Source organism: Phyllostomus discolor, chromosome 7, assembly GCF_004126475.2.
Source record: "Phyllostomus discolor isolate MPI-MPIP mPhyDis1 chromosome 7, mPhyDis1.pri.v3, whole genome shotgun sequence".
Lineage (NCBI taxonomy): Eukaryota > Metazoa > Chordata > Mammalia > Chiroptera > Phyllostomidae > Phyllostomus > Phyllostomus discolor.
In genome coordinates this window covers 119,094,669-119,238,847 of record NC_040909.2, presented here as the reverse complement: position 1 = coordinate 119,238,847, position 144,179 = coordinate 119,094,669, and the positions used below count along the sequence as shown (strand labels likewise).

Below are 144,179 nucleotides of genomic sequence, written 5' to 3'. Positions count from 1 at the left end.
ATGAAGGATACTCACTGTAACCTTCCTCCACAAGAGGGACCTGAGAACCTACTATGAGCCAGGCACTCATCCACGCTCCTTTTTCACAAATCAGCAGATTCCAGAAACCCAGCCAAGGCAGCAGTGGGCTCCACCTGGCACCAACAAGCAAGCCTGAAAGAACTACCCAGAGAGTTTCATTTACACTTTGAGACACCGCTGCTGTCTGAGTCGTCCTCTGCTTTCAGGGAGAAAGGGGTGGAAATTGCACTTGTAAACAACTTTGCGCCTGCTAAATCATTTTATGCGGCAAGAGCTCTCAGTATTGCTGACAGAGCCCAAAGACTGGTGAGTAATAAAGAAGCATTTTTTCCCCTCCTTTTTAGAAGCCTGAACCCTCTTCCTCAGTTGATTGCTGCTCAAATAAAATGAAATGATGACAGTAGTAGGCTGAAAGGGTTCATTTGATTCTTTCTTTTTAATGCTGGCAAGAGGATCTATCACCCATCTGAAAGACATTCCATCCCTGAAAACAAGATCTTAGCGTTTCATCAAAGCTTGAGGTAGCACACGGACAGCCCTGGAAGTCCGCCAGCGAGGTATGTCTGCAGGGTGTGACGCTCGCCCCTCACTATTTCACTTCCTCTCTCCTCAGCTGTCTGAGTTCTGTTATCCTTAGCTAAACAGCAGCCAAGGAGCCTGAGGCAGTAAATAAGATCTGAAAGTACCCGTTAAATAACTCCTTTGCTAGATAGCACATCACAGACTTGACCCTCATCCTGGTCAGTCCATTTATAACTGAACGCTATTAAGCACAAACTCAAGGGGAAAATATGGATTATCAGAAAAAACTTACGTCACTACTAAAACATCCTCTGAGTTTATGCAACCATTGAGTTGCAGGTTTTTGTGGGTTTTTGTTATTTGTTGGGTTGTTTTTTTTTTTGTCTCCCTTTTGAGTTCCTCAGAGGCAAATATGTCATCTCATTTCTCAAACCTTGGTCGACCCAGGGTAGGCACATGGTGAATGTTCAAAAAGGGCTCAAGGATTAACTGGAAATGAATTAAAGCATGCAACCTTTTCCTTCTGTTACTTTAGAGAAGTTTTTCATGGTTTTATTTTATTTGATTGTGACCTCACAGACAGAAATGTCACTTTTCATTCCATTTCATCACTCGGCGCCTCTCACTTAGGCTATTCTAACTGTCCTCTAGTCAAATGCCCAGAGTTCTCCTAGCCTCGGTTGTACCTCTGACACTGCATTCCTCTCCTCCAGCCTTGCTTTAAGCGTGTTCATTCTCTGCAGAGAAGCCTCGCATGGCTCCTCATCCTGTGGCAAACCAAGTCCAGACTCCACAGCCAGTGTTTCAGACATTACTCACCCACCCCGAGTTCTTGTTTCTCCTCCCTTCCCCCACTTAGCCAAAGTCTTCCAGACTCGGCCTCAGTCTGCAGACATGCCCTGGGGTGTCCGTCTACCTTTCTCTGTTCAGCAGCAAAAATTTATCAGCAAAGATTTGGACTAGAGGTTAGTGTTCTTAGAAACATAATTACTTTCATTTTCATCAGTAAAGTCATGTCATATTCACCAATGTTATTTGATTTAAAGGGTATCTACTATGAGCCTCGTTATGGATAGAAGGTTCCTTATGTATTTCCCCATATTTTTCTATGTATATGTAACTCTTTTAAATTTAATTTTACCTAATATTCCTTATAAAAATTGTTGTAAGGTGGCTTTTATTTATCAAGAGTGCTACAAACTGTGAATCGATTTAAAAAATGGAAATGTATAAAACACAGGAACAGTGGAAACACAGAGACAGAGACGGAGGTGAAATTTCCCAAAACTTGTGGTTCAGGATATGCTCTACCAGGTTTCATGCTCTGCAATTGCTGGAATGTTTTACACCAAATGTAAAATTATAATCCTGTCAGAAATGAAAACCTTTAGAATTCAGTCAACCAGCCAGAGAGTGTTTAAAATACAATCACTCAGAATTCTAAAATATAACTATGTATTAGCAAAGGGCATCAGGCCTATCAAATACCAAAGGCAAATGTAATATCCTTCTTTCTAACAAGTCTCATTTACTCATCTCCAGGTGAAACAAAGTGAGTGTCGACGAAAAGCCCTGTGCGACAGTAGCGATCATGAGCGGCAGCGGAGGTCATTGTTACAAAGAAGTATCAGTGATACCAATTGTTTTCCTGCCAACCAACTTCGTTCTCAAATCTGTGGCTTTCACGGCTCTTTGTAGAATGTAGGAAATTCTGGATATAAGCATGTTTTCAGACCATAAATACTGCAGACCAAGGTATTTTAAATGGCCCACAAGGCCCTTCATGGCCTGCCCTCTTGCCACCACCAGCCCCACAATGCTACAGCTCCAACCTCATCTCCTTGGCCTCCCCTCATTGCTGCCTCTCCTCCAGCCACCCTGGCCTCTTTGCTATTCCTGCATCTGCTTCTGGACTCAGCATCTAGGGTTCCCTCGTCTGGAGATCTTCTCCCCCCAGTATCCACATGGCTCACTCCTTCATCTCCTGTGCTCAGGCAGCGACTTCTGTGAGACTTCTCAGGGCAGCCTCCCCGGTCCACCCTATGGGAAATCATGTCCCTTTCCAGCACACCCTCCACTCCTTCCTTTCTTCTCTCTGTAGCATGCATCACCCTCTGTCATACTTTATATTTGGCCATTCCAGGCCCCACCTCTGCAGATCCTACTCATCCACCCAAAGCCACCAGGACACTGCAGCTAAAATAATTGTATTGCAGTAACTGTGCATGTGCTGCTCTGTAATTCAGATGTAGAACAGTTGGAATGATGGATTATACCCCGAAGTCTCTGAGTGTGGTTGGAGCTAATGTAGCTCATATCAGGGAGTTCCAGTGATCCCAGGAATCACTTCACCTTGTAGCAGCTTCTTCCTCTCTTTCAACCTCTGATCGAGTCCTGGTCTTTAACTTCTACAAACTGTGGGAAACTGAATAGACAGGATGACAACAATCACACAAGGAATTTTCATAATCTTGGTTCTTTGGTCCAGGTTTAATTTTAAACTAGAGTAAATGTGTTTCCTTCTCTCGTTTATATGTTTGTGGATATAGCGTCTGCCGTGTGTGTGTGTGTGTGTGTGTGTGTGTGTGTGTGTATTTCAGGAAGAGAGGCAGAGAGGGAAACAGAGAGACAGAGAGAGGTATGACTCTTCCTCACTTCCTTAAGTCCCAGGGTCTGGCAATGTCTAACAGCTGGACCTTGCAGAATCCCTAGTTCACCAACAGTGATCTCGGAGCACCCCTAGGAGGCATTCCAACCTCCAAGAAGCTCTCTGAAAGCCTGCTTTTGAGTGATTAAGGGATAAAATTCAAACTCTGCACTTAAGAAACCAGAACCCTTGTCTTCGAAAAAAGAAGCCTTTAAGACTAGAAAAATATATTTTAAAGTGAAGGGAAGATTCACTGAGCAGCAAACAATGACTCTGGGAGAGAAAGGAGAGCCTAAATCACAGCTCTCATACATGGGGCTCAACGGCATGGCTGTCGTTCACACTGATGAGTCCCCTCCACTGAATGGATTAGGGAAATGGTAGCTCATTTCTCAAGTGCTGCCTGTGGCCTTGTTGTGTGGCTGTATTTGGGGGTTTAGGTTTTCTATTTCTTAAGGAATGACTTCAGCACTTCACCTTGCTCATCAGCAGCCATCCCTCTGATAGCATTGTAGAGAAGTACCATGGCTTATGGGTTCATGCTGAGCTCCAAAGGGCTTTGTGCTTTTCCCTTCTCTTTGGTTCAGTCCTGCTCCTCTGCACACCACCCCCCTACCACCACCACTGCCACCACCACCGCCGCCCCCTGCCAGTGTGAGAGGAAGGGCCTGAACCAGGAGGCTTCCTGAGTCTCCAAAGCCACAGAAGCTTTATCCGCCGCTCAGGTGGAAAGCAGTTATACAAGATTTCCTGAATTAGAAAAAATAATTTGTTCTTTGGTGTTCAAATTCTAAGTACCTGGGACTGACTGATTTTCAGATCTAATTTTTTAGAATTAGTTATGTGATTCTTGAGAATCAGTTATTTAACATTGTAACTAGAAACACAGATACAGTGAAAGACAACAAGAGGGAAGTGGAAGAATAAGAGCAGACAAGTACTTAATAAGAAGAGGTGTGAACGGGATAAGAGATAACATCAAACCAGTTTTTTTCTGTTAGAAGCTGTGTTGTATTTTTTATGTTGTTCACTCCTGCCATCTAGTGGTTACCATGTGGTAATGTTTAAGTCTGATCTGTGAAATCACAAATCGAATTGTTTCAATAAAGACACGATAAAATCAATCACCAGTTTGCCTGTGCAACAAAATCTATTCTTTTATCTCTAGTCTAGACATTATTGTGAGTTTTCCACAGTTATAAGTGCCCACAGCCTTTCAATAGAAATCCAAAGGCCCAAGTATGGAATGAATTCTAAGACCACCCATGATTCCCACTCACCATGTCCATACTGGGTAAGTTCCCAGAAAACTGTTCCATTATGGAATCTAGCATTTCAACAAGTTCCCTTTCCTAAATACTGAATAACCCAATATAGCTGTTTCTTTCTTGCAGGATACTATTAAACTCCAGAGTTAAATATACTAATAAAAAAGAACTGTAGTCTTTAAGTACCGATTCAATAGTCACAGCATCCCCTGCTCTCTTTATGTTTAATATAAAGACAACTTCAATTGTATATGATATAGTCTCTGGTTTTCCATTTTTTTCTTTTTTTTTCTTTTTTTAAAGATTTTATTTATTTATTTTTAGAGAAAGAAGGGATAGAGATAGAGAGAGAGAGAGAAACATCAATGTGCGGTTGCTGGGGGTCATGGCCTACAACCCAGGCATGTACCCTGACAGGGAATCGAACCTGTGACACTTTGATTTGCAGCCCGAGCTCAATCCACTGAGCTATGCCAGCCAGGGCTGGTTTTCCATTTTTTTAAAGTTTTCTTTTAGAGGAACTTGCTTCAAATCTTCTTTCTCAAAGACAAGCTTTAATAAAAGACAGATTAACAGGAGAAAAACAAACAGAAATTTAATAACACACATACCTCCCAGGTACAAGAGAAATACCCAGGAAAACTGAGTGACTCCCTGAAACAGCCCAAGGCACCACCTTAAATACTATCTTTAGCTAAAGACAAAAGAAGATGCGGGAGGGGGTGGGCAGGGAAGACATGGAGGGTGCTGGGAAAGCAGAGTAAGCAGGGGAAAGGTCGTTGCACAGATTCAAGTCCTTGCCTTCTCCACTGACAGGCGTTTGTAGAGACTTGGAGCTATTGCCAGTGGCAATAAGACCCTTTCACAGAGTTGCAAGGAAAGCTTTCTAGGGACCCACGTGTGGGAGGCTGTGGCACAGTGACAGGTTTATTGAAGCTGGGGCAAACACGAAGGATTGTTCAGGGCTCAGCTCCAGAGTCTTGGGGCTCCATCTCCTCTCCCGCCCTGAAAGAAGTTCGGCCTTGTATTCATCAGGCCCAGAAACAGGGATAGTGTGTAGAGGTTGCACTCCTGGTTCAGTCCACATCAAGCTTGTTCCAGCCAGTCTTTGCCCTTACCTGGTTAGCTTAGCTTCTGTTCCCAGCTGTGCTCTGGCTGGTGCTGTGCCCACGTCCATGCAGTCTGTTGGGAGCCCCAGGTGGCTGCTAGGCTCATGAACAACAGGAGGAGAATGTATTACCTGGCTAGAGAGAGAGAGAAAGAGAGCAAGAGAGCTCTTTGTGAAGTGTGGGTTATATCGTCTCTGACTTGGAAAGGACTAAGCATTTTTTCAAACTAACTAATCAACTTCGTAATTTTTCACAGCCCGGGGTTGGATCTTTTCCCTAACCAATCCATTTCCTATATTTTTCTGGGGTTCTGTGTCCCTTATTCTGTCTGACCTTTTTCCCAGGCTAAAGACAGGCCTCCATGGTCCGACTGCACGTGCCTCAAAGTAGAAGACCCTCCCCCTGCGCCATCCTGGCTCCTACTGGGCATGTGTCCAGCAGGGCAGTCCCCCCCTTACTGTTCCTCCTCCCTGCACAGTCTGCGGGTAATGGACTGGGGACTCACTGGGGAGTGTGGGAAGGCGTTGCTTCCTAGTGAAGCAAGCAGGCTGAATATCTGAACCTGCTTCCTAGGTCAGCAGGTTTAACAACGTCTGCTTCCCTTTGCTTCCCACCTGTATTAATATTTAGCAACCTGCACTAACAGAATCCTCCACCTCCTACTGTTGCAGAAAGGGGACATCCTTAAGCATGGAGATGTCCCTTAATGAAAGTATCTCTTACTTAAAGGTGACATCTACTCAGTCTTCAGAGTCTCACCTATGTTTGCTGTTTTACAAAAATAACCAGCTCAAAATAATAAATATGCCAAAGAGGCCATTTAGGATGGTACGTTTTGCTCCCCTTCCCCATCTCTGGGATCATCAGGACCCTGTGGAGGTCCATCGTGGAGGCAAACTCCAAAGTGTAGACTCAGCCACCGGAGGTTCCTGGGCACTGTGAAGATGGCAGTGCATTGTAAAAATGACCAAAGGGCTGTGAGGTGAGAAAGTTCTACGAGAGTGGGACCCCTGTGGTGTGGGGCCTGATCTTTGCAAGCGTGGAACCAGAAGCAGTGCTTCTACATCTTTTAAGGGGGGGAAACACAAGGGAACTGCCATCGGGGAGGTAATGAGCTTCAAGTGATACAAGGTTGTCCATTATTTTTATTTCATTTGTGACTGTGGCTTTGGAAATCACTTCCCCCTCTTTTTCTATACCCCTCCTAGATCCAGCCTTTCTCCTGGATAATCAGTAACCCTTGAGGCAGAGGAGGATAACAACCCAGTTTTGACTAATGGTCACAAGGTCCAGACCTCTGGCAGGCTAAAGATAACATCCTGACCTAAATACGTTCCAGCTCCTGAGCCCTAAGGTAATATACCCCCTCTGAATCCTTTTCCATGAAACGAGACAGAAGGAAGCCAGAACAGACCTCAAAACTGTCAAGACCTGAAGAAGTGATTTATTACCCCTACCTCACCTCCAACCAACCAGCTCCCAGTAGGACTCCAAACTGCTAACTCTGAGTGTCTTGTGATTTTGTCCTCTATTATCTGGAATCTGCATGCCATCGGGGAGGCAGGTCTTTCTAAGCACAGGCTCAGCGGCACTCCTGATTGGTCCATTCTATCATAAACGAGTTCCTTTCTTCACTGCAGACTCCTGCTCTGGGCATTTCTTTGTGCCGGTGCACACAGACAGGTGGACGCAAGTACTGGGGTTTGGAAACACACGCATGGCTGGCTCGCCTTCTGGAAAAGACCTTTGAAATGACATGCAACACGCTCAAGCCTAGATGTATGGCTGACAGGCACTGAGAGGAAAGTGGCAGGCTGAGACACAGAAGCTCAAGGCACATTTTTCAAAAGATAATTGGGGGAAGGGAAGAGGAACATTTGACCTAGATCTTTAAAAACCACTATGTAATTTTTTTTCAATGTTAACTGAGAAATACAAACAAAAGTTGTATTCTCCAGTGGTGGGGACGGGGAAATTATTACCGACCTGTTGTCTTTCTGGAATCCCCAGGTAGGTAGGCAGAAACACCCGGTATGTGTAACATACATACACCTGGTGTATGTCCATTACTAACCAGATCTGCTAGGGGGCCACATGTGCACCAGTGCTGGGCTGGTCACCATGGCCCTGGGTCCCTCTCAGGCCTTCCTGTTCCCCACCCCTGCACTCTGAGTTCTCGCTCCGGCCACCCACGCCTTCTCTATGTTCTTTGATCTCTTCTCATTCCCACCTCAAGTCCTTTGCGCCAGTGATTTTCCTCTATTTGCCCATGACTCTCCCCCATCACTTTGACAATCAGATCTCAGGGTGATGCAGAGGAGGGCCATGAGAACTATACCAATCAGTGGAGGTTACTTGGCGGCCTGCCAGGTGCTGCCTGACATGGAATTCTGCTGACCAGAAACTCAAGAGGATCTCGAGGAGCCTCCAGGCAAAGAAAATCCCTGCAAACATTGATCAATAGCTACTCACCCGTGCCTTACTGTTTACCCATACCATAAAGGGAGAATTCGAGGCCACAGATCACACCTTATAAAGGCTAAATTTCACCCCAGCCCTTTCCCACGCTCTGTTTCCCCATACCAGCAATTTTCTATAGAAACTATAAGCAGATATAAGTTCAACCTCTAAAGGCGGTTGGGTTTCTCTTCTTTTTCACGTGAGGAGAGTCCGCCACTCTGTCCATGGGGTGGCTTTTCCTGCTTGTCCTCTCTGCTCAATAAAACCTGCTTTGCCACTTTCACCCCTTGACTGACTCATATCTGGAATTCTTTCCTGAGTGAAGCCAAGAACCCCCTTGACTCCAGGCAGGAGTTCCCAGCGGGGACTCACCCCTCTGGCACCAAAGGTGCATATCACCGCCTCTAAAACGTTTTCCCTGCTATTATATATAATATTGCACCACCTCTAACCCCCTCATTTCTTTCTATCAAATGAAACATTTCATTTTTTCATAAATATAAGGTCACTACTATGATTTTGGTTATTTTTGTTTAATTGTTAATTACCTGTCTTCCCCCTCCAAAGCTTCTGCTCCTGACAGTGAGGTCTCCCACGTCTAGTTTGTTGCTTAAAACATTTGGGACCCTGATGGGAATCAAATGACTAGTAAGGGACTCTCTACGATTGACTATGGCATGATTTCTACTGCACGGGGAAAATGCAACGTTCAAGAGCTCCTAAGAGGCAGCACGCTGCTGTCACTCCTAGGCCTGAGGGCACAGCAGAAGCACCACCAGAACCAGAGAATGGAAGACTGTGTGGCGAAGACCACCCAACAAGAACAAGGGGGGCCTGCAGTGTGGAGGCCTGTGGCCTCCCATCAGAAGGGAGCTGGGAGGAGAAATGTCTCCACTTCCCCTGCTCCATCTCTCAGATCACCTGCTGTGGCTTCCCAAAAGTGAGCCCCAAGGAAGCCGGCAGTTTCTCCAGATCAGTCTCTGGAGACACAAAGCAGAGCAGAAAAGGCTGGAGAGTGAATCCTCGGGAGCAAACAGAAGACACTAGTGGGCAGCCACACCTCAGGGCTGAGACGAAGGCCTGGCACAGAATAGATGTTTAATAACCACGCATGCAATCAGCGAATAATGAGGAATTCAAACTGAATAGCATTTGGTTTCTGAAAAATCAAGTTTGTTTTCTCTGTAGATAGCTGTAGGGGAAGAAAAATAATTTTACTATTCTAAGGGCTTCTGGCTGGTCTAGTAATCAAATTGACATGAGGCAGATTAACAGGAGAAAATAAACTTATCACAAAGATGCATATGGGGGTTCCCAAAGAATAGGGGACCCCTGGACAAGAATAGGTGAGGCTCTGGACTAAGGAGAGGGAGGCGGGTGTCTAGGCCACTCACAGGTGGATGAGAAAGAGCAAACACATGGTACACAAATTCTTGCCGGGCCATCCAGAAACAATGAGAAAGGGGAACCTAACCGCCACAGTTTGTAGGTTCCCCCATCTGCCACACCTAGTTGATGTCATACTGAGGTCATGGCGCCTTTCTTTTAAGCAGCTTTTCCTATCTGAAGTCCTTTAGGCAGGTAGAAAGTAAAAGGTTCTTCTCCAATCTTTCATTTATTAAAAATGCCAGCTTAAAATTATCAATATCCCCAAATAAGCATATTTGGGGGTCACGAAATTCCATTCCCCCTCATAGCCTTTAGTATATACATTAGAGAGTAGAGCAGGCAGCCCATGAATACCTTCTATGCATCTACTGAAGGCCTCACGGCTCACAGAGAACCCTGTACGTGTTGCCTCGTTCAAGCCTCAAAGCTCCTGGCACATAGCAAACCTTGTCCTCATTTTGCAGGTGAGGAATATTGGCCCTAGCCAGGTTTGGTGTCTCAGCCAAGGTCATACAGCTGGCCAGAGGGCATGCTCAAACACAGAGAAGGAGAAAGGTACCTTTTGGGGGGAAAAATTCTTTAAAAGATGTAGGAGGTAAGACTGAGGGAACTTGAAGAGAGACTTCATCTGACCAAGAGGTTTAATAGACAGCGATCCCTCACCTGTCTCGGGAGTTACGTTCCAGAGACCCCCTCAAGAGGCGAAAATCCTTGAAGTAGCAGCGTTACATTTATTTGATCATTTACATATATTTTAAGGCTTTATAAACCCTTCCCACCCTCCTATAAACCTTTCCCACTCTCTTATTAACCTTCCCCACACCCTTATAAACACTTCATATGCTCTTAAACACTTTCTACACTCTTAAATCTATGTAATTTTAACAACATATAAAATTCTATATGGGTACAGTATACTGCAGAATCCTGCAATATGGCGAAAACTCCGCGATACAGAATTAGATATATTTAAAAAAAACCCTGATACAGTGAAGCCACAATAAGTGAACCACAATATAGTGAGGGACGACTGTACCGTTCTCCTAGCCCACTGTAGTACTTGCCTATTTTCATGGCCGTCTTTAAATCGATAACATTAGGCTACAAAGTAGAAAGGAAGTAAAACAGAAAAGGTCAAAGGGGAATAAATCAAGAATCTGAAAAATACAAAGCTTAGAGGGATGACCACTAAATTACCAGAATGCCTCTAAAACTACTGCTCTCCTTTCCACAGCCTAGACCTCGGCCCTGGGAAGAGAAGGCCCTGGGAAGAGGAGGGAAGGCAGGAAAAGGTCCACTTTAAGCGACAGAAATCCCCATGAAATGGGGAAAAGCAGGGCTTTTGCTTCTCACTTACTCAGTCCCAAAGGTGAAATTCTGCACTAAGAGAAGCCAAACGATGAAAAAGCAAACTCATCTTTAACTATTTGTATTCACCTTGTGGTAAGAGATTATATATTTTTCCTCAAATTTTACCATCAAGTCAGAGTGTCATTTTTCACGTGCTACTTGTGAATGAATGCAAGACATTCTTACTAGGACTAAAAGTAGACTTTATAGGAGAGTTTCCACACTCCTGCCTGCCTCTTGGCAGAGGTTATGAAACCCAGGAACAGCTCAAAAAAACCTGAATGGGAAACACGTGGTGTGGGATTCCTGGAGATTTGGAAAGCCGTGACAGTGAACCGTGTGCTCATGGCCTTGAGAGTAGCCTCACTCACTAGACTTCTTGCACTAGGCTCAGATTTTCAAGCACCAGGCTCGTGGGTAGGTGAGACAGACTTCCATGTTCAGCCATCAGTGACAGCCATGTATGTGGCTAATGTTGGATGATAATGAGAAACCCCCCCCCAAACAGAATTATTAAATATACTTTAAAAAAAAACCTGGAGGTAAATCCTTGAGGACATTGTTTAAAGCCTACTTTAGAAAGGATTCAGTGAACGTGTTCCCCAGGAGTCATGCATCCATAACCTGCATTATTCAAGCTGTTCCATCACAATTAGTCTGAAACCCTTGCTCCCTTGCCTCTCTGTAGGCTGAATAGCAATGAAATGAAATAACTGGAAAACGAACCATCTCACTTTTTTATTCATGAGCTGCATCCCATAGTTGCATTCATAGATAAGTTTCTTTTGAGACCAAAAACAATTAAGCATGCAGAAACTTGATTCTGAAGAGCATTTGACAGAATCAAATAATTGACGGCAGACTGAGCAAAAGCCTAACACTGGCGTGGCTGCTCATTTTCCTTAGGAGGTGGAGTGAACCTTTTGTCCCTCCGCCTTCCGATCTACTCGCTGAGAATGACTTGATTTTCCACCGTGTTCTGAGCCATCAGCAGGATTTGGAGAATTGACTGTGAGTCCAGGAGATGGACACGTGCCTTTCCTGTGCCATTAAACACATCGCTGCCCCCCTGCCCTGGAGTGGGAGCTCCCTGGGTCGCAGAGGTTTCCTGAAAACATAAAGTAGAACTACCATATGATTTCGTGATCCCACTTTTAACTATATATCAAAAAGAAGTGAATAGAACTTCAAAGAGACGTCTGCATCCCCACGTTCATTGTGGCAGTATTCACGATAGCCAGGACATGGATGAATGGATAGTAAATGGAATATTACTCAGCTCTTAAAGAGAAAGAAATATCCTGCCAATCGTGACAACATGGATGGACCTCGAGGGCATCATGCTCAGTGAAATAAGTCAGGCAGAAAAAGATGAATACTGTGTGATCTCACTTATCGTGGCATCTGAAACAGCCAAACTCATAGAAACTGAAAGCAAAATGAATGGGGGTTGCCAGGGGTTTGAGTGTGGAGGACACAGGGAGATGTCGGTCAAAGGGCACACACTTCCAACTACAAGATGAGAAAGTTCTGGGATCTCATGTACATCACGGTGACTATAGTCCACGGTGTTGTATTATGTACTTGCAAGTTGCTAAGACACTAGGTTTAAATGTCCTCACCACACATGAACACACAGATACAATGAGAATTATGTGAGGTGGTGGAGATGTTAACTAACCCTCTGTGGAAATCTTTTTACAACATATATGTATATCAAACCATCGTGTTTTATACCCTAAATGTGCACAGTATTATATATCAACTATATCTCAGTAAAGTTGGGAAACAGAAACCAAAGGAAAAGTCCCCTTTTTGAGCAGCACCCATGTATAATTTGGGGGTCTACAAAGACAGACCTAGAGCTTTGCTTAGAGTTGGAGGGAGCTAAGTTGCTACCATTCTGAATTTTTAAAAATGCCACAGGATTTGGGAGGCGTGTACAAGAACAGGGAGAAAGGCACCTGAGGTTGAAGGTACTTGAGAGGCTGCAGAGGGACAAGGCCAGTGAGAATTCCCTGTGGAGATAGGGAATGAAAGGCAGATACACTTTGATAATGCCGATGCCCACCTTAGATTTGAAATCAGTGCATCTTCTGTGGCAAATGGTACCTTCTGCTCCAGAATTTCCAGAGCTGCTCTGGCCCAGGAACACTGCCTTACTTGGATCAGTGGTGCCTGGAAGGAGGAAAGGGGGGACTGGCGAGAGGCCCCGCACGGCTCTGGCAGTAGGTGAAGCAGAGAGGTGAGATGCAGGGAGAGCGGACTCAGGTGTGGATATGGGTCATACACGCTAGAACGGAATCCTCAAAGTATGGATGACAGACACATGGGTAACCTATGTAATAACAGTGAAAGGTTGATAATTGTCCTAGTGGCAGAAGTGAGAGTTTCTTTGGAACATAGCAGAAGCATGTAAATGACTGTAGGCTATAGTTTTTCTTGACTAGTGTACTTGACTTTAAAATCATCAATTTAATGAAAGTAAAAACTAGACTAACTAGTTAAGAGTGTGACCTTGGGCAAACACTGCACCTCACTGTACTTACTCATCCACTTTGTGGAGACAATGATATTCCCTATCTTAGAATTTTACAAGAACTAATGCATTATTATGCATAAACTTGGCTCAGACAAACACTATAGAATTACTGCTCCTGTCATGCCTTGACCTTCCAGAACGATCATCCCTGCTTGCTTCAGCCCCATCTCTTGCCACTCCCCCCTTGCACTCCATGCTGCAGCCATAAAAGACAGCTCGAGGTGACCCTCAGCGCACCAAATTTTATTTCCCCCCAAACCCGTTGCTTAGGTTGTTTCCTCTGTACAAATTATCTTTCCCGTTCAGTTCAGCTGTTTCCTTCACCTGGATCCTAGTCATTCTCAGGTCTCAACTTCCAAATTATATCTTGAAAAAGCCTACCCAGACCCTCCAAGACCAGAGCCTCCTCTACATGCTCTGTGCAGCACCGTGTCCTCAACACGGGCCAGGCTATGACCTGCCAGAGACTTCTTTTCTTGTCTGTATTCATCTTAGGTGCACCAGACTACACACCCTTTGGAAGCAAAAAGTGTTGCTTGTTCACCGTTCTATTTCTAGGGCCGGGCACAGTGCAAGCCCCTGGTACACGCTTCAGAAATGCTGCTTCAAAAAAGGTTGAAAGCAAAAAGCTTAAACAAAATGAAGGCAAATTCTTACCACTTGTACATATTTTTAATAGTAAGCACAAAGGTTCATAAACCCCTTAGGAGTTCAGCTCCACATATTTTAAATGACAACACCTTCAGGATGGATTTTTATTATCTTGCTTATTCCTGAACATGGTATCAGCTTGGTAAGTAAAATGAAAATAGAAATTTCCCCAGATGAGCAATAACCTCTGTACTCTTGTGTGTACGCGCGTACTGTCCAAGGCAGGCCAGGCTGAGCTACTCCAGCAGCCAGGGTTCAAGATAGAGCAGGTAGAGGCAAAAATTGTTTCTAGCCCGGGCTGGCGTAGCTCAGTGAATTGAGCTCGGGCTGCTAACCAAAGTGTCACAAGTTCGATTCCCAGTCAGGACACATGTCTGGGTTGCAGGCCACGCCCCCCAGCAACCCGCACATTGATGGTTCTCTCTCTCTCTCTCTCTCCCTCTCTCTCCCTTCCCTCTCTAAAAATAAATAAATAAAATCTTCAAAAAATTGTTTCTTTTGAGAGCACCTAATGCCATTTGGAAATTCATAAATGCTCTCGATGACGCTAATGGTGGCAGTGATGAAAATTCTGAAAATAATGAAAGCAGTGTTTAGAGTGAGAGTCCGATATACTCCCACTTAGGGTTACAGCTTGGAATTTGATAGGAAAATGAGGGTCTCATCCTCTCCTGCCTTTTCAATAACTTTACCTTATGTATTCCCCTTTTATCTTTGGTTGATAATTTTTCCCTTCAAAATATTTTAATTCTGTCATTAAGAGATAAAGACAGAAAGAGAAGGACAGAAGTAAGGAAGGGAAGGGAGGGGGGACAGAGGGAGGGAGGAAGGGAAGGAGGGAGGGAAAAGAAAGGAGGGAAAGAATCTTTCAAGCTCACCTCCAACTCTGACAGTCTCACTTTCCTCTCCTTCACAGCAAAGCTCCCCGAGTGAAACACCTCTAGGCCATTACCTCGCGCTCACTCTTCAGACACCTGTGGCATGACTTTTCTCTCCATCTCTCTACCGTGTCCATTACTGAGGTGGATACTTTTCAGCCTCTTTCCTCTTATCTGACCTTTCCGCAGCTATTGTGATGATTAATCTTATGTGTCAGCATGACTGGGCATGGGGTGCCGAGGTATTCGCTCTAACATTCTTCTAGGCGTGTTTGATAGGGTGCTTTGGAGTGAGAGTGACAGTTAAAACCAGTGGAGCACACAACCCTCCCCGATGTGGGTGGGCCACACCCAGTGGGCTGGAGACCAGAACAGGACGAAAGAGAGTGACCCTCCTGTGAACGAGAGAGAATTCCCCCTGCCTGACTGCCTTTGAGCTGGGGCATTAGCTTTTTCTCCAACCTTTGGACTCCGACGGAAATGTCAGCTTTTCCTGGGTCTCGAGCCCGCCAGTGTTTTGAATGGACCTGCTCCCTGGGTTTTCCGTCCCCAGCTTGCCGGCTCGCCCTGCGGACCTCAGGATCCGCCAGCCCTCATAGCTGCGTGGCCCAGCTCTTTTAAACAGACAAACAGCAAACACTGGTTCCGTTTCCCCAGAGAACCTGGACTAGTTCAGTAACCTTTCCACTCTCCTCTCTCCATTTACTTACCTCCTCTCTCTGACACAGTCTGGTTTCCATCACACCCACAATACTGCGGCTTTCTTGCTCAGGCTCTCTAAGGCTTCCATGTAGCTAGATCCAATGGACATGTTCAGCCTTACCTTTCACGGCCTTCTAGTGTGTTTGATAGGGTTGACCGTTCCCCTCCTTTAGAACATGTCACACAGCCTCTGTGACACCACCTCCTTAGGTTCTCTCTGCCTTTCAACACCTGCTTCTTTTGCAAGCCTGCCTTCCTCATCTGGCCATTAAGTGTGCAGGTGCTTCCAGACTCATCAAGACTGTCTTCTTGCTATGCTCCCTCTCCCTAGGCAATGTCACCCATGGCCTTTTGTACTTCAGTGGCTCTCAAGTTTTTATCCCTTGTTCTCTCTCTCTTTAAGCTATAGATTCACAAACCCAACCACTTCCTTAGATTCACCACCTGAACTCCAAAAAGGACCTCTGCCATCCCACCCCTGCACCCCCCTGCTGTTCTTTAGCTCAATGAATGGGAGCGCCACCCCTTGAGCTGCATTCTGAAAGCCTGATCTTCCCTGGCAATCTCCTTTCACCTGCCCTATCTGATCCTTTACCAAGTCTTATCCAGCCTGCCGCCTAAATATCTATTAGATCTACTTACTTTTCTGTATCGCCTCTACTTTGATCCGAAACATTATCTCTCCATCCACTACAGGAAGGGCATCTCCTAGCCACACCCCCACCGAGTCTTCTTGCCAATCCACTTGTCAGACCACAGCCAGGCTGAAACACACACACACACACACACACACACACACACACACACACGTGTTTGAAGCTTTTCCATTATTCCCCAGTGCCCTGGGGAGAAAGACCAAAACCACTAAAAAACAATAAAAAGCTGTGACTGACAGAGAACAGCATTATACCAAAACAGTCTAAAAATGAGCCCTTTGGGGTGGGGAAGGAAAAAAAAACCTGAAAAACAAAAACCCCACTCCCTGCAATTTTAAGATTTACCACAAGAGGGGAGGATTGATCCAATCCTGGACACCCACATTTCTTTTTCTTTCCCTTCCTTCCTTTCCTTCTTCCTTTGTTTTCTTTCTTTTTTCTTTCTTTCTTTCCTTCTCTCTTTCCTTCTTTCCCTCTGCCTCCCTCTCCCCCTCCCTCTTCCTCTCTATCCTTCCTTTCTTTCTCTCTTCATTTCTTTTTAATGTTTTAAAAGGGAACACAGACAGATACAGTGACGATGTGAATGTAAACTGGTAAAAACTTTTCCTCAAAATAGCATGGTTCGTTTTGCAAGAATCATAAAGATGTTCATAAGCTTCGACCTGTAGTTCATCTTAGTGAAATGTTTCCATAAAGTATGCACCCTAAAGAAAAAATAATAATATACAAGAAGATGGTCCTTGTAACATCTTCCACATTAGATTTTAAATGCCTGATACTGTAGGAAGGGAGGGAGGAAAGAAGGAACGGTTTATCAAGCTGTTGGAGTACATTGAAGTTCAAACATTCAAGCTTCATGGAACATAATGCCCCTTACAGCACTGTTTTCATAATAAGGAACCAACATTTAAATGTCCAGCAGGGGAGTAAGTAAATTACAGTCTTACGTAGGCATATTTTGAAATACTACACAACTTTGTGTAGATCTGACCTGTAAACATATGGCTCATCGTTAATTTTGAAAAGCAAGTAGCCAAAATAATGCCCCCATTAGGTATTTAGAAACCTCTAAGGAGGGGATGCCCTGTGTGCCTGTGAACTGTCAGATCGTGTACATGTGTGACTCGTGTCATTTAAGTAACCATCAAAGAGATTGAGCAGTCGCCTCACGTGAGCTCCTTTTGGCAGTGTTCTCACCCCACTTCGTTAAACACAAATGTATTGTTCTTAAGAAATATTATGCGTGTGTTTACACAAAACTTGGTGTCGAACATAATATTTTTGAGAAACACTTTTGAAAAGGGGGAAGGCGTACGTATTCCTGAAAAGCGAGTAATATACAAAGTTGTTTGGGTTTAAGTAAAAGCCAGGGGAGCTAACACTTCTTGCTGTGCTGCCGTGGTCCTCTGTCCCCTTGAGGTTCTGCCATAAAAACAAAAGCGGGGTCACCACACCACCCCTGGCAGAAGCACCCACCCCCCTGCATCTCCAAAGGAGGACATTGGATTGGGGGGTTAGAGACTGCAATACGCCTCACTGGCAGAAGGAAATCCTGACAGCAGAAGAGCCTGATGCACAGGCTGAGAGGCAGCAGCAGCCAAGGGAGTGAGAGGCTGGCCCGTCCCCATGAGGAGGGCGTCCCCATCTGTCTTCTAGGGCCGCTGCCTGCTTCAACGATGAACCTCAAGACTACTGCGGGTGTGTCAGCAGCAACTGCTCAGCCTTGCCTGCCTTCTGAGTCCTAAACCTAAGGGTTTTACATTTAACCTTGGCACGCAAAAATAAAACAGCAATGCCAATGTCTTGCAGGGGTGTCTAAACTTTTGGGGTCTCTGGGCCACACTGGAAGAAGAGTTGTCTTGCACCACACATTAAGTATATTGCCACATGTAATCACAAAAAAAATCTCATAATGTTTTAAGTAAATTTACGATTCTGTGTTGGGTGCATTCACAGCCCTCCTGGGCCCCCTCCCAACCCCGGGCTGCAGGTTGGACACCCCTGTTAGAGTACTGCTTGTTATTTAGAGATAGTGGGAGAAAAGAAGGGACAGGTGGAATCCAGGATCAATTAGACACAGGTTCAACTTCAAAATCTGCTGCTTAATGCCTGTGTGTCCTTGGGTAGTGAACTTAATCCCTTCATTTCCATATATGTAGATATGACTAGGTGGACTGAAAAGCACTCCCCACCCCTGAAAAATGTCTATGTCCTAGTCCTTGAACCTCTCTGATTGTTACCTTATATGTAATGTTGCAGATGTGACTACATTAAAATTTTTGAGACGGGGAGATGATCCAGGTGGGTCTGAAATGCAATCTTTGCATCCTTATACAAGGGAGGCAGAGGGGGATTTGGCACAGAAGAGGTAAAGGCACAGTGACCACAAAGGTGGAGCTTGGAGTAAGGTAACCACACGTCAAGGGATGCCAGCGAGCACCAGGAGGTGGGAGAGGCGAGGCATGGATTCTCCCTGAAAGCCTCCAGGAAGACTGTTGCTACTCGCGGTTCACCCTGACGTCACCCTGACATCAGCCCCAGTGATACCGACTAAGGGCTTCTGGTCTCCAGAACTTGGAGAGAATAGGAAGGCAGACTAATTAGGAGATACCTTCTTCCCAGGAAGAGCGTTCTGTTTCTTTGTGGGTATCTTTCTGGCTTCAACCTGTGGGCAACACCAGCCCTGCACACACACACAGCCGCGGAGGAAGAGAGCCTACACCAATGAACATCGCTGGTTGTGTCAGGTTTCAGGGACCAGGTCTGTCATCTGACTTCTGTCCCTCCTCCCACTTCCCGATCTGATAGACTTACCCTAAAAACATGGGTTCAGCCTCCTCTAGGGTTTCATCCTGCAAACGCTGAGCCATGAGCCCCTCCCTCCTGCTTTAGCCAGCAGCATAACCTATCCACTTTTAGTACCCCCAAATGGGTTAAATTTTGGGCTTTGCTGACATCCTTGATCCAGTTCTCAGTACTTAATATCACCCTTTGTACTTTTCTACCATCGTCTCAAGAGGAAGGGTAAGCCCAGGTGTTCGAGTTACCACGTGAATCATAAGCCAAGTGTAGACATCTGGTGGGTACCTGAGTCCACCGAGGTGCATTAATAGGGCAACCAGATTTGCGTCTGTGGTTCGGTGAGGAAGAGAAAAAGTTCAGGGGTGAGGCGTGGGAAGACGTGCTAATTACTTTCAGAGGACTGACATGTGTTTGCTCATAAATCGAGTCAGTAAATATTAGCTGGCAACTACTAAAGTCCAGGAATGGTGCTCAGCATTTTCATACCGAAAAAATAAAATCAAATAAAAGACAGCTCTTGGTCTCTGGGAGTCCGAGCTGTGGGTCCATCGCAGGCAGGTAAACTCAGGGTGACATTCCATGACTGCTGTGAGGAAGGCTTCTAGGAGAAGTGACATCTGGGTCTAGGAGAAGTGACATCTGGCCCAGCAAGGCAGAGTGTGTGTTATCCCAGAAAGAGGGGAGGGCTTGTGAAAGGGAGAAGGCTGAGAGTGAAGCTTCACCCATTTAACTGTACCCGAGGATAAGTATATGGGAGGAGCAGGAAACAGGGCTAAAATAGGCAGAAGTCAGAGTCTGCTGGAATGACATACGGAGAAGTCAGCATAGTTCTGATGGAGATAAAACAGCAATGCCAATGTCTTGCAGGGGTGTCCAAACTTTTGGTGTCTCTGGGCCACACCGGAAGAAGGGTTGTCTTGCACCACACATTAAGTATATTGCCACATGTAATCACAAAAAAATCTCATACTTTCATACTTGAAATACTGACATATTTCAAGTAGGGAAGTAATACAATCGAACTTCTATTTAGTAATGATCCCATCATACTTTGGAGGAAGAACTAAAGGTGGGGTGGGGGACATTTGATGCTGTTAAGAAACTCCTGGAGTAATCTGCCTGAATGACAACTCGGGACACAGGTGACACTGACCTGGCTGTCATTGCTCCAACCAGAGATAGCATGTCTGCGGAGCACTTACACTTGTGATGAGAACAAAACAGCCACTAAACAATGATAGACATGTACAAACGTTATTCTATTTAGGTCTAATAACAAACATGTAAGACGTTATTAAAAACGTATTACAGATGAAGAAACTGAGGCTCGGGAATTTTAAGTGACTTATCTAAAGACTCACAGCTCCAAAGTCAGGTTCCGGTTGGCCTGTCTCCTAAACCGGGGCCCTCGGAACCATCACTCACTCGCTCCCAACGCATTGCTCACTTTCCCTCAACAATCCATTGGGAGTGCAGAAATCTAGTTGGCAAAGATGCGGGTGCAGTTCAAACACATGAGTATAAACACCTATGAAACCTTTGATTCTGTGTATCCATTATTCTTCAGAAGAGGAGGCAAAACTACATCCAGAGCTAACCCACAGCCAATCTACAGCAGGGAGGCAAAGAGTCCTGAGATTACTAGATTTCCATTCCCATCAGCTGGCAACACCTACCACACTCATTAGGATAATTAACTAGGAGTCTCAAAGGAATGCAGTATGCACATTCTCTCTCCATCCTCTCTGACGGACAAAGGGTGAGTTTAAGGGAAAGGACGAAATATCTCTATGAAAATGATCCTCAGTCTGAGCTTCCACTCTAAATCCAAGTTCAATTTTTTTTGTCTCCCATCCTCCAACACTTTGATAAGGTCATCATTTTAATGTGATTTCTGAGGGTAAAGAGCTTCAGAGAACTTGTATTAAGCAATTTCCCCAGGGACCAGCAAATACAAGCTCATGATATTTACTTAAAATTCTCAATTCTGTGGATATGTCAAGGCCTTTATAAACGAAACTGACTTTTTCAGGGTTGGCAAATTAGCGTCGTGTCTGGAATAATCATTTCCACGAGGAGAATGGCATGTCCTTATTTACTGTCCCTGTTCATTGGTGACAGGTGCCACTTCAAGTAATTTGCAAAATAAATCCTGAAAATTATTCTATAGAAATGATGCTCAGAATTTCTTGTTCACGAAGTAGAAAATTCTACACGGGTCATGAACGTTCAGAGAGAACAGGGTCTATGGGATGTATACTCAAGAAAAATGGACAAGAAGCTATTTTTTTCTTTGATGGATTTTGTTCCCAAGCGTTTTACAGGCAAGGCCAGGGGACAGGCACTTGTCACTTGAAAATGGGGTAATCAAGGAGACCACCCCATGAATTCGTATCAGAGGGTTACATGTACTGAACTGATTAGGAAATAACAACTGACTTGGAATGAGTATGTGGCAAAAATTCTTTTAGATGGTGAAAAAGAAGAAACTAACAGACACTTGTGTACCCATGTTCATAGCAGCTTTATTCCCAATAGCAAAAGGCGGAAACAACCCCAGTGCCCATCAACCGGAGAATGGATTACAGAATGTGGTAGATACACATAATACAATATTATTCAGCCATAAAAAGGAGTGAAATTTGGGCATATGCCACAACATGATGAACCCCAAAAATATGATGCTGAGTGAAATAGCCAGGCAGAGAAAGACAAATATTGCATGATTTCACCTATCTGAGGTACCTAGAATAGGCAAATTCATAGAGACAGAAAGTAGAACAGACACTACCAGGGGCTGGGGTGAAGAGGGAAGGGGTTATCGTTTAATGGGTATGGAATTTTTTTGGAGGTGATAAAATATTTTGGGTATAGTTAGTGATGGTAGTTTACACACCAGGGTATATATATTTAATACCACTAAATCATGCAATTATAAATGGTTAAAAAGATAAATATTATGCTGTGTGTATGGTATCCTAATATTAGAAAAAAGAGATCTTACCAACCTCACCATAAAAAGACTGAGTCTAGATAATGTGGAGACAGTTGCTCTGGGACTACAAATTACAACAAAATGAGACATTACCGGATCAGTTTCAACCTTTTAAAAATTATTAGACTCTTGAGGAATCTTCTGGAAGCTATGGAATCCCCTTCATAGGAAAAAAAAACACCATTGTGTATAATTCGGGAGGCAGAAATGGTGGTGCCCTGAAGCTTCCCCACTGACCTCTCTGTGTGAGCAGTCATGCGGGACCCAACACGGCTGCAGCTGCGGAGGACGCCAGATGGTCCTCACTAAAGGAAGGGGAACCTCGCTGGCAGGCGATCAGCAGCTTCAGCGAACGGTCTGCAAAAATGCTGAAATCACAGACAGAGTCACGGGACAGAGGACAACCTCTACCAGCCCCAATGGGCTCACAGACTCGTGAGTGCAATCTCAGCTTAGTCTAAACTACATGCCCTTCCCCAAACTAAGGTCACAAATGTTGACTGGTAATAAAATCCGCGTGAAGGGTAAAGAATTAAACAGCAGGACTTCACCTCATTAAAATATAGAATCATGTTAATAAGCTATTACTTTCATCTCTGCGCCCATTTTTGAGACCTGCCTGCACACAGCTGCATTTTTTTTTTAAGGAAAACTTAATAACATCCTTTCTGAATAAAAGACATTTTTGTATCCGGTTGTAGTTTGAAAAGGAACAACTAAAATTATACATTTCAAAGTAATGTAGGAAATAAACACCCCTTCATTACTGGTCACAAAGTTCTATTTTTATCGTACTAGTTAATGCTCACCATTCCCTCTGAAATGCATAGGACTGGCAGCACTTTTATGCATTTAGTAGAAACTGGTACTTTATAATCCTACGATGAGAAGGGTAGCAAACTTGAAAAGCTTTAAATAATAATTTTCTTTGTTTCCAGCTCTCAATTTATTAAATGTTCGGCTTCTATGTTGACTCTTTCTTAACAAACCAAATAACAACAATATCTGAATGTAGAGTATTTCTACTGCATATCTATTAAATGTGCAAATCAGCACCTGGAGATGAAAGGAAAAGGGAAGAAGATAATAAAAAGTAATGTGAATTGTATATTTAAACTTCTAAGATAAAATAAGAATCCCTTTGAGATTTTGGTTGATACAGTCAAATGACACGTGTGATTAAGGTCAGCCCAGCCAGGGTCCCTGGCCATTCCCGAATCTCAATATAACCCTGCGTTTTGTTCTTTGGCCATCTTCATCCTCACACGTAGTCGAACTAACTTAGCCTGACGGAGTTTTCTGTAACGGCATCTGTCCCCTGAAGCACCATGTCCCATTTTCACTGCCCAGCTCACCTCATTTCCTTTTATCTGTGTTTAATACTTTCCCTCCCGAATTAAGACAGAGGCCATAGGAAATAATGCACTAAGAAACACTGTTAAAGCTTTTCATAACACTGTTTAAAAATGAGTTAGTCAACCAAGACTTGCTCCGTTTGCACAAGGTTAAGATGAATGCATCTCACTGTGACAATAACTAGAAATGAGTGTATGTTATTTAAGGACTTGTTTAAACCCTTTTACAAATGCATGTCTCTTTTATAAGTTACCATTGTGCAATGGTCTGTAAATCTGCTCCAGAAAATATCTCTCTTTAAAAGTCTACCTTTGGATAATTTGGTAAGTGATATGACTGAACAGTGCTTTCTAAAAGTTAGTGTGTGTTCACCCACGAGTTGATTTTACTTGGGGCATAATAAGGTTTTATAGTAGGTATGCTTTTATTCTTATGATCTTCTCTCTACTGCAATTAACCCTGCATCCATTATTTACAGCAGATAGGTAAAATTTCCTTTTGTATTAGTTTTACTTGAGAATGGGTATATATTAAAGAAAGCTATTAAGTTAAGACTACAGGTACATTGCTACAGAAAAAAATGCAAAAACACTTCAAGATGAGAAATATACACTGCATGATGGCATTAAGAAAGGAGTAACAGCGTGCTGGAGCCTGGAGTGGTAGGTAGGAATTCCCTAAGAGGACAGGAAAGGGGAAAGGCGTCCCTGACAAGGGGGACTGTGTGCAAAGACTCTGACACAAGCCCTGGGAGCTGGCGGGGGTGAGTGACACTGAGACAGAGGGAGCAGATCGCTTTGCAGTGTTAAAATCAATGTGCAAAAAGTAACAGGGCTGACGTGTGCTGTGGAAAGATACCTCTGGAACCATCTGGAGTCCAGACGGAAGGGCAGGGAGACGATGGGAGAGAGACTAGTTCAACAACGTTGTGAAGGCGAACAGGAAAAGACCAGGAGGCTACACGCAACCTGCACACGAGTTATTTCTGAATGATGAAGCATCAAAAAGGCAAGTGGCAGAGAAAAAAATTACTGTACACACACCATCACCCCAGAAAAGTCTCCTATGCCCTGCATAAAGAACTCTTCCAACTCGATGGAAATAATATTTTTATTACATTATCACAAAAATTGCATGAGAACAGGTAATTCACATAGTAAATAGGAAACAGTAATAAAGTGCATGAAAATGCTAGGTTATTGATGATCTTGAAAACATAACTTCAAGAGAATGAACTGTAACTTTTTGTCCCTCGGCTTGTTAAAAACTGATAATTTTTAGAGTTGGCAAGAATGTGGGTAAAAAGGACACTCTTAAATAATGTGAGTGCAACAATATATTGATGCAAAGAACATACTATTAACAGGTAAATGGCTTGCCATTAAATTCAAATTAATGTACATTCTTTTAAAATTATATTCACAAAAGCTATACAGGAAGAAGAAAAATAGTGATGTTAGTATGTTCAGTGTCTGACCCAGCCTACAAAAAGTTTGTACTACTTCTGTGAAAATGCTTATCTCCCAAGCCACTCACTTCCCTCCTCCACAAGATAATCAAGAAATTCACTAACTTATCTAATGTAGTGGAAGTGGTCATGGAAAACAGAGAGGAATCTGAGATATAATTAGGAAATGAAATTTATAGAACTTAGTGACCTGGAACATTGGCAGTAACAAGAGGGAAGAATCCATTATGGTTCCTTTTGGCAATTGGATGGTATCATTCCCCTCAGATAAGTAACACAGAAGAAGGCCTGTTTGAAAATAAAGGTAATTACTTCCTTCATCTTGGGACTTGATGGTTTTGAGGAACAATGTTGTATTCAAATGAAAATACCCAATAGAGCATTGAATATTTGAGTCTGCATCTTGGGAGAGGGTTGGGGCTGGTGGTGTATTTTTTTAGAGTCATCAGGAGATGACAAAAACCATGGCTTTGGTGAAATGATCAGGGAGTTGATGTAGCATGAAAGGGGAGGAGAATGGAGGAAGAACTTGGGGAACACCAGCAGTAAAGGGAGGGCGGGGTGGGGAGAGCACAGGGCTGTAAATCTGAGAATTTGTGTCCCCTGGAGTTCCTGGGTTCAATCTCACCCCCAAGGCGATGGGATTAGGCAGTGGAGCCTTCAGCGGGTGATTGGGTCAGGAGGGTGGAGCATTCGTGAACGGGACTAGCATTCTTCCAGGAGACCCACAGAGATAGATCCCCAGCCTCTTCTGCCCGTGTCTGCTATTGACACCCGAAAAGTCGGCATTCCTGCTGCCTATCACTTCCAAAACGAAGAAGCAGAGACAGGGATGGAATGTTTATGGATGCTTTATTCAGATGGCTGGTGATCTGAGAAGATGGTTGGTTATACACCCTAATAGACCGTGTCTATTTCCTTTCATTCCAGCTTTTTTTATAAGGAGAAAAAAAAGTATAGGCAAGGGATTTGGAATTCAAGGAAGAAGTTAATCAGATAGAAGCTGCAGTCCAGCAATTTCCCTAATATCCTTTCATCCCCTGACCGGTGATTTTTTTATCTGGGTCCCATGTCCTGTGTCCTGGGTGATTTTCTTTATCTGTGTCCTGGGCAGCGTATGTCTCTCCCTGGAACACAACGGCCCAGATGCCACCTTGACTGCTCTGGGGCACAACAATTGACTTGTTTGCAGTCTCCTGGAGTTGGGGTGGGTCATCCCTTCAGTTCTGAACTGAGAGCTTTTCACATACATTAACTACCATGCTTATTAACGATTACCTAAAACTACACGTTTCCAACTCTTGAGTTCCCCCATCACTCTGAACCAGGAAGAGGTCTCTCAGCAGAACAGGGCCATGCTGGAAACTTGATCTCAGACTTGCCAGCCTCTGGAATTGGGAGAAATGGATTTCTATTGGTGATAAGCCACCCAGTCCGTAATATTTTGTTACAGCAGCTCCAGCAAAATAAAATGCTCATCAAGGAGGTGTGGGAGAGGAGGAGGCCTCATGGACCCACACCCAGGCCCCGAGAGAGGGCAGGTCCTTCCCTCAGCCAACTGGCTACATACCCAGGCCTTGGTTCTGCCACGGCAGGGGTCAACTGGAAACCCGTGCCCACAAGTCCCTCATCACTACTAGAAAAGCAGGGGCGAGTGAAGGTGAGCCAAGGCACCATCTTTTTTGCCTGAGCTGGAGAATGTACCCCCTTCCGGGAGGTAGACGGAGCACCGTTTCCCAGGGAAGGCTCGGACTCAGCAGCCACCAGGGTTCTTAGCGCAGGCACCTCTGCCCTGGATCCAGACGCCAAGGGGCTGGGGGCAGAACAGTCATCTCCCTTTTCTCAGATGTTATTAAGCAATCCATGCCCCTTTGCATACACACACAAAAGTAATCATGTTAATCCAGCTGAGTAAGTTCAGTGCATACCATCTGTGGCTCTCCGGGGGAAAGACGCTGCGTTCCTCCCTTTGTTCTCGGGAAAGCAGGTTGAAGCAGCGCCTACCTGTGTTGACAAAGGATAAAGAGTCAGATTAATTTAAAGAGGTGAAGCTACCGGGAGCATTAGTCGCAGACACCATTCATTACCAAAAGCCACCCGAAAAGATTAGAATAGAAAGGCATCAATGGGTAGTTGAAATTCATTAAAATGTACCCTAATCTACGGCCCTTACATGGTAAACCCCAAGGTAAACTTATTTATAAAATCGAATCCTATTTGGCTATCTTCCTATAGTAAATCCCAGGGTAAATTTAGTTATAAAAATCAAACTGATGTGAGAAAAAATTGGTAAGCATATTGAAAATTAAGTACAAGGTTAGGAATTATGGAATGGTATGAGTAACAGAAATGAAATCAAACATTTCAATCATACTTTATCTATCCTTTTTCCCTGTGCTTAAATATAAAAACCCACTTTTGTGATTCCTGAATTCAGTGTTGTTAAATTAAGTAACACTTGAAAATTAAAAAAAAATGTTTGCTGTTAGAATCATCACTGTTTCTATGTATAGATTATCTGGTCTTTTTAAATAAATTCTAGTAAAAACAGAACTATGGAAGCTCGAATTTGGATAGGATTCTGAAATATTTTATTATACAAGATGTTTGTTATAATGCTCTTTATTACAACTGTACTTAATGTTCAATTCTTCATGAAAAATGCATTTTTTAAATCTAGGAACATCCTGAAATTCCATGCCCAATGATAACTTTTCCCTCAGAACACAGATATAAAATACTTTTAACCCCGTTAAATGAAGAAAATGCAATATTGCTATATTTCAAGAAGGGGAGACGATGGATTTTCACCGATGCTGGATAACCTTTAAAATCTCTGTGTCCATTTGGTCTTCCAAATGCATGCGGCTCACAACACGCAAGAATCAGAAAAGAAATAAAGACCAAGGGGGAAAATTGAGGCAGGATGACAGGCTCATTAAAATGTGCAGAAAGCATCTGACTCCCTCAAGAAAGCTGTTACCGTGAAATAATCACATTGACAAACACGGAGAGAGTGGGCTCCGGCAGGGGCCTCTCTTGCACCCAAGAAGTTGATGATTACGTCCTGGAAATGTGACCCCCGTGAAGCTTCACTGCTTTGTTGCTTAATAGAGTTCACAGAGAATGCCTGTCTCCAAAATGAGATTTCTCCCCCATTCGCTGTGCAGCCTGGGAGCGTTGACAGCACAAGCAGGGGGCCATTTCTCCTAATCAAGGTGGGGGGCGAGAACCCCCGGGGGTGGAAGATTGTAAGCAATCAAGCTCGACTATTGCAGGGAAGAACTCTTCCCTCTGTTAGGTTGTCAAGTGGTCCTGAAGGCAGGGTTAGGGAAGCTGCTAGAATTTGCTACAAATAAGGGATAATGGGTGAGATGGACCCACTTCTCTTAGCAATTATACCATGTGTAACTCCGAGGCTATGACAAATTTCCCATGCTGCCTAAGCACTTTAGGTGTGCACGGGTTAGCTCTTAATTGAGATACTTGTTAGTGTTTCCATTTTTCACCCTGTTGGTTCAAAAATCTTTATGTATCCTTTTAACCGAAGGCACAAACAAGGCTTTCTAAATCGTTGCACTGAGTAGAACGTTGTTCCTCTTGTTGCAGCTGGACTGTGAGACAATGGGAGGCACAGGGTGGGGTAGGGAGGGGCGTATAAAATGAAATAGCACAGTCTGGGCCACAGGGGAGGGAAGCCTCTGAAAAACTCCAATTCTTGGTTTGTAAACAAGGAGACATCTCAAATCCTGCTGGTCTCTGCTTTAAACATAATTAGGTGATTTTTAATAAAAAGGCAGATAAATTATTTCCTCTATTATTTCCTTAATATTTGCTAAACTCTGTGTGGTATGTGTTCATATGTATGAATGTAAGTACATTAAACAGATCGGAAACAGATACTCGGCTAGTAATGCTGACTGTATTTAGGATGAGGACATTTGGAGTGGGATTAGAGGAGGAATAAAAGGAGACTGACTCTTTAATCCGGAATATAGTTCTTCACTGTTTGAAGTATTCTCATAAGAATATATTCACATATTACCTGTATAAACTAATAAGCACTTCTTAAAAGATTTTTTAAAAACTGTGGTTAGTCCATGAATTGGTCTGGGCATGGCTGTGGAATAAAATTTTACCATAGACTCAAGGATTCACCAAGACAACTATAACCAAGGGGAATTTTTCAATGAATATTTCACACCAGGCAGAGCTCTGTCCCCATTCAAAGGTGCTCTGAGGGGAGGTCGGAGAACCTAGAGTGCTTAGAGACTGTGTGCTGTGGCTGTTTACCAAAACAATCCTATTTGCCCCGACACCCCACAAATGTTCCTGAGGCAATATTAAATGAGCCCTTCAAATGGTTCCTTTTTCTGCATTTAACAATTCTGGATGTAATCCTGTGTATACCACCAATGTGTGACAGTGTAGGCCCGACCACGACAGGCTGCCAGAGTCACCCCCAGAACTGGTGCAATCTCCCTGTTGTGGGTGCACACTCTGTGTGTTAGTGACTAGAAATGTCATGTTCTGTGACTTTGTGCCAACACTTTTACCACCCTAGGGACTGGCACATAGGCTGATTAGTTCAGAAATTATCCTGGAACTTCAGGCATTGCTCAGTTCCTACCATGAGACGCAACACTGCCTGACGAACCTCATACAACACTTGGAAACACGAGCCAAGGAGCCAAGTGGAATAGTTTTGATGCGGGGTTTCAGCCCGAGAATTCGGCTTCAGAATCAGTGCACCCTGGGTCAATAACTTCCTACAAATATCTTTGTCTGTTAGAGGGAGGCCAGCCCTGAGCCCTGCACACTCAAGCCTGCGTGGCGGGTGCCAGATGAGTCAGGAAAGGTAAACAACTAAAGCCAGGCAACCAGTCATTCACCGGGTCCTCTCTCCAGCTTCAAAGGGACAGATTTGTACAATGTCATACAGCTTCTAGGACAGAGGGCCAGATCAGCCCAACCGTCTAAAATCCTTTCAGCGGATCCATCCACTAAAACTGAACTAAGTCTCATTTAACAGGCCCGGGTGCCCTTGCTTAACGGCAATTACTGAAAAGAGTGAGTCGCAGGAACCTGTTCCTCAGCATGTTGGCTGCAAGACACCCCACTGGTTATAATGCAGCCATCAGGCAGAGCTTTTTATATATAATGTTGAACAAATTACCCTTCGCAAATGGCAGACCTAGGATTCTCACTGTCAATCTTGCTTTCTGCTTAGCTACATTTCCATTTCACAGAACATCTTGAGTCTGGCTGAGGGGGACGTGGGAGTCCCTAAAAATACAGAGCAAGAATAAATCCTAAAGGCAGAAGAGGTGTAATAAGAACCTCTCTGCTAGACCTGGGACAGTAAAGCACCCTTTTGTCAAAAAAAAAAAATCCCTCCAAGGGTGACTTCCCAAACGTCTTGGTGTGTGCTCCGTACCCAGGACAAGGACAGCAAGAGGAATGGGGTTGGGAGGGTCCCACCCCGGGGGAAGAACAGTTTGCACTGTATCAGGGTCTTGCATTGCAAAAATATATAGAATATAAAGCTGGAAGGCCCTGTCCGAGGTCATGGGATCTGCCCCACTGTGGAAATTTCCACCCAGAGGGACATTCAAAACACATGCAATTACTCATCGCCGAGGGGCCTTCGGACCCCTTGGGAGGGGCCTTTGCCTTGCTGGGCAGCTCTCTCCACCTGTTTCTAATCGAGCCACAGGCTGCAGCCTTTTACTCTCTGCCCTTTCGCTCCCCCACAGCAGCACACCCCATCCCATTTTCAAACAGAAGCCTCTTCTGCTAAAATATAAAAATACCCCCCCTTAGAAATGGTTTGAATCACGTCCTCGTTTTATGAGGAATAAGATAAAAAGTAATTTTCAACGACTTTCATTTTTATCCAAGGCTACTACTAAACATTCTCTTAGAAAGTTTATTACCTCGTGAATAAAGAGTAAATGTGTGCTGATAGATTTTTATTTTTGCTTATTTATCAAGCCCTATAATCTGTAATGTACTTTTAATCACATGAGAATGTGCTCAAATTAGAGTGTTTATATTTTGGTGAAAGCATGGATCTTGAACTAAAGGTTAAATTTTAAATGCCTGGGTCCATCGGAGCAATGCTGCTTGTCAGGCCCTGGGGGTACGGTGCTGGACAGCAGGCAGGGCCACCCCCTCCCCCAACCCCAGAGGTGCCCCTTCAGCTGTTCAGGAAGGAGAGCCAAGCCCTGGAATCTTGTAGAACCTACTCGGGGATTCTCCTGGACCCCAGGTTGACAGTAGTTAGGGTTTCTGGCGTGGCTTCACTCTGCACGAATGGCAGGTCAACGTTACTTACGTGGAAGATGTTTGCAGTACCGATAGCTGATGAAGGACCCATATCCATTCTATATGCGGGACTCCCACAGAATTTTTAAAGAGAAAGGAACCCCATTAAACAATGTGCCAAATCCTGGACAGACGCTCCATAAAAGAGAATACCCAAAGAACCAATTTAAAAAAAAAAAGGTCTTCCTCACAGAACATAAATTAAACACATTTTATCAATGACACCACCACCCACCCACCAGCACGGCTAAGATGAGAAAGCCAAGCAGTAAGTTTCATCCAAGAGGAACGTTTGCACGCTGCACTTGGCAATGTAACCAGGTATATAAATTTTTGGAAGCATTACACAATTTCATATCATTAGCTAAAACCGAATTTGTACCCTGGAACCATTCCTCCCCTAGCTACGCATAGAACAGAAATACGTGCACATCTTCACCGTAAGACGTGCAGAAGAATGTTATTGTACTATTGGTAACAGCCTCAAACTGGAAACAACCCAAAGTCCCTCAATAGTAGAAAGGATAAATCAACTGAAATATATTGATACAAGGGGATGCTGCATAGCAAAGAGAATGAACAAACTAGTATTACTTCCAAAAATATAAATGATTCTCTCAAACTTAATGTTAAACAGAAATAAGACACAAAAAAGAATGCATTCGATATGATCCAACTTTATGAAATTCAAAGACAGGCAACATGCATCTGTAATGTTGGAGAGCAGGAGAGCGATTACCTCCGGAAGAGACAGGGACTGGGGAGGTGGGGCCTCTGGGATGTTGGTGATATGTTCCTTTTATTCTGGGGCTGGTTCACTTTTTGGAAATTCACACTTCTCATCTTGTGTCTTTCTGAATGCACACATAATTCAAAAAATTTTTAAAAATAACTCTTAACAGTAAAAATAATGGTTATCCCTTATTTACACAGCATTTTATCATTTAGAAGCAGTTTTCACATGTTGTCCCATGTGCTACATGGAGGCACTCATTTATTCACCAAAGTTTAGCATATCTTCTCTGTGCAAGGACTGTGCTAGGTAATGCAAGCAATATAAAGGCTGCTAAGACGTGGTTATTAGCTTCTAGGAGCTTGCAGAACTGGGAATGCCACTCGTGTTCAGAAGATTTAAGAAGCCAGAGATGGGCCTGCAGCTAAAGATAACAAGGCATGCCTCTGAGACCAGGAAAGCTAAGGCACATTCAGAGGAGGGGATCTGGGTGAAGAGATGAAACAACCACCATAGTGATCTGTCCATAATTCAAACACACAACTGAGTCAGAGATCAAGGACAGGGAGTCAGTCAGAAACTAAAAAGAAAAGGAAAAATCAGTGCCTGCAAACAGCAGGTGAGTGAGTGTGAGACAAGAGGCACAGATGAACTAAGGATGTGCAAACGTGGAATGCAAGAGGGATGGTCAAAAGCCCAGTGAGTTCAGCAGGAACCAGGTGATTTACAAGAAAGATGAGCAAAAGAACAGATAGATACCAGGCACCGGCAAAAAGGAGCCTTGATACCAAAGCAACTTTTAGTCCCTCGGAGGAAGCTTCTCACACACCTTCTTCTATGCCTGTAGGTAGGAGCAAGTAAATGCATAAAAATGTGGGACATAAAGCTTATAGGAGCAGAAATAACTCAAGATCATTGATGAATAATGCTAGACAAGTACAAAGATGCAAAACCACTGAGAAACAATATTTCTATTAAATATTACTAAAACATGATTCTATATTCAAGAAACTATGAAACATAACTGAAAACATATGTCAGAGTAATGTGACTTAAAGAGAAAAATGGAACATGGCAAATAATTTCATTCATTCACTCACTCATTCAACCAAACAATTATTATTAACTGCCTCCAACTGTCAAGCCCTGTGCTAGGCACTAGTTATACTAGAATGAAAACCGTCTCCAAGGATCTTATCATCTAGCAGGAGAAACAAAAATGCAATGATTACAATACAGTGCATTAAGTCCTGAGATATGGCTCACATTAGGGTGTTAGGGAAGACTTCCCAATCTGAACCTTTGAAGAAGTCACAGAAATTAGTAAGGGGGGAGTGTAATCTACTGTGAATGAATACCACATGCAAGAGCAAGATGGCAAGAGAGGACATGGCATGTCTGCGGATTTGGAAGTAACTCAATATGGCTGGAGCATATGTTATGAGGTTAGGAAAATGGAAAGTTGAGGTTGGAGAGATGGACAAGGTACCTCTAATGAAAGACTATGTTAAAATGTTTGGATCCTATCCAAAATATAATCATCTCTGACTTTAAATAATTTTAAGTAATGTATACAAGGGTCTGCAACAAGAGAAACAAGATGAAATAGAAAACCAAATAACACGAATTCAGCCATGCCATGATTCATGCATGGTCAAATAAGGATCTGATTAAAAATAAACTGGTTTAGACCCAGTCCCCAAAATACAGGGGAGCCCATTTCATGAGGAACAGATACAACTCCAAAGGCTTACCTCAAATTAATTTTGTCTGTTCCAGGACTGGGTATTAAAAAGTCATCTTAAGAAAGTCTACAAAGACCATATCAAGGGCACAGAATAAAGAGTTATCATATAAAACAAGCAGAATGTGTTGACTTAACTGGAAGTGCTTAGAGATTACTGTTTCTTGGATAACCACACCCTCTCAGCTATTTAGGGATATGATGTCAGTTTAGGGAACAAGCCCAGTTTAGGGAACAAATCTATAAGGAAATTTATTTAGGGATTTGAACCCCTTCTCTAACAATGTATCCACCTAATAACTTTTTTGGTCTTGTTAGGACGCTGGAAAAATGTACAACGGAGTGGTTTCAAGACTCCACAAATTTAAGATCTGCAACTTCAGTTGGGCTCCATGCCCAGCCCAGCACGTCCTAGTCAGCTCCCTTGCTTATGTCCCTCGGCAACTGTTACAGACTTTCCCGTCTCTGTGCAAGTCTTCTTTCCCCGCCACAGAAAATGGCCTTGCTTTTTGCTCACTGGATGTGGGAACTGAGTATGAGAAGTTACACAGGGAGTTGACTAAAGATTGTGAAATCAGCACACAGCCTAGGAAACCCCCACATTCAAGGGGTACCTGGATGATGGTGGGATCTTAGAGAAGACCGAAAAGGAGAGGACAGAAAATTGGGAGGCTAAAAGAGGTTTCAACCACAAAACCTAAAGGAAGAGAATATTTTAAGGAGGAAATGAAAACCAGAATCAAATGTTACCAAGAGGCCTAATAAGTTAAGGATCAAAGAGTCCACTGAATGGGGCAATATGATGTTCATAGGAAGTAGTGACTTTTTTTCCAAATCATTTTAATGAGGTGATGAGAATAGAAACCAGGTTGTAGCTGGCTAAACAGCAAGTGAGAGAGACAAAGAGGACAAAGCAAATGCATGCCATTCTTGCAAGAAAGTTGTCTGTGAAATAGAAAGATGCCATGACTGATTTAGAAGGACGGAGACGTAAAGGAAGGTTTTGGTATGGATTTGGCGATGATGGTGATGATGGCAGAGGTGATGAAGGAGGTGGTGGAGGAGGTGGTGAGGGTGTAGAGGTGCAGTGGTAGCAGTGGTGGTGGTTTGGAGGTGATGAAGGTAGTGGTGGGGATGTTGGAGGCAGAAGGGGTGGTTGTGTAAGCAATGATGGAGGTGGCGATCGTAGTGGTTGTGGTGACAGTAGACATGGAAATAGTAGTTTTAAATATAGAAAACACTTGAGCACGTTTATCCACTAAGGTGGAAGATCCAGTAAGAAAGAGAATTAAAAAAGGATGGAGTCGGTCCCAAAGGAAAACAGACAAGAAGGTTGGAGCATGGGTGAAGAAACTAAACTGTAATATCATCTTCCCAATTATAATAATAATACCACCTTCCCAATAATAATACCAATAATAATGCTAATTTCTGGGACAGAAGGCAGAATCCCAGATAACTAAGGGTAGCCCACTGCCCTGAGGAAAAAGTAATTATATGTTATCACACTTTAATTTCCATTTTCATGTAATCAACATTCATTAAATTCCTACTATGTGCAAGGCACACTCACATAGGTTATGAGGATTGTTTGAAGAACTGTTATATTTTGGAGGAAAAAATGTTATAGTACAAGGCAAAAACTTACAAGTATTAAAACAAATGGCCAATGTAACAAACATACAACCATCACCTCCCACGGGCCAGGCACTGTGCTGGGTGTCAGATAGTACAAATAAGAAAAAAAGTCCCTGATGCTGAGGAGCTCACAGCCATTTTTAAGTTAATTCCCTAAATTAATTCTCATTCTAATAATTTGATTTCTATACAAAGCACCTAGAAAGGGTGTCAAACCTGATGATTTGATTTATTTGGCTTAGAGTAGACTCCAGGAATCTAAATTATTAACAAGCCCCAAGTATCTCTGATTGGGTGGTGCTTGGTCCATGAACTTCACTATGAACTGCATTGTTAACCCTTCGAAAGAGCCCCATTGGTTACAGGGAGTGTAGGAACCCGCTGTACAGGCTCCTGGTGCTCTCTAAAAGAGTGAATGCCCGGGATGTTCTCTCTACTCAGGCCTCAGTGATCAGTGCTAATAGGAAATACTCTGTAAACTAGCAACATTAAATCCATCACCCTCAGCAATTTGGCGATACTGTTGTGTATCCACGTCTCTGCATGTGCATATAACCATCCTGTGCAAAGTAGACACTGGTGCTTCAGCATCATTCGGTGCCTTTGAACAGCCCGACAACTAGAACTGACCAGCGACTTGACTTCGTCACACCCCTGTGTCCACATACACATCAGCCACAAGCCGACCCTTTCACATCCATATTTCAGAAACTTCCATACCCACATTTTAGAAACTTGCTCTTTTGTTAATTAGTTTCACCTTAACAATGACCTTGGGAGCCTTACTCTCTTGATCTACCTTTCATAAAATTGTTAAAGACATTCATTTGAATTTGATATGAACCTGTCTACTCCTTTGCATGAAACCATGGCACAGTATATGAATATCTACATATTAGCAGCCATATGATATAATCCTACAAAGCTGTTAAAATAATTGGGTAGCAGAATTATCAGCAACATAAAATTACTGGTGATATTCTGTGGAAAAATTTAGTTGTAAAATAGGCAATCCCATATTAAACAAATATATACACACATATATGTCATATACATGTGTATACATAAAATACATATAGCTTCAGGGAAAAAATGCAGGAAAATTTGTAATAATGGTTACATCAGAGAATCAGATAATAAGTAATTTTTGTTTTTCTGAGTTTTTGCATTTATATAGTTACTAAATTTTCTATATTATTTTGTGATGAGAAAAATATTATTTAACAAGATAGTGTATTCAGTATGGTTCCATTTTATTTAAAAGTTATATGGGAAGAATATATATAAATATTATTAGTACTTATCTTTCAGTTGGAGATTACAATTTTTTTTCTTGGTGCATTTCTGTGTTTCTAAATTTTCTGTAATTTGCTTGTAAATATTACTGTTCAAAATAAAATAGAACTAAAGTGCTGGACTGAGAAATTATTCTCTAAAGATAAAACATTGAGTCACTGTGAAACCTGGGTATTTGGGGGCATAGGAAGCTTTTTTGATCACAGAATTCACCTTGAGAAACACTATTCCTGAAATCAGTAATCTCTGGCCTCACTATTTCTTCCTCAAAATTAAAAAAAGTTATCCAAGAATGACTTTCTTTGGCATATTATAGCAACTGTTACTATAGTACTGAAAAAAAAGATTATTGAGAAAGCAATGAAAAATAAATTTTCTGACACAATAAAAATTAAAAGATAAGGAAAAATAGGCTCTTGAGATAGCTTAGTTAAGAAAATATAAATTGAATGATTACACATATCTTAAAAATATAAATATGAAGCCATTATCATCTATGTTCAATTTAGAGGGTGGGATTATTTGACACATAATGCACTAATAAAAGTCCATTTCTGCAGTTCTGAAATGGATTTGAGGCACGTATTTGGGTCTTAATAAAAGGAATAACAGTGTGGTCACGAACACCTTCATTTTAAAATGGCAAACCTGACTGAAGCTCAAAATGAGAAAAGATTACCCATCCCCTTCCACAAGATGCTGTTGCTATGGTGATGGCCTGCTAGCCTGTGGCTGAGCAGCTTCAGGTGGCTTTAGTTTGGGGGGACAAGCTAAGACATTTTTAGACCACCTTGCTTTGAACCAACACAACAAACTGACCAAATAAAGCTTTTTACATTTAAGAATAAATTATGCATGTTTTAAAAATCATCTCATGGCTTGAAAGCTGTCTACATGATAAAGGCTCTCAAATGTTTATCTCCAGCCTGGACCTCTCCTCTAAGCTCCAAATTTCTACTCTACGGTTCCATTTGGATGCCTCATTGTCATCTGACAGTTCACATGCCCAAAACAGAACGAATCATTTCTCCTATTCCCATCCCAGCCATCACCACAACTACAATCCAGCTCCATCAAAGTAAATTGCACCCCCATCCACCCAGTGGACCCAAACCTAGGGGTCATCACCATGCTGTCTGCTTTAACTTCTTTAAAACACTCAGTGCCTGAAGGGTCTTGCTCATCATACATCTTCTATCTGACTCTCTCCTTTAGAATAGCAGATCTTGGAGAGCAGAAATGTTATATGTTTTGTTCAATGTATTCTCAGCATCTAAAACAATACCTGATATGTGGTGGGCATTCAATAAATATTCACTGACTGACTCTGCCTATTTCCATGGTAACACTGTCTCATTTTAGAATTTTCAGCAATGTTCTTAAGGATGTGATGTGACTGTAGACAATTTACTTTCTCCAGGCATTTGTTTCTTCATCTATAAAATGGGGAAGTGAAATAATCTATAAATTTTCCACTAATGCAAAAACTTGATGACTATAATCAAAGTTTACATGAATTAGAATTTATTCCTTTTGCACTCAATTTACTATGTGATTCCTATTTAGCTCTTATTATATAGTATTGGATAAAGTGCAGGTGGATATAGTTCTGAAAGCACTTATATTTTCATTATTTTCTTGATACCTCAAACTCCTCTACAGTTTTGCTAATAGATTCTGTTTTATAGATAAAGAACTACAAGCTCAGAGAGGATATATGAGTTGCTCAAATTTACCATGTACCTCATTTCACTAAACCAATCCATTACGAATCAAAGTTGTTGGCCTGCATCATATCTGAAATATTTTTAGTAATGGTATAAACCCAAGAATAATAATAAACAATCTTTCTCTAAGATTTTTTCAATAAGTATTCCCCATGATATGGGTAGTGTAGGACAGTCTCCTGCAATTTTCCAGTCTTCCTAAGGGATCTGATTAGATTATCACAAAAGAGAAAGCTATTGGCCTATTTGAGGTGAGTGGATAAAAAATGACCAACTCTACTCCCTGTCCATCCTGCAGCAGCATCTCATGTCTCCCATTTGACTTATTCTTTCTGAGTAAAGGCATTGTTTTCAACAACCATGGCAACATGAGCAAGAAAACTGTTTACAATTAAGAATAAATTATCCACTTTTTAAAAACATCTCATGGCTGAAAACCTATCTGTGTGTCAAGGTCTGCACAGTGAATAGGAATATAGAAAAATCAGAAATATTTGGGTTTAAATCTCCACTCCACCATGTGCTAGCTTGTGATTGTAAATAAGTTATGACCCTCCTTTCTATCATCAGTAAAGTATACTAGGAATAACTACTTTTTAAAAAAATGTAATAATTACTTCTGGTCAAAATAGAGGCATAGGTAAACACAGCTCCCCTCCTTGCACAACCACATCAAAATTACAACTAAACCACAGAACAACCATCACCCAGAACCATCAAAAATTGAGTTGAATAAAAGTCTAACAACTCCTGAATTAAAGAAACTGCATGCATCCAGACTGGTATGAGGGGCAGAGATGCAAAATGGGTTAGTCCCAACCCACATGTAGTGAATAAAAATTTGAGAGGGATATCTTGGGAGTGAGGGGTCCCAGCCCCATACCAGCACAAGGTCCCAGTGCCAGGAAGATAAGCCCCCATAAATTCTAGCTATAAAAACCCATGGATTTTGAATTGCTAAAAGGAATTACTAAAGTCCCAAGCAGTGCCTCTTAAAGATCTTGAACATGGACTTATTCAGACTCACTCTTTCTGAGATCCACCATCAGGATAGCAGCTTGAAAGGTACCACTGGCATACAGGGAAGAACTGTAGTGTCTAGCATCAGGACAAGAGCTGGAGGACAGCTTTCACCCAGACAGAAAGGCAGACAGAGGACATTTTTCCTTTTCTGAGCCCTTCCCACCACAGACACACAGAGCCAGCAGGCAGGGTCTATAACTGAGACTCCATCAACCTGGCTCACACAGTTTGTTCCACCCTGGGGAATCTACTCCACAGACCTTATGGCCCACCCAAGCTGCTAACAGTGGCTTTTCCAATGTGAATGGCTGGTCTTGGCTCAGGCCTTATTTCTTCCTAAAACCTCTCAAACAAGCAACAACCAGCCTCAGTGAGACTCCAGCCCTTGTACCTCTGCCTAAGCAGCCCCAGGCCCAGGACTAGCAGTTGCCAGATTTGGATCACCAGTTCTGTTTCACCAGGGAAACTCCAAGCCTAGCACAAGTAGCAGTCATCTGCAGATTGTAATTCATGGTGAACCAAAGGCAGAACGCAAGGGGGTGGTTCACCATGGACTAAACCACTCATGAAACCCCAGAGTCTGCACACCCAGTGGACAGCTACAGACCACGTCAGAGCACCACCACCTTGCCCCTGCACAGCTGATCCTTCATGGAGGGCAGAGGTTGATGGTCAGTGGTCACAGCCAGTCCTTGCAGCTGACTCGCCTGGGTAAATCCCTCCCATTGACCTGCCAACAGCAATCACATTTCAACTGCAAGAGGAGGGTATACTCAACCCACATGGAGGGTGCACCTTGAGTACCAAGCTTGAGCCATAGGGGAAGCTGTGCCACTGAACCCTACAGGACACCTACTACATTAGGCCACTCTTCTAACACAGGGAATCATAGCAACTCTATCTAATATATAGAAACAAACACAGAGATGCTGCCAAAATGAGGAAACAAAGAAACAAGGCCCAAATAAAAGAACAGATCAAAACTCCAGAAAAAGAACAAAATGAAGATGAATAATTTATCAGATGCACAATTGAAAACACTGGTTATAATGATGCTCAAGGAATTTAGTGAGTACCACAACAACATAAAAATGACCCAGGCAGAAATGAAGAATATACTAGTGGAAATTAAGGACAATTTATAGAAAATCAACAGTAGAATGGATGCAGGTGAGAATCAAACCAATGATATGGAATATAAAGAAACAAAAAACAATCAGTTAGACAACAAGAAGAAAAAAGAATAAAAAAAATGAGGATAGTGTAAGAAGTCTCTGGGACAACTTCAAGTATTTCAACATTTGCATCACAGGGGTGCCAGAAGGAGAAAGAAATAGCAAGGAATTGGAAATCTGTTTGAAAAAATAATGAAAGAAAGCTACCTTAATTAAGTGAAAGAAATAGACATGCCAGTCCAGGAAGCACAGAGAGTCCCAAACAAGAAGAACCCAAAAAGGCCCACTCCAAGACATATCATAATTAAAATACCAAAGATTAAAGACAAAGAGAGAATCTTAAAAGCAGCAAGAGAAAAGCAGTTAGTTACCTACAGGGGAGTTCCATAAGACTGTCAGCTGATTTATCAAAAGAAATTTTGGGGGCCAGAAGGGATTGGCAAGAAATATTCAAATTCATGAAAAACTGGAACCTACAATTAAAAACAGATTACCTTACTCAGCAAAGCTATCATTTAGAATTGAAGGACAGATAAAGAGCTTCCCAGAGAAGAAAAAACTAAAGGAGTTCATCATCACCAAACTATTACTTTATGAAATATTAAAAGAACTTATTTAAGAGAATAGTAAGATCAAAACTATGAACAATAAAATGGCAATAAACACATACCTATCAACAATTGAATATAAAAACAAACTAAGCAAACAAAAAGGGTAGAGACAGAATCATGGATATGGAGAGAATTTTGATGGATGCCAGATGGGAGCAGGGTTTTGGGGAATGGATGAAGATGTGAGGGTATTAAGAAGTACAAACTGGTAGTCACATAATAGCCATGGGGATGTACAGTACAGTATAGGAAATGGAGTAGCCAAAGAACTTATACACATGACCCATGGGCATGAACAAAGGTGTGGAGATTGCCTGAGGGAGTGGGGGGTGCTGGGTGGAAGGGGGCAAAGTGGGAAAAATTGGGACAACTTAACAGCATAATCAATTAAATATAATTTAAGAAAAAAACAAAAAATAAAAATGTAATAATTAAATTAGATGGTGTAAATTGGTACATAGCACACATTCAGAAAATATGAGCTCCTCCCCATCCTGGAAACTTGGAGGAACACATATCAATCTAATCAATCACACTTGGTGTATAGGACTGTGTGGCTTCTGGGTACCATTTGAACCCTTCCATTTGTGAGCTGGTTATTCAACATCATTCTCAAGTCTAACGATATTAAAAGGGAATTTTCTCTAGTCTAATTCAAGTCAAGAATCTAGGAAGAAACAAGTGGTAAGGTGGGAAAAAGTCTCTCTTGCTAGCCATGAGGAATGAATCTTGATTTGGAACAAGAGCTTTGAGAAGAAATTGGGTGCCAAACAGAAAAAACAGAGAAGCCAAGAACTGAGGCAGCCCGATGGATGCAGCATCTCAAAGGCTGCACTAGGTAGCCTTTTCCAGTCTCTGCCATTGTGAAGACTTGATAAATCTCCTGGTTTAAACTTGCTTTCTAAAATGAGTTCTGCAACGGCTTCTACAATTACACTGTATTTTTGCAATATGTTCTGGAAACCTAGTGTTTAGTGGTTTGTGCTTTGCTATTCATCTAAAGGTATTTATTGTATTCTTAATTTCAGAAGGTCATTTTATAGAGGATGCATTGTGGAGGATGTATATTGACAATGAGTGAAAAACTAAGTTCCTAGGGACAAATGTCTCTTTATTGTTCAACAGAAGCCAGCACTGTGCCCACTCTGATGAAAACCATTCCTACCGGGATTTCTCCCTCTCCTCTTCCCATCTGCTAGTGCACTTTACACTTCTCACTCAGGAACTCCACATTAGTAGCATGTTACCCTTCCTTCTTTCCCACTTAACCAGCCCTCTACCCACACCACCCCACCTCATCCCACCTCATTTCAACACACACACACACACACACACACACACTCCTTGTGCTCTGAAGTCTTCAGATCAAAAATCTAAGACATTTCCTTCCAAATAGGTGGGAGTGTCTGTTTTAAAGGAATCTGTAAATTTGCAAGGGCATGAGATGGCAATCACTAACCCAACAGGCTTATATTTCCAAGGCATGGGCTTTACATGCACTTGCTTTTTTACCTTCATAACAATCTTATTAAAAACTAGGAGGGATTTATGACCCAGCAATTCCACTGCTGGGATTTTACCCTAAGAGACCTGAAACACCAGTCCAGAAGAAGCTATACACCCCAATGTTCATAACAGCACACTTTATAATAGCCAAGTGCCAGAAGCAACCTAAGTGCCCATGAGTAAATGAGTGGGTCAAAAAACTATGGTACATTTACACAATGGAATTCTACACAGCAAAGAGAAAGAAGGGGCTTCTAGCCTTTGTGACAGCATGGAAGGAACTGGAGAGCATTATGCTAAATGAAATAAGCCAGGCAGTGAGGGACAAACACCGTATGATCTCACTTTTAACTGGAACACAATCCACAAAAGAAAAAAGCAAATAAAATATAGCCAGAGACACTGAAATTAAGAACAATCTAACAATAGCCTGAGGGGAGAGGGGAGGGACAGTGGGTAGAAGGGTTTTCAGGAACTACTATAAAGGACACATGGACAAAACCAAGGGGGAGGGTGGGGCCCAGGGAGGGGGGTGGGCTTGACTGGGGTGGGGGGGAGGGGTGGGGAGAAAATGCAGACAACTGTAATTGAACAACAATCAAGGAATTTAAAAAAAAAAAGTAGGAGGGATTCAAAGACAATAATCCAGAATTATCTGATGCAGAGGGCATTAAAGCCTGGATTATGGAGAGAAGAGAGAAAACCAAATTCCTAGTGCACAGTCCCAAGGGACCGTGAGCCAGGCTGGAGAAGGAAGTACTGGTACAGACAGCAGTTTCGACAAGAAGCCAAAGGAGTGGATTTATCTCTTAGGTTCAAGGAAGCTTAAACTTACTGATTGGACAGAGTCAAGTACCTCCTAAAATCTAGTAATGTCAAGATTTAGCAAAAGAAGAATTTTTGTTGTGATGAAGTTCCATTATGTTACAAATCTGCATTTTTAATAGAAGAAACGGTTTCCAAGACTTAGAAAACACCAGAGAGAAGCAGGAGAAAAGACGACAGGAGGAAAATGAGCTGGGACAACAGAATAAAACGCTGCATGCATTTAATATGTTCCAAGTTACATATGGGTTTCAACTGTATGCATTTTGCACTGCGAAGTACTCACCCATATAAATATTAAGTCTGTTTTACTTCCAGCTGAGCATATGTGCTACACTGTAGTGGATAGGCAAGATGGGGAGCCAGGGAAGGAGAAGGGGGTCAAGGCCAGGACAGCGATGCTATTCTCCAGAAGCAGTCTCTGCTTGGAAGGCTCTTCCCAGGGGTAAACTAAAGATTAAATTAAGAGTAAGCAAATAACATAACAAGAAACTCACCTGACGGCTGCCCATGGACCCTAAGCTATGGATAGGATAGAAAACGCAGCCGGTTTCACCATGAAGGTCTTTAGTTAGCAGAATGTTCTGGATGGGGCTACCTGGGTCTCTGGCAATTTTGAGGGAACAAAGCACCTTCCCACCAGTATCTTAACCCACCTCCCCAGAAGAGCAGGTAGTGTGGCAGATGGGTTCTTTTGCATTTGGACTCACAAATTGGAACCGTTTCCTTCCCAGTCCTGAACTTTCCTTCAGAGTTACCTAAACTCAATACAAATGGTCTCTTTATTACACTTGCTATTAAAGACGCCTGGGACATTTTTATTTAGTTTTTAAAACCTAATCACTAGGGACATCCTGAGAGTCGGAAACTGAATGGCCACACTTATCCCCAGGATCTGGAAATTCGGATAAAGACACCTTGTTTAGACCAGACACCCAAGGTCACTGGTGAAGTCGGAAAAACTTGTGCCTATGGGTAAGTCTTGGGCCCCAGTTTGGAGGCTTCTCCCCTCTGCTACTCCCACACAGGCTGCAGAAATTCCAAAGGAATTTAGGGCGCGACTGGCCTAAACCACATCTCAGGTCCACGCTGCGGTTTCCAGTGGTCTGCACCTCCACAGAGGGGACAGTGAGGACCACGAGGCGGACTCCGGCCTTCGGCCCGCGGCGGCCCCCCGGAGTCGTGCAAGGTAGACCCTCCCGCCGTCTCCTCCAACGCCGAGAACGGGCGCCTCCGCAGTGGTGCGCCGCCCCGCCCCGAGTGGCTGCGGAAAACAGCCTGCGGCGCCCGCGGCAGAGGCCCAGCGGACAGGTACCGAGCCTGCAGGTCCGGAGCCCGGGCGGCCAGACCCCTTCGCCCGCCGTGTGTAGCCTTCACCGCACCCGCGTTGCTGCGCCCGGCTCGCCCGCGACGCCCGTTTGGTCCAGCGCCCTTCTCCCCGCTTGGTTCGCAGCCCAGGCCGTGGCCCGGCGGCTGCGGGGGCCCTAGGGGCTGTCCAGACCCGAGCTCGTCGGTGGCGAAGGCACCACGTGTCCCGCCCGGGCCGTCACGGGCAGAGCGGGCCTGGCCCCGCTCCCCGATGAGCGCACAACCGCGTCCACTCCAGGTCGCGTCCGCACCCGCTCCAGGCCCAGGGTGGCCCCAGCGCCCCGGGCGGGCGGAGATGCTTCCTCCTGGACCAAGCGATGGGGCTCTTCTGGGAGAGAAAGGGTAAGACCAGGAGTCTAAGGGCTCTGCTGCCAGGGTCCTCGGGCACGGGAGGGCGACTTATTCTCTGCAGCTCAATCAATGCGGAGATGGAGCCTCTGGGGGCCCGGGGCCCGAACTTCTAGGGCGGAGGGTGGGGAGGCTGGGGAGTAGTCCAAGGTGCTCAGGAGACGCACAGGAGGAGGTCATGGAACACGAGGACTCTCTGCAGAGAGAGCCAAGGGGGCAGTGTCTCTGATTGGTTATTGAGATGGTTGGGCTGGACTCCTCCTTGCAACAGGTAAGGATGACCAGGCAGTGGGTTTGGGATCTCCCTTTGCTGCCTGCCCTCGGGAATGGTGCCTTTTGATAAGGAAGGTTCAAGCCAGGATTGATGGTCTCCAAAACGAAAACCTCTGCAGGCCTCCCCAAAGACGTGGCTGGTCCAAAGTCTCCAGAGGACATTTTCCAAGTTATGTTACTTGTCATGCCAGATAACAGTATATCCTGAAGATACTAAATAGCAGCTTAGCATAGATATTAATTTAAGGTTATTACAATTTTGGAAAACAAGGAGAAAGTGTCTCCTTTGAATAGTTATTGTGCTAAAAATAGCAGCCTGGGCTTTCTTGCTTTCTTTCCTTCCTTCTTTCTTTCTTCTGCATGACAATACTGAGGTCTTAGGTCTACAATTGGTCTTTCTTTTCTTAGGAGACTGTTTCTGTGTTTCAGGTGATTAAAGAGATAGCTATCACTGGGCAGAAGTGATAGGAGAAGATAGGCTTTCTCTAGAAAGAAACTGGTGTTCACAAAGACTTCTCTCTTTGAGAGAAATCAGGGATGTAAATTAAGCTAATGACATAGCTAAACAGTTATGTGGATTTTTAGGGCTGCCCTCACCAAGTTTGGGGTGTTTCTTTCTGGTGGTTGGGCACCCATGGCAGAAGCCTCACAACACCTAAACGCATTCCTGAAGGAGAGAGGAAGCTAAGCTCCCCTGGTCCTATAGACTCAGGTGCTTACAGGCCCTGGCGAAGGAAAGTTCTGTGTACACGTCCGACGGAAGAAACAGCCTTATCCAATGGAGAAAGCACTGTGTCCAGAGCTCCAGTTACTCTAGCATGCATCACAATTTTACCTCCTAAATGCAAAGTGTACTACTATTGACCTAATATTATTAGTAAAACTAATTTTTTTCCTTAGCCTTAATATAAGGAATAATGTCCATGAAATGCCAGGTTTTGTATGTCAATTACATGTCTCCAAATATTTAAAAATAAATCTATGACTTTAAAAGAGATATCCATGAACAACCTAAAATTATTGCCTGCGGCACTGGTGATGTGGCCAGCTCAAGAACAACGCTATACAGTGGCAAAGCTTTGGGAGGAGCTCCCACCAGCTGCGGTGGCGCGGCAAGCCTGCTCCCCCCAGCGTGACTCCTGATTGGCAGTTAAGGGGAGGGAGAACCAGGTTCCTCCCACCTCCTAGAAACCATTTAAGAAATGACCTTTTATTCCTCCTACAAATTTTTTTATTACAAAAAATTTTTTTCATTAATCTTTTAAAATTATAAAATATTCCTAAAATTCATCTCTATCCGAGTGGAGCATCTCAGCAAGTATCTTTAGCTCTGTAGAAGCTAAAAGCTATATTTGGTCTTTATGTCTGTAATTTATAGTAATGATTATTCAGGTTGTCTCCTAGGCTTTATCACCAAGTTGTACATATGTGGGCTTTTTTAGTCTTTTTTTTCTCAGAAGATGTTAACTCAGTTAAACCGTAGCATTCCCCCGCTTCTCCATGGGGGTATGTTCCAAGACTCCAGTGGCACATGCCTAAAACCATGCATAGTACCAAACTCTGTATATTCTATGTTTTTTTCCTATACATATACACCTGTAATGAAGTTTAATTTATAAATTAGGCACAGTAAGAGATTAACGATGACAAACCTTAATAAAATAGAAGAGTTATAGCAATACACAATAATACATGTGAATGTGGCCTCGCTCAAAATATCTTATTGTACTGTACTGACCCTTCTCATGACGTGAGATGATAGGATGCCTGTGTGATGAGATGAAGTGAGGTGAATGACCTAGGCACTGGGACGCAGTGTTAGGCTACTGCTGATCTTCTGACTGTACGTCAGAGGGAGAATCATCTGCTTAGGGCGATGGCTGGACATTAAAAACGGATGATGTTTATGGTTGGGGAAATTTATTACTTTCCTACTGTGGTTGACCGTGGGTAACTGGGACCATGGGAAGCCAAACCACAGACAAGGAGACAAGGTGGGGAACTACTGTGTGTGGCAGTCGGTTTGAAGTAGATATGCCTTTAAACAAAATTCATGGATGAGAAAAACTTTGCGTTCTCAAAGTAAATTTTTTAAAAAACTGTATGAGAAAAGATAGTATGGAAGGTCCATAACAGCCATCCTTAAAATGTTTTCAAGGAAGTTTAACTCACTGTGCTTCTGCTGGTTCCAAAATGAATTTTTAATACCATTAAACTTCATTGAGAGTGTTCCATCATTAGAAAGAGGGAGATAAAACCCAACATTTTCCTATAAAAACATATGGTTTACAAAGGAATTCTTCAGGGCTGTGAATCTTTTTATTTAATCTATTTTCAAACATTAAAATGATCTGTTGCTTTGTTTTTAACTTTGGTTCTCAAGAAATGTTGGCATGCCTTTTGTTTAATTGATTAAAATCTTCCTAGACCAACCTACCAGCAAATTCAGATTTGATAGGAAAGGATGTGAATTCTTTGACCATGACTGAATCAACAGAGGAGTAATAAACTCAGTCATAACCCATCTCCCCAATTATTTTTGACCCTTTGCTTTCAAAAATATAAGTTATTTACAAAACCAAATGGGGTTATTTTTAGCACATTATAATTTTAAAATAATTTGTCTTACCATATTTAGCAATGCAGGTATAAAAGCTAGAAACTGGGTTAGAATAGACTCATTCACAGTCTATCACCAAACTTTACCATATTTGCCACCTCGTTTTGAATTACAGTCTGCCAAAGAATGATTGGATTTACCAACAAAGACAAAGTGTTTCTCTGTAGGGGGAGGGATGCTGATGTTGGAACAACCACTAGATGGTAAATGATTTCGTCCTCTTCTCTAATTTAAGTCTGTGACAAGCTAATCAAAGATAATGTAGGATGTTTGGGCTGCTGAGTCACCAAAGCATTCAACATGATGGTGAGTGTAGAGTGTGACAGCATATCCCAGGTTGTACCTGTTGACTCTATATCCCATCTGGTTTAGCATTTTGCTCCAGCAGAATGGCAGGTGTACAATATTTTGGAAATAAAGTTCAAATGAGTAAATAAATATATTAACTGACAACACCCATTTGTCACAGTGTGTGTGATGTTCACCCAAAGTAATTTCATATCCTATGGTGAATTCATAGGAAAATTCCAGAATGAAGTTAGCACACAAAGGACTCATTCACATAGCACTTGTATAACTTAATGTCCAAACTGGGGAAAACATAAAATATAAACTCCATAAGAGCAGAAAATTTTGTTTATTCCCTGCACCTAGAACAGTGCTTGACAATGGTAGGTTTTTAATAAATATTTTCAAATAAATGACTAAATAAATGAAGACAGGTATATATACACATAAGTATATTCACATTTATGAGAAAAAGTTAACATTAAATTCAAAATCCAGCCCCAGGATTTTTTAATCCATATACCTTTGTGAATTGCCAAATAGTGATTAAGGTGAATACTTCTAGTTAGTGTAAAAGTAGTCTATTTCATCAATGGGAAGATCCAATTATCCTTATATTGAGATTAAATCTGAACTTCCCTAATTGTAATGTCTCTGTTGCCACCCAACCAGAAATTCTCAATAGTGATCTCATGTGAAACTTTACCAGATGCCTCACTGAAGTCCATATGCTTCTCCATGTATCCGAAGCTGGCAGCATGTAGGCCAGATTCTGTCTGCTGAGGTACTTTATTTTGTTTTAAAAATCAGGAGAGTATTCATTAATAAAAAGTACAGTTAAAGTTCTTTAATCAAAAAGATTCCCCAGACTTCTGGTCAAGATGGATGTATAAGTAGGCATGCTTCTCCTCCTTGAACAACAGAAAGAATTACAACTAGACATCCAAACAAATAACACCCAGACCCATTAGAAAACTGAGCTGTATGGAAGTCTGACAATGAAGTATTTAAAGAAGTCACATTCATCCAGACAGGTAGGAGGGGAGGGGTCTCGGAGATGGGAAGAGAGGCTTGGAGATACAGTGTAGTGTGGAGAGGAGGCAGCAGCATCAGAATGGATGGTCCCACGGTCACTTACGGTGGATAAAAATTGGGAGGAATACTTTGAGCATCCCAAACAACACATGTGGAAATGAGTGATCCAAGCCCCAGGCCAAACAATACAGCCCAGAGTTCCAGTGCTTGGAAAACAAATCCCCATAACTTCTGGCTACAAAAATCAATGGGGGTTGGGGCAGTGCAAGAAATTATGAATTTTCAGGAGACTCCATTTAAAGGGTCCACACAGACTTAGAACATATGCAAACTTACCCACCCTGGGATTCAGCACCAGGGCAACAGCTGGAAAGGCACCAGTCACATACAGGAAATGGGTGAGGTGACTGGAAATGGAATGAATCACGGGGAGGGAGGGGTAGAAGTGGCAACCTCCAGAAACCAGGCAGCAGCATTGTCCCCTCTTTGAACCCTCCTCCCACACAGAACCTCAAAGTGGTGAAGTGGGTTGCCCCACCCAGGCAATTAAGGCTCCACCCCACACAATTTACAGGTGCCTTTTCTATAATAGGCCACACTACTAAGACAGGGAGTCAAAGAAGCTCTACCTAATACACAGAAACACACTGGGAGGCTGTCAAATTGAGGAGACAAAGAAATGTGGCTTAAATGAAAGAACAAAACAAAACTCTAGAAAAAGAACTAAATGAAATGGAGATAACCAACCTATCAGATGCAGAGTTCAAAACACTGGTGACCAGGATGCTCAAAGAACTCATTGAATATGGCAACAACATAAAGGAAGAAACGAAGTTTACACTAAGTGAAGTAAAGGAATATGTACAGGGAACCATCAGTGGAGGAGAGGAAGCTGGGATTCAAGTCAGAGATTTGGAACATAAGGAAGAAATAATTGTTCAACCAAAACAGCAAAAAAGAAAAAAGAATTTTAGAAAATGAGAATAATATAAGGACCCTCTGAGACAACTTCAAGTATTTCAACATTTGCATCACAGAGGTGCCAGAAAAAGAAAGAATGAGAGATTGGAAATGTGTTTGAAAAACTAATGAAAGAAAGTTACCCTAATTTGATGAAGGAAATAGACATACAAGTCCAGGAAGCACAGAGTCCCAAACAAGTTGAACCCAAAAAAGACCACACCAAGACACATCATAATTAGAATACCAAAGATTAAAGATAAAGAGAGAGTCTTAAAAGCAGCAAAAGAAAAGCAGAGAATTACCCCAAAGGGGTTCCCATAAGACTATCAGCTGATTTCTCAAAAGATACTTTGTGGGCAAGAAGGGACTGGCAAGAAGTATTCAAAGTGATGAAAGCAACCTACAACCTAGGTTATTCTATCCAGCAAAGTTATCATTTAGAATGAAAGGGCAGGTAAAGTGCTTCCCAGATAAGATCAAGCTAAAGGAGTTCTTCACCACCAAACCATTATTACATGAAATGTTAAAGAGATTTTTTAAGAAAAAGAAGATTAAAATTATGAACATTAAAGTGGCAATGAATTCACAACTATCAATAACTGAATCTAAAGAACAAACTAAGCAAACAACCTGAAAAGGAACAGATTCATAGATATGGAGATCATTTGGAGGGTTATCAACTGTTGGGGAGAAGGAAGAGAATGGGGTGAAATGTGCAGAGATTATGAAGCATAATTGGTAATACAAAGTAGACAGGGGGATTTTTAAAACAGTATAAGAAATAGAGAATCCAAAGAACTTTTATACATGACCCATGGACATGAACTTAGAGGGGATTGCTGGGGGGAAAGGGGTACTGGGCAGTGGGGTGGCAAAGGGGGAAAAATTGGGACAACTGTAATAATATAATCAATAAAATACACTTTTAAAAAGATTCCCCAGCTTAGGGAATATAGTCAATAATATTGTAATAACTGTATGGGGCCAGAAATGTACTAGACTTATCAGATGGATCACTTTGTAACTTATGAAAAAATCTAATCACTATGCTGTACACCTGAAACTAATATACTATTGAATGTCAACTGTGATTGATAAAAAAGATTCATATAAAAATATAAAACATCAAGATTGCCACTTCCCTTGGAAAATAAATAATTAACTTAGAGCTGAGTAGTAGTAGTTGGGCACAGTCTCTTCCATTTACAGTGCTCATTGTCATTCCACTTAATAGCATACTGGGCCCCTTAGCTCATGTGTGTTAATTATCTGGATGAAGTAGGCTTCTAAGTTGGTGACTTATGTCCTAACCATATCTCAGATTTACTAGTCTTAACCCTATCTGTCAGAAAAGGAGTCTAAGGTGACCTCTAAGTATCTCACTTATTGTTTCTCTAAGTGTTCAGAAACCATCTTTTTCTTATTTTTTCCCAGAATATTACCTAATACTTCATTTTAGTCTTACCATTGCTTTAGAGACTCTCCTAGTTTTTGAAACAGAACTATACACTTAATTACTAGATTTCTAATCTCTTGGCATCTCTCCTTTTCTCCAGGATATAACTAACTAGTCTGTCAAGTGAACTAAATGCCTTTAAAATAATTAGTATCCTTACCTGGTTTGAGCTAATCTTTTTACCATGGAGATCATTTTTGCTTGATAGAAAAGCAAAAGAGTAGCTACAAAGTTCTTTGGTCTTTTAATCATCCATCAATATTAAATGAACTGCAACAAGTGGTGAGCTTGTACTTTCTCCAAACATGATTAATATTTTTCTCATTCTTAATGTTTTAGCAGATCATAATTCAAAGTTAGATTCTAGTCTTTCTGATATTGTGAATGAGTGTTTTGATATGTCAAGTGTTTCTGGGACCAGGATCTTAGATTTAAAACTTTTTCACATTAATAATAATAGTATTATCATAATATTTAACTCATTTTAAACTGATCAAACACCACTATTTTGCTTGATACATGGTAGTGATGTAAGGGAGAAATTACGAAATGAGAATATCCCAAGTGACCCCTAAGTTAAACCTATAAGATGAATTCAGAAAGTAAAGGAAATGACAAGTTATCTCTTTCTCTGAAATTATGAAATAAAATATCAACTTAATCTCAGAAGTGCACATATGTTCTTATTCCCTGAAGAAAGCTACAAACTTTTGGTGACCCAACTGCAGACACTTGCCTGAATTTAAAACCATAAAAGTCAATTTAAATTCAATGTACTAACAGTGAGCATTTCTTTCCCAAGGGCAGGGCTGACATCTTTTTAGCACAAGTGAAGGATGGGGTGGAAGGTAAGATCGACCTGCCGTCTTCCTTCTTTTTTAGTTTTAACTTGTGCCCAGGGAAACTCAATTCATAATTTCACCAATTTCACACCATTAATGTGCATTAAATTAACTTGGAAAGGTATGGCATAATAGTCTGAGTGAGTAGGAGCCATCAAACCTAATGACACTTAAATGCATTTATTACAATGATGCATGTCTTTAAAGGGGCCATTATGTTTTTCCATAAGATAAAAGGGATTTGAAAGTATAAACTTGATACATCAAGCTGAACATTCTTTAGCATTCACTTGGACCTTAAAACATATTAAAATGCACGGTAGCTACTGTAAAGTTGTTTCTTACACTTTAACCTCAGGGGAACATTTATTTTGCTGCAACCCCAAGAATAAGGTTGAGTGCTTTGTCCATGGTGCTGAAACTGGTTGTCCATCAGTGGTCCCACTGCAGGGTCAGACAAAAGGTGGGGAAAGGATTGATATTTCTTCCAGTTAATGACTCATAAAGATACAAATATTGACTTAGGAATGAGTGTATTGTTCAATTTTATAACAAGACTAGAAAGAAAGTTTGCACACATTACAAGTTTGTGTATTTGAATGATGTGCAACACAGTGGCTGAATTGACAAATACTTTTTTTAACCTATTCAAACTACAGGTTGGGAATTTTCATAATTATGCCCCTACACTTTATTTATTGAGATAGACCAGTAGCCATAATATTCAATAGTTGTCAATTTCTGTTTTATTTTAAAAACAGCATTAAAATAATGTGAAATTAAACTTCTATACTTTAAAACATATCACCTTAACACATGAATAAATTACACTGTTAGGTTTTTCTCTTATGGCCATGATTTTTTCATAGCATTTTTATTCCATTATGTTGTGCCTTCATTTATATTTCACTGCCTTGAGGAATGTCTTCCTCTTTTTCACTGCCTGCTTTTGCCTGCCAGTGAATATTTTTGCACACCAGGGAGAAGAAAGAGGTGAAAAAAACTTAAAGATATACACTGCTTCCTTAATGGTCATTCACAAGAAGTAGAAAATGTCTTTTCTCAATGTCTCAAATACATCTTCCAAAAGGGATGAGATAACACTAACGTGACCACAGATTTCCGTCAGTTCAGATTTGCACATTCATCACGTGGCCTGTTTCCTTAGTGCACAAGGGAGGTTCCATCTCTGGGACTTATTTTTCCCCCATTAGGATGTGTAAGCTGGAAGCTTTGCCAGGCTGCGTCAGTGCTCCCTGAGCAAACAGGACCTCAGACTGCGGCATTAGCGTTCTCATTCTATTTAGAACAAAGGGAGGCATCAGGAAGCTCTGCACACCAGTGCGGATTCCTCTGGCTTCCCTCCAGAGGGTAGCCTCAGCCCTCTGGCTTGGGTTCATTTGACTGTCTCCAGCCTTCGGCTCCAGAACTGAAGTGTCATACAGCTCTTTATGTTTTCCTGAGCTGGTGCTTTTTGATTACTACTTCTTCCCAGCAGGTAAGTTTGCTTGTGGTGATGAGGGAGGAATATTTATTTTCTTGGTTTGGGGGGGTGGTGGTGGTGGTGGTGGTGGATGCTGTTGTCGAGAGTTTGTCATAAAAATATTAAGGAAGGTGTGGTGAACAAAACCGCATTTGGAAAATGTTGCTGGTTTTCCCAGAGAGCGTAATTTGAGGAGTTGGATGGGATCTGAAGAAATTTCAGTTTCCATGTGAGTACTGAAACAGCAAAGAATTTGCTCTGTCCGGTTTATGATTCCTGAAAAAAATTACAAACCATGTATTGTAAAAAGTAACCATAATTTTTCACTTTGGTAGAATGCAGGCTTTTCTTTTATCTAGCCATACAGAACTACTCCCTGTGTTCTTCACTAAGTTGACAGCAGACAACTGCTAACAACACTGAACTGTAGCCATTCCTGCACCTGCCGGCTAGGTAGCAGCTGAGTAAGTTTCTGTATATGCTGTCCTGGTTGGGAGCTGTCACAGATTAGGGTTAAAGAGTCATGTCTTCTGTTAAGTAGAAGTGCTGTACTATTCATGCTAAACTGTGCAGAATGTAGACTTTCAAAAATAGCTACCATGAATTTAATAGTCGAATATATAACTTGATGGAGACTCTTGCAGGTGAAACTGGTTTAAATATAACTGTTTTCTTTTAGGCTCCAGTTTCCTTTGTCTTTAAGTAGATGCCAATTAAACTCCCATCTTAGTAAGGGAGAAATGGTTAAGTCTTAGACAGTTTTTGTAAAAGTTCAGACATCTACCCCAAAGGGATGGTGATTATTGTCACTATGCAAGTACCTCATTCTAACAACGTTGAGAGCTGTCATTTTTGTGCTGTCCCCAATTCCTCACATCCACCTGGTGCCCCAAAGCTCATCTTATTTGAGGTCATGTGGGTGCGATAGCCAAGCAATTACAAAAAGAATAAGGCCATTGGTGTGGGTAGAAACTAAGAACAATGTTTCCCAACCTTAGCTGCACGTTAGAATCACATGCTGGACCCCTGGCATTAATATATTTTAGTTTCCTAGGTGATTCTAAGGTTCGGTCAAGTTTGAGAACCATTGCCTTAGAAGAATTACCTCCCTGTGGAATTTTTAAACATCCTTTGAAATGGTTCTTCTCTCCACTCCAGGAAGCTGTATTAGATACTAGTCATTTATCCACTTTTGAGAGAAGTAAGGAGGTACCAAGGCTGATCTAACAATTTGAGTTACAGGACATAACGAATAAAATAAAATTCATAGAGCTGCTAATGTGTTTAGCTTTGAGAATGTAAAGCAGGATTCTTTATCTAAATGCTGATGTATTTGCAGTCAGGTATGGAAAATAACATTAAAAAGAATGTTTAATTTTACTTTTCCACATCTCAATGTATCTATACCTAAACATAAAAATACTGTTTGAGTTAGGAGGAAATGCTTATCACGTTTCTCCGTTCCCCAAGACCCGTCTCAGCTGGCAGTTTGGGGAGCACCCAAGCAAGTTCCCTCGTCTACAGCAAATGGCTACATGTACTGCTTTACTAAGAGGGTTACTGAAGGGTTCATGGGGTGATGCATGTTAAATGCCTGGCCTGGTGCCTGACACACAACTGATACTTAATCTAATTTAGTTTTCCCCTTCCTTTTTTAGCTTATTTATTTTAACATTTAAAACATCCCAGGTTAGCTTTCAGGCAATGGGTCTGGAAAACCTATGTCCCAAAATTGTGTCGGTTTCTCTGTTGTTTTTAAAACCGGATGAATTCACAGCATTGCGTGGAATATGTAGTGTATTTCTTTGTAATTCATTTTGAAATAAGTAAAGAAATTCAAAGTACAATAACTAAGAAACCATGAAGAAAAGGCAAGGTTTATTAGTTTGCCTAAATGTTAACATAAGGAAAAGGAAGTGATTAAAATACATCCTTATTTTGGTGATAGTGGCGAATACACCACAGGAAACATTTAAAATTATTTGAGTTCTCTTATATTTTTTAACTGGAAAATTTCCAGGAATTAACTTGTATATATTATTTTAAAGTGTCATAAATTCTTTTAGTTTTGTGAACAGCCATTGCCATTTATTGACCCTAGTTCTTTAAAAGGCCTCCATCTCAAACCCTAATTGACGTCTACCACTCGCCTCTATCCAACCGAATGCATATTTCTAGCTCTTTTTTTCTTTGTCTTCCTTAACAAAATGTTGACAACTGATTACCACCAAAGCAACCCACTGAACTGCAAACATCTTAATGACATAGAAAATTCTATTCTCGCTTGGGTGCCATGTCCATAGCTCGATTTATTAAGAAAACATTTAAGTCATTTTTAATTATACAGTTACTGAACATCAAACCACAAATCTCAATACAGAAATTACTTATGCTTTTGCTATTTCAGTTGGACTCTTGCTAATTTATACAGGGGGTGGCAAAAGTGGTTTTCCATTGTCAGTATGCAAAACACAGAGTTTATTATTATATTATTATGTTTTAATTATTGCATTATTTTCCATGCAAACAACACACCTACTTTTGCCCCACCCTGTATTTTGTGTATCAAATACCACATTTTGCCACATATAATGTGCACTTTTTTGCCCAAATTTTTTAAGGAAAAGTAAGGATGTGTATTATATATATAGGTATAATGAGTACATACCATGGGCATGATAATCTTGTGTACGATGCACACAAAATGTGGGTGCGCATTATACATGGCAAACTACGGTATGGGTTGTATTTTGAAGCTGGAGTTAGACAACTGCTATTAATATTGAGACCCCAGATTCCAAGTTGCTCAACTACAGTTTGTTAAATGCACAGCAACCTTAAAATTTCTAGCATTTGGTACATTCTTTCTAATAATGATAACTATGTGAGAACTTAGTTTATTAATTTCAGTAAATGTTTTCCTGAGATAACAACTATGAATCTACCTCAGATCTGTGCAGAAGTGAGGTACAGGAAGAAGTTGTCTCAAATTCATTTTTATTGCCTTGTTTTTTATAACTTTTTATTTATTACTGAAAGTAAGTATACAGATGGATCAAGGAAAACCTATCTAATATTAAGGAAAAAAATTTCATTCTTGTTCTTAAATTACATAGTATATTTTAGCACCCAATTCATTAGTTCATGTTGGCTTCATAAATGAGTTTTCCAAAACATTTATAGTAATCACTCTTTTTGAATTCAAGTCAGAAAGAAACATGCTACCCTCGTTTTTATAATTAAATATTATTAAGTACCCACCACATCTTCAGTGCATCTTAATGAACTCATAGGCCTAAATCAGCTGTACATTCTTATAAGAAACATGAATCTGATTTATATAAGTAAATAAATATGGACATGAACACTCCCAAAATTGAATTAGAGATTGTTTTATTTTCATTTCAGAAAGTAATATTTCTGAAACACATCAACAAAACACCTAGAACACATCGTTTGAATTTTTTCAAATGCTGTAATCACTCAAATATTTTGGGATAAAGTGCCGTTGGCCTAACGCACGTGGCCAAAAAAGAAATTCCAATGGAACTTGGCGCCCATGGAGCAATGCTGTAGGGGTACCTCTGAGGCACGCCACCTGCCGACACAGTAGCGGCACTGCAGCCCCACTGAAGAGCCCCTTCTGAGGCTGCGGCTGAGAGTACTTCTCAAAGGACACATCTGAGAGAATGCTCCGTGTGTACGTGTTCCTTCTGTCTCTAGTGGTGTGAATAATGAACACGAAGCTTGTGAAATATGCACTCACCTGGCCTTCCTCTTTTTTCAGGAAAACACTATGCCATACCCATAATAATGAGAAAACCTGAGAAGTCTGAAATAAAATTTGTTTTGAACTTAATATGACTTTACCGTAAGGAATGGTTTTCTGCATGTAAGTTTGAGTTCACTTAATAATAAAAGATTATTATGGGAAGAAAAACCAACATTACACATTTGAAGTCAGGATTTTCATACCTAATTACTATGCTATAAATTATAAAGAGCGAGTAGATTCATTTAGAAGATTTCTAATTTGAGGGGTATGGTCTCAATCATTTCTCTAAAAAGAAGCTGTAGATTCTATAATTATGTTATTTTCAGGATGATATGATATATAGAAAAAAAGGAGGGAGTGAAAGCAAGCAAAAAAGGAAGGAATTAGGGTTGTTTGGTAAAAACTGTTATCCTGGCAGAAACAAAGCAAATATGCTTTAATTAACATTTTAATTTAAAAATATCATATTAAAACACTGATACAGATGTGAACCACCATTTATATCTTCATTCAGTAGTACCCACAAAACCAAAAAATAATTACATGTAGGCTCATTAAAAATAGTATAGTAAGGGTCAAGAGGAAGTTTGAATTTAAATGATATAGTATAAATGAAAATGATTTGTAAAACTAAAATATATAAGTTAATATTAAGTTGCATTTTTCTGGAATTTCTTTTTATAAATATGAAAAGTATGACTTTAATATTTTTCTTAAAGTAGAATTTACCTTCTTAGTGCTCAACTTGGACATTTTTGTTGGTATAGTGATGCATGCATATTTGTGTTGGTAATAGCCAATAACAGAAGCTATTTTCTACATCATGGAAGTTAATTTATTAGAGTTCTCTTCATAATTCTGTTACTATCACAAATCTTTATTTGGCCAAAGTCCACATTTATACTGAAAATAAATATACATATGATGAGCCTTCATCAGTTACTGAGGGATGAGAATGCTTTGATGGCATTAGCATGTATGGATTTCCCAATTTTCACATAGGTAGCAAGGATCCAGGCTCAGTCAACAATACTTGCATAAAGACAGTTGTAATTAAAGCATAAGCACTAATTTAAACTAATAAATAAATACCCTCTCTAAAACCAGTGGCTGTGTTTTTTTCAATTATGAATAAAAGCTTCTGGCTGCCATGCATTTTCTTGGACAGGAAAAGAAGTGGGAAGAGGAAAGAATCAACCCCAAGAAGCTTTTGATTGGTAGAATCTCTAACTTGCCCTCCAGAAATAAAAACATGGTGTTTGAATAAAGTGTCATATGATATTACATCAGAAATGACAATCGATGTTTTCAACTTGAAATTCAACACATGATACGTTTTATATAATCATGCTCTGTAAATGTAATTTATTCAATCAATTTTTATAGGTACTTAAGCCAAGGCCAATAAATATCTTCAATGTCATAGATCAGTTGATCTTATTCAGTAATGAAATAAACAATTAATCAGTAAATAAGTCAGGGAAATGTGCCTGCACATCCACCACCTGGTAAATTTTTGTTCTCTCTTCAATGTCTCCCCTTTAATAGACATTCAGATATTTGGCATGTGGATGAATTTCAGTCCGTTTGTACCTAAAAATCTAATGTAATTGAATAAAATACACATATTTACTATTTTTCATGAAATACACGTAATAATAATTAAGAGGATTTCAAGTTATAAATTATTGAGCTTGAGTTACCAGCATAATCTTTTTCCCTGTGACTCTTTCCAAGGACTGTCCACCCTTTCCTGTTGTCTGACTCGGTCTGAATTGCAGCCATTTGGAGAACCTCTAAAATACAGGCATCTTTGCCAGCAATGGTCTGAAAGAGCAGGATACTGCTTTGCTATTTTAAATGATACCATAAAGAATATGTGTTGGGGGTTTCATTTTTCTTGTTAGAAAAATGCAGAGTGACCTCCTCTAAATCACCTCTTAGGGGTTAGCACCCCTAACCCTTTAGCATGAATGCATGTGGACAAAGGTGACAGAATCACATTGTGTGCTGGGTTGAGGCTTTAAAGAAGGAGATCAAAACTGTGAACAGTAAAATGCAAAAAATACAAATCTATCAACAATTGAATCTAGAAAGCAAACTAAGCAAACAAGAACTGAGACAGATTCATGGATACAGAGTGTTTTGATGATTGCCAGATGAGATGAGGGGTATATGTGGGAATGGATAAAGAAGTAAGATTAAGAAGTACAGATAGGTAGTTACAGAATAGCCATGGGCATGTAAAGTACAGCACAGGGAATGGAGGAGCCAAAGACCTTATAAGCATGACCCAAGGACATGAACAATGGTGGGGGAATTGCCTGAGGGAGTAGGGGGTGCTGGGTGGAGGTGGGGCAAAAGGGGAAAAATCAGGACAACTGAAATAGCATAATCAATAAAATATAATTAAAAAATAAAAACATGCAAAGTAAATGGTGATAATAATAAAGTTCCGTTAATCTTTGAAAATTCTTCAATGTGGCCATAAATTCAGTGTCTAGTCATTTTTCTTCTTTCATCACAATAGGTCACTTTTTGTTAGTTATATACTAGAGATGAACATTGGTTTATAATCAGAACTGTTCTATAAAAATATTTGTATCTTTAAACGCTAGAAACACATTGTTCAGTGAGACATGAGAACTAAAGAAATAATAGACTCACATCTCCCATTTCACTATAACTCCCAGGACTGTACTTAAAAATGTCTACACTGTTAAAATCTCTCTCTCCCCTTCTGTCTCTCTCTCTCTCTCTCTCTTTCTCTTAGTCTCTCTCAAACTGAGTAGTTGAATTTGCTTAATTTAAATGAGAATATGACAGGACTCCACCGTCTTGCCAAAAAGCCCATTGGCCTCTGCACATTACAAGGCTCACATAGGCCAGCAGCTCTCATTAAGAGTTGCCCAGGAAACAGGAGCACACACAATGAACTTGAGCCTTAACCATAAAAAAGGTGTGATTTTGAATGCCATTTCTACCAGACACATCAATTTGGACAAGTTACTTTAACACTTTGAGATTCAACTTCCTTCATTATCAGATGTGGGTCAATAAAACCCACCTCAACCAACTGTTAAGAGTTAAATGAGAGAATTTCTTTAAGCCTACCATAGTGTTTATCAATAAACAGTAGCTCTTGGCATTATTGTTGATTAGAATAATGGTTCCTTTAGGTATTTAAAAACAAAAACAAAAGACCCATTGCTTTCTTTTAAAACAAACCACCAGAGGGTAGTAGAGAACAAATAGTTTATCTACATTGTTCTAGGTACTACCTCTGAGAAATTGCCACGTTCTTGTCCTCATAATACCTGTCTGCCTTTACTGTCATTTCAAAATAAATGTATAACCCTAAAAACATGGGATATGCTTTCACTCTTCTTAAATTCTCCAAGTTTTACATATGACAAAGAATAGGTTAGACTAGATATAAGATGCTATCTACCTGAAATGTTTTAAAGCAAAAAGAGAAATATAAATCTTGCTTTGAGTATTTTTATGTGTTGGAAAATGTGTTAAGTACTATTTAAAACATGAATGACTGCATCTTCCGTATAGTGCTATTGGAAGACACCAAATGGATGGCAGTGAAGTTTTAGTGCCTTTCTTGCTTTTTAAAAGAGTACAGGTCTTTATAAAACCAATTTCAATAAACAGCTTTGAAATATGTAAGGTATTTCAAGCTGCTACATCTTTTCACTCTCTGTTGCATGTAATAGGTATGTATGAAAGTCAACATTATCATTATAGTATGCCAATCTCAGGTAAAAATGAGGTGGAGTATTTAAATTAGAGGACAATCTAAAGCAAGATCTTTGAGATTGAAAAGGTGAGACACAAGAGTGTGATTGTATGGACTGTATAATTCCAATCCATCTTTCAAAGGCTGCAAGTTCTTAGGAAAAGCAGTTGTAGATATTAATATTTATGGGTGTGTACTGTAAAACTCAAGCTCATGCTATATTTGTATATATACAATGCTCAGACTGTGAGCAGGGCAATGGTTTTCAATCAGGGGCAGTTTTCTCCCCCAGGGGACATTTGGCAATGTCTGGAGGTACTTTTGATTTAAGACCTAGGGGTGGGGGGAAATGTTATTGGCATCTAGTGAGCTAGATGTCAAAGGGTAGAGATGCTGTTCAACACCCCACAATGCAAAGGACAGCCTCCACAACAAAGGATTACCCAGCCCAACATGTTAATAGTACTGATGTTCAGAAACCCTGGAAGAAAGCCATGAACTTTCAAAGACTCTGTTGTAATTCGGGGTATTTTCATTCCTAGCCCATGTCATTTAGAGAAGAGCTCTCTGCTCAGAAGCACAGCAGTTGCCTTGGCGCTCAGCTCCCATTTTTAAAGCAGCAGATTTTTCCAGAACTTTTATTTAAAGAAGGTGCCATGTTCGCTCAGATTCTGATGGGTATTAAATGTGCTTTGGAATGTAAGCAAGAAATGTTCAAGCTCTCGGTAAATAGAATGTGTAGGAAGCAAAAACAAGAGCGGGCTTCTAGTTTCTCCTCCCCCAATATGGCCTGAAATATGGATTCAAAAACGGGAAGTGCGAATGGAAGCATCTGGAAGTATTGGTGCAGTGCCTTCAGGACACGAAATCTTCAGTGACACGATCACTTATTTAGAGACGTGATGAAGTGCGAAGAAACCGCACCAGCAGGAAGAATCATTTAAAATGTTTAAAACCTGAAAAATAGTTTCTCAGAACACGCACATGGTTACAAATCAGCATTGTGTGTAGTTGGGCCTTTGTGTTTTGTCTCAAACCTATGGACTTTTCTTAACTTACTAGTGGTTCAAAGAGAGCCAAACAGAAGAGCAAGAAGGTAGTTCATTTATATTAATTAGCTGGTTTGGAGGGAAAATGAAGCTTTTTACTTTTAATCTATAATAATACCTGATTTGCCTATTTTAAATACAACTAAAAATAAAATATACATTTCTAAAGCCAGCAAAGCAAATGTGTCTTAGCCATTTAAACCATTTAAAACTTTCAATCATGGTTAACATTACTAGAAAATATCCAAATTGACTCTTTTGTCCAACTAATTTATGTACAATTGGGTAGTGTTAGATGTGTTACAAATGTCAAAAAGTAACTGGATCTTGAAGGTTTGGCTAAAAGAAAAACCTCATTAATAATTTTTATATTAATTACATATTGCTATGATAAAATTTTATTACATTAGATTGAATAAAATATGTTATTAAGTTAACCTTTATTTTTTACTTTTTTAATGTTGCCGCTTGAAAATTTAAAAAGTGTATTGTATCTCATTATTTTTATTGGACAGTGCTGGCCTAGACCATTCAAATTTTAATTAAGTAAACACTTTTGTGTTCAAATAAGAATTTTTAAAATTTTAATAATATGAGGGAAACTAAATAAGAATACAGTTTCCTAGTCATTTTATTACATAGCATCATTTACATAATGTTAACATTTCCCCATTTATGTAATATTAATGTTTCTCCATTTCCCATTTCTGCCCTCTAGAAACCTTGTAATTCCCCCCAACAGGTTCTTCCAGTTCTGGAACAATCTAGTGCTCTCTCTCCTCTGTGTCTTTGCCTTCACCATTCGCCCTTTGCCCGGGACACCTCCCCAGCCTCATCTCCACCCTCACCTTCCAAGATCTAACTCAGCCTGTCTCTTCTTCATAATGGTTTCCTCCAGCAGAAAGCGGTCTCTTTCCATTTCTGAAGTCTTCAGCACTTGCTCTGCACCCTGTCCCAGCCTTTCTCAAAGATGGCTTCTTCTAACACCAGGACTACCGGAGTTACATTAGGGAAATGCTGAGTTAACACAGTCAAATTGGTCTGTTTACTGCAGAATTTCTTAGGGCCCTAAACAGCTTAATCTGGATTGCAAACTTTTAAATAGCCATTTGGTATACAGCATTTCCCAGCCCTTTTTGACAATGGAGTGCGTTTTTTTTTTTATCTACACATTTCACAGGACTGAGTTCCCAGCAACACTCTTTGAGATATAATGTCCACACCATTAATCAGCACATACTCTTTTGTGGCTTTTTTACTCTTGTTTCAAACTGTTATATAAATCTTCTGTCTCTACTTAAAGTTTTATTTCTTGTTTCCTAACATATACTGTATATGATTTTTTAAAGCCAGAAATCATCTTGGTTGTGCAAAATTACTAATTGCCTATTGATTTAGCTTAATATAATAAGTGATCATACTACATGTATATTAGTCCTGTTAATGATAATAGCAATACTAATTGGACATTAAAGTAAGCTAAACCTCATAGTTTTTACCATTGCACAATACTTTCGGATGTAAACTGTAATTAGCCGTAGAAGTGCAGAATGACCTGCCACCTGTTTAGTATGGAAGAGTATGGCAACACTCAACAATGCCAATAGGTACCTTGGGCATTTCTTTGCAGACAGGAGGGACAAAGTCCCTGGAAATATAAGCTGGGGTCAAACAGAAGACTAGAAAATGAGAGCAAACAGAAAATTCAAAGTAAAAAGTGTACTAGGGAGAAGGAAAGACAAAGATGAATCATCAAAGACCACCAGAAATATTTTAAATGTGATTTAAAACAAAACAAAACAAAAGCACCTTTATCAAATATTGGTTTGGTCACATGTTAACTCTAACTCATTCTTTTCAAAATTATGCACTCAGTGACCATATGTTTTCTCAAAAGGAAAAGGGACTTTTAATTTTTGATTTGTAAACAAAAATATGGTTCTGGTTTTATTTTAAATTTGGAACCAATGTGGAAAGATGGCATATATACATACACACACACACGTATCTTATCTGTATATTTTATCATTAAACTAAATGTCCTCAAATGGAAAAGCCAGAAGGTGACTTATAATTAGGTATGTTTTACAGTCATTTCATCACAGCTGTCTAGCTAATTGGCTTATTGGCTGCTTAATTCACACACATTGTTTGTTAGAAGTAAAACTGATTTGTCCTTTCCATGCAGCATTTGTATTTTCACATGACAAATGTTGTTAGCATCATATCACTATCATTTTTTTAAAGAACTGACTGACGGACTAACAGTTTCACAAAAATACCCACTTCTATTTCTAAAACTAATAAAGGCAAATACATATTTTTTCTTTCTCATACTAATAGTTCATCAGATCACACCTCTTTACAGGGAACTTCAAAAGAGCTTTAAGATTTGGAGGAAAGGGAAAAAAACTAAGTGGAAAACCAGGAGTAGAGGGAACAACAGAATGACTGCCAGCAAGGGAAGAGTTAAAAGAACGACAGGCAGATGAAGAGCTCCTGTGAGTCTGGGGATGGGGCCGTGGTTGGTACAATGTATTGTTCTCTGTGCACAGAAGGAAAAACCAAATTGGGTCACTGTAGAATATAGTGCTGCTTTTGTCAACCTCCCCTTGAGCCGCTTGTTGAGAAAGGACAATGTAAATAAACAGGCAGTGAAATGCAACAAAGAGCACTCAGCTTTGGAGAGTCCCTACCCTGTCACATTGGGAAACTTCTGTTTGCCAACTGTGAATAGAATTGTAGGTGCCCAGGCAAACAACAGGCAGCAGGTTGCCCAGTTGCATGTTACTGCCTCCGCGAGAACCAAACTGGAAATCCCCTTGGCTACTTTTCTCTCATCGCCCAACTAGACGCTCACTGTGGAGCACACCTGAAGCAGGACTGTCTTTAGGTGAGTCAATATAAGGTCGCCCACATCACTGGAAAAGTCAGATGTGATCTATGATCACTGTTCAGCTGTCTCAGTACTTTTCTATCCTTATTAATGGGTTTGATAACACAAGTGCTAGTGACTTCAAAATGATATATACTTTCTATGTGGTAAGACAGCTTTGCCAAATATTAAAGTATTGAGTTTAAAAGAGGCCAGGCAAGGTGAATGTAGGAGGTCTGAAGAATGTACTTCTTAACATAGTCTCGGAGCTTGGAGTGGATGTCAGTGATAAGCATATTGGTTTAATGGGTAACAACATTCACTTTAATCTCCAAATGAAGAGAGAAGCTTCTGACCTTCTCAAGCAGGAAATGCCCTTTTTAAAGATTTTTATATAACCCTGGCTGGCATAGCTCAGTGGATTGAGCGCGGGCTGCGAACCAAGCATCGCAGGTTCAATTCCCAGTCAGGGCACATGCCTGGGTTGCAGGCCACAGCTCCCAGCAACTGCACATGGATGTTTCTCTTTCTCTCTCCTTCTCCCTCCCTTCCCTATCTAAAAATAAAATTAATAAAATCTTTAGACAGAGGTGAAGGGAAAGAGGAAGAGAGGGAGAGAAACATCAATGTGGGGTTGCCTCTCACAAGCCCTCCAATGGAGGCATGTGAGAGGCAACCCAGGCATGTGCCCTGACTGGGCATGTGCCCACAACCCAGGCATGTGCCCTGACTGGGAATTGAACCAGTGACCCGTTGGTGCACAGGCTGGAACTCAATCCACTGAGCCACACCAGCCAGAGCACTAAGGAAATGCTGTTCTTAATTTCAGTACCTTGTCTTAGCCACCATTTAGAGAGCTAGCAGCCACAGACAACATTTAAAACACTGGCTTTGTTGACATTTTTTACCACACTTACTTCTCTGCATAACTTAAACATCCCTCTTTTTTTGAGAGTTAAAAATCTTAGCAGAGTTTGTGGAGGACCATTTAACAGCCCTGAAGAAAGCAGGCGGATCACCCTGGTTCTAGCATAACGACAGGACAAAGCAAAGCCTTCCTTTGTACATTTCCTGCATCAGTACCTCTTTTTAACTGCTCGGTCAGTCAGTGGGAAAATCACAAGTCCAGGCTTACAAATGAGGAGGTTCATTAGCCTAAATTTGTCCTACTCATCCTTGAGATACTAGATTTACTCTCCAGATGACATCGCCTTCCAGAAGGACAGTGCAGTTGGCCCTCTGCCACATCACTGCTTGAGAAGTACTGCTGTCCCCTCTAAAGGATCAAGAAAGGGACTTTGTATGGGGCCCTCCGGGATGTACTGGTGAGGTCTGAAAGAAACCCAAAGGTAGCATTTTTCAATAGGATCAGACTAAGTGGGGGGTGGAATTCTGATGAAACATTTTAGGGGAAGAGTCCTCATTTATACGAATGCAATTCAAAACTGTGGGTATCGCATTTTGAGGGTCTTCGTAAAGAAGATGCATCTTCTACATGAAATGTTAAAGGGACTTCCCTAAGAAAAAGAAGATGATCAAAAATATGAACAGTGAAATGACAACAAACAACTCAACAACGGAACCTAAAAAAAACAACAAGAAAAACTAAGCAAACAACTAGAAGAGGAACAGAATCACAGAAATGGAGATCACACGGAAGGTTATCAGCAGGAAGGGAGAGCGGGGAGAATGTGGGGAGAAAGGTACAGGGAATAAGAAGCATAAATGGCAGGTACAAAACAGACGGGAGGTTACGAACAGTATAGGAAATGGAGAAGCCAAAGAACTTATAGGTATGACCCATGGACATGAACTAAGGGGGGGAATGAGAGTGGGAGGGGGGATCCAGGGCAGAGGGGAATAAAGGCAGGGGAGGAATGGGACAACTATAATAGTATAATCAATAAAATATATTTAAAACAAATAAATAAAATCACTGAATATAAATATATAGCCAACAAATAAGTGAGCCTTAAGCGAATATGCAGTCAGGGAACTTGAAATGTGTATTATCCCCACGGAGGGCTGCTACGAATAAATCACGTGGATGCTCCCCAGTTGGCTAGAGAATGGGATCACTCAAAGGTTTCAGATTGAAAAGCCTCACACAGCTCTCCAGGCAATATATTTGGCAGAAGTGCTGAAAAACTACAAAGAAAAATTCGCAAATATTTATCATATGATTTGTATTCGACAGTCATTTCCAGTTTCAATGGCAACAGTGGAAAGGAAAGGATGAAATCAGGTTGCAGGAATAGAATGCTTAAGAAAGGGCTGGAATACCCAATGCACATTTTTATGGAAGGCCCAAAGCCAGGAATACATAACTACATTCCTTTTTGTTTTCATTAAAGCTCACCCGGACGGGCAAATTACCTTTTGGCAAAAGACCATCAGAAAGCCTCAGTTTTGAAGGAGAACCATATTCCTTCTGATAAAAAATAAATAGAATTTTCTGCTTGTACCCCCTCTGTAAATCACCATTATTTCTGGCTACATTTGTTGTAAAGTGTAATAATAGAGATATTATGGCAAAATAAAATGAAGTGAGGACATTCCCTACCATTAAGAGGTTGTTGTGTGTCTGTTTAGTTTTTAATATTTATAGAAACAGCAGTGCTCTGTGAAAAAGGAATTCAAGGGATTCAGCCAGGGGGGAAAAGACCTGCTTGATTTTCACTCGACCTCATTTCTTAATCATAAAAAAATACAGCATTTGTTCTGTATTAATAAAAAGGATTCTTTTTTCATGTTTATTTCTGTATTTTCATTCTTGGTTTATCTTAAAATAGAGTTTAAAACTAGAAATTGAATTATTAGTATTGAGTGAGTTGTGTCATTACCCTTGAAGTATTAAAAATAATCAAATTTTGATTTTATTATTTAATAATTGTCCAAAAGGATGCACATGGCTTAATATTCAGGTGCAGTTCATCAATCTAACCTTATGCTGAATGGCCACACAACAATCCAGACATTGCTTAGGGCACTGTGCAAAGGCACAAAGTAAAATTTAAAAATCACACCTATTTCCACTCCCAAGGCAAACTACTTAAAATTCCTCCCAATATTTATCAGAGTTCTTGGTATGTGGCGAGGAAAAGCTTGATTAGCATTTGTTGAATGAGTAAAATCACTGATTTGTAGAAAGTTTGAAATCCACAGGATGAAATTTGCAGCAGCAAAAACATAATTCTGTAAGGCAATTCTTAGGTGAGCATTACAGAAACTATCTAGTTATTATTTGCATCAGCTCCATTGTGTTTCAGATGAACCACCTTCAAATTTTAAAATAATATTTTCCAGATACCCATTATTGCATAATTAAAAGCCAAAAGTGAAAAACAGAAGATTCTTAATTCTGTATTTATTTCCCATTTGCAACATTTCACAGTCCTTTTCTATAGAGGTATTTCTGAATTCAGAACTCTGTGGAGAGGGCTACTGACTTTAGCATGGACAGGAAAAAAAAAGAGTAATTTGTATGCAAAAATTACAGGTGTTCACTATGCGAAACATAACACATTGGTTTTGGCAAACCCCAACTTCTATACTTAGTGTCTCAAGCATTAGGAAATTGGCTGTTCTCAAGTATATTTAAAAAGATTTTGTAGTGTTGGGATAGTAATGTTCTCTTGCTCAAGTAACTACTCATTATAAATAGTGAGTTTTGAAATAGATCTACCTACATTGTACATACATTTGAAAAAAACTGCATTTTTCTGAGTTTATTATAGCATTTAAAAACATAGCAATGTCAGTGGATTGAGCACAGGCCGCGAACCAAAGTGTTGCAGGTTCGATTCCCAGTCAGGGTACATGCCTGGGTTGCAGGCCATGACCCCCAGCAACCGCACATTGATGTTTCTCTCTCTCTCTCTCTCCCTCTCTCTTTGTCTCTCCCCCTTCCCTCTCTAAAAATAAATAAATAAAAAATCTTTTAAAAAACATAGCAATGAACCATATGAATATTTAAAAATATAAAGGCAGTGTCTTTAAAAATAAATCTTTATCTAGAATTGTTTTTCTTTTTAAAATTAAATCTATTGGGGTGACATTGGTTAATAAGATTATATAGGTTTCAAGTGCACATTTCTATGATACTTGATCGGTATATTGTATTGTGTGCCCACCACCCAGAGTCAAATCACCTTCCCATACCATATATTTGATCCCCCTTTCCCCTTGCAAACTCCACAGCCCCCTTCCCTCTGGTAGCCACTACACTGTATTCTGTATATATGAGTTTCAGTTTTATGTCCCACATATGAGTGAAATCATAGATTCTTAGCTTTTTCTGATTGACTTATTTCACTTAGCATAATATTCTCAAGGTCCACTGTGTTGTTGCAAATGGCAGTATTTCATGTTTTCTGTGGGTGTACAATGCAAAATACAGGAATACTTTTTCAAAAAATTATTTGAATTTCCACTCAAAGGAAATGAGTCCATTAAAATAATCAAGCTAAGAAAAATATTTTATAATGAATGGGATGAAAGGTATGTATTTTCTCTGACAGAAGCTTTTCAACTTATGCCAATTTGGAAGTCATTATTTCACTTGATCACTAAAATACTCTTTTGCATTTTTCTTCGGCTTATGTTACAAGCCCAAAAGCTAACTCAGCTTCCATGTTCACTATATCTTTAACATGGCTTTATCTTTCATTATGTTATACACTTGTGCAGTTTCAGCAGAAAGCTGAATAGACAATGTAGGGACACCTGAGTGTGACCTACCGTATGACTTATACACATACGATTTACCTTGCTTGTCTGCAGTGGCTCTGCAGGTGAAGAGAAAAACAGGTGGGAAGTATTGTCTATTGGACCACAAAGCACCTGCCCACTATCCCATATGCTCTGAATATCAATTGTGTTTATTGATGTTAACTGATGTGTATTCCTAAACTTTGAACGTGTTCTAAAAGTCTGAGTAAAGGCACTTTTAAGGTTTGTTAGGAAGACTTTGTTAAAAACCATGAGACTTTCCCTGTTAGAAAAATTCACTAATAACCAATAGGTGGCAGTATAACAAAGTGTTCTTGAAATTTTAAATAATACTGCTAATTAACAAAATATTGATTGAGGTAGCAGGTACTGTGCTTTATGCTGTGCTAGGTAATCAGAACTCTGAGACAAAATGCCTTTCTTCCAGAAGGTTACAGTCATACAATAAAGATTTTCTCTGCATCAATCTATTGTGAGCCTCAGCGGGAACGAACACTTTGTAAAGCATACGATTGTCTAACCACTATACTCTACACCTGAAATTAATACTAATAATACTGAATGTAAACTGTAATTGAAAAAATAAAATCAAACATATATATGGTGGATTAGTATGTAAGGCAGCAGAAGTATCTCAAAGTGAAGAAAAGATTTGGGGTGGGGGAAGGAGAGGAAGGAAGGGGAGAGATAAGGAGAAAGGAACTCTGAAGGAGCCCGAATTTGAATAAGACCTTTTTATCCTTCAAAATTTGTCTAAAAACTCACCCCTGGAAGCCTCATGCCCCAGTCTAATTCAGAAGTTAGCAAGCCCCAGGGACATTCATCTGTGATGGCACTAACTCAGTGAGTAGGGTAACAGCTGATGGTCATGCCCAGGCCCCTGTCAGACTCTGAGATACTTGAGGACAGCTAACACTGTTCATCTTTGAATACTCTGGAACCAGAGCCTGGCTCAGAATAGGAACAAAATAAACACTGAAGAATGAATGAATGAATGAATGAATGAATGATAGGTATCAGGCTATTTATCATGCCCTTCACCTTTTTAATCTACCTTTGGGAAGGAAAGTCCTGTCAATATCTTTCCTAATAAGAAGGTCAGTTTCTATCTTTATAGCTCATAAGTCATCTGAGAAAAATTTACAGTTTCCCTTTAATAAAAGTTAGAGTAGAAGCCTTTAGGAAGAGGAGAACTTGAAACAAGCAAACAGGAGGCAGCAATGGTGGTTGATCCTGAGGGAGAAAAAACATATATTAAGTTCTAACCATATGCCAGACATAATTGGTAGGCTATGCATGTATTCTTATCTAATCCTTACATCAGTATTATGGACTAATTACTGTTATTAAACCCATTTAATAGGTGAGAAAAGTGAGGATCAGAGAAGTTAATTTGCCCAAAGATATTAACTGGTGCAAACTCAGCTTCCTTTTCTTCCTTCCTTCCTTCCACTAACATGCACTTATCCCATGGTGGGTCCTACTGGGGATAAACAACTTCCCTAAAGCTGTACAGTCAGGAAGAAATAGAAGAGGACTCACCAGGCCTATGGGACTTGAGAATCCATGTCCTTTGTTAAACTACATTTGCTCATCACAGGCCTCTTTGCAGGCTTTGGGAAAGTCATTTCACTTCCCTGCTCTCCCTTGAATCAGCATTGCACGATGCAAGGTCGTAGCTGGGCTTCTCCACCAGCCTCTGCATTGAGATCATCTCTTCAGCCTTGAATTTGCTAGCTCCCCATCCTTTTACTGGCAGCTTTTCCTGAAACTTTGGTCTGATCAGTTGTCACCAGGGCCGGGGACCAAGGAAGCTGTCCTTGAGCTTCTGAGTTTCCAGCAGCAGCCCCAGCAGCGTGTCAGCAGTGGTAAGGAGGACCGAGAGGCTCGTATCCCTGGTCAGTGGCCACTCAGAGGACAAACAGAGGTGGTAACTCCTGGGAAAACAATGGGCAAGGGAGCCTCCCACAGCCATCTGGAAACAGCCAGATGTGTTGGGGTCAAGAGACCCCAAATGCCATATGTCACTTAGAATTTCATTCTCATTTTAATAGTGCTGTACTGAAAAATAAGCTTGAAAGCAAATACACAAAAATTCTAACAGAGGGAGTATGAATAATTGATATTAGGGCAATGAGATGATGAGTAACATTTTATTTTCCAAAAATTTGATGATGCAGTTTTAGTACTTCTAAAGAGAGAATGTTAAAGTTACCCTTTTTAAAAGTGCTTTTTAAAAATGTTTTCATTAACCAGCATTGTATAAATAGCTAGAGAGAAGACACATGAATAGATGAAACAACATAGGCCAGATCCCCAAATTCTGGGTTTATTTTCCCACAGATTTTTCGCGTGGCATTGGAGAGGAACTACTACTATATACCAAGAGCCATGTTTACTCACTAAGTCACCATTTCTGGTGATGAAGGAAAATGGTTCACGGGAATGGCCTGTGAGGTAGAAGTAAAGTAGCAATCAAAACTCTCTTCAGTTCTACAAATGCGGAGATCACACCCCCTGGCCCCCCATTACCCCACCTGTCCAGCTGGGGTGGTACTTGAAGGTTTCCCCAGAGCTTCGGTAGCTGCCATTACAGTAGTTGGCCTCTAGGGGCTCTGTGCTCCATTTTGCAATATGTAGTGCTCTTGTCCTTTCAGTGGGCAATCTCAAAATCCTGCTCATTCTCCTTCTCCCTCTTTTAGCAGAAGTAAGGGCAGATTTTTTTCTTAGAAAATTCAAAAACATATTCACCAGAAAGTAGAAGGGAAAACAAGTACAAAATCGTGGAGATAAATGATATAGTGGAGAACAGATTCTTTTAACTTAATATAACTCAAATCTAGTCACAGCTCTGCTTCCTGGGACCCCAGATTATCCACTTCCTGTCTAAGCCTAGACACTGTGGATGCTGGATGAATCCCTCCAAGTCCATCACGGAGTCTGTAGGGGCTACCTGCTCTACCTACCCTACAACATCTGGGAAGAGTCTCAGCCTTCATTCTTGGTCGCCTCTCCTGGGAGCTCCCTGCTGTGTTCTGGCAGCTTCCAACCACCCTGTCCTTCTCATACTTCCTGGTCTCTTAGTCTCTAGGGGAGGAAGGTGCTTTTCTCTCAGGCTCAGAGTTGAGCTCCTAGATTTAGGACTTCTCATGTTAACTTAACAGATAACATCTCTTGCCCTTTCTGTAAGTCTGTAAGATCCCCACATCCCTGTCTGGTCCAGTCAGTTGAAGCATTAATTAATGTCAAAACTCAGTTTCTCCTACCTGGATGGTAACTTTTATACTCATATTTTCCAGAGCATCTTAATTTCGGTCGTTCTAATCCATCCCAATCAACCAACACCTATTTATCCAACCACATGTCCCGATTTGCTCAATACAATCATCATACTTATATTTTTCCCCTGTTCTTACAACAGGACACAAAGCCACAAAGAGTAGCAGGTGGCATTCTGGTCAATACCTCATGTCTGCTCCCCCATCAGGCAAGCAGGAGACTGTATCCGTCCCAGTCTTCAAAGCCTCCAACCCCTAACCTGTGCCCCCTCATGTGGACTTGCCCTCATTTCTTCCTGTTCCTTATCTGAGAGAGGCCTCTGAGTGAAAACTCATTTGCAGAGCAGAGATAATTGGCTTACTCCAAACCCAAGTAATGTTCAAGCTGGCCTTGCCTCAGGTTACCCACTCCCCTCTCGATCCCAGCTCCTCTCTGGGCCCTCCTGTCGGGGAGTGATCTTACGGAATTCTTACACTTTACAAAATCCTGCACATCAAAATCCTTTAACCATACAGCAGCAACAACACACATACAATAAGAGGGAGGTTGATTATTCATACACACTCTTACAGGAAAACAGGCAGCTCTCTCCCTGGTAAGAAACATATGGGTTTGCACCCCACCATGGGAAAATTCCCAAGATGCCCCAGAATGCAGTTCTGTTTCTTCATGACCATGACGTGCTGTAAAGCACGTCAGCTGCTCCTTGTTGCTGTGCAGATCACCAAATATCGGGTCACTGAGACAGACAGCAGCGCTGGCTCACACAACTGACAGGATTAAGAGATGGTGCTTTGTCAGCCCTGACTGAGTCCCAGACAGCCCCCAGCACACTCAGGTGAGCTGTGAGAAAATTTGGAGGTGGGGACCATGATGTGTCTCGGTGGTATGCTGCAGAGGTTTTCTCTTTGGCCGTGTATTTGTATTGTCTGTTCTGTGAAGTTTGCAGTCTGGTGGGAAGCAGGGGTTCCTATCCATAAAAACCAGTCCTTTATCACTTAACTGGTTTCAAAGATGGGCCCCGTATGCCTCAAAGGACTTTTGTGAGGCTCAAATAAGATTAAATACGTGAAAGAGTTCTAAAAATATAGAGTTGTGGGCAAATGAAAGGTATAAATCATTTAATTACAAATTTCACATAAACACCGAATCAAATAATTTATACCAGATTTGGAGGCATGATTACATAGACAGATTTCTTTCCCCCAGCATGCAATACTGTGTTCCTTCCCAGGCCTGGGCAGGGATGTTGTTTATAATCCTGAAGGGTACTGGCCTCCTAAAGCAGCTGATATTTTCTAAGAACCAGCAGGACATTCATTTCTAAAGGCAAAGCCACAAAATTACAAAACCAGATCATAAAATAAGTATGTAAGTAGAAACTGAAAAATGATACATGGGAATATTTTTAAGCAGATGAAAGATGAGTGTAATATACTGTATTAGATTATATCTCTTTGATGGTATAATCCAAACGTTGTAAGACATTTCTCTTAATGGCATAAGAAACACTTGAATGAAATTAAAGGCAACATAGATACTATCATTTGTAAAACTTGCATTTTAGAGCGGTGGAAAAACAGGCTTGGGTTCCAAAAGTCCAGAGCTAAGAGGCATCTGAACATTAAATCATCAGCCTTTCCCTCCCAGGGTTGCTATGGTGACATAGGGAGCCTCTCACCACACAGCCGCTCCTGCCTGCACTTCTGCAGTAAAAGCTTTCACTGAACACATGTTGGAGTTTTTAGGCATATACCCCATCATCAAATACAAAGACATAATGGAGGCAGCTCTCCCTGAGTCATTTTCAGAACAGAAGTTGTGTCTACGTTCTTTATCCTCTACTGATGGGCTCCTTATGGGGTTATAGAATTCACTCATTCATGCATTCATTCATTTGACTGTTATATATTGAGAGCCTACTATGTGACAGGACCACTACTAGGCATTGCCTACAATCCCTAGTGAAGAGATCTCAGGTGAACATGGACAAATAAATAGGGAATTCTGATATAAGAGCATAACAGCTCTCCTAGGGTAAATTAAATACAGATGTCCTTGAAGTATGTAATGGAGGAATCTTACCCATTTGGGGGACCAGAGGAGATTTCCTGGAGGAAGCTGTCTTTAAAATGAAACTTAATGCATCTTCAGGAGTTGAGGAGGCCAGGTGGGTGGGGTACAAGAGATGATCTAGACAAAGGGACCAGCATGTGCAGCAGCGTAGGGGGAAAGAGAGAGATACCTCCAGAGAAGTGAAGATTCTACAGTTTGAGGGGTGTCTATTTGTAGAGGGAGGAGGGTAGTGAAGGAGAACAGAAAAGTGACAGGATACCTGGTAGGAGAGAGAGGACTGGCAAGAAAGGAGATCAGGGAAGTAAAGAAGACTATATCATGAAAGGCCTCTGTGCCACATTAAGGAGTTTCAGTAATAGTTGGAGGACATCTGTGAAATCATTAACAGGTTTTAATGAAGAAGCATGTCTTGATTTGGCTTTTCAGAAAGACCTTGTGAAAAAATTGGAAAACTGGCAAGAAATAAGAGGCAAAACTGGACGCAAAGCAACTTTAGTTAGACCACTATTGCAATAATCTAGGATGTTTATGGTTGGGACTTTATTAAATAAAGGTAATGCAGTCAATCAGTGGATAGAAATAATCAGATTCAAGACATTACTACGAGGAGAGCATGGGGATCACTTGGTGGCTTCTGCTATGTGGGGACTAAGGGAGGGAGAAGTCAAGAATGACTCTGAGGTTCTGAATTAGATAGCTCCACGGAGGATGTTTCTGCTATTAGGCGCCCGGGCTCAATTCTCAGTTCTCAGGAGGGAACTCAGAAGCATCTTTTTACCTTAACAATTCATTTCTATCTAACAGTGTATGTCCTCAGGCTCATAATTTTGGAAATAATAAACTGTAGGAATCATGGTGGACCATCACTTTCCTGAAGTCCTTATCTGAGACAACTATGGGTATAGAAAGTATTAATTTATCACCCCTTTCCCCCAAATAAAGAATTCTAAGATTATCAACCTCACTGCTTAAGAAAGCTAAGTAGATTGAAAAGGCATGAAGGTGTATGAAACGACATTTCTTTGGAGGTATAGGGAAAAAGCAAATTAATTATACTGATCCCCTAACTTCAGGCTCTCTCTAGACTCATTTGTAGACTTGACTGTTGAAATCTGAGAAAAAAATGTTTGGAGGGCAGACAAATGGGGATGTTGGAGATTCAAATACGATTTTTAGGGATTATAGCCCTCCCATGTGGGACAGACACTTGGACCTTAACAACAGGCTGTTCCCTATCCACACTGCTGCTTAGAATACTCTCCAATTCTGAACAGACGGCATCCAAGTTATACATGTCGAGGTTCATCATCACATAAGATTTAAGTATTCCAAGTGTAATAATAAATCAGGGCCCATGATCCAGCTGATGGTCCCTATTCTAAGGCCTCAGTTGTGCAGGCTTGGGAGCCTTTTTGAATAAGTATGTCTGCCTCACAAATCGCGCTTATGCCAGTCACGAAAGAGGCCTCAGCAAATAGGGAACTGGCGGCCTGGAGGTGACTTAACTGCCCTTTGGGAAGTTCCATTCTATTAGTTGGGTACAGCTCTTTTGTTTCCCTCATCTAATCCTCACAGCTAACCTTTGACATAGATATAACTATTATCCTTCAGTTTCACGAGGGTAAACTTTAAGTTCAGAAAGGTCGAGGTTCAGATGTCATTTATTCGAAATTGATCAAGAGCTTTAGGCATAAAGGCACTCAGCTTGAAGGGAGTGGAGTGGTGCCTTGAGCCTGGCGTCCTGAGTTCAAGGGCAGGGTCCTTCCTATAGCCCTGTGTCAGGGCTCCTTTGCTGGAGGCTGAGGGCAGAGCTGGAGAAAAGGCTGCTTGGACCTTGAGCATCCTGGCTCCCTGATCCCTCGGGAACCGCCTCATCGTTCTTTGCCTGCTGCACTGTGCTGACAACCCAAGGACCTTCTGATGCAGATTCCCCAACGGTAATCGCAGCCTCTGCGATCTCGGAACCCAGAAGCTGTGTCAGCCCTGCAGCATTGGCTTGGCTGGGGTCAGGGTGAAGGAGGGCCCGCCCTGTCTATCTCCGGGGAGGTAATTGTGGGGCGCTGTATGCAGGGAGGGGCCGCGAGAGAAAAACTTTCCCCTTCTCCATTTTGGCTCTCATTGATGTCGCAGCTTTCCTCAGCTCTTCCATCCAACCTGTACAGCCTTCAAACCCGATACCAGGTGCCCAAAAGAGGGTGTCGGGCCCCTCCCAGATGCATATGTTCCGAGCCTCGCCTGCCCTCTTCGGGTCAGCGTCCGCAGAGAGCAAGGGACGCGCGGCACATGGGGTGGAGGGGTGCGGGGGACGTGCCAGCGGCGAATCGAGACTCGGACCAGCTGCACTAGGGCAGGCAGGTGAGGGAGGCTGCGAGGAGGGGAGGCGCCCCGGAGGCGGTCGGTCGCGGGTGGTGGCGGTGGCGGCAGCACCACGTGTCCGGCCGGGGCGGGGCGGCCAGGCAAGCCTCCGGAGCTGAGCGCGAACAGCGGCAGTGGCGGCGGCGCGTCAGCCCCGCAGCAGCCGCTCCCCGCACCCAGCGCCGGCTCAGCGCAGTCTCCTCGCCCTGGTGCACACAGGTGCCTCCTCCTGGACGGCGGCCGAGGCGGCGCGAGGAGCGGGCGGGCAGCAGCGCCATGGGACCCCTTCGAGAGACCAAGGTAAGGAGGACACGTCGCGCGGACGCGGGTGGCACTGTCCCTGCGCGCCGGAGGGATAGGGCAGGTAGCCACTACGGAGCGAGAAGCAGCCAGGTGCGAGCTGGAGGGGTGGCGTTTAGAGTCAGGATAAACGGGGACAAGGGGGTGGTGGGATGATGGGGAGACAGAGGGACATTTGCTCGGGTGGTGAGATGGGTAGGTGACTCTAGAGGAACAGATTTGGGAGGTTGACAAGAGGATGAAAAAGATTGCCTTTGCAGGGTTAATCCCATCTCCTGAAACTGGATATTTGGGATCTAGCTCTCAATCGATGTCCTGTATGTGTGATGTGATTAAAAACCATTTCATGTATCGGTGACTGAGAAATAAGGACTCCAGCATGTCAGCGAGCCAGCATTGGTTCAGGGTCTGCAGTGTGCTAGGCGGAGTGGCTGACGTGTGATACCTGCTGGGTGACTGATGTGCAGAACGAATCCGGAGACTGGGTGCGGCTCTCGCCCCTGAGCAGGCTGGATGCCTGGGCGACCTTAGGAGTTCCCGCGGCTGGGCTTTCCCTTCAATTCCTGCACTGTGCGGGCCTCCTTGAGGTGTTTACTTTGGCAGCGACCCTTTCTGGTAAGCAGCTTGGAAAGGAGCAGGAGGTCATGTTTCGAAATAGTGGTTGTTACCTAATCTAAAGCCCGTTTTCAGTTGCAGAGGTTGGAGGGAGCTTTTTTTTTTCCAAAGAGCTCCTCCTAGGAATCCATTTTAATAAGGCAGGGTGGTGGTGACTCCGAAAAGCAGTGGACCTCAGGCCCCATTCTGCTTCTCTATGGTATGCTGTGTTAACTAAGTGTCTTTACTTACCTCTTTCAGCCTCAGTGTTCTCATCTGTAAACAGGGACCTAAATTAGTGTTCTCTCTGCGGCCTGGGTTATAAAGACCAAATGAGATAATGGTTGGGAATGTACTTTAAAACTGGAAAAACATGGCCAAGATATTGCTTTTTATGCATTAGAAAAACAAAAACAAAAATCAAGGCACGGCCCTCTGTATTTCCCGGTGTGTTTTTAAGAGACCGAAAGATCTCTTTTCATGGGTATCCTGTAAGGAAAACAAAAGCTAAACATGATGTGAAAGGTGGAGCCATCTTACCAGGTATTGGATTTTTGTTTGCTTTTCTGTTGGCAACTAGCCTTGGGTACCAGGATATTAATGAATAATTAAGCTCCTGGACGGAAGAGGAGGGATTTGAAAGATAAGGCTGCATGATCTATCAGGAGAGAATTGTTTCAGGTGTGTGGGGTCTACTTTGTGAGGAGACAGGAAAATAGAAGTCAGATTGTCACCTCTAACTCAGGGACAGCAAAATGGAAGTCTAGAGGAAATCTAATAGTGTGCTGAGGGCAATACAAATCCTTGAGAGAGTCGAAAGCTTGAACGTGGTAGAGAAAGCCAGAGTGAGAAAGTGAGTCAGAATGCCCTGGGAGTGTAGAATGGCCTTCCTGCCAGTGGGGGAAGAGTGTATGTTAGTGCTCAAGTGTGTGGTCTTCAGTGGGTTAAAAGGGTTAGCTCAGTGGAAGAGTTTTGGAGATCATTTCTGCAACTGAGATAAGTGCTATTCTGGGAAGATTCACTCTTAAATGTGATTTCTTAGAAACTGAGCCCAAAAGGAACAGACTGGAGCTCAGAGCGGGAAACAAATTTCCTTTTGTTTTCTTTTTGATGTCCCACTTGAGAAGGAGCAGAGAGTGCAGCATCATGAGAAGGAGTTTTCCAGAAGCCGAATTCCCCGTTTGATTCTTCGGCCCCACCTGCCCCAGCAGCAGCACAAAGTGTCTCCGGCCTCAGAGTCTCCCTTCTCAGAGGAAGAGAGCAGAGAGTTCAACCACAGCAGCTCCGGGCGCTCAGCGAGGACCATTAGCAGCAACAGCTTCTGTTCAGGTACAGTATGAAGTGTGTGCATTGCAGGTGCATTGCGAATGGACCTGGATCATACCCCTAAGTGCCTAGAACTAGATTTCTGTTATTAGGATCAATTGGTCTGTAGTCGCACCTTTTTGGCTGTTTGCCCTACAAATATAGCAGTTTTATATGTTCTTTTACTTTATCATTTACAATGTACATTCTAACTTCTTGTTTCTAGAACTGTTTAAAAAATTTTTTTTTGTTAAATCTGCAAAACATATTAGCTTGCATTTTGCACTAACAACCTTTGTAAGCCTGTGGACTGCTATTTATGGAATCCCCAAAGGTAAAGCAACTCCTAAACCTCAGGATCAAGGAGGTTTTTATCCCAGGACTGACCTTGGAGTTCTGATAAAGGGGTAGAGGACTGATTTTGTAATCTTCCAGGCCTGAGCTGGAATCCCTGGCTTTGTCACCATGTACAAGCAGCGTGACCTTGGGCAAGTTGCTTAACCCCTTTAAGCCTCAGTTATTACATCCATAAAATGGGGTAACACCTACCTTGTAGAGTTGCTGTGAGGTTGAATGAGACCGTGTACCTAAATACACTCCTGGCTCAGTGCCTGGCTTACAGAAGGGTTTCACAAGGGATGGTTCTTAACATGATGAACTAGCGATGTCAGTTTTGGCACATGATTAAGGAAGTTTCCTGAAAGTTCTGAGCATATTTGGTAAAAGTGCAAATCTCTTCAGAGCTCTGAAAGGTGCCACCATTACCACTTGACGGAGCCTGGGATGCTTCCTCATTGGAGCATATGACTGAGGAGGATTTGAATTCTTTAAAAAGATATTAGGAATCTGGGTAAAAATTAAATAAGTTGACTGTTACGATTAATGAAGAATGTTTCAGAATGGATAATTTTTAGAACTTATTTAGGGAAAATGAATTTGAAGATTAACCCATTATGAGAAGGAACATATGAATCAAGATGCTGTGATTAATACCCTAATTTAGCAGGATATAATATACCATTATATTTAGTATTGGTAAACTACATTTTTCAGGGATTTTTAAAAATATGACTTTGGATTAATTATATACTTTCACAAAAGGATTTCATCCACAACTGGTGTATTAGAAATACTGCGCTGCCTATTTTTAATTTTTTTCTCGGTAAAGACTTAGATTATCTGCTTGGTTCTGAAAAAAAAATCTATCAGAATGTTATATTTTAATATTTATTGCTGTTGGAATGATAGGAATCTAGTTTAAAATGGAAACCCACTGGTGGTTTGCTCGATAAGGAAGAAAACAAGAAAACTGACAAGCTGGAGCAGTTACGATCCTGAGAAACTAGAGCCGTGTTTGCAGAATGTAGTGCTGTTTGCTTTCCCTCCACTGGGCGCTCTGGAATCACCCTGACAGAGTGTGGGTGAACCCAGGGGCTATCCCTTCAGACTGACGTGGCTTTGTTTACATAACTTGGGTCCACATTTATTACTGATATTCTCTCCGTATAGTCATTTGCTCAAACTGACTTCAGGGTGAGTCTTGTTCTCAGAAAAGAAGAAAAAGTTGGTCAGAACAAAAGAAAGCCTCCAAATATATTTTAGAAAACATATTTGGCAAACCAATAGAATTACTGCTTTGGGTCATGAATCACTCTCTCTGAGACCCGTTCTCTGCATCAGCATTCCTTCCCAAAAGACCCATCTCCCGCTAAGGCCATAATGCTGTACATGAAAATCGAAGGTAGATATTGATCATTCTGCCATTTCCTAGCTGAGAATTGAGTGGCAGAAGCATCTAATGATGGGTGTCTATAAACCCGCCTTTCCATCTAAAGCCTTGCATCCTGTCTCCTGATGGAATCCCCTCTGTTCCTGGACCTCATCCTCCTGTGCTGGCGATTCCCCAGGGTCTGGGATGGTGCCTTTTCCATCTTTGTTTGCTTTTCCTGCAGCGCCCAGACAAACCCCACGATGACTCTGAGTGCTGTGCTGACTAAAATTGACAGGAGAAAGGCCTTTGGGGGCGTGTTAATGATGCTTTAGGAGGTCAGTCGGTGGATGGGAAATAAATGGGTTGGTACTGTGGGAGCATTAAAGCTGCAGGCTGTGCGGCAGAAAATGCAAAAGAGTCCGACCAGCAGGGGGAAATAGCTGGTTTTAATCCAACCATTTTAACACTAAGGCCAGAAAGCGTGTTGGCTGCTTAATCGTGGCAGTTAAGTCAGAGACCAGGGTACATGCAAATATTACAAAAGCCATCCTTTTCTATAATGAAACTAAAATTATTCAGTGGTGTCTGTTACCGCCATAGATTCATAACCTTACAGTGATCAGTCTGCATTAGCTTATCTCTTGTACAATCATCTTGTTCTCTAATGTGAAAGGGGACATGCAGAGTTAGGGGGATTCTTACAATCTGGAGATGAAATGACAGAGGAAGATGCAATTTAATTTGAAAATTACATTTTAAGAACTGCAACCTAGAGACTCTCCAAATCTGTATCAAAGGCATTGATGGTGAAGAGCATCATCTGTTCTAAGATATTAAGTTATTGAAAGAAGGATAATGTGGTGAGTTTACACAAAGTTAAATTTACTTAACATAAAGGATTACCCTTTATTCTGAGAGTCTGGCTTTCCTATTATTCATAGTGTAACAAAAAAAAATCATGATAATGGTTTTGTTCTCCACCCCCACCCTCATTTTCTCTTTTAATTTTACTGATCTGTGAAATTAAAACGCTGGAAACTGTTGGCAAAGTGACCTGTCCATTTTGACTCTTCTCTATTTCTGCCCACTGCTTCCCGCCTTCTTTCCCATGGGAGCCTCGACAAGGAACAGTTAATGACTTGATATTCTATATGCTAATTTGTATGTTGTATCTGTCTCATTTCAGGAAGGAGTTGTGTGTGACCTTTGGCAATTCATTTGGGGTGTGTCCCCAAAGAGCTCTTCTTTTAATAGCTTCTTATTAGCGGAATTTCTTTGAAGTTATGCATTTTGGGGCAATGTACTGCAACATCATTCTCCTTTTAACAGTCTATTCCATACAGTGCGTATTCCTGTTAGTCCCTGTGACCTCAGTTGGGTGCAGTTAAGTTGATATGGGAGGCCGGGCCTTATTTTGTGTGCATAACAGGTAAAACATTGTATACTTTTAGTAAATATTAACTAACACTTCCTTTAAAAAAGAGAGTGCATAAGGAAGTACAACTACTAGTAACAAAACACCTGCTCCCATGCCCCCCCTTTTATTTTTAATCATTTTTTAACCAAGGTGTCAGCCTAGTGTCTCCCTCTCTTTTCTTCTGCAAACCCCCTGCCTGTGTTTCTTGTTTTAACATACCCATGAGAAGTGATAAAACCCATCTGTATGATTTGTGTCCTGGGTGTGGCTCACCGCATCGAGGTCTGGGTCCATTTTTCTCCCCTCCTTTTTTTGTTGGTAGTTAATTGTGTTTGTCATCATCCTGGGACTCCAGCCACTATTAGCAAAGCTGATGACCAGGGTGAGTAAGTCAGTCACATACATCTGTCACCAGACATGGTTAGCAGCATGCTGGGCATTCCTTTTTGCTTAGTTGAGGCAATAATTGCCCCTTAGAACTGGGAGGCAGATGGATTGCTGGACTTTAAGCTAGTTCTCCTTGGGGTGCCTTGTAAACATGGCAGGTGGAACAAATTATGCGTATAGAACACTGGTGGTTTTATGGGAGACCACCGATTTCTCTGAGTTATTTCCATGTTTCTAATCTACACACACAGGTACCCAGGCAAATTTGTGACTTAACCCATTAAGAACTTTGTACCCTGTCAACTGCTCAGTGATCAGAACCCAAGAGTCTTTGCTGTCTGATCCTGAGTAAGGAAGGCGTTTGCAGAAAGTGTTTTGGTTTGTGCAGTGGCTATGAAGAAATCCTTCTTTGAGTGCCATGACTGGGAGGTAATCATTGTTGCTGTTTGTGGGAAGGACAATTAAGGCAAATTACAACCTGACTAGTGTTCCGCACGGCATGACAACGCCTCCAAAAATTTGCCAGGCCTTGCCAAGCAGAAATATTTCTGCTCCGCTTTTGTCCAGTGGAGGAAACTTGGCATCTGGATAGAGTGAGCCTTTGAACATAATGAAGAGAATTGAGATGAACTGCTTAAAGTAAAGTGAGCTGCAATCCCAAATTACAGCATAATTGAATGACTGCCAACCTGCTGTGAAGAAAGAAAAAAAAAGACCCTGAGACTTTAGTATCATTTTAATGAGGAGAGAAGTTAGGCACAATTGCATAATGTATATTTCAGGTGCTTAGCTGCCTCAGTCACAAAAATAAGTACCTAATAAAATAGGTTACAAATGAAGGGTACATAGGCACTATTTCTGTGAGGATGTGGTAACTGCAATTAGGAGGACAAGAGCAAAATTTTCTTGACAGTTAGTTAAAAAAATTACTTAGCGCCAGTGACTGTGAAAGTAATCATGGTGGAATTGGACCATGCCTGGAAGCAAATTTTGGGACTGGATGTGAACATCTTTTATGTTCTGAAATACTCATCTCTGTGACAGTATTTGAGAGTATGGAATCCTCACAAAAATGCTCTTAAAATGTGGACGCCTTATTCCCACTGTATCATCTCAGAATGGGAGGGCCCAGGAATCTGTATTTTACAGGTTTCCCAGATGACTCTTAAGTCAGTGTTAAGTCAGCCTCACTGCTGTGTGGTCTGTGTGTGTTTGGAGATTTTGTATGAGGGCGTGTGTCCAAAGAGGCCTCAGCAGATGCATGAAGGTCAAGGAGGTGGAGGTGGTGGCCAGCTGGGCAGGGGACAAGGAAAATGCCTGCACATTCTTTGGGAATTATAGCTTCTCACTGTTTATTTACTATTCCTATGCCGTTAGTCCTAACAATAATATTATTTATATCTACATAATGGATTTAATTTGTGTTTGAATGGAAGGAAAGTGAAGGGGAAGAGAAAACATTTTCTTCCTTTATCTCCCTGTATAATGCTCTCTCTGGATTTACTATTTCATGCTATGGTTTTTATTCTTTTGCATTTTCTTTCTTTGGCATTAGGATGATTTAGGGAACACCAAAAGTGGGTATACTGGGTGCACCATGAGTGCACCCTACACAGCCAGTGGGTATACTGAAAGAGACAAGAGAAAGGGAGAGAACCTGGCCTGGGAGGAGCAACACATTCAGTGTTTTGCAAACTTCCACAAAATGTACTATCCCATGGTCATGTATTTAATACCTGCCATGGATCAGAAATTGTGCCAAGGCTACAAAGATGAAAGAAACACGGGGACTGGGAAAATCTAACATTTTACCATCCTAACCCTGGCACCAAAGTGAATGGAGAGCAAATCATCAGATGTGATTCCCACACAGCTCTCTTTACTCTCTCATTTCCCTGTCCCTTTTACTCACGCCCACTCCACACACACTCCTTCCTTGTCATTTGAGTTTGTCGCTCCATTTATTATCGCATTGGCCTCTCCCATTTTCTAAGCCTAAGGATTCAAAGGAGTAACATTAATTAGTGTGGTGGAGTGGATAAGCATGAGCCTTGGCATCAGTGGGCCTGAGGTAAGGGCATGACATGAGATTAGCAAGGTGGGCGGGACCAATGGGGAGAGGCTCTGTGTGCTGTGCTACGGCCACGATCCATGAGACCAAGGGTGCACAAAGGGAGTGTGGAGCAGCAGTGGGAAGAGTGGGGCTGCCTGGATGGATGGCAGTGGGGGAGGGGCGCTCGAGAACTGGGTGGTATTCAGAATGCCTTCTAGCACTATTCCAAACTTTAGAAACTCAGCTTTTTAACTCGATCTGTAGGCAAAGCTGCAGACATAAGTAGTGGGATATGGCCCTGGGCTGCCTTTGTGCAATTCATAAGATCGTGTTGAGCCAATGAAGGATTTTCAGTGGGGAATAGTTATGACCAGATTTATAATTTAGAAAAATCTTTCTGACTGTGTATCGGACAGCGGCTGGGAGGGGCAGGAACTGATGCGGGGGAGCCTGCCTGGTGTGAAGGCCGCTGTGGCAATCTAAGTGAAGACTGATGGAATGATGTGTATGAAGATGAGGGGCTAGAGCCTACGGGTCTTGGTCACCAGCTGCAAGTGGAAGGGTAAAGGATTGTGTCTAAGTTCCCACGGGATGAGCACGAATGGAGTAGCAGGACTGGGGAGAAGGACGTTGAGTCAGGTTGATGAGCTCAGATTAGGTTTTGTGGTATTCAAGGTAAAGGTGATGGCCAGGAGTGAAGAGAAGTCAGAGATGTTGGTAGGTAAGTTGAAAGAGCTGATATACCCTAGGGGAGTGCATTCTGGATAAAGACCAGAGGGCCGAGGCTAGAACTCTGAGAAAAAGCAAGAGGAGGCAGAAAAAGGAAGCCAAGGCACCTTAGAACAAGCAGTCTGGGGGTAAGGAAGGGATTCAAGAGTGACAGTGTCTGCAGTTTCCAAGGAAGACTTTCAAGAGGAAAGTAGCCAGTAGGTTCAGAGGTCACCGCAGGATTAGCCGTGCTGAAAAGCACTCAGGGAGAAGACTATGACGTTATCAGGGATCTCAGGCAGAAATAATCCCAGAGAGCTGTGGGGATGGAATCCAAATTGCATCCTGTTGAGATGTGAATGGGAGGTGACAAACAGAGTGTAGACAGCTTTTTAAAAAAGCCTAAGTGGGATGGAAAACAGAAAATAGAATAAACAAGTGTTGTACCTGGCCGGTGTGGCTCAGTTGGTTGGAGCATCATCTCCTACACCAAAAGGTTGCAGGTTGGGTGCCAGGTCAGGGCACATAGCTGTGTTGTGGGTTTGGTCCCCAGCTGGGGCACATGCAGAAAGCAGCCAATCAATGCCCACCCCCATGTCTCTCTCTGTTTCTCCCCCCATTTCTCTCCATCTCTTACTCTGTCTCTTACTCTCTCTGTCTAGCTCTGTCTCTCTCTCTCTCTTTCCCCCTCCCCCTCCTCTGGAATCATCAAATATTGAAAAAAAATTAAAGTGTTGCAGGTATAGTAAAGATAGGGTGTTTATCAAATGATAGGTATTTTGATAAGGTTTTTAGGCTGAGGGGAAATACACAATAAAAAAGAAACAGAGAGAAAGAGGTACTGAAAATAGTAGAAAAATGATCACTGTAATGATACTGGGGTAGACAAAAAAGACATATAAGGAAGGAAAGGAAGGCTGTGTGTGAATACAGTTGGCCCTTGAACAACAATGCAAGGGTTAGGGGTACCGACCCCCATGCAGTTGAAATTCTGTGTATAACTTAAGACTTCCCCCAAACTTAACTGTAGTCATCCCTCGGTATCTGCAGGAGACTGATTCCAAGACCCCGCTTAGATACCAAAATCCATGGAAGATCAAGTCCTTTATATAAATTGGTCTAGAACAATGCCTACAGTCAGGTCCGAACAAGTGTGGATGCCCAAGCGTGGATCCAAAATACTGTTTTTGGTCTGAGGTTGGTTGAATCTGTGGACAGAAGAGCCAGGGTTAATCCCTGGCTGGTGTGGCTTAGTGGGTTGAACACCAACCTGAGAACTGAAAAGCCAGGGTTAGCAGAGGGCCATCTGTATATTTATTGGGAAGAAAAAATGTAAAAATGCAGCCCAGCAGTTTAAACCCATGCTATTCAAAGGTCACCTATGTAGGTAAGTATATCTGTAGATGAAGGGAGGTGGCTGAAGGACACATTTCTGGGTTAGGTGTCCCTTCTGTGTGCTTCCTCTCTCATACCACATGACCTGGTTTTCAAATTTCATATTTAATTACTTGACTCCCCAGTGGACTGGCTGATGAGCTCCATGAAGGCAGGAACAGTATAGTTACCTGCATCATACCTGGCATGCAACTGTTGCTTAGTAAGTATTTGCGGGGACTCGGCAGAAGGCACAACTATGAGAATAGGACAAGCGATGCATTTTCATTCGTTTAATAAAATCTGTTGAGAGTAGAAAACTATCTTAATAGTTGGGGAAGTAAGACAGCTTAGAACCATACCCAGTACTCAATTTAATAGGTTTATTAAATGAAGATAACAGTCCTGACCTGAGAAGTTCCTGTCAAACAAAAAATAATAATCTCCATAATAGAACCATGCCCTCCAGAGCTGTGGGTGGCCAAAGAGAAATCTCTTACTAAGAAAATCAATAAATGCCCCATTAAAGAAAACCATGAGAAAAATCAGCAGCCCAGTTTAAAGTCAAGAAGGAATGTAGCACAAAGCCACACACCCACTTTCCCAGGACTCTAACTTGACACTAGCCACCACCCACCTTGCACCTGGGTGGTTTTGACTCGGAGGAAGTGCCAGTCTCCGCCCACTAACCCAAGGGAGCCTCGGAGCACTTCAGGTGTGCAAGACTGCGGCTCTGCCAGCTCCTGGGTGCGGTCCCTGCCCCAAACCTCCCCTGCCACTCCGCGTGGCATTCTCCTGCTTTGCAGACACAGTCTAGCCCCTCCTCTGCCAGAGCAGAGAGACTCCTGACCCGGCTGCTCCTCACACCACTGGACAGCCTGCATCACGTCCAGGCGCTCCACTGTCCTGCCTGGGTCCCTCTGTCAGGCTCCAGGAGGCCAGTGATTTCAGGGTGACTGCGTCCCAGGGACGCCAGTGCTCATCAGGTGGGGTCTCCCAGCACTCGGCCCCATCCTGTAGAAACACATCCTTCCACTCTTCCCTCCGATGAGCTTTCCTGCGGTTCCTCCTTCCTGGCCGGCTCAGCCATCGTTCTTTCCACTTCGGTGTGGGCGGCTTCCTCTTAGCTGCTGACCTAACTAACCCTCAGAATTCTTGAGTCCTGGTGGACCCCAACCTACCCTTCTATTTATTCTGAGGCGTTTCTTTGATGCCTGTTATCATATATTTTCGAATTTAAATGTCACGGAAATGGGCAAACATGCATGTCAGAGTGGAGGTCATCACATTTACAGGATTTATTGTTTTGCTTTTCACCAAAGTGAGATTGTGCTATATTCATCTGTGATCCTTTCTGTTCCTTTGTTAAGCAAATACTTACTGAACATCTGCTGTGTGCAAGGGACCAGTCCTAGGAGGGGACTAGAGCAGTGGGCGGTGCGGTACTGACGAGACTCCTGTCCGGGAATGCGTGTTGCAGGCGGTCCCAGTACCTGTCCTTGCATGCCGGTGCACGGCAGTCCCCCGTCCATGGCTGTGCCAGTGCATATTCCACTCCACAGAGGGCCGTCGCTTATTCAGCCACTCTTGTGTGGATGGACATTTATTCTGTGAGGCTAACTTTCAAAAATCAGGAGTTTGTTTCATGAATGCCACTGGGATTAGACCGTTTCTGGGTGTGCTCCCTCTTTCTCTCTCTCTTCTTTCTTTGTTCTTTTCTGGAAAAAAGAAAAAGAAGTAAATGCCATGATACACAGGTATGAATTAAAACAAGTTTTTTTCTCCAAATAGAAAAAACATAAATGTAGTAGTCACAGAGACTATGTAGTGAACACTGTATTTTCCTTAGCATTCTCCCATTTTTATCCCTCTTGACCATTCCTGTCTTCAGATACTCAATGTGAGAAGAAATAGAAGGAAAGGTAGAATATTTACATGGCTATAAGGGAGCCAGCTGTAACTCAACTGACCTTAGAGTGCTTTGGAGTTTTCTTGTAAGGTTTTCAGAAGAATAATAAGAGAGAGCTTTTCGGTGTCTGTCTTTGTCTCTCTCTTCTCTTTCCTTCCTATCTCTCCAGTTCTCCCAGCCTCTCCTGTCCCTCTTCTCCATTTTCTCCTGTCAAAGAACCTAACAACAAACAAAAACACTGAGTCTCTGAAAAGGCATGGCTTGGAAACTGCAAATAAACTGGTATTGCTAAGGAGAAAGAAAGTCAAAAGTATGGGTAACATGCTTACTTGGGAAAGGTCGCACTCTATGGAAGAAAGGGCAAGCAAAATTAAAGCTTGTCCCCCCACCCATGCCGGGCTCACCTGTCTCTGGAGATGACAGAGCCGCCCTGTTCCCCAAATTCCGTATCAGCAACTCCCTCCCCAAAACCAGACAGATTCCTAGAGTCCTTACTCACACTACATTTCATATTTGGACCGAGATATTTTTTCCTGTACAAATTCCTTCTCCTTTGGCTGATAATGCAAGTCAAGCAACCGGGCTCATGCTTGGTAGAGAACCAAGGGGAGGTCCTCGTTTCAAAGGGAATGCTGAGTTCTAGTGAGAAATGGGGCACTGCCTCACTTCATTTCATTTCACTTTCTCTCTCATTGCCGGGGGTGCTGTACCCAAATGACTTTTATGGGAGCACTCAAAGCTTCAAAATAGCTCAGAAATCCCAGGGACGTCTGTATGTGAAATGATTATTTTGTCTCCAAGAAACCAGGGACACGTTCATTAAATAATGACTTCACTCTCCACTATATTTGTATAGATGTTGGCTGCGTGGCTGAGCGGAGGTGCTTTATTTGAGTTGCCATCCGCACACAGATGCTCATTTCTGTCAGCACACACACGGGGACAAGTATGTGCATCTTTAGGAGAAAATAAGCTCCTTTGGTCCCCTCATCAGCTTGTATCTGCCCTCTTATATCTCTGCTCCTCTTCTCAGCCAGACTTCTGCAAAATCCTGTCTCCAACTTGCCCTTGTTAAGCAGGTGAGTGACCACACTGGCAAATTTCGAATTCTCTCATCTGCCTTCATTTTCCTCAACTTCTCAGCAGCATTCAACATAATTGAGCAAGCTCCCATCTTGGGAAAGGTTTTTCTCCTTGGCTTCTTTGATCCCACCCCTCTGAGCATTCCTCCTGCCTCTCAGGTCACCTGTGTTGGCTTCCCCCGCACCTCTTGTTCCCACAGTGTCGCAGTGCCCCGGGTCACAGTCCTCAGCCCACTTCGCTTCCTGCCCTCCCTGAGGGCTCCCATCTGTAAATCCCTCGCCTGTAGGATGATGATGCTCCCCAACCTCTCCCTCGAGCTTCAGGCTCACACGTCCAGCTGCCTATTTGATAATCTCCAAACCGGTGGATAATTTGTGCCTCAGATTTCACATTTCGCCCCCTGCAGACACATTTTTCTCCAACTTGGAAATGACCACCGTATTCCTTGTTTACGTGAAGAATTTAGAAGACATTCTTGATCCCTTCCTATTTCTCACTGCTCTAAATTAAGGCTTTCAATTAATTTTTCAAAATCTATCCCAAATCCATCTACTTCTTCTCAATTTTCAGCACTACCTCCTAGTCAAACCATCATCTCACATGTCTGCCATGGCAGTGGCCTCCTCGTGGGTTTATTTGCTTCTGCTCTTAGCCTGTTTGATTCATGTCCTTGCTCTCCCATTTACTGAGACCTCAGCAGGTGGCATAAACGCTAGTGCTAGTACTATAGTCCTCTGCACAGCGGGATGGTATTTGTGCCCATCTCAAGGGATATTAGATTAAATTAAGTTTTGTAGTAAGTGTTTAGATCATGCCTGGTACCGAGTCAGCACTCAGTACATATTAGCTAGATATGTTATAACTAATACAGTCTTTTCTCCACAAACCAAACTGTTGTCATCTCCTGTTTAATACATCCTATGGCTTCCACTGCACTGCTGATACACTTCGGATTCCTGGCCCGCAGTCCCATACATACTCAGGCTTCTACCTCCCTTCAAGCTCACCATCAGCCCTTTTCTCCCCAGCGGCCTTCCTGGACTCCTTTCAGTCTCCTCAGTGCACCCAGTTCCTCGTTGTTCCCACTGCCTGGGGTTCTTTCCCATGCCTTTTCCATGACTGGTTTCTTCTCGTGGTTTGGTCTCAGCTCAGATGACCTGTTCAGGGCCTCCCTTGACAACCTGTCTGATGTGGTACCGTCCCATCCCACCCCCCACCTCGTCAGTGTTTATAGTATCACCCAGTTGGATTCACTAGCAGTACATCACAATCAAAATGTCTTCTCTGTGTTCGTTTTTTACTTGTTCATTAGCTGTCTCTCTTCCCCACTAGAATGTGAACTCCTTGAGGACAAAGATCTTAGAGTCTTGATCATTCCTACATTTCCAATATTGACGAGACTGCCTGGCACACAGCAGGAAATCAGTCATTATTTGTGGAAAGGTTGGATGGAGAGATGGATGGATGGACAGACGGACGGATGGACAGACAAATGAGATTTTTACATCTCAACATTGGCAATTAGGTAGTATTACATAATACTGAAGCAAAATTAGTGTAGTGCCTTGTAGACTTATGAATTCTCACTCCAAAAAGATGCTACAATTAAATAAAGGAATAGAAGTTCAAATGTTGCCATTGAAAACATAGAATGCAAAACTATTTGAATGGCAAGCATTATATGGTTACTGTGTTAAAGCAGGCATATTAGAAAACTGGAAGCACCTAGAAAGAGTTGCTTGCCTCAGATGTTTGTGGTCTGCTTATTATGGGATGGCTCCTTTTTAACAGCTTCCTTTTGTCTGTTTTTAATTTGAGCATTCCCAGAATTGCTGCTGTTTCCTCTTAGAACAAACATGTAAAAAATATTTAGAAAACAGCTAGCTTGTGGTAGTTAGAAAAAACAAGGACTTTATAAAGTTTAGACAAACCTGAGTTTAAATCTTGAGTCACTTAGTAGATGTGTGCCTGAAATTCTTAATCTCTCTGGGCCTCAGTTTACCACCTATAAAATAAGATATTATTACATTATATGATAAAAGTAGTGTTCTTCCCACATGATAACTGCTTAATAAATGTTACTTTTCGTACCTATATTCAGTACATTTGAGTACTTTTCTTACCTCTTTCCTGCATTTGAGTGGTTTGTGGTGTTTCACAGGGTTCATATTAATGATGATTTTAAGGTGTGGCATTTTATTTGTCCTCATCAGACTATCTCAAAAAATGTCAGTACCTAGAGCAGGAAGAATAACAACACAGTGGCAGTATCTGACACATTGTAGATACTCAATGAGTAGTTGAATGGATGAATAAGTAGTCTGTAAAAACTGCTGTCATTCATGAGAGTCAACTAAATTTCCATAGTTTTAAGTAGTGTTTCCTTAAAATAGCAATGATTTCTCCTCCAAATATGCAACTGAACATTGAATAGCATCAAACCATAACTGAATGTTTCAAGACATTATGGCACAAAACCACATTTTCCTCTGCCTGATGTTTTCTTAAATTATGTTTTCTGGAATTGTTTAGTTCAGCAATGAGCACTGAGGCTTAAATTCAAAACTTTGGACCCAAAAGTATTAGAGATGTTTCTTCAATTTTGAAGAAATATTTTATTTGCAATCTTCAGAATCCAGTGTTCTGTTCTTGCATGTAATTGGTGCAAGGACAGTAAACAGGGGTTAGTCATCATAATTGCCCCCAAATGTGTTTTGTAGCCCTAGTGGTTAGGCCCTTCAGTTAAATACTAGAAAATTATATAACACACACTTTGGACAATCCTAATGTTTTAAGATGTAGAATTTAAAAATATATATAGATATTTACATTTGCTTTGCAAAAAAAAAAATTCATTGCTTCCAAATTTTCATCAGGAAAACACTGTACAGTAATATGAAAGAAAAATTTCTTTTTTAAATTTTTTTAATTTTAAAAAATATTTTATTTATTTATTTTTAGAAAGGGAAGGAAGGGAAAAAGAGAGAGAGAAACATCAATGTGTGGTTGCTGGGGACCGTGGCCTTCAACCCAGGCATGTGCCCTGACTGGGAATCAAACCTGCGATGCTTTGGTTTGCAGCCCGCACTCAATCCACTGAGCTACGCCAGCCAGGGCCAAAAAAATTCTTTAAAAATGTTAAAACATAATGTTACTATGAACCTCATACTATATTTTAAAGTCAATTCCAAAAGGATTTAATTTGAATGAAAAGTTAAGCTATACAAGTATAGAATAGAGAATAAGTAAATATTTAAATGATCTTGAAGTAAAGAAAAACAGTCTAAGCATTGAAGCGTTAGAAGAAAAAAAAATATGGACAGATTTGACAAAATCTGATTTTGACAAAATATGGATTTATTTGACTAGAAATAAAAAATGTCTGAAAGTCAAACACATAAAGTTAAAAGCAACCAACGGACTGGATGAGATATGACAAAGAGTTGATGCCTTTCATGGGCAAGGATTTCCTCCAGTTGGTAGGGAGTCATTAAACTTTTTAATAGAAAAATTGTCAAAGCATATGAACAAGTCACAAAATAAGTAAGAAGACCTATGAACATGTGAGAGACAGTCAGCCTCACTGATAACTAAATTCATGCAAACTAAAACATCACAGATATATTTTCCATTAATGACAAAAATGCAGGCAAAAATAGTATTCCATACTGGCAATAATTTGATAAGTGGGATACCTCATAACAATAATATAGGAGTGTAAGTTGTCTTAAACTACTTGGAAGACTTAGTAATTCCACTAATTTTAGAGATCAATTGTTTAAGGTAATAAAAAATTTGACCAAATATTTACCTATAAAGATGTCATTAAAGCAATTTAATAACAGTGAGAAAGTTAGAAACAACCTAAAATATCCCAGAAGAAGAGATAGGCTTTTAAAAAATGTTGTGTTCATATCTATTTTAAAGTTACTCATTTAAAGATTTTGAGAAATTAAATAAAATGTCTTCAAACTGTGTAAAACATACTTAAAAGCAGAGAAAATACTGCAGTGAGCCCCAATATGCTGCTTATTTACTTTGTCTGGACTAGGCAATAGCAACATATTATCATGCTTGCTACACCTAACTGCTTTTACTTTTCTTTCTTTACTTTGCTGAAGCATTCTAAAGCAAATCTCCAGACATCAGGTCATCTTACTTGTGCCTACATACCTCAGCATGCAGTCATTTCTTTTAAAAGATAAACATTTTCTTACATAATCATAGTGCCATTTTCACTACTCACGCAATTACCATAATTCCTTGGTATGACAGAGAACATTGAAATAGCCCCAACTGTCTCAAAGTGTCTGTTTGCTTCCTGATGGTATCATTTAACCCAGAGGCCAGCAGGCTTTTCCTATACAGGGCCAGGGAGTGAGTATTTTCGCCTTTGCTGGCCAGATGATCTCTGTCACAATGGTTCAGCTCTGCCATTGTGAACATGAAAGCCACAGTAAATGTCATGTAAAGGATTGGGCAGAACTGTGTCCAGTAACATTTTGTTTACGAAAGCAGGCTGCAAACTAGGATTGACCTAAAGGTTGCAGTTTGCCAAGCCCTGATTTAATTCATGACACTGTTCTTCATGTATTTTATAAGGTAGTAGCTTTATAAGGTAGATCACAGTTGAATCGGTTTGGGGTAATTTTTTGTGGCAAGAATGCCGTATGGAGAGTGCGCTTCATCTCCCATCCCATTGGTCCGTGTCTGTCCATCATCCTGCCGCTGGCGACACTAAGAACACTTAATGGGTACCAATCCTTCTACTGTATCGATTATGCTTGTTGCCTAGAAAATTTAATTATAAATATCTACAAAATGGTGACTTTTTGTTTCTATTACTCCATCTTTCATGAAGGAAGAAAAACTCCTAAGGAGTTTTTCTTTTAAAACACAAAGAAGTGTGTGTGTTGCAAGGAAGAATTTTACAACAACAGTATACTAAAATATAGTTTGTATAGGAACCAGTTTTTATAACTGGAATATATGCTAACTTTTGTTTCTTTTTAATTGTCAAATTTCAACATAAAGAATTGGTCCCTGGGTCATATCCAGTGATTTCCAGTAAGTTAGAATTCTTGTGGGCAAAAGGGGTATTTTTTTTTCTTCCTTAGTTTTGCTTTTTTTGTATCACTGTGAACTCATAGATTTTTAAAAATATCCAATAGTTATCAGTCAGTTGTATTTATTATGCTTTTTTGTGCTTAAATTATTCCATCTTTGGTCAACTGGGGCTCCTTTGAGTGGCTCTTGTTAATCTTTAATAGCTTTTTCCCAGTCTAACAAGTTCCAGGGAACATTTTCCGTAACAAAGTAATGAAACTGTCTATAATATATGTTGAAACTTTAACAAAACAAAAAGGACAAACCAAAGCAACCATATACATTTAAGAAAAGATCAAGAAGAGATATGCCAAATTGTTAAGTATTTCTTCTTGGCAGTACAGATATAGGAAAATACTATCTCTTCACTTTTTCCTTAGCTTTTTATATTTTTCTGCACTCCAGTTTTCCACAATGAGAGTTATTACTTTTATCATAAAAAAATAATAAGGTAAAATTCTAACAATCCCAACAGATTCTCTTTATTAGTAAGTTCCTTTAGTGCATTTAAAATAAGATTCAAATTATTTTATAAGATACTAATACACACTTTTTTTACAGCTGCTAAGTGGATAATTAGTGATTATTGCCCATATTTCCAAAGAGCTGTAATGTATGCGAAGAGGAAAAATAGATAACTTTATAATGAATTCTAGGCTATGACATTATAATCGATTCCTGTTTCTCCCATTTGTCTTTATAGACCTTAAATTTTTTCTCCTTAACAACAATTTGGAAACCCGTTAGTAGGTATAGTTCTTATAGCACTTTAATTATTAAGCCTCAACTTCCGGCATTTTCTGGATCTGGAAATATTCTTTCCATTATTTTCAATCCTGCATGTTGACAGGTTCAAAGCAAATGAACGAGAACAACACCAAAAAGCCTATTCCTTACTGTAAGTCAAGGAGGGCATGTGGATGAATCTCTCCCTCCATAGATTGTGATCACCTAGGTGTGGCCTCGATGATGGCCGCTGCTACCTGAGTTCCACCAGTGGCCATCCTGGGCCGTGTACATGGGATTTTAAGTTGTTGACCCCATGGAGAAATCCTCCTGTATTTCAAAATGGGTCACACACTGTGCAAAATGTGGAATAGGGTTCCAGGATGTGTGTGTGTGCACGTGCATGTGTAAGGGAGTTTTACTTAACCACGAATAATAGAGGAAGAACTGTAAAAACTCAACAATGTAAGACTCGGTGTGTGAATGTGTGTGCACACACATGCTTCTTTGTGTTTTAAAAGAAAAACTCCTCCCTCTCCAGGGCAGACAGCCTTCTATAGCCTTTTCCTAAAGTCCTCGGAGCAAAACTTCCCTTATGCCAAAACCGGAGTAAAATGTTCTTACTTTTCTCTGGTATTCTTCGGGAAATGTGGAACGCCCCGCACTTTGCGGGTAGACCATTCAGGATTGCTGCCATTTCCTGCCAGAAACAGTTTCTTCATGGTATTATGATAGAAATGCCTGTTATTGATCATTTGTTTATACTAACATAGCTAACAAGAGCTATAGTTATAAACATGGTGTTCAGAAATCTGTGGATTCCACAGGACAGATTCGGGAGTCAAGGCAGCAGCAGGAACAGAAGGCAGACTCCAAGGGTTTAACCAGAGCAGGCTTAATACATGAATCTCTTTAACATGTGCTTGGTCCACATGTGGTTTGGCGCATAGTAAGATCGGACATGAACAGCCAAGGAACATAAATTGTCTTCACTATTCTTAGACTCTGGAGTCGATGTGAATGAAGGATATCTTACATAGAATTTTGGAAAGGGGAACTGTCTTTATCTGGACGGGTGGTCTGTTTCCGACTGGGACCACGAAGTTTAAAGGAGGAGAAAGAGGGAAGGGGGAGAGCGGAGAAGGGGCTTCAGACATGACTTGGTGAAGAAAAATCCCCACGTCTTCAGTGCTGCACGGAGGAAAATGCCGCAGGTGTGCCGCAGGGGACGAGGTGGCTCTCTGGTCTGGGAAGCTCTGTGGCCTTCGCTCTGGTCTTACTCTGCATAACTTGGTGTGTACTCTCTGCAGTGGGAAAAGGAGTGGCCCCGCCCTTTCCCAAGCTAGAGTCCTTTGTTAGACAAAACAGGCAAATGTCCCAGCTTCTCTGATAACTCACAGATTTTCATGGATGTGGATTTGCCTTACGAGGCTTACCGGTTAATAGTAAATATCACTTGCATTTTGGCTTGTTTGTAAGCCCCATCAGTATGGGGACTGGGTATAATGTCTGTGGGCCAGTGCAGTGCCAAGGCTTGACACATATTTGTTTAACCAATGAAAGATTATGTCTTATATTCCTATTGGTTCTTCTTCAATATGAAGCAAAATATTAGACAGGTAAGAGATGTTGGGTGAGCCCCAGTTTACATAGTGGTTCACATGCTTTATGCGGTTACTAAAGTGAAAAACTTATTTAGGTATTCATCTTCTCAATACCTGTCCCTGGAGATGCTGGCTGTGCATATTAGTGACAGGTAAGGTCCACACGCCAGGTGAAAAATTGCTCCTGCCTTCCTGACTATAAATAATTTCAGTCCCCAATTTTTAATAAGATCCCAGCACTTAATCATTGAAATTACTCGTGCTGAAAACATGGTACGTACATATTCTTTCTTACTTAACTTTAGCAAAATGATCATAGAACTAAACAAAACACGTTTGCTTTCTCTTTATTTAAAGTGTAATGTTGACAGTGTTTCCCAATACTGGAAAATGTTTAATGTCCCCTTGAGTCTGAGAGTTTTCAAGAAAAACAGTTACTTTTTAGAATGGAGAATCTGAAGCATGGACTTTTATTTATTTGGATCATTTCTCTTTCAAAAGAAGGATTTTATGGAACTGACTCATAAGGGAATGATTTTAAAAGCAAGAGGTACTTTTGAATGATTATACCTCATTTGGGGGGCTTTATCTGCTCCAGGAGAGGAATCAGGAAAGAGAGGCTGCCTGAGGTGGTGTGCAGGCCTGTGGGCCTTGTCAGGGTGCAGGGTGGGGATCGGTCTGAGTAATTAGCAACCTTGCACCATTGGAGAGGAGCTCTGGTTTCTTTGGGGAGAAGCATGGGACATGCAAATACAAGAGAAAGGCAAAGATAATAAGTGATGAAATAGCCTACCAGTAGCAGCCAAGAGGGGCTCTCATCCCCTGTAATTCAGGGCCAGTCTCTTCTGGAGTTCAGGAAGAACACAGCACGTTGAAAAGAGCAGCAGAGACAGAAGGCGTGAACAATGCACTAAGCACCATTCACATCTAGAAATGGGCTATTGAAGTCCTATGTACACTAATATGTCCAAAGTCAAAAAAGGATATTAGGAGAAATAAATCCTTTTACAAGTGCCAAGTTCGTTTGTTCCAGGAACTGGGATATTTCATAATAAAAATGGAAATAAAAGCCAAAAATGAAGCAATGGTGGTTCTTTTTCAAATGGATTCTAAATTCAGGCAATCAATATATTTTATTCAGGCCTAGTTCTATTTCTGTCTTTATTCGATCTATCAAGTTTTAAGATAGTCTTTCATAGATGGCAACTTATTTTTAGTTCCTTTAATATTCATAAAAGTTGAATAGTTCCCTAAAAGTTATTCATGCTAAATGTCTATTCGTTTTTTTGTCTAACTAGTTTCTAAGGTAACTCTGCATTAAAATACTTTTGAATAACAAAGATAGACTTAGTAATGAAAATTACCACTAATTGATTAGTTTGGATGGACATACTTTTAAGTAATATTGATCTGCATTAAATTGCCATGCAGTTTTCCTCATCAAAGTACAAATGAAGTAACCAACTTCGTAAATGTTTCATATGGAAAGCACTTACAGGAATCAGTGATACAACATTCTTATCTGCTTAGTAAACGTCTTCACAGGTCACTTCGTATTATGCATATGTATACTTTTTTATCCTCATCTAGGGAAATTTTTTCATTGCTTTTAGAGAGACAGGATGGGGGGAGAAAAAGGGAGAGAGAATTTCAATGCAAGGGAGAAACATCAGTCATTTGCCTTCTCACTCACACCCCTACTGAGGATCGAACCCACAACCTGGGTATATGCCTGACTGAGAATCGAACTCGTGACCTTCCAGTCTGCAGATGATGCTCCAACCCACTGACCCATACCAGCAAGGGCATATCAGCCATATTAATTTATAAACGGTAATAATTATCTGAAACTTGAAAGTTAAGGGAATGTTTCTAATTTGAATATCATTTTCCTTTCACTTGTTTACTCCAGACAGCACGATATCTGGTTGATATATGTTTGGTTCAGTGTGTATAATAAAACAAGACCATTTCTCAATGCTTGCTTGAACTCCTCATGCCGGTTATCTTATCTGTCACCCTGTTAACGAAATTATGGGCCCAGTGATCAGAAACTGGGTGAACAATAATATTGAAGTAACTTTTTTTGCTAACACAAGACACCTCTGAGAGCTTCTATGAATGATTCCAGTTGCTGTGGTGAAATTTTTGTTACTAGGCCCATCAAAAATCCATGGACACTTATGACCCAAAAGGAAACTACCTAAATGTGTAAAAATAGACAAATCTTTAGCTTTTGACAACATGAATGTTACAGAAATATTTATGATCCAAAACCTTATAAGGTGTTGCCTTAAAATACGCTTTGTTTTGATAATTGGTGTTTTCTCTGTTTAAATGATTGCCCAAAATTTGGAAAATAAAAGGAGAGTTATTCACAGGCGTTAACCTGGGGGTTGACACGTGGAGTGCAGGTGCGTGAACACACGTGTGTGTGACACTGCACGCTTCTGCCTGTCGTGGATTTCCTCCTCCTCGCTAAACGAGTACCGGTTCTTGTCTTGCAGATGACACAGGCTGTCCCAGCAGCCAGTCGGTGTCTCCTGTGAAGACGCCCTCGGACACAGGGAACAGTCCTGTGGGCTTCCCCCCTGGAAGTGATGAAGACTTTACCAGGAAGAAATGTACAATTAGAATGGTTGGTGAGGGAGGCATCCAGTCGGCGCGATATAAGAAGGAACCCAAGTCAGGCCTTGTAAAGCCAGGTAAGCGCACTTATATTCGTGTTGTTATCGGCAGAGTGTGACCGGAGTGACTTCACATTTGAAGGGGAGCACCTGTGTGTCAAGACAGGGAACACCAATGCTGGACCCGGTGCCCAGAAACATCTGGCTTTTAAAAAGGAGGTGGGGGCAAAGAGTGGAATATTTCTGTGCCGTTGTTAAAGATTAAGAACAGTGGCATGCATGTATTATAAGGACAGAGTCAAGTGGAAAAAATGTAAACTGGATGAGCTGACATTTAAACTCTATAGTTAATTGCAGCATGAGTTATATTAAGAAGTTACTTGGTACCATCTGAAGTGCCCGCAAATTATGAAAAGAATGAGTTTCCTTGATGCAGATCTTTAGGGCTGGGCATACCTGCTAACCTGGTTAGTTTATTTGTCTTAAAGATTGAAATTTGAATATGATGTTATACATATAGAGATATTCAAGAATTGCAAAACATTAAAAGCTATGAGATGAAATGGTGATCATTATTGTATTGGATGGGATGCCATGAACATTAGAAAGAGTCGATTCTGGGAGTTTGCAATATATAAATAAATACTTTGTATCTCAGAAATATATGCGGTAAGTGAGCAAATATGGTTTGAGTAAAACTGAAGTTCTAACTTCAAAGTTAAAGGACATCAGCGTTGGCATTGAGAGAAACCTTGATGTTGCGTATTTTCTTTAACATCCCATTACACTGTGCATATTTATGAGCCCAAAAAGACAGAGTAGTAGCTTGTGTGAGTCCTCATCTGTCTTCTAATTTTGCTTGGCGGTGACATTTTTGTGCAAGGAGCTGCAGACAGCTTGATTTCAGTGGAGCCACGGCTTGGTCGGGTGTCCTTTTCCACTGGAAGGTCCTGTGTCCTCTTCCAGCTCTGTCTGCTTTTGTTCTTCCTGAATAATTGATGTGCACAGCATGCCTTAATGGATTATTTCTTCATCTTGCATTTTAGTCAACCGAAGAGAACGTTGTTTAGTCTCCAAGCACACCTTAAACTGTGTGAAAAAGAACCCCCGACTTTCCTAGGCTCCGGATATATGTTAGTCATGGTGAATTTGTTAATAGTTCATTGCTGGGAATCATATAAAAAAAAGGGAATGATACACAGCAGGGGAGACAGCACATGAAAGAGAAAGATGGATATTGTAAAAAGGGTGTTGGCTGCCCTCAACACACAGGATGGAGGCAATGAGGTAAAGAATATCATGCCATTATAGAAAAATAAAACCATTACCTTGTGTACTGTGCGGGAGGAAAATAATTTTCCTTCTACTCTCCTAAGGGCTTCTGGCTGGTCTAATAATCGCATTGACATGAGACAGATTAAGAGGAGAAAATTACCAACCTGACCACATACATACACATGGGGGTTCCCTAAGAATGGGAGACCCTTGGACAGACTGGGCAGGTGAGGCTTATACGCCCTTCTAGACAAAGGAGAGGGAGGCAGGGATCTGGGACTTCAGAGGGAAAGTAGGCAACTCACAGGTGGATGAGAAAGAGCAAATATTTGGTCAACAAACTCGCGTGAAGCCACTCAGAAACAACGGGACACAGAAGGGAGTCTAACAAACAGACTTTGCAGGTTGGTTGCTCAGGACGGCCACACTTAGGTTATATTATGCTAAGGTGATAGCTCCCCTCCTTTAAGCAGATTGTTCTACCCGAGTTCCTTTAGGTAGGTGAGGGGAAGGTAAATGCTTTTCTTGCCTCTTCTGTTCTTAAAAATAACCAGCTTAAAAATAATGTTTCCCCCAAAGGCATATTTGGGGTGGCAAAACTGCTTCCCCTCGGTACCCAAAGACAAGAACTGCCTCCCTCCCTCAGCTCGATTATCCTTTTGAGATAATGAGATATAATTCACACACCATAAAATTCACACCTTCGAAGTGTACAATTCATTGGTGCATTCAAAAGGTCGTGCAAACATCATCACTGTCTAATTCCAGAACATTTTCATCACCCCCGAAAGAAACTGCATGCCCGTCAGCAGTCACACTCCACACGCTCCCTTCCCCCGAGGCCCTGGCAACCGCTAACCTAGTCTCTGTCTCCATGGATCTGCCCGTTCTGGACACCTCGTGTAGATGGAATCATGCAGTATGCAGCCTTTTGAGTCTGGCCTCTTGTTTTCAAGGTTCATCATTATAGCACTTTTTGTTCTTTTTATGGCTCAGTAATATTCTATTATATTGATATACCACATTTTTAAATAGACTTTTTTTTAGCAAATTTAGGTTTATAGAAATACTGAGTGGGGAATACAGAGTTCCCAGGTACCCTCTCGCCAAAACTACCTCCAGCCTCCCCTGCTATTCACGTCTCGCCTGGGCGTTGTGATGTGCCGCCCTGTGTTTCTCCGTTCACAGCTGACGGACATTTGGGTTGTTTCTACTTCTTGGCTATTGTGAATAATGTGCCGTGACCTTTCATGTTCATGTTCTTGTATGAATATGCATTCAGTTCTCTTGGTTCCGTATCTAGGAATAAAATTGTTGAGTCGTAGAGTAACTTTATGTTTAACTTTTTGAGGAAATGCCAAACTGTTTCCCAAAGCGGCTGTACCATTTTATAGTGTATGACGGTTCTGATTTCTCTACTTCCCTCCTTGTTAACAGCTGTTACTGCCTACCTCTTTAATTATAACCATGCTAGTGAGTGTGAGGTGGTACTTCATTGTGCTTTTAAATTTACATTTCCCTGGAGGCTAATGATGATGAGTGTCTTTATGTGCTTGTTGGCCATTCGTATATCTTCTTTAGAGAAATGTTCAATTTTCCTTTTACCTGGGAGTAATCACCAACAGAATGTGCTTCTCTAACACATGGGATGTATGTTGAAGAGCAGGAGCTCTGTTATCAAACTCCTAGTACACAGGGTCAGTGAATATTGGGGTGCTCAGTCAACACTTGTTGACCTCAGCAGCCAAGGTGGACTCTGGGATTGAAAAGATGAAATGTGCTGGAAAAAATGTCAGCTTCATGAATTGTTAAGAAAAAGTAGATTCATCTGTGAAAGTAATGTAGGATTTGAATGCAAACAGAAATTATTTCATTTTTGTTATCCACCCCATATCATCCACCAAAATTCCACCACTCATTCTAAAATCCTCTTATAGTGGTAACGATACAAGTAAACAATGGAATAGGAGACGAGAGTGGTGCAGAGAAAACAAACTCAGTTTAACTGGGAGTTAAGATTATCATTGACCTTCCTTGTCCCAATAACCATAATAAAGAATAATCATGTTGAGCTGTGGCTGGCACAGCTCAGTGGATTGAGCTCGGGCTGCGAACCAAAGCATCGCAGGTTCGATTCCCAGTCAGGGCACATGCCTGGGTTGCAGGCCACAGCCCCCAGCAACCGCACATTGATGTTTCTCTCTCTCTCTCTCTCTATCTCCCTCCCTTCCCTCTCTAAAAATAAATGAATAAAATCTTAAAAAAAAAAGAATAATCATGTTGATATAAGACTTAATACTCTACATGTATACACAGAAGTCACACCTAGCAAGTCGCTGATCCTGCTAATGATTAGCCACTTGTCTTTCTTAGATGTTCACAAAGAAAATGCAGACAAAAAGAAAAAAAGGAAGGGAGTGAGGAAAAGAGAGGAAGGAAGGAAACAAGAATACTTGTTCTGAATCTTGGATCTTTTGAGAATCATGAAGGCCATGGACCCACATTCCAGAAGAATACCCCTATGCCAAATACTGCATTTGATTTCTGAGATCTCATGGATCTCCTCTATCAGAATTTATGGATCCTAGTGACCCTCGCCCAGAGGCAGACCCTGACACACCACTCTTGTCAACTGCTTCTAACTTCATTGCTCATAGGTATACATATCAGGTAAGCAAGTAGGACCTTGTGATCCTTCTATTTGTTTGCATTTAACCAGGATCAAAGGGATCCCTAAAGTGTTGTTGTTTTTTTGGTTTGTTTTTTAGTTGCCTGAAATTCCTAATGTCATCACTGAAAAAGTTGCTCAGGCCTTTGAATGGGATCCAATTCTGTATAATAAGTTCTTTGTATTTAGAAAAGTCTGCACCATGACCTATAGTTCTGTGAACTTTCAGCAGAATGAACCTGTCAGTCGTACAAATATGAAGAGAGGAAATCCTGGAAATGAGGCCCTTGGATGACTCCAAAATTTGTCAAATGCAAAGACATAGTCTATTAACCACAAGAAGACACCGCTGTCAGATTAAAATGTTCCATCTCCTCCCTAGCCCCAACTGGCCATCTCTCCCCAGCCCAAACTGATCTTGGCGTGCACACTCTACTTTTTTAAAAAAAGAAATCATCTCATTAGAACCAACAGCACTTTTTTAAAATAGCAAGCAATTAGTGTCTCTGAGACAGATGCTCAGGGGCCCTTGATCGTTAAGTACCATGAGCCCATTTAATTTTAGGTTTGTTGTTCTAGATTCTGGAAAACTGCAGTTCACCGCAGAAAGGAGTTATTGAAATGCCCCTTTGGTCATTTCAGTAAAGAGCTAATCACATTGCCTCTATCTGATGAAGAAGGAAAAGGGGAATAAGTCACAGGCTGCTGGGAAGGACTTAGGAAGGCAGGCTTTGTGAGCCCGCCCCTTTCCAGCAGGGCGCAGTGGCACGTGCAGCGTGATGCCTGCCTTCCTCCGGGCAGGACTCCTCCTGGAACCTCTTGGAGGCAGTGACAGTGAGCCTTCTGTCATTTGGCTGCCGTCAATGCCTGTGCGTGTTTAATTAAAAATTGTCACCAAGGAGCGAAAGCAAGCATCCCTACAGTCCAGCTGGATGACGACTCTAGGCTTTCCTTTTATCTACAAGTCACTTCAGCAGACGTTCAGGTTGAATCTCCAGAGCTTAATACGCCGTCTACCATACAGCAGTTAGGTATCCAATAAACACTGGACTGAGAAAGGGAGTGTCCACTTTGTGCAAGGAGTTACGTTTCCTGTGGGAGGAGTGTCAGAAAGATGTGGTCAAGGTGACCACCCCTTCACTGTCACCCTTCTCTTAGGGAGCTTATAATTGAAGGAAAATACCATGCGATAAATCTGGCACAGTACAGGTGAAAAGGAAAGGAATGAAGGTATTCCAACTGGGAAGTTTTTAAAGACTCTGCGCTGGAAACGTTTCTTTCCCCAAGTGCTCCTCCTATGTTTAGCTTGCAGTCAGTTTTCCTGAAGAGATTTTTTTTACTCAGAAAGGAAAGGCCTAGTTTGGGTTACTACTAGTACCTCAGATGACATTCCTGGGCCTCCCGTGTTCGTCTTGATTTACTACTTGCAGAGTCCTATACCTCACCCCAGAGAATGAAAAGCCTCAGTGTCATTGTCTTACAAAGAGAAGCACTAAATCCTTTCTCCAGAGCAGAGGAAGCAATTACACAATTTAAACGAGTAATTAGAAAATGTGACAGAAAAACAACCACACCACCTGTGATTAAGGAGATAGGTAAAGAACAAATAGTTGGGGTCGCTTCAGATTAAAAGGAATCCACACTGAGAGACTGAAATGTTGGACTCTGCATTTGAAAGATGTCAATGATATTTTTGTCAGCTTTCAAACTAAGTTAGTATTCCTTTGTCATCAGATACCATCCAGGCTACTGAAATTGGAGGCCTGGCCAGGTGAACTATAATAACCTCACAACAATAACAGAGGCTCAGTTCCTTTAAAAAAAAAACTATTTCCCACATTCAGAGGCATTTGCTAGAAAACCCAGAAGGGCACCAAGTAGGTGAGTGACTAATCAACACCGGTTCCCTAATAGATAGGGGTTCTTTCCCACACAGCCAGGTTGCCTACAGATGTTCCTGTGCTTATCACAAGCATCGCTTTCACTTCAAAGTTCTGTGAAACAAGAGAGCTGGACAGCTTAGCTGGGGGGGCCATTCTTACAACAACTCGAGCTACCTGCGGGAGAGTTGAGAGCTTGGGGGTGACACAGCTTCTCCCCAGGTTACCTAACTTGTCCTATCTTAGGAAAAAAGTGGGGGACGAGGGACACTTTCTAACTATCAGATTCTCAAGTCCCGCATACTAGGCTCAAATCTTCATACCACCACTTTATAACTGTGTGCTCTTCAGCTACTTGTTTTTGTCCTGAAACTTTGTGGTTCGCATCTGGAAAATGGGCTGTTGTGAAGATTAACTAGACGAATGACTATAAAGTGCCCAGCATGGGAACTGGTACAAGCCTGTCCTCGGTAAATGTTCATAATGGTCATTTGTAGCTTTAACAACGGATGGGTCACAAATTCGGTGCATTTTATTTCATTTTATTTCATTTTATTTCGGTGTACGCATGAGAAGACCCTTACGACTCTCTTACACCAAACTTAGGTTTATTTGAAGCAACATTCAGGTGTGCCATGCTGTCCCAGTTCGCATAGATCGGGGGGAGTGTTCACGAGAGGGCACTGAGCAGAGCTCACATTGACAGCTGATGGGCTGACAATGAGGGAGGAGATGGGAAAATGTGGAAGAGCGGATGAAAGACCACTGAAATGCATTTTCGTGTTTAAATGCTTCGTAGCTCCCAGTGCAGCAATTAATGTTCTAGAAGCGGAGTCATGACGATGGTGAAGCTGGCAGGAAAGGATGTATGTGATGGGGGCAGAGAAACGTCTTGAGCGTATGGAAATGTTTTCCTAGAGTAGATAAACTAAACTTTTTGTGCCCACAGAGAAGATTCTGGTTCTGTGGGAGCTTTCTGCATTCTTGGCAAGGCATCATTTTTCTCGTAGCTTGTAGCTGCAACCAGAGGTGTTGCAGCATCTAGAGCCAGCCTTAAGTACAGGCTGCGCCCTGTTTAGGAGACCGAAAGCCTTCTGAAAACATCTGGAAGGACACATTACATGTAGCTGTGGGCTTGGATACCACTCTGAAATTGGATTTACATTTTTTTAGCTGATATTTATCGAGCGTTGACTGTCCCAGGCAAAATTCCAAGCACTTCACTCATTTTACCCTAATGTCAGTGCTAGAAAGGGATAGCATCGCCTCCTATTTTATAGGTGGGGGAACAGAGGCACAGAGAGGTTTAGTAACTCATCCAAGGTCACGCATCTGGTAAGTGGATTTTAAACAGGGTGAGTAGGCTTGCTCCCAACTCCTGCCATTGCGCTGGTTGTCCGTTCTGTCTTCAAAGGATTGATTTGAAGAGAGTGCATATCAAGGGAGATCTGTTGACACAGGACAGAAATTACTGTTCTTTAACGTCTGTACAATCCTAACAATTCTTATTAACCTTTATAAATTAGTGGATACAGTCCATACGTAGATTATGCTGGCTATTGCTGATAAAAAAATCAATGAACCTCAGTGGGACCTCAACGAAATACAGAGAGCTGAACCCATAAGGCCCCTTGGACGCAGTTCAGTGCAGTGAGCTGGGAGGATGTGAACAGCGAAGGAATGTAAAGGTCTTCGGTGTTACCCACTTAACTGGGAGTTCGTCCTTGCTCTACTTGTCAAAATGTTTGTGTGCTGCTGCGAAAACACATTTGGGTGTATATCACAAATGCTTTTGCGAACAAAGATCACTAGACTTAGTCAAGTTAAACAAGAGCTCTTGCCTTGATGCTGAAATGGCTCTCTGAAACTTTCTTGCACCCCGAGAGAAGGAAACCTCACCCAGGACGGAGCAGAGAATGTTCCATGGTGGATGATTGTGTGGTCCATCACTCCCCCAAGCAGAGCACAACCAGACCAGTGAAATCAAACTGAACTTCGATGCGTGGACTTAGTGTTTATCTTCAGGGCCGGGTTACTTATTTACGCTCATGCTTTTCTCCCATCTGTGTTTTGATGATGCCTCCGGACAATGTAATGCTGCCAAGTGGTCCATTAATGTTTTCCCCTGAGAATCAGTGAATTGTAATCATCTTCTCCCCGAAGGTGACTGCCACCCAAGTCCTGGGCTCACTAGGTTTTATTGCGTGTACAGTGTTCTAGCCATGCCACCAATTTGGGCGCCTGCCAAGTGCTCACTACGTGCTGTAACGTGTTGAGAATGAAGCCCTGTAGGTCTGTCACACAGGGCAGATGCTCCATGGACCGCACACCATTGTCCCACATATTTATCAGCAGCCAGCATGCGAGATATAAACTTGGAAACCTCTTTTACTCGCAAACTCATAACCCAAGAGCTACAAATCATGCAGATATGTGATCTTTTTTCCTAATTGAGGAGGAGGGTTTGTTGAAGAGACTGTCTGCATGTAAAGGCAGAGGCATAGTTAAGGAGATACCACAAGGTATGGTGAAATAGTTGGTTCTGGCAAGAGTTTGGAGCCGTCCCACATCACTCAGGGCACAAGAAGGGCTGAGTTACCCAGATGCCAGATGGAGGGCACTCCCAGGCTGTGTGTGAAGAAACTGTGCCCTTTCCCCGACAGGCAGGGAGCTAGAGGGGTAAACACCCAGATCTCGCCATCTTCTTTGTCACTATAATTCATTGTGTGGCATTTGGGTGTATTGTAGGGTTATTGACAAAAAGTTATGCATTGAACAATACAGTACGTTCATTTAGATAATTCAGTGAATCTTCCACCACCTAACCCGTAGCAGCGATAAGCTACGTAAATGCAGGCTGTGGCTGAGTGAGGTCGCACCTCAGGAACATGGTGTCAGTGGGTTTACATTCTCAGATGCAGAGTCTGGAATGTTTGTGGCCTTGCAGGAAGGTGATCACTATGTAAGGGTTTAAAGGAAGACTTTATACTTCTAAAGGAAGGATAAACCTCTTACTTCCCCATGTATAAGTTTTCTGCTGAACTCGGGTTTGGGTCCCTGCTGTACACTAACTAGCCTGTACTCATTCACGCAACACACGTGTATTCAGCATTGATTGGGTGCTGACGCTGACACGTTCAGGGTGGAGGAGTGAAAATACAGACGAGATGGCTGTTCCCGTGGAGCATGCCTTTAACTCGGGCAGATGGCTGATATACAAGCAGACAAACAGGGTAAGTCCAGAGAGTGGCAAGGAGGGGTCTAGGGGATGACCTTTGAGCTAAGGAATTAGGCAAATTCCTTCACCATTGGAGAGGTTTGGGGTGGGGGTGGAGCGGAAAGTGGTAGCTGGGGAGGGGAGGTCTGCATTGTTAGTGGAGGGACGCCATGGGAGGGGGTTAAGAATAGAGACATAATTTAAGTTTTATGTCTGGGATCCTTCTGGCCACTTGGGAGCTTGGATCATCAGCAGATGGACCTGGAAGCAGGTACACTGAGTTTAGATGGCTTAGGACAGAGGCAGTGAAAACAGAAAAGCACGGGGTGGGGCGAAAGGAGGTTTACAGTGGTGCGTATGGAAAATAATACAAAATTAATAAATAATATAAGAATAAACTCAGTGTTTCACGTACTCACAATGGTAAGCCTACTTTTGCCCTCCCCTGTATATGGATACAATGTATATGACAGAATATAAAGTGTCCCATTTTCCTAATGAGATTTAAAATGTTTTATTTTATTTGCTAACTCAAGTAAGCCTTTAGAGAGATGAACGGAATAGTCAGTGTCTGATGAGTTTTTATTTGTTATTTTAGTTAAACATATGTACACTCTATTATTATTTACGAACATTGACTTCATTAATCATAGTTAATATAAAAAACTTAATTCTGTCTTTCTCATGTCCAGAGCTGCTGCCACTTTTCAACTTATCTGCCTTTGCTAGAACAGACCATCTTCACTTCCAACCAATTTGTTTGACAGAATGCAGTTTTGAATCCATGCCTGGGGCACGTTTTCAAGACAAGTACTGTGAGGGTACCAGTTAAGTTACTATAAAAAGAGACCCACCCAAACACAGGTACTAACACTCACTAGAAGTGCATCTGTCTCTTGCAACACAGCACGTAGGCGTCTGGGTGATCAGGCTGGTAGGCAGCCCCATCATTGACTGTCACCTACCAGGCAGAAGGAAGGGGGAAAGGACCCTTCACCCAGGACACAGATGTGCTGTATGTCATTTCCAATTACATCCCAGGACATCTTAGTCACCTATTATTATGGAAGAGGGAGAGCATGGAGATGGGCATTGGAGGACACATAGCAGGTTGTCACAACATCCGTGCACAACCTGGGGACAGCCAGTTCTCCTGTGTTCCTGTAGATACGTCTGAGGGTCCTTCACTACCCAGAGCAACTCAGTTCCTGAGTTCAGTTAGCTAGGGATGCGGGTTTGTGTGATTTCTGCAACCCAGCCCTTGACTGTATTGCTGTTTGAGTGCTCTTTAAAGGGCTGGAGGAGTCAAACCACAGGAATAGTTAAGAATCTGCTTGTCACTTTCCTGCCCCCCTTCCTGTGAAATAGCCCTAGTGGTTGGCCTCTGAAGGCGGACCGACCGAGCACTGATTGGGGTCTGTTCAGACGGATGAGTCTTTTTGAAATGGGGACTCTGTTCAAAGAAGCTAATTATAAAGAGAGCTCTACAATAAGAGACTTTGGAAAGACACCAAAATAAAGGGATTTCTTTTCTGGGATGTAGTTGTGGGAGGAGGCACCTCACCTTGTATTTAGACAGTGAGTACGGTGCATGAGGCCCACGGCAGAGCAGTGTGGGGAGGGGAGTTGATGAGTGGAAGGGTGTCCTTAGTAACGTAAGGATATGAGTTTTTTTCTTTATAATATGGAGGAATAATGATTACTTAGCCTTTGGGGTTGCTGTGAGAATCATAAAATATCTTCGATGTGTAGCAGACTCTATTCATCATATAACTTCTGTGCAGCACTAAGAGGTAAACATGCCCATCCTGTGTTTTTTTGCAAAAATTGATGTCAGTGTTTGGCAGGAAGCTGGGTTTGTCATGACAGGGTTTGCCCGGGGCACAGTACATGCCCAATAAATGATCACTGTCATCACTCTTATAAAATGAGAGCTGAGGCAAGTTTCCAAACAGCACAACTTTAAGGCATTTGAATGTCCGCTCGCTCCCTTGCCTGCATGGGTCCTATTTTGTCGCGCATGCCTCCTTAGTAAGAATTATGCTGATATAATGGAGGGCTTTGGGGGAGGCTTGATAAATGTGTTTACTCTAAGCAAACCTGTTTGGAAGGAATATGCCCGCGGTTGTCCCAGAGAGCCCCCAATTCTGTTTTCTCCCCCTCTGCACGGCAGAGCTCTCCTGTCCTCCCCCTGGCAGCACTGTGGAGTGCCTTGCATAGTTAAATAGCTGGAATTCAAGGAGTACACCAAGCCTTAACCTCAAAGCCTCGCGGGCTTGCCATTAAATTTAGGAATGTGTGGGGTTTTGATGTAATTTCTTCTGTGTCCATTGGGATATAATCATTGTGGAAGGATTCTAAGTGTTTTACTCCAACACCATCAAAGGATTAGCCTTGACTGTTGTGTAGGCATTTACTTCCATTTGACAATCTGGTATTTCTTTAAATGCTTTGTGTCCATTCATGAGGGCGCTGGTTCCATTTGAAATGCTGCAGTCACCAGGGAGAAGCTCCTGTGCTCTTTCCTGATTGGCTGGCCTTCCCTCTGCCTCCTGTTGCTATGGTGCCCAGCCGAGTAACTTCCTTGCCCTGCACATGTAGGAGGCTCGGTCTCCATGGATACCCCACTCTGAGACTGTACTCCACCGAGGGATGAGCTGCACACACTGTATTTCTGCACAAGACATTCCCCAGCCTGTGGTGGGAGGCTGTTTGCAGAGGCAGTGTTTGCCATGAAAGTCTACGGAGCTTACCTTCTAAGTAAGTAGCATTAGTCACAGTAAGTAAATGATTCTGTTGGATCACAGAGGGTATGCTCTTTGTGTGCGTGTGTGTGCAAAGTTAGCTGTGGTAAGCTAAAACTGTAGCCTAAAAATCAAATTTGCAACTCTGCCTTTCAGATAGCCTGAATGCAGAGTCGCTAACTAAACTCTTAAAAAGACACACACATACTGTTTTCAATAACCCTGGTCATAGGTGAGCCTGTGCAATTTGAAGCCAAACCAAAAACAGAATGACCACGGGTGCTTACATTTTAGAATGCTCTTCTAACCCTGAGAAGTGCATGCTGCGTTTGCAAATGCAAAGCCTGGCCTTAGCCGGTGTGTGCTGTGGGAATAGATGAGCACAGCCCCAATTAATGCTAATTGGCACTGCCCGCCGTTTGCAGTGGGCCTCTGGGTAGGCCGAGACGCGATGTGTTTATTATCAGGAGAGAGCCTGTTCACGTGATCCTGTCCGCTGCCCGCCGAAAGATGAGCTGCACTCTTTGCATGTGGAAATTATTCTGAGCACATCTCTGCAGCCCGTGTTCATTTCCTTTTCTCACGTGGCATCCACTAGAAACTCTGAAACTCTGCCACGTCCATGCAAGTGGGGTGTGGAAGAGTTTTCCTTTTATCCACTGATTTGATCTGACGCTTCCTCTCTACTGTACACTCCAAGAGCGTAAGGGGCTGGGTTTGCAATGTTGTAAAACACATGAGTCATCTTAAAGGGATGGATGTTCATCTGCTGGGCAAATGAGGAGTGCCGGTGGTGTGACAACTAATCAGTAGAAACAAAAGAAAGATGAAACATATGGTAGCCTCAACTCCAGTTCCGTAACTTTAAAACTGTGTAAAATTTGGATTGTTAGGTGGTGCGGAGAAGAGACCTGGCATCTAGCAGCTGTAAAGGAAAAGCAGGCCGTGTTCTGGGTTGGTAGAATAGCGACTCATTTTGATCGTATTAAGGAGTGAGCACGGAGTATTATGCTAGGTTGTAATTTTATTTTCTGTACTCATGACCATGCAGGCACAGGACACGCAGTGCCATGTCATCTTTTCCAGCTGTTAGTCATGGGTCAACTTTCATTGCCCACGTGTGGGAAAGCCACCGCCCTTGGAGAATGTGAGCCCACTGACGACGGCTCTGGCTCTGACTGTGTCATTGGGGTCAAGTTTTAGGTCATTGCCTTGCCTTTATATTTTATAGATATAATTGCCACCCACCAGATGAACAAGGGTACCCAGTCAGCTCCGTAGGGACCCTGGCTTTGCAGGCTGGAAACAGTGCTGGTGACACTCGGAAGTGTTTCACCTTCCTTGTAATGCCAGGCCCCTTCCCCTTTCTCAGTGTGTCTGTCTGTGAAAACCAGCCAAGCACGGTGCTTGTTTTCAGCCTTAAAATATCTGAGCCCCTCTCTGAAGCCGTTTCCTCATCTGCAGAGTGGAATGATAACAGGACCGACGATATAAGGCTGCTTTGAAAATTCAATGACTTAATCAATGGCACCTGGCCTTCAGGACGTACTGGCTGCCATTGTGTTGTGCCCGCCACACGTATCGTCGTCATTTTTACAATGTCGTGCAGTCCAGAGAGACCGTCACTGACAGCTTGGGTAGTTTTTTGGTTTGACCCCATTCGGCCCATCAAATTTCCTCCTAAATCCTTACTAGGAACCTGGCTCTGTGGGTGGCATTCTGATGGGAATGATGGCATTTCAGGCTCCTGAAAATGTAGCTAATGAAATGGGAGGTGCGCAGGGAGTTTTCTCTCTTCAGGTGTGAGGCTGTATGCTTTTGCTAAACCACTGTACACTTTGGTAATGAAATGTTTGCCAGTTAGTGTTGCTGCCAGTAACACAACAGTGATGTGGAACCCCACGAGGGACATGCGAGATAAAAGGGGCCAGGACACTGAGTGACAGTCAGTTAATATTTATGACAAATTTAAAATGCGACAATTAAAAATCTAGGTTCAGATTTTAAGCTCACTTCCTTTCCTGAAAGGATTTCCGTTCAGAGGCCAGTAATGACATACTTTGAAATGAGAACAGTTTCATTAAGTCGAAAGTTTAGGGAATGATGGGAGGGGAAGAGATGGGACATGACTGATTAGTCTGTATAAAAATAGGCCCCACGCTGGGATGTTTCCTCCTGCACTAATTCCATGTGACGTCTGAGCCAAGAAAAGTATAAACCCCCATGCCACATGTGCAGAGCCTGCCGGTGCTGGCTTTCAAATGCATGACGGGTTGACCCAGATTATATTTTGCAGCTTTACTTTTATTTCAATGTCATTTTCATTTTCCATTTCTTCTCTCTGCCATATTCCCTTCCTTCCATCTGTCTGCCCTGGAAAGACCAAGGCATGTGTGGCAAGGGCCTGACTGCTTGAGAGGAAGGAAGCCAGGGAGGACATGATTGGATGTCATGTAGGATGTGATTGAAAACGTGCTCTCTGCAGGCGGGGAGCTTGCAAGTGATGCATGTCCATAAATGCTACATCTATTTGGCTAAAGATGATTTCAAGTGTGATATCACTCAGTGAAACAACCCAGAATAAAATAAGCCTCTTCCAAGGCAAAAATGAAGTGCTTAGCAACATCCCCCGCTGCGGTGGTGACCTTTCATCTATACTCAGCTGGTCTGTGGCCAAAACAATGCCCCACTTTCTTTCCACTGATGTTGTCATACAGGTGCGTGGTCTGACGGTGCACAGCCTGTCATGCGTATTAGGTGCTGGGTGCTGCTGTCATGAGTTGCAGGTCAGATCCTTCTGAGCTCTGGGTTACAGTTCTGTTCGTCAAGTTCTTTTTCATCAGAGGGCGTTCGTGGCAGCTCCAGAGGGAAGGATGCCTCTCGTCTTGTGTGGCAGCAACATTATTCAGAGAAACTGGATCTTCCTGAGTCTTTGGCTTCTTGTCCTCACCCCTGTGGCTGAGATAGGCAGGCTCTGCGAGCCTCTGCCAGGAGGATCTGATTTCTGCCGGGGCTACTGGCGGGCCTGACTGTTCTTGAAAGGCTACGCCTGAACCCGATACAGGGTGACTGCCTGACATCCAATGCTTGTCCCCTCCTGGTTGGTGGAAGAAGTGAAGGATCTACGCCACAGGCAGAGTAGCGCTGGTGCATGCAGAGCAGGGTGCCGGGTCTGCAGGCGGTGCTGTCTGCTGGAGTCCTGCCAAGCCCAGCTTCCCAGGGGCAGCAAGGGGGTTTGCCCATGCTCAGTTTGGGATGGTATTTTCCGATATAGCATTTCCAGCCTTCCTTGTCTCTGTAGTTTCAGCTGTCATTTTAACAGAACTGAACCCAGTAATGCTACTCGTTTGTTTTTCTCAACAAAGATTTATCATGTGCCTGGCAGTAAGCCACACACTGGGACACAACAGTACAACAGGGACTCCCTGTGCCTGTGGGACATGTGTAGGGGGGAGTACAGGGTGCCAGGAATGCACAGAGGAGGACCAGGGAACCCAGACTTGGGGGGTCTGGGAAGTGGTCCAGAGGAAGTGCCGCTGTATTAACACTTAAAATGGATAAAACCAGGTTCTTAAGTTAGTAGACACTCGGGGATCTGAACTTTGTACATCGTTGCTGTTAACTTACATACCATGCACTTAGAGGTTTTTTTTAAAAAAAACATCTTCTTTGTTATGGTTACCAAGTTATATTTAACAACTATCTTTTAGAATGACTTTTCTCTACTAGAATGTCAGCCTGTCTAGGACGTGGATCATGTGTTTCTTCTCTCCCTCCTCTCATTTTATTATCTTTTGTTTTGAATTCATTTTTGATAGTTCCCGTATTTGTTTTTACTTATTATATATCTAATGAGATGCAGAAAAAGACTATATGATACATATGTAAACTATGCAGTGTAATACAGCAGACATTGTGATCCCACACTCCACTTTAAGAATTACCTCCACCACCACCACCACCTCCACCACCTCCAACCACCTCCACCACGGAAACTGCCTGCGGGCTCTTCCAGATCCTATTCTCTGTCTCCCCCAGGAGGTAACCACTGTATCAAAATGTGGGTTTTATCATTTCTTTGCACTCAAACATAATTTTACAACCTTAGGAATGCGTTGCTAAAAATATGCTGGAATGCAATGTAAAATTTAAACAAGGAGCTGTGTTTTCTCTGCCTTCGTGTTTTCCATAATTAGCGCAGTGCCTGTAGCTTAGCAGGTGCCTGCTGCTACACATTTGCGAGTGGATGGCCGGGCCCCAGAGCCCAGAGGTATTTTGGCGACTCTGCCTGCCACGGGGAGATTGGAATTCCACTCCAGCGGGTTTGTTCCTTTTGAGCCTTGTTACTTTTGTCTTTTTGGGAAGATATTTTGTAGGCTCCAGAAATTAGTCATGCACTCTTTAATTGTTTGGGCGTATTTCCAAACTACCATTTCCTACTTCACCTCTCTGCATTGTACCACCACACAAACCCTCCGGTTGTCCTGAAGAGAGTGGCCTTCACATTTTTGTAATGGTCTGCTTTGCTTTTCCATTCTTCTTTGGCTTTTCATAGAACATCGGAGGGTGGAGAGAACAGAGAACATTGAGTCCACTTGAATTTAAAAGTTAACTTGTGTGGGGGGTGGGGCAGAGTAGCTGGACGAGCAAAGGGTTGGCCTGGGACGGAGTGCTCTGTGCCAGATGTCACTTTGAGCTGAGATCCTGGGGAAGGCTCGCTTAAGCAAGTCCATGGAAATTCAGAGCATGATTTGTGTACAGAGCATAATCTAACCGTGGGTGTGCTCCATTCTTTTGAAATGCTACAAAGCACACAAGACTTAGAGGAGAACTTTTTTAGAGGGACATTCAGAAACATTGTGTTCAGAAGCTTGAGAATTCAAATAGTTTTCAGTGGATAAACAATGGTGTGAGGTGAAATGCAGGAGCTCACTGCTGGCAGCCCAGCTGGCTTGCAGAACCCCTTGTCTGTACCCAACATGTACGCAGGCAACTCCGGAAGGCCACGGTGGGTGTGTAGCGTCCCAGGTGAAGTCACCTCCCTGGGCTGGCACTAGGCTCCCCGAGCCCTGAACAGGTGTCCCCGGGCAGGAGGGCGGGAGCGGTTCCACCTGCCTTGCACCCGTTTTCCTACAAGCCCATCTCCTGATCCAGAATTCTCTGTTGTGCTGCCAGGTTTTCTCCTGGAAACATTTTCACATGACTTCATTATTCCCCTTCCTCCCCAGTATGCATGTGAGTTCCTTGAACACATGTCTGAATTAAAACAAACCCCATGAGGCCTTCCATCTCTGCACTTGCTTTTGTTCCAACACTCTGCACAGTTGCCGGAAATTGCCTGAATTTACCCAGCTTATTTGCTACATTTTATTGACACTTGTCCTTGCAAATAAAAAATATTTGCATTAAAGACGGATTGCACAGTGGTAAATCTGGCATTGATCTTGGAGTATCTCAATGCATTCTGATTAGATTATTCAATTTTTCACATAGTCCTCAGGCAATATGAGAGACGTTCTCTTCCTTTCATTTCACGGGGGTAATTCCTGTTTTGTTTTTCCAGTTTTTGGTTGTACTGAAAACATATCTTTATTCATTTATTCTTTTATGTCATTAGCACTGCAGTTGAGTACATCACATAAGATGTGGGTTGTTTTTTAAGATTGATTTTATTTATGTATCTATTTATTTAAGGAGAAGGAACAGAGGGAGAGAAGGAGAGAAACATCAATATGTGGTTGCCTCTCACTCACCCCCAACTGGGGTCCTGGCCTGCACATGCCCTGCACATGCCCTGACTAGGAATAGAACCAGTGACCCTTTGGTTCTCAGCCTGCGCTCAATCCACTGAGCTACACCAGCCAGGGCAAGATGTAGTGTTTCTTAATGTTGAACTTCTTTCCTGTTTTACTGTTTTAAATCCTTTAGTGACCTGGGGTTTTCAGTGGTTGTGAACCTGGGCAGTTAATTGTGTGAACCTAAGAGCTGTGTGCAAAGGGACTCCCTGGTCTGGGCTTCCTGCTCACTGTACAACCCACCTCCCAACTGTGTTAGTCACCTGCCTTGCCCTCCAGCCTCCAGGCCCTCCTCCAGATACTGCTGCCTCAGTATCTCCATAAAGCATCTGCTCCTGTTAGCCGCCTGTTCAAGTCTTGCCATGGCTCCCTCTTGCCTTCAGAGTAAATGCCCTTAACATAGAGTCCCCTGCTTCTGTGTAGCTGTGTGAGCATAGTGTTCACATTCTTCAGCTGTCCGTGTACCACTGACCTTTTTGGCTGCATTTTCTCATCGGGTCACTGAACAAGGGATTCACTGTATTATAAATATTCACGGTGGATTTTCCCCTCCATTTCTCAGTTCATGGCATCCCTTTCACCTCAGGTCTGCTCCCTTCTGCCCCTCCAGCACTTGGTCGTATTCTGCCTGCTACTCAAAGCCCATCTCGGGTGGCGTCAGCCCATGCCACATTCCCTGCCGTCTTCCCGTCACCCTCACTGAGAGTATTTCTCCCTGTTCTGTGTTCCCTGCCGCATATCCTGGTTGTCTGTCTTTGCAGCTCATCTCCTTAAAGGAGCCTTGAACACCAGAACTGTACTTCTCCATGACCACACCCCCTACTCCGACCCGTGCCTTAGCGTATGCAAGGTTCAACACATCTTGGAAATGGGCTCAGTTGAGTGCCATGACTATCATCGTGGCTTCTAATTCTTAGATCTTTGCGAATTCTGATTGAGGTGCCAAGCAGAGTGGGCAAAGAAGGAAGCAGACCCTGGAGTCAGACAAGCCAGCTCTGCTGGCTACCGGTTCTGTGATTCGGCACACATCCCATCTCCACCCAGGACCTCGGCTTCCTCGCTTACGCCCTGTATGCCTTAGAGAGGAAGGACTAAAGGAAAGAGCCGATGGAGAATTCCTGACAGACTGGGTTTTTAGTCCACAGCGGCTGGTAACCTTAGTACCCGACTCCGTCATCGGTCATATTAGTGGAGTCTTCAAGGCTGGTGTAACATGCGGGCTGCCATCAACACGGTGCCTCCCACGTTTTCGTTCGTGTCATTAATAAAGCATGTTAAGTGGGATGAGGACAAGGATGGGGCCAGGTGACACGTTACTAGAGATTTCCCTCGAGGTTGACAGGCAATCCATTAAATCCATTAGCCAGCATCCGTTGGGGACTGACCTGTGCTGTCATCGAGTGCAGCAGTGCTGTCACCGAGGGCACAGGCCAGCCCTGCCCACGTGACTCTTCATGAGTGTTTTGACAGAGTGCCCACTGAATTCCACACGCGCTGTGCATGTGGCAGCCACAAGCCTAACTGCGTCAGAAAGGGACGTGACTTGTTTTTCTTATCTGGCCATCAGTGAACTCTTGCCATGCTTCCTTGCCATGCTAAGGGGCCTCTTCTACAATTTCATGGGCAGGAACACTCAAGTTAGCACTTTGTGATCTTCAGAATTTATTGTTTTCTCTTCCTTGAGAGCCTGTACATTTTTGTCAACCTCCAACCTGCTACCTCCTCCCTTCCAGATTTCTCAGAAATTGGTGGTGCGCTTTCCACAAGCATCTCTGTCATTTCTCTGAGTGCCCTTCCTTTCCTCATCCGGTAAATACCCTCCCGAGTCGACAGTGTGCCAGGCACTGTGCTTGGCTTTGGGAATACAGAGATCAATGAGACAGAGGTCTTTCCAGGTTTTCGCATGTTCAGTTTTAGTCTGAAAATGAATTGTAAGAAACTTGGGCATATGGGATGGAGGCGGGAGTGGAGGGAATATTTATCCTGATTGTCAACAGCAGCAATCTGTCAACCCAACCAAAAGGGAGAGACAGTGGAAGGCAAGTCCGTAGAGAGCCTTTCTGGGAACCATTGCTGAATGCCAAGAGTGGAGGAGCCTTTCATGCTTTGAAATATTTTAAGGTGACAGCACCTACTGTGTGTGCGCTAAATGCTGCATTGGACACGAGATACGATGGCCCTGAAGGAGCTGACAGTGCGCTGGGACATTGCAGTGCAATGTAATAAATGCTTGTTCAGCTGTGGGTGAGCAAGAGCGAGTAGGAGGGACACCTGGTTCCCCTCCGGAAGGAATTAAAGGCGGAGGCTAACCTGTGACCTGAAGGACAGGTAGCAGCTAAGCTAGCCTGGCCCAGAGGGACAGGTCAATAATCCAGGTAGAGGGAATAGCGGGTGTGAAAACTGGGCGTCTAGAGAGCAATGCGCCACCTTTGAGAAGCAATGATCGTTCTGTGGGCTGGGGCGCCGGGGAGCTGGCAGAAGAGATTGTAAAGGGCTTGTAAACAATGCTGTGGAGTTTGGGCTTTATCTTAAGGACACGGGCTGCTGTTAAAGGGTGTCCACAGGCAGATCGCCTAATGTCTCTGGAGCAGGGTGGAAGATGGAGTGCTCAGAGCCACACCGGCAGCTGGGACGGAGGGAGTGGCCATGTCATAACTCGGGGTGGTGGGGGAAGGGGTGACTATGGCCTGGGGGGCGGGGGAGTGTTCACCGTGGGAAGGAGCAGCCAGATCACCGAGTTCTTAAACAGACAGACTTGAGATGGTGGCTGTGATTTATAGTTAAATATTGAAACCCAGAACTATTTGCTATACTGGTTCTCAAACTTCAGTGTGCATGAAAGATCCCCTGAGCAATTTGTAAAAAATGTGGCTCATGGGAATGACTAGAGGAAATTTCAGGCAGCAGATCTGGGGCAGGAGCCAGGAATCTGTATTTCAGCAAACAGTTCGGGTGACACTGTTGTCTGGCCCTCAGACAACACTATGAAAAGCCCTTTCTGCTAGGTGTTTTAAAATAGCAATACTTCTAGGTGTATTCACAATATGTTAACTTTTCACTTAGAGTGGAGATTCAGTCTTATTATCTCTGCTGAAGAGAGGTGAATGGCTCAGCCTCAGGGGTCCACAGGGAAAAAAAAGGGTGTCTCCTTGTTCATGTGGTCCGTGTTCCCTTATTACTTGCTTTCTGGTAAGCGATGCTCAGTAGAGCAAAGTGGTGATAATCTTGTTAAGACCCCTGCTGCAGACTGTAAATGAATTTTCGAGGGTTTCAGTGACAGCTCTGCCAAAGCATACACTTATGGGGAAACCAAAAAATTCCCAATTGTTGGCAGTTCCATGCAGGTGTGTGTTATTAACGTTTAAGGCATATTCAGATGCATTCATTGGTGTGATAGTTCCGAAGCCCAAATGCCGGCCACTCAAATCCCAGCTACACTATTCACAAGCTGTGTAACCTTGAGCAAGGGGACCTGTTCTTGCCTGCTCTCATCTCTAAAATGGGAATAAAATTGCACCTCTCTCCTACGTTTGATGTGAGGATTCAGTGAGAATGCATGTAAAACACGTTGAAAATGTATGAATATAATAGGCCATTCTGACCAGTACAGAGAGAAGCCAGATGTCCTGTAGTGAAATTTATCACTTCAATTAGAGTTTAGTCATGTAATAAACCCTTCTTAAGTCACAGCTTCTTAAAAAAAGCTCACACATTTAGGAGACATTGTGTGGTGCTTACATGCAAGCAACCTTAGAGAAACTTAGTGTTTACCAACACATACCAAACACACGGGAAAGTAGGCCAGTAATGATGGTGCATTCTTATTGCAGACTTAACACCAGTCCCCACCATGTCATTTAATCCTTTCAGTGCCTGATCCCATGCGACAGGCACTCTTTTCAGAGTGAGGAAACTGAGGCTGAGAAGTGAAGCGGCTGCCTGAGTCACACTGTCATTAAAGGAAAAATCTGATATTTGAACTTGGAACGCTCCAATGCAAGAACTTGCTTTGTAACCACAGCTGTCAAATGTAGATTTGCCAGTTAGTGGCGGCATGGTTAGTGACCCCCAGTGTTGTGCCAAGGAAATGAAGAAATGGACTGATTTTGAATGTGGAATGTGTAACAGTGATTCCCCCAATGTGTGTGATGGTGGGCAGCTATATTTTAAGTCTCAGTCAAGCCTGCAGCTCCGTTTCTCAGAGGCAGCCGTTCCAGAAGCTGCTAGTCAAGGGGTCTCAGTCAGAGGGGTCTCAGAGCAGAGGTTCTCCAACCTTAGACACCTGAAGGTTCATTAAAACCCAGATGCCTGAGTTGCAGCCCGGCCTCTGAGTCGCTGACTCGGTAGGTCCGGGTGGGGTCTTAGAACCTGAGGCGTTCCCAGGTGAGACCGCTGCTGCCCCTTTGGGGCCAGGGTCGCTGCCTTAGAGGCATGAGAAGATGCCTGGTGAGTTCAGGAGCAGCGGATGGGTTATAATCTACCCTGTAATTGCCTGACCTGCTCCACAGACCTACTTATTTAAGTTCACAGGATGTTCTGAAGCAATAGACGTCACATCTGACGCCTAGATGCTTAGATGCAAATCCAAAGACAGAAATAATGACTTCAGCTTCCCCGTTTCTGAAGCAGGTCAGTTTCCCTCTCATCCAGAGACCTGTGTACAGTTGCGTCCCCTTCTCTGAAACAGTGGGGCCTGTTTTAAAACTCAGGCATTTCCCTTACTTGTGACTGAGGTGAGAGTTTGGCCTTAGAACCAGGTACCAGGTACTTAACCAAGTTCTGGGCTGCGTTAAGCCCTGGCACATACTCACAGGGATGCAGCCAGCTGTCCCCTGTCCTCCCCACCCTAGGACAGGGTTTTGTTTTGTTTTTTACCCCCTTAGCGTAATTTGGTAACTCTGGGTCAGCATGATTTGGTAACTCTGGGTCAGCTGGTCTCATTGCCAAGGCTAAGGGGGAAAGGCCATGGCGTGACTCAAGCCAAATCCGAAGGGCATCTGGTAATTCCTGAGCTTTTAGGACTACTCAGGGTCAGAACAGCCCTAGGACCAAAGGTCACCGTAGGCATGTTGAATCCTAATATTGAGATAGGTGAATGCAGAGACACTGGTTTTGCCTTTAACGCCGATCGTCCATCACACTGAGAGGGAAAGGGCTGTAAGGACCCACAGAGCCCTTCTTTTTGCCCACAGAACACATTGCGTAAAAGTAGGCTTACTCTTGTAATTCCGTTCTTAAGGAGACTTGTGGCCCTGGAATAGATGTTTATCAGAATGGAAAATCTAGCCAGATGAGTAAGTGAAGTAAACCTGATTCATTTTCTCACCCTCAGGAGGATGAAGAAATAAATTGTGGTACAGGTCATTCAAATGGAATATTATATAGCAGTCAAGTGAGTGCACTGCAGTTATACAGAGAATTTTCCCAATATCATTTTCAGAGAAAATTGCCCCCCAAGAGTTTAAGCATATCACAATGACCTGCTATTTTTTAAAAAGTAGAAAGCAAATCTACCTCCTGCGAGTACACACAGATGAGATCATTCTTTGTAAAACTGAAGGCAAGCAACTGGTGAGCAGGATGAGGGAGACAGTCATAAGTTCGTGTCAGCGTTCCAGTTTTTGCGGTGGCTGGGGAAAGGATGTCAGATGCGAGGAGTGAAGCGTGGCCGAGTGCTGACAAGGTCCAGCGATGGGACTCTGCAGGCAGACTGTTAAGTGGAGCGAAGGTCAAGGTCAGCGCTGCTGAGGAAGTCATGGGAGCCAGCAGCTGTGGATCCCCTTGAGTGTCGACTGTGGACTATGACACCTGGGGCTGCTGCCAAGGGTGGGGGGAAGCCTGTGTGTGGACAGCAGATACGTCTGCTGTGCCCTGGAGGCTGTCACCCATGATGACAGGGATGAGGAGAGGCAGTCAAGGCTGTTAGGCTTAGAGTCCATGTAAAGAGCTGCACTCAAGGACAGAAGTGAGAGTTTAAAAAAACGTGCTAGAGCCCTCACTGCATGTCTCTGCAGTGAGTTGTAAATTATGTCATCTTTTTCCTCATGAGTGGGTGTTTTGTTCCATTCGTGGCCCCAAACTGCTTGTAGACAGCACCATGTCACTGAGAAAAATGGAAAATGAGGTGACTTCCCAAGAGAGCCATCCCTTCCTTCTCCCTTATGATCTCTACTTTAAGTCGCAGACAGGCCCTAGCCCTGCCCTGACTTCTAGGTGTTGGTGGCATCTCAGTCTCTATTTCCCTCTCCCACCCCCATCACCTCCTTCCTGCTATTCACACCCGCACAGTGACACCCCTGCTTTGAACCCACCACCGCACCCCAACTGCTGCCTTTCCCTGATTTAAGTTTTCTTGCCAGACAAAACGAGGGCAGGCACCTCATTATGGTAAACACTAGATAAACACTTCTCTTTAAATAGAAGCAGTAGGCTCTCCAGCTCGCTTTTTAAAGGGGCAGAAATTCAGTTTAGTACAGGATATTCGACAAGAAATTAAGGGGAAGAACATGTGAGAGTCTGAAAAATTCTTCAGGGTGTTTTCATTTTTGTTATTACCAGGGCCCTAAAATAATCGATGTGCATGAGGTTCATGGACACTGTGGATGGAGCCTTTCCCAGACTTGCTCAGTGAAGGGCAGCAGGGGACAGGGCTGCTTTCCAGCTAACCTGCCGAAGGGGCTGTGCCCAATGCTGACTCAATGTGGGAGGTGATGCAAATTCCTTTGGTGCCATTCAGCACGTCAGCCATGGACACATCGACCACACCAAAGGCAGCAAGTTAGGGATGATGGGATAACCCAGATGGAGAGCAGGCTGGATCATGAGGGGTTTCTTTTTACCAAATGGTGGTCAAGACCCCTAACTCTAAACTGGGGGTTTCTCCTCTTTCAAACAGGATTGGGAGGACTTTTAAATCTTGGCTTAACTGCTAAGTCTCCTGTACACTTTACAAACCAACGTGTTTGCACACGAGTGTGGCTGGAACTGCCCAGTTTTGAACAACCTGTGCCTTCTCTGTGTCCCATTTCCCTTCCAATCCTCTGAAAGAGCATTTGGCCCAGGTAGACATTCCTGCCAAGCTGTGAGAGCACAGGTCACTCTATACTGAAGCTCTTTGCTCCTGCGTGTTTTGCCTGTAAATTAATTCTTTTTTGTTGTTGTTGCCTATGTGCCTTAGCTTGTGCTCACTCACCTTCCACTTCCCACTGAGGAAAGCCCTTGTATTTGACTGGCCCTGGAGAGAGGTACCAGGTATTCTTATCTTTGGAGCGCTCTTCCTCACCATTATTAAAGATTATTAAAAATTCAGATTCCTGAGTTCCCCCCAGACCTTCTGAACTGGAACTTCTGTGAGTGTTGCCAGAAAATCTGCACTGTTATTCAACTTCCCAGGTGATCCTATGCACGGTAAGGTTTAAGACTCATTGCATTGTTAATATTAATTATAAGATTAATGTTCATGAGCATGTCAAGCACGTGGCAGATGCTCAATAAATTCTTGTTGAATAAACAATAAATTAACCTTTAAAAACATACACATATGCATGTGTATGGACATGTGTAATACATACATTAGGAAACTAAGGCTTGGGGAGGTTAAAAACACTTGGCCAATAGCACATTAAGTAATAAGAGGTAGAGCCGGGATTTCACAACGCCTTCTTTAGGTTGACTTTGTGGGTGTGTGAGTTTTCAGGTTGGCGCCTCCTTCTGGTGATGCTGGGTAATGCATGGCAGGGGCACTGGAGAATGTTAGAGGCATCTGATGGGCCTCTGGTTGAAATGATTGATCTCTAGCGTTCTCCTCTTGGCTATCTCTGGCAAATGGACAGGGCCACATATTTATAACTAATGAAGACAGCAGGCCCTGGGAGGTTGGGTGATCATTCACAAAGCCAAACAGCACCCATTCTCCTGCTTCGTGCTCTACTAAGATTGGCCAGTGCACTGTCCAGATTTCCCCTGGGGGTGGAGCAGAGGAATACTGGGTCCCTGTGGGAAATTCATAAACTTTTGCCCTGATCAGAAATTTCCACTTCCTCCTCCTTTCTTGCAATCCCTTTACAACCCCTTTATCACTTCATTCATCTGTTTTCTTTGTCGGCAGGTGGCTTGCCTGTGTCTCTGCCAGGACAGGTGGCTGAGACAGTTCAAGATAAAGGAGTGAACTGGGTGGAGCTGTCTCTGACCCTGCTGGCCCTCTGGCGCCTCCTCTCCCACGCTCCCTCCCTCCCTCCCTTTCTCAGACCTTCAGAGCTACTTGGCTTCGGGGCTGGCCCCTGCCAGGACAGCACTGCTGTAAATCTGTGTGCTCTCTGAAGGCACGGTTCTCACCCAGGGGCAACTCCAGATGTTATTTTTTAAGATTTTATTTATTTAATTTTAGAGAGAGGGCTAAGGAGGAAGGAAGTTATGTTTACGGCAGCTCCATTCCTTGCACGTGAATCAGAATGAAGACAAACCTTTTCAGAAATTATGATATACATGGAAGTGATATTCACAATTTCCAGGAAGACTTCTTTTGAAATATAAGAATAGCACTCTCTATTTTTTAATCAGTTGGTTGGCGTTTTGATCAAATATTCCCTTTCTGAGATAAACCACCTGAGCAGGTTCAAGGAATAGTGTACAAAATCTGAAACAAAAGTCCTGTTTTGTCTGTGAAGCATTTTTTTTGGATTCCTTGGCTGCTCCCCCCACCCAAGCTTTGCAGCTAAGAGTCAGCTCTGAATCCGCTTTATAGAGTGGCTTCTTTTACAGTGTCTTGTATAATTACATCTGTCCACTGCCCCAGCTGCTCCCTAATAGCTCTGCTTGGCTTCAGTGAAAATGGCTCATCTCTGCTCCCTAGAGACCTTTAAATAAAAGATCTGTGCATCTGCAGGTGGGAACAGGGCATGAGAGGATGAAGGGATAAGGGACTTGGTTTGGGTTTTTTTTTCTTTCTTAATTTGTGGCCTCTGTTTGAGGTGGGGCTATCGGCGGCCAACCTGAATTAATTTGATAGCTCTGTGGTGACACGCTAAGGATAAGGGAGGGTTTGGGGTTGCATCAATCTCTGGTTAGAATGGCTTAATTCAGCTTTGTAGATGTCAGGATCGGTCTGTCCTCAGAGGTCCTTGGTGAACTGATGTATGAGGACTCCACTGTATCCTGAAAGCAAGCAAAATTAATAATGTCCTGAGAGACCACATCACAGCCAGTGTTTTTTTTAAAAAAATAAGCCATCGGTTTTTGCACATATTCTTTTTGTCTTCAGTTTTCCTTCTCTAATTCCTGGACTTTCCATCATATGCAGAGAATGCTTAGTATCAGCATTATGAATAAAGGAACTCCTCTCAGTAGAATCCAGCAAGACTACCAGATGAAACAGCACCAGAATTTCTGGAGGCCAGTGAACGTAGCTTTTGGTTGGAAATGCCTTCAGCTGCAGGATGCTCAGGCATCAGTCCTGGCACCACACAGTATCTTAAAGGTCAAGTTCATCCTGCCTGCTCAGTCCTGGAACCCTGCTCCACCAACCACAGCAGCTGATCAAAGACAGTACTAACAAGGAACAAAGACAGTATTGATGAGGATGCGTTGGATATGCATATTTTAAATTCCCTTCGTCTTTTCAGGCGTGACTCTTTGACATTCAAGTATTGTCAAGTCCCTTGTGATATCAGAGACGCCCAGTTGGGTGTCTACACATAGACAAATGGGGCAACTGCTAAATATGGCAAGCGTTTACTATTTAATAATACTGAAATATGAAAAGTGTTTAAATTGAGCCTATCCTTTGTCTTCAAAATTCTACTTTTAGGAATTTGTTCTAAAGAAATAACCAGACAAGGGTGTAAATTTGTATGCCCAAGGTACCCATTGAGTACTTAGCCTGTGTTTAAGAACATCGGCCCTGGGATCAGAAGGCCTGGGTCCCAGTCTTGGCTCCACTTCTTAGTAGCTGTGTCCCCTTATTGGTGTCACTCAGTTCTCTGCCTTACCTGTAAAAGGGACTGATAATTGTCCCTGCTTCATCGGGGCTGTTCTGGCATGAGAAACAAATGATTTAATATGTAGAGGATGCTTAGGATGGTTTCCGGCACGTAGTGTTTGTTACTCATAGTAGGAAAACTGGAAATAGCCTACATAGTCATTGATTTAATGAAACAAAATGTGGTGTGCCCTAAAGATATTCACATATTGAAAGAAAAACAATTAGGTTACATGACAGTGTATTAAGTATGAAGTCTGAATAGTTGTATATCCAAAGGTTAACTATAGTTCATTTTTTTTTTGGTGATGACATTAGTAAGCTACATTTTTCCTTCTGGACCATTGCTATTTTCTAAATTATCTATAAAGGAGATATATAGTATAATAAAGGTTGTCTTTTTAACCCCATGACAATTAAGGAACTGCGGCACAGAGAGGTGAAGTAATATGGCTAATGTGTTCTATCTAATGAGCAGTAGAGGTGGGATTTGAACCCGGCTGTCCAACTCAGAGCCTGTATTCTTAGGTTAGGTGCAGCGTTTGTGTGATCTTCGTAACCCCAAAGACCTCTGAACCGCAGTGCTCACAGCACTAACCTTGCAGCATTCACTGCTTAAAGGAACCGAATAAAGAGCGCCTCTCCTTCCTTGTGTCTTTGTTGTCAACTAATAGATGAATGGGGGTTCCTCAGGTCTCCAGCCTTCCTCTTAGTTAACTTGCTTAGTAATCAGATGATGTAGTAAAACTGACTTTTCTGTGTATCCCTTAAATGGAGTGCATTGACTTTACATTGTGTTAACCAAACTGGAAACTGTTTATGTTTTTTTCAAATCATAAGCCGAAATAGTGGAGAAGTGGCCTATATATTTTTCACTGTCATATTATTCAAATAGTCCCGAATGCTTCTCCTGGGTGTCCTGAATGAGCCTTCTAATCTTTTTCAGATGCACAGAAGAAAAATTCAAAAAGTACAGGAACGCAGTGATCTTAGGCCCTGAAAAGACATGAGAGTCAATATACTTAGTTCTGGTAGCAATGAAGTGTAGAAAAGAGTTGTCCCTTCAGGTAGAGGCCATAATTACCACAGATCAAAGGCATTGTGCGGGAACAATGGATTCTCAGCAACTGTTCTTCTTTAAGAATTTCCATTTTTCTGCAAACGGTTAAATTATGACTGATGGCTATTGTGTATCTTTTAAGGAATGAAAATTGGGCATTTCGGAGTAATAATTTTATATTAGGAAATACCTTTTTAAAAATTTTTATTTATTTATTTGAGAGAAAGAAACATCGATTTGTTGTTCCACTTGCTTATGCATTCATTGGTGGATTCTTTATGTGCCTTGACTGGAGATTGAACCCACAACCTTGACTTATTGGAACAATGCTCTAACCAACTGAGCTACCCAGCCAGGGCAGAAATAATACCTTAAACCTGGTAACCACAGTCACAATATCTATTTTTGAAAAGCATCCAAGTTTATGATTTAATAACCAAGTTTATGATCTGATAATTTACTAGCAGACAGGCCTGGCTAAATGAGGCTATCAGGACTAGATACCATTACCAATCACGAATCCTTGAGATTATAAATACAGTTTAGCCAGTGCAGTTCTCAGAGGCAACTAATTGAGTCTGGGGAGCTTCTAGAGTTCATCATATCTTTAGACAAAGTCTCTGGAATCTGGAAGGCATAGCCATTCTGTCCTGATAAATTGCCACCCTAATCCTCCCAGAATTCTGCTGGGAGGTGAAATTCATTCCTGTCATATGTGCTCAGGGATCATTCGTCATCTCTTTCCCAGAAGAGGCTGAGCTTCCTGAGAGGTCGTGGAAGCCAGGGAGGGATTTCTCTCTCTCTGCCTTGCTGCTGTTTACCTTCCCCTTTAGCAAAACTAATGCAATCCGTCAGTGACAGGACCTGTTCCCCAGTGGGCCAGTCTGGCCACATCTTGCACTTGTGCTCACCTTGCGAGTTAGCGAGACGGTGGTATATCGTTTACTCTAGAGCCCTCCCATGGCCCTCTTTTCCCACTCTCTTCCTAAGGATGCAGCACGGTCCATAGAAATCCCACAGGGATTTTGTCCCGGGCAGGATTTGTCATCCACGAGCTCGGGTAAGTCAGCTTTGGTCTCAATTGTAGAACAGTGATATTAATGCCTGCCTTGCAAAGTTGTCAAAAATATGAAGAATAGAAAGCATTTCACACAGGACCTGGGCCCTACTAGCCACTCAATACATGGTTTTTATGATAATCATCGCTCACGGCTTGTTAGAAACTCAAGGGATTTAAATCACTCCTATTTTCCTCAACTCAGAAATGTGAGCTGGCAGTAGGTCCTAGAGCAGAGAGTTAGAAATTGCGTTGTAGGAGCCGAGAGGCGAGGCCAACGACACTGCACACCTCCATCTGTTTTCTGAAAGCATATGGAATTTCATCTTTTTATTTTTAATCCTCTTTCTTCTTCCCACTTGTTCTCTCCTGCCTCTCTCCCTCTTGCCTTCATTTCCCCAGGCAATCCATGGATTATTTTCATTATAATTTCACAACTACATACTGTTTCTTTGTTGGAAACGAGTTTATATGAACTCTTCTACCACACAGCATGTTTCTAATTACATGCCAAACGCTAGTCTGTACTCAAGGTTGTAATGTGATCTTTGTAAACTAAGGAATAGTCTCTCCACTGCACCTCTCCAAACCCTGAAATTTCAAACTTGACTATAATTCAGAGCTTCCATCCCTGTGAACTTTTTTCCTTCTGTTTGGAATTGTTCGTTGCTGCTTTTCGTTAAGGCTCTGTGCTTCATAGAAAACCCAGAGCTGCAGTCTAATGAGAGAAAGTCAGTAAGCAGATAGTGGCTTCCCAGGCAGTTACCTGGAGCCCAGACCTTCTTCCTGACTGCTTCTCATTGGGTGATTGTCTTCAGACCCAGGTGACACATGCAAGCCTGGCTATTTGACTACAGAAACCACAAGAGAAACTTACTTGAAAAAACTACTCTGCGACGGATAAGCATGCTTTTGTCATGCTCCAAGTTTGAGCCCGAGCGTTGATGTTGTTGAGGGAGCGTGCGGCTCACAGGGAGGGCTGTGCATTTCCCCCGCCACGTGGGTCATTGTTGGTATACCATCTGCTGGAAGACCCTCCTTCCTGTGCCTCTAAGCTGTGTTTAGGAAATGATGTCCATGCGTTTGTGCCTTCTCTTGCCTGCTTCGGGGAAAACAGATGAGAGACTAGGAGCCCTGGAATCTTGCCATTTGCTGAGTTAGAGTGCAAAGGCAGGGAGCCAGGGACCTCGGGGTGGGGCAGGGATCCGGCCAGTGTGTTCTCAGTTTCCTTCCCTTCACCTCCTGTCTCCCCTGTTGTTTTCTAGGTAGCGAAGCCGATTTCAGCTCCTCCAGCAGCACTGGCAGCATTTCTGCTCCCGAGGTTCACATGTCTGCTGCGGGAAGCAAGCGGTCCTCTTCCTCACGCAAGTAGGCGATGTCTCCTGCTCTCTAATTAGTCAAGTGCTTTACCCCTGCACTGGGTGCTTCTGTAGAGCCACCCACATTACTGCCCATTCGTATTTTATTATTATCCAGTGAGTGATTTTTGTTTGTTTTTTCGTGATTTGAAATCAGTATTCTTGACCAGCCCTCCTGAGGTCACATGGCATGGCCTGTGTTCTCTCTCATGCAGCTGCTGGCTCTGTGTCCACTCCACTTTTGCTTCCTCACTCACCTGTGTGCTCACCTGGGTATTAAGCTGGTCTCCCACTTCCCACCCTGCCTCCCTGTCTCTGTTGCCTTTTAGTTATGAAGACTCTGATTTCAGCCTTTCTTTCCGCTACCTGAGCTCCCTTTTTTTCTTTTTTTTAATCTTCATGAAAGAAGCATAAGTGACCCTCTGGGCACCCCAAGATTCCCTTGGGGAAGGGGTGAAGGAAGTGTCAAGCTCGGAGGCACGAGTGGCCACCACTGAAAGAGGCAACAGAGCAAAAGAGCTAAGTGTGTGGGCCATGGAGCCAGGCCACTTGGTTTGAAAGCCAGCTTCATCTACAGGCTGTGTAGCCCTGAGCAAGTTGCTTAACTTCTCTGTGCCGCAGTTATCTCATCTGTAAAATGATCAAAATGATGAACAGTAAAATGGCAATAACTACATATCTATCAACAATGGAATTAAAAAAACAAGCTAAGCAAAGAAGAACAGAGACAGAATCATGGTTACAGAGAGCGTTTTGATGGTTGCCAGGTTCTAGGGGGGTGCGGAGGAATGGGTGAAGAAGTGAGGGGATTAAGAAGTACAATTGGTGGTTGCAAAATAGCCATGGGGATGTAAATTACAGTATAGGAAATGGAGTAGCCAAAGAACTTACACTCATGACCCGTGGACATGAACAATGATGCGGGGATTGCCTGAGGGAGTGGGGGGTGCTGGGTGGAGGAGGGCAAAGGGGAAAAAAATTGAGACAACTATAATAGCATAATCAATAAAATATAATTTTAAAAATAAATAAGAATTATTTTAGTAATTGTCAAAAAATAGGGTTATAGTCCTACCCAGCTTGTAGGGTTTATTATTAGGATTAATTGGTTAATACAGGTAAAGTGTGAGGTCAGTGCTTGGAGCATCAGCCAGGGTCACCATGGATGCTATTTGGATTGTGGGAGAGAAGACAGGGAGGAATGGGAGCCTCTGTCCGAATTCGGTGGTTCAGGATTCTCTGCCACCATCAGCAGCTTATTCAACAAGTATCTGTTGAGTGTCGACTGAGACGGAAGCTGGAGAGATGGCAATAAACCAAATGCCATGGGAACTATACTTGTTCTAGCAGGGAAAGACAGTAAGCACATAAATGATACCATGATTTTTCAAACATGCAGGGAACAGCTATAAGAGAGTAACGGGGTGTATGGTGTGTTTTAGATAGGCTGGTTCCAGGACACCTCTGCCAGGGGTAAGCTCAGAGTGGAGGCCTGAACAAAGCAATATATGAGCCACAGGACACTTGGGGATGATTTGTCTCTAGACTGTGGGGGAGTCCCTTAACTCTCGTGGGCCACAGTGTCCACATTTGTATAAAAGAGGTTGGACTGTGTGATTTTTTAAGGTCCTTTCCTGGATAAAAACTGTTTCATTTCTAAAATCTGGTATTTCCAGGAGTCAGCAAGCATTTCTCATTCCCCCTGGGTACGCGGAAGCTTTGGCTGGTGTTTACAAAGGGACCTGAGACCCACAGTGTAGAGTTTATTAAAAACAAAGCTGAAGCCAGACAAATGTGCAGCAAAAGAGTGAAGCCCACAGTGAAAAAGCACAATTATTCTGTTCCCAAATACCATCTGTTTTGGAAATAAAGTGCATCTGGGATCAGAGGACAGGAATATAAACATTCTTTGTATAAATCAGATGTGGCTCGCTCCGAGAATAAACCACTTATCTAATCCATTCGAGAAAGTAACATATACCCATGGTACAAGGTATCAAAGAACAGAGAGGGAAAAAATGACATGAAGAAACAAGACAGTTTTATTAAGCATTTCAAAGGAATTTGTGTTTGTGATTAAATTTGAAGGTAATGTCGATAGTACTGAGTGACTTAGACAAAATATTCAAATCTAGAGTTCATGGCTTCCCTCAGTGATTGAAAATTGATGTGTTAAACATAGAATAGATAAATATAATTATGTGCAAATAAAATGTATGCTTAATAGATGGGAAATTGAAACAGGCAATGTTCTATCCATTATCCTCACTTTCTTTTTAATGTGACCTGGGCACAGAGCATCATGCGTAGATTTCTATGATGAAACAGCTCAGGCATTTCGTGTAACCTTTGTGTTCCAAAGGACCATGCGTCGAGGACAGCATCGAGGACATGCATGGAGGACAGCTCCTGTAGATGGGCCAGTGTTCGTGCCAAAGTCTGTAATAGCTTGTGGCCTTTTTAATGGGCTCCCTTCCTCCTGTAATACAGGAATTTCCTCTGTGGAGAGTCAGCTCCTGGGAGGAAGGGCAATGGGAACATTTGGTAAAGGGCGGTGGGAGAAATGAGGAACAGGTGGAGTTGGTGAGAATATTTTTAATAAGTGATTTAAAAAATAAAACATTAGAGATTTACAAACAATGTCTCCTTCTGGAAGGCCAACTGTGCTCATATTTCTGAGGAAGTCTCTTAAACTAGAACCTTGTCTAGTCAGAGGCAGACGGAAGTGAGAAGGAAAAAAAAAGCTTGAGATTTAGAGTCAAGAGCCCTGGACTTGAGTTCAGCACCCACTGTTTATTGGGGGGCATGACCCGCAGCCCGAAGCTCAGTTGCCTCTTCTGGAAAATAGGGCAATAACGGCATCTCGCTCAGGCTGCTGCTGCTGGTGCTAGTGATTATGGTGATGATGATTGTACTGGTTTGCTAGGGCTGCCCTAACACAATACCGCAGATGAGGTGGTTTAAACAACAGCAATTTACTTTCCCACAATTTTGGAGCCTATTAGTTTGAGATCAAGGTGTGATCACAGATTGGCTTCTTCTTAGGTCTCTCTCCTTAGCTTATAGAGGGCCGTCTTGTCTCATTTCTTGACCAATATTTTCCTCTGTCTGTGTCCAAATCTCCTCTTTCAAGAACACTAGTCAAGTTGGATTAGAGCCCACCCTAGCAGCCTCATTTTAATTCCATTACCTTTTTGAAAGCCCTGTTTTCAAATATGGTCACAATTCTTAGGTACTGGATGGTTAGGGCTTCAACCTACGAATTTGGGGAGCACGCAATTCAGCCCATAACAATGATTATGGCACTGATGATGGTGATGATGGTGGTGTTGTGAGAATGTTACCTGGAGTAAAGGACAATGGCTGGGGAACAGAAATTCACCTGGGCCCCTTCTGAAGTTTGCTCTTCGCGTCTTCCTTTCTCTCACTTTCCATTTATTGTCCACGTTTGTGGGAATGGGGTGGGGAGAGGTGGTCAGCAGAACTCTGCCTCCTCTCTGTGGACTTCATTCTCGTCCACCAAACCAGGGGATTCCAGGTGGGCTGAGGAGGGCAGCGCTGGGTTTGCCTGTTCACAGCTCTGACGAATGGGGAAGCCCTGCTTCTCCTTCGAAAATATTTTATCATCAACCATGATGACTTTCTGCCCGTATGTGTTAGCTTTGGAATGAAATTAAATGCAAGGAACGTAACAGATATTCTTAAGCATGTAGTTTCTTTTGTAAAAGCTGTTCCAAACAGTCTAATAATTCATTTCCTGAAATATATTTGAAGATTTGATTGAACTCTAGTAATGTTTCATAGCTTAATAGTTTTTGCTGTATCCTGTAAAGCACATGAGTTCTTACAAAATCCTCATCTAAGTTCATTTGTATCTTAGAACATATGTCCTGCTAGAGAAGTCAGTGGCAAATTCTTTAGGTAATAACCACATACAAAGCCAGTACTGAATATACCTGTTTACAAGCCCCAAACAGCACATCCCATTTGTGTAAATTAGGAGACATTTCTATAGAATTACAAGACCTGCATTTCATTTCCAGTTCATCTGTGTGTCCCTGGGCCAGTTTTTCTCTTTTTTACCCCTTGAGCCTCAGTTACTTAGCTGAATGAGTACTTCAGAATAACAAGAAAACGAGGCAATAATTGTACCAACTACAGAGCATGATGGTCAGAATTACAAGAAACAATGCTCATGAAGCATCGGGAATAGGGCTGGGGTCACAGAAGGTCCTCGGTGAAGGTTGACTCAGAATCGAATTCCCCAGGTGAAAATCAGGGGTAGTCCTTCGCTTTCTCTCTTGTGCCGGCTAATCCTCCAGGTCTCCCACAGCCGCATTAAGAAATAGGCCAGTTGGTGCCAGACTGAGCAGTGCAGCATGGAGAAGCGGATCCAAGCCAGAGTACACGTTCTTTTTGGCTCCCCCAAGGCCTCCCACCACTGGGCTGCTCAAGTCGGTTTGTCACAAAGCCATCAGCCCATCTGTTCTATATAAAGTGTCCCCTATTCATGAAGTGGAGGCAGAGTCCATTTGGATGATTTCAAAAGGAAAGAACTTTTTTAACTTTCCAAGGTGGTGATGTTTCATTTATGCGTGATTTACTGGGTTGACGGCTGGTTGAAATTGCATTTGATTTTAAATAAGTAATTGTGGTTTTGGGGCCAAGTATGCCCACACGTGCTCTCACATCCCCACTGACACACGTTTCTCATTGAGATGCATGTCTGCTGGATGCAGCTGTAATTAGAATGGCAAGGGCGGGATTGTCAGAAAGCAGGGCTGCTCCGTGAAAGGTATCTTGTTCCCTGTTGTTTTCTTGTAATGTCATCAAGAAATCTTCCTGACGCAGAACAGTTATCCTGTTTAAGTAATTTCAACATTCTCAAAATGTTTTCCCTGGAACTAGACGAACAGGGAGGTCCAAACAAGTTTATTCTATAATATAATACCCCACAGTTCAATTGCCCTTACCAGCTTAATCAAATGCACTCACACGCATTCAACTCTGTGAGGAAAACAGGATAAGTTATTATAGGTTCCCATCTATTAAGTGGCTTACTTGCCTAAATTCCTAAGAAGTGGCAGTGTCAGGACGTAAACCGAGTGTACTCAGTTGTCAGTCATTGAGGAGCACCTGGCACGTGCCAGGCAGCGGTGGGGATATAAAAGACGAGGCTCTGGTCCTGCCCTCGGCATGCGCTAGTCTAGCGGGAAAGACAAGCAAGTCTGCAGTTGTGATGCAGTGTGGTAAGTTTCACGATGGAGGTTTGCACGGAGTATTAGGGAGCGCCAAGCAGTGGTACCTACACCAGCCTGGGGAAGGAAGAGTCCAGAGAAGGCTGCTTGGATTAGGTTCCTATCAGTTTTGAAGTAGGAGGTATTCCGAGGCTTAGGGTAGAGAGTAGAAGGAGAGTGTCCTAGGCAGAGGAAATCATAAGTTTAAAAATATAAAGAAAGCCCTGGCTGGTGTGGCTCAGTGGATCGAATGATGACCTGTGAACCAAAGGGTCGCTGGTTTGATCCCCAGTCAGAGCACATGCCTGGGTTGCAGACCAGGTCCCTCTCTTTCTCCCTCCCTTCCCCTCTGTCTGAACATAAATAAAATAAATCTAATATATATATAAAGATGATGGGGAACGTGAATCAGCAGGAAACTAAGTCATCTGGAAGGCCAGAATGGAGGGAGGAGGGGAAGTGGCAGAGGGTGGGTAGGACAGGGCAGTGGGACCTTGTGAGCATGGCAAGGAGTTTTCCCTTTATTCTGGAGGCAGTGGGGAGTCAGTGGATGGCCTTGGGGAGGTCAGTGGTCTTCAAATTCCACTTTAGAAAGGCCACTCCAGCCACAGAGTCAGCCTCTTGCTAGAGGGGGCAAGACAAGAGACCAAGGAATGAAGAGGGAGCTGTTACAACATTTCAGCAGTTAAATGATAAAGGTTGTATTAAGTTATTAGGGAGGGGGAAAAAGGGGGTTAAAATTATGGACTCAGTGCATTTATGTGGACTATGTTTATCTATCCTATTTTCTCCTTCTTCTTTATGGGCAACCCCCTTTTCCCCCATCTTCCAAATGAACCTACCCAATTTTCTTACCCCAACCTGAACCAAATGCAACTATTTTAAAGCCGAAACAGGTGCACTGGAACAAAAACCACATCTTCAAAGCAGTCTCCAAAATGAACTTGAACCAAGTCAATATTTACATGGTTTGTGTTCCTACTGGGCAGCTGGGTTTAATCCAAAACAAGCTTTGTGGTCAGAAACCATTGAAAAGCGCAGCAGAGGAGAGACGACCTTGTGCTGACGGCACAAGGAGAGGAAGTACTGGGCAGGTGGGAAGGGAGGGAAGGGGCAGTTTGCACTAGCGATGACAGTGCCTATTTCCACACTATAAGTTGGATTCCTTTGGTGGTAAGTAGCTCTAAGGAGTAAAGCATTCTCACTGGGTGCCAGTAGCCCCGAGGGGTTTAACCTTGTCTCATGCTTTTCCCCAGTCGAGGTCCCCATGGGCGGAGTAATGGAACTTCATCACACAAGTCGGGCAACAGCCCGCCGTCCCCGAGGGAAAAAGACCTGCTGTCCATGCTGTGCAGGAGTCAGCTGAGCCCTGTGAACACCCATCCCAGCTACGCGCCTTCTTCCCCGAGCAGTAGCAACTCGGGCTCCTACAAAGGAAGTGACTGCAGCCCAGTCATGAGGTGAGTCTGTACTGATCGTCCTTCAGTTCATGGGTCCTAGTTTGTCCAATGTGGTAAGTTTTCTTAAAAAAAAAAAAAGTTGTGCAACTCTTGATTCGCTGCCTTATTCTGCAATAAGAGACTTGTCTTTCCACGCTCAGCTAATTGGTTAAGGGCTGCTACAGAAAGAACAGGAGCCACAATCATTTGTAAGCTTCAGCAGTCCAAGTAGTGACTGGACAGGGAGGAAAAATGGGATCATTCATGTGTCCGTTCAAACACCAGCCATGTGCGGAGTGCCACGTTGTGCCAGGTACTGTGTGCAGTGCTGGGAACGGAGCAGTGACCAACAGAGATGGTCTCTGTGCCTACCACCCAGAGGAGAAGAAGGACCTTATTCATCTAATGGCAAAAACACAATAAGATGCCCTGGCCAGGACGCTCAGTTGGTTAGAGTGTCGTCCCAACATGCCCAGGTTGTGGGTTTCACCCCCCAGTTAGGGAACATATAAGAGTCAACAACAAATGTGTGCATAAATAAGTGGAAAAACAAACCACTCTCTCTGCCTCTCCCTCTAAAATCAATCAATCAAATTTTTAAAAGTCCCATTCCCATTATTCTGCCAGTATGTGTGCATGTAAAAGGTGGCCAGGGGGTCCATCTGGGGTCTGGAGGGATCGGAGGAGGCCTCACTGAGAAAGGGGAATGGAAATGAGATTTGAAGGTCAAGTGAGGAGTGAGTCAGTCCTTGGGGGTGGGGTGGGGGTGGGGAGGCAGAAAGAAGGAACTGCACATCCAAATGGGCCCCCACAGGAGGACTGGGGGACGGGGAACTGGACTCAGCCCATCCTGGAAGGAGTGCAGGCGCAGGGGAGCAGGGCGAGCACAGTGGCCTGGGCTGGGTCCAGAGTCAGTGGAGAAGCTGCCAGCCGTCCTCCTGCAGTCCTCTTCCTCTGGGCGTCCTGTTCGTCAGTCAGCCCTCCCAGGAGGGAAGCCCGGCTCCTGGTCAGGCCCGAGAAGGGCCGGGCTGGATTCCAGCTGCGGTTGGTCAGCGGGGAGGGAGATTTTAGAACATGGGGCACCTCTCTCACAAAGCACGCTCCGGTGAGAGTGCTGCAGCCTCATTCCCGTCAGAAGAAGGAAGCTCTCCCCTGAATCAGCACAGTCACTCCAGGGACTCATTCCAGAACAGTTTGAATTCAACTCACAACAATCAGGATCTTAGGGGCACATTGTGTGGAAAGTGAGGTCACCTCGCTCCCTTCCCTCCCCTCCCTGCCCCACTCATTGTCCTTTCGTCCAGCAGCATGTTACTCTGAACCGACAGGCAGGCTGTGGGCAGTTGCACCCTATTCTATATGAGATCTTTAGGAAGCCACGGAGACTCCTCCCTGTTCCCCGTCCCCCTCCACAAACAGCACCCCAATTTTCCAAGTAATGAACAATCCTAGGACTGGCAGGTGTATTTCTGTCCCCTTTCACAGTGAGGTCACATGTGACTGAAGTTTAAGACCCCCAGCACACGACTGTGATTTCTTCTCAAACTATATCTGCGCCTTAACTTTTCGCACAAAAGGAAATGGGCAAAGAGTAACCTGTCGTGACTTGTGCTCTTTCAGGCGGTCCGGGAGGTATATGTCCTGCGGTGAAAACCATGGCGTCAAGCCCCCGAATCCCGAGCAGTATTTGACTCCTCTGCAGCAGAAAGAGGTGACGGTGAGACACCTGAAGACCAGGCTGAAGGAATCTGAGCGCCGGCTCCATGAGAGGTGAACCCACAGGCCTTGCACGTGGTGCTTTAGGACAGTTGTTTTTCCTGTAAGCTGAAACGTGAGACCACCCGCTAGAAAAATAGAAAAGAAGAAATGTGATTTTATTTCCTTTTTGTCCTATTTCATAAAGCAGTCTCTCAAAAGAGTTGGCTGTTGTCTCAGGAGTTGAGGGGAGCCCCCCCCCCGCCTGCTTTTTCTGGGTGTGTGCAGCTTTGACGTGAGGAGCTGGGTGTGTGCCTGACTATTTTTAAACGGCAGGAACACTGAGATGAACAAGCCACAGTTCCCGCAGAATGGGTCACACACAGCGAGCCCCTGTTACGCTCTGTGTATTTCTGTGAGAGAGGGGCTGGCTGTGTGGGCTGTGGTCCCTGCAAGCTATTTCTGTGCTGAAGGAAGAGGTTCGTTATTCTTGGCCAAGTGTCAAGGTCAAAACAAAACAAAACAAAGCAGCCCCATGCTTAAGAGATCTTATCTCGGAGAGAAAAGACCTTTGACATCTTGGAGCAGCCTGGATTCTCTGCTGGCTGGTTTTCCCTGGAACGTTTTAGGATGGCAGGGCAGAGCTCTGGCCAGGGTAGCCGTGAACCCAGCCTAAGGTTGCTGTGAGTCAGACCGTACTTTGTGGGAATCTTTGGTTTAGGTGAGAGGAAACCGTGGGAGGGTTCGAGCAGTCATGAGAAGGAGGTATGAAGGCAGTGAAACTGGAGAAAATGCAAGCCTGCACTTAAAGCAGCACATCTCTTCCTACATATAAGGATCCTGACTACCTGGTCTTCATAGCCACAGAGAATGTGAGGACATAGGAAGAAATTATATGTAAGGAAGAAATTTTCAGCTAAGATCTTGAAATAAAGTCCTGTGAAGGATCTAAGAAAATAGGATATATTCTCTTCAGTGTAGGATGGATCCAATATCCCCTTACCTAAGAGGAGATTGAATAATTCAAGTTCCACAAAGTCCTTGCAGTATGTAGCATTATATGATTTATTTTTTTAAAGTTATCATTGGAATATGGTCACAACAATTCTGCCTTCTTAGATACATGATGAAAAGTGAAATGGACTTTGCTCCCACAAAGTCTAGGGACATGAAAGGGCAAGCTATGGCAATAAAGCTAAGAGACTCTAGTGTGTTCTAATAATAAAATGTCAAATATTAAGTATTAGTGTATATAATGCTTATAAAGTATTTAATGCAATGTGTGACATGTAGTAAGCACTAAAAAAACAATAGTAGTGTTTTTTATTCGGATTCTACTATGATTACGTAAGCCATTTTCCAACTGTGGTGGGGGGCCGTTGGTGGCTAATACCTGTGAAAGAGAGAAATGTCAAGACTGATTAGCCTCTGGGTTTCAAGGGGAAGAGTGTGGGCTCTTGGCCGCGTGTCAGAATTGCTTGCCACCTGGCTCCAGGTTGACCTGTTTCTCAGCCGCGCTCCTCTTCTCACTCCAGGGAAACGGAAATTGTGGAGCTGAAGTCCCAGCTGGCCCGGATGAGGGAAGACTGGATTGAAGAAGAGTGCCACCGGGTGGAGGCCCAGCTGGCCCTCAAGGAAGCCAGGAAAGAGATCAAACAGCTCAAGCAGGTCATCGAAACCATGAGGAGCAACCTGGCCGATAAAGATAAAGGCATTCAGAAATACTTCGTGGACATAAACATTCAAAACAAGAAGCTGGAGTCCCTCCTGCAGAGCATGGAGATGGCGCACAGCGGCTCCCTGCGGGATGAGCTCTGTCTGGACCTCCCGTGTGATTCCCCAGAGAAGAGCTTCCCCCGAAACACCACTTTTGACAAGATGGCAGGGGGGCTGTCGCTGGAAGGGCAGGTCACAGAGGAAGGGGCTTACAGCGAGCTGCTGGTGGGTGAGAGCATGGCTGATGCCACAGATTCGCTGGATGAGCTGGTGACAGCCACGGCCACCGAGGCTGGCCACCTGGAGCTTCTCCATTCCCCCACGGGGGCGAAGGTCCTGGAGGGCCTCCCCCTGGTGGTGGGGCCGGAGGAGGGCATCCTGGCGGTGGAGCGGGCGGTGCAGACCGACGTGGTTCCCTACAGCCCTGCAGTCTCGGAGCTCGTTCAGTATGTGCTCCAGCTCCAGGACCCCTACCCCTCGAGGTCAGTGTCCCCCGACGAGTCCACCGCCGACTCCACAGGGAGCTTCCTGGAGTCCCTCTCTGCATTAGTGGTTGATTTAACCCCAAGGAATCCAAACTCGGCCATCCTTTTGTCTCCCGTGGAGACCCCATACACCACGGTGGATCCGCAAGCTCACGCAAACCGCCTCATGCGAGAGCTGGATTTCGCAGGCACCGCAGAGGAAAGGTTGGACAGCATCATCCCGCTGGCCCGGGGGACCGTGGGGCGGCAGTACTGGAGCCACAGTTTCCTGGTGGATCTCCTGGCTGTGGCTGCCCCCGTGGTCCCCACCGTGCTGTGGGCATTCAGTACTCAGAGAGGGGGGACAGATCCCGTCTATAACATCGGAGCCTTGCTCCGGGGCTGCTGCGTGGTGGCCCTGCATTCGCTGCGCCGCACCGCCTTTCAGATGAAAACCTAGATAGAAGTGGTTGTTCCCGTGTGCCAATCTGTCCCGTGTGATGTGGTGCCAGGTGGAGAAACAGCAGGTCGACCTAGGGCGGTCTCTGTTCTGTTGTGTTGCTCCTCGGTATTTGATTTGCACTATATTTAGTTGAAGCCTGTTCACTGTCGAGGACCTGAGGTATCTTCAAAGGCATGGAGACCTGATTCAAGTAAATGTCCCACCCGTGAGGTGTAGAAAGCATGCTCGTGACCCTGCCGTGTCGTCCGAGGTACCCGTTCTTTCCCTAGTGGTTCAGGAAGAGAAAATGCAAAGTTTGCACTTTCAAGACAGCTTCTGTAAGGCTGGCATGTTATCTCCTTGCTTTGCTTTGTGCCGTTTTCAAATGTGTGATAGTTCCAGCATTCCAATGGTCTTGTGCACAGCAGGGGACTGTAACCAAAAATAAACACGTATTTGTGTCATTGGGTTGAAGAAGTCTTAACTAGTCCTTTAGTGTCTTACTTGGGGTTGAGCAGATTTGAGTGTTTGCAGTTTTCTACTAAATGTAGCTCCAAAGTCTTAAAATGGCTTGTTTGTTCTTAAACCTGTTAATTGATGAAACCGTATGTAAGTTTACAATGTATTAACTTATTTTTTGCTTATTATATATAGTGTTTTCTTGGGAACTGTTTGTAACCACACACTTCAGCATGATGAAAATAAAGATTAGTGTTTCCAGTTAAATGGACGTCTTATCCTGCTATAAAATAATTACCTCTGCGGTTTCACTTTGATATATAACAAAGATTAAATGGGCAGCAGATCCTTCCACGGTTATTAGTAGGGGTCTGTAAAAATGAGGTTGCCTTAAGAAATGAGGAGAAGGGAAAATAACTATTTAACAGAGGTGAGGATGTGGTACTCTGAATTTTAAAAAAGCATTGTCTGTGAGTAAAAGTAGTGTTGGTTCTTTGTGTGCTTTTAAATTACCTGTACACTTGTTTCTCCATATATTTATTCCATAAGGATGTGTCAAGTATTTTCGGGAAAGTTGAGCTGATTTTTTTCTAAAAGCATGTTAAGGGTGCAGAGCGGGAGAATATTCTAGTACCACAAGCCCTCCTCCTCTTGGAATGATAGGGTGAGTGTGGGTGGCTGGAAAGGGGTGAGACAGTATTTTATCTATATTCATTTATTCCACACACCAGTCTTGTGAGGTGGGTACCATTCTATTTTACAGAGAGGGGGCTGAGCCTCGAAGAGGTGGATTGCTCAGGATGTCCTA

General features: G+C 42.7%; 1 protein-coding gene and 2 long non-coding RNA genes across 15 annotated transcripts; 2 read left to right on the top strand and 1 right to left on the bottom strand.

Moving 5' to 3' along the window:
* The first annotated feature begins 74,223 nt into the window (after window positions 1-74,223).
* SYBU (syntabulin) lies at window positions 74,224-143,638 on the top strand. 13 transcript variants are annotated; one of them, XM_028533895.1, is made up of 8 exons: window positions 74,224-74,392; window positions 78,205-78,285; window positions 80,004-80,208; window positions 100,770-100,967; window positions 131,827-131,929; window positions 138,413-138,616; window positions 140,216-140,365; window positions 141,826-143,638. In XM_028533895.1, the coding sequence occupies exons 2-8, from the start codon at window positions 78,262-78,264 to the stop codon at window positions 142,928-142,930; spliced, it is 1,989 nt and encodes a 662-aa protein (XP_028389696.1). In that variant the 5' UTR covers window positions 74,224-74,392; window positions 78,205-78,261; the 3' UTR covers window positions 142,931-143,638. The 13 variants fall into 13 exon arrangements, with proteins under 13 accessions (XP_028389696.1, XP_028389698.1, XP_035887254.1 ...); XM_028533897.2 differs by having other exon boundaries at window positions 74,277-74,392; window positions 80,007-80,208; XM_036031361.1 differs by lacking the exon at window positions 74,224-74,392 and adding an exon at window positions 77,682-77,811.
* On the top strand, window positions 80,216-84,428 carry LOC118501765. The gene is made up of 2 exons (XR_004904421.1): window positions 80,216-81,925; window positions 82,020-84,428. It is a non-coding gene; the product is annotated as an uncharacterized LOC118501765 (long non-coding RNA).
* On the bottom strand, window positions 92,758-93,712 carry LOC118501766. The gene is made up of 2 exons (XR_004904422.1): window positions 92,950-93,712; window positions 92,758-92,831 (listed from the first exon to the last, which is right to left on the bottom strand). It is a non-coding gene; the product is annotated as an uncharacterized LOC118501766 (long non-coding RNA).
* Window positions 143,639-144,179: the final 541 nt, after the last annotated feature.

Excerpts from the sequence above, each read along its gene's own strand:
- SYBU (XM_036031361.1), top strand. The coding sequence starts at position 77,695 with ATGCAGGGAGGGGCCGCGAGAGAAAAACTTTCCCCTTCTCCATTTTGG. Across the intron at positions 78,286-80,003 it reads GACCCCTTCGAGAGACCAAG|AAGGAGCAGAGAGTGCAGCA; the intron begins GTAAGGAGGACA and ends GTCCCACTTGAG. Across the intron at positions 100,968-131,826 it reads GTCAGGCCTTGTAAAGCCAG|GTAGCGAAGCCGATTTCAGC; the intron begins GTAAGCGCACTT and ends GTTGTTTTCTAG.